This window comes from Psittacula echo, assembly GCF_963264785.1.
Source record: "Psittacula echo genome assembly, chromosome: 4".
NCBI lineage: Eukaryota > Metazoa > Chordata > Aves > Psittaciformes > Psittacidae > Psittacula > Psittacula echo.
Genome location: NC_137738.1, coordinates 70,530,349 through 70,674,527, shown reverse-complemented (window position 1 = coordinate 70,674,527; position 144,179 = coordinate 70,530,349). Strand labels below are relative to the sequence as shown.

General features: G+C 40.9%; 6 protein-coding genes across 8 annotated transcripts; 5 read left to right on the top strand and 1 right to left on the bottom strand.

Moving 5' to 3' along the window:
* Window positions 1-14,853: 14,853 nt before the first annotated feature.
* Window positions 14,854-54,503, top strand: ZNF292 (zinc finger protein 292). 3 transcript variants are annotated; one of them, XM_080615434.1, is made up of 9 exons: window positions 14,854-15,112; window positions 31,282-31,436; window positions 31,971-32,049; window positions 33,359-33,494; window positions 39,556-39,758; window positions 42,597-42,733; window positions 44,090-44,231; window positions 45,824-47,687; window positions 48,627-54,503. In XM_080615434.1, the coding sequence occupies exons 1-9, from the start codon at window positions 14,951-14,953 to the stop codon at window positions 53,033-53,035; spliced, it is 7,287 nt and encodes a 2,428-aa protein (XP_080471560.1). In that variant the 5' UTR covers window positions 14,854-14,950; the 3' UTR covers window positions 53,036-54,503. The 3 variants fall into 3 exon arrangements, with proteins under 3 accessions (XP_080471560.1, XP_080471558.1, XP_080471559.1); XM_080615432.1 differs by having other exon boundaries at window positions 45,824-54,503; XM_080615433.1 differs by lacking the exons at window positions 31,282-31,436; window positions 31,971-32,049; window positions 33,359-33,494 and having other exon boundaries at window positions 15,057-15,112; window positions 45,824-54,503.
* Window positions 54,504-59,602: 5,099 nt separating this feature from the next.
* On the bottom strand, window positions 59,603-60,391 carry GJB7 (gap junction protein beta 7; the record flags this gene model as incomplete). Its single annotated transcript, XM_080616073.1, has 1 exon — window positions 59,603-60,391. The coding sequence occupies one exon, from the start codon at window positions 60,389-60,391 to the stop codon at window positions 59,603-59,605; it is 789 nt and encodes a 262-aa protein (XP_080472199.1).
* A 13,102-nt stretch (window positions 60,392-73,493) lies between these two features.
* On the top strand, window positions 73,494-76,292 carry SMIM8 (small integral membrane protein 8). The gene is made up of 3 exons (XM_080615368.1): window positions 73,494-73,551; window positions 74,484-74,625; window positions 75,841-76,292. Exons 2-3 carry the CDS (start codon window positions 74,506-74,508, stop codon window positions 75,997-75,999), a joined length of 279 nt encoding a protein of 92 aa, XP_080471494.1. The 5' UTR covers window positions 73,494-73,551; window positions 74,484-74,505; the 3' UTR covers window positions 76,000-76,292.
* A 3,006-nt stretch (window positions 76,293-79,298) lies between these two features.
* On the top strand, window positions 79,299-105,290 carry LOC308220123 (uncharacterized protein C6orf163 homolog; the record flags this gene model as incomplete). Its single annotated transcript, XM_080615911.1, has 6 exons — window positions 79,299-79,446; window positions 81,468-81,562; window positions 82,112-82,219; window positions 83,991-84,172; window positions 85,562-86,017; window positions 104,987-105,290. 6 exons carry the CDS (start codon window positions 79,299-79,301, stop codon window positions 105,288-105,290), a joined length of 1,293 nt encoding a protein of 430 aa, XP_080472037.1.
* An 84-nt stretch (window positions 105,291-105,374) lies between these two features.
* On the top strand, window positions 105,375-122,210 carry CFAP206 (cilia and flagella associated protein 206; the record flags this gene model as incomplete). The annotated part of the gene is made up of 12 exons (XM_080615354.1): window positions 105,375-105,482; window positions 107,130-107,213; window positions 107,524-107,614; window positions 108,701-108,889; window positions 109,136-109,294; window positions 111,033-111,241; window positions 112,554-112,673; window positions 114,258-114,456; window positions 115,171-115,308; window positions 117,314-117,507; window positions 118,544-118,687; window positions 121,980-122,210. 12 exons carry the CDS (start codon window positions 105,375-105,377, stop codon window positions 122,208-122,210), a joined length of 1,866 nt encoding a protein of 621 aa, XP_080471480.1.
* Window positions 122,211-126,923: 4,713 nt separating this feature from the next.
* On the top strand, window positions 126,924-143,089 carry SLC35A1 (solute carrier family 35 member A1; the record flags this gene model as incomplete). The annotated part of the gene is made up of 8 exons (XM_080616630.1): window positions 126,924-126,998; window positions 130,485-130,662; window positions 135,439-135,598; window positions 135,991-136,143; window positions 136,955-137,021; window positions 139,587-139,763; window positions 140,170-140,304; window positions 142,959-143,089. Exons 1-8 carry the CDS (start codon window positions 126,983-126,985, stop codon window positions 143,087-143,089), a joined length of 1,017 nt encoding a protein of 338 aa, XP_080472756.1. The 5' UTR covers window positions 126,924-126,982.
* Between the last annotated feature and the right edge of the window lie 1,090 nt (window positions 143,090-144,179).

The following is a 144,179-nucleotide window of genomic DNA, read 5'->3' as shown; positions in this document are numbered from 1 at the left end:
CTACTTTTTAATTAATAAAAGTAACTACACCTCATATAATGACTAAACCAGCTCACAAGGTCATTCCTGTTACGCACAACCCTGCTCTGTTGAAGTAAGCAGGTTTGTTGGACTCCTGAAACATTAAGTGCTTATTATTAAACAGAGGTAAAACACTAGAGTAGATGGACTACTGATCAAACTGATTATGTCAATGAATATGTTCCTGTACCATAAGGCTAGCCCATGAGAGAGAGACAATGCAGCCTTTAAACATATTTCAGTATTTAGCTTTTTCATGATAAAAACAAATACCATCACAAGCCATATGAATGCATCATTGCATGTCAGGTTTAGATCTGATAAACAGCCATGTAAAAGTGAAATGTATACTTCCAGTGCAGCTAAAACAAAGAAGCCTGATCAATAATGCAGGATCTCTCGTTTATACAACCAGCTATTTCAGCAGCTCTCGCTATCTAATACAGAAATAATTGTTCAAACAATTAGGTGTTATCCCTCTCCAGCCCCAAATCGGAACAATTCCATATGCTCACTGTATCATCTCTTCTATTAGTAGAGATTTCTAGCATGAATTGCTTTCACATTTCATAGAACTGTATTTCTTGGGTTTTTGCAAGTGAAAGCAGAAAAAACGCTTAAGTTCATCAGATTCTGATCAAATTGCAGCAAGCAAGAAGCAGGCTATGGTGCTGATAATAAAAAAATGCACTGATATAGAAATGTAGCTGGAAAAGGGATTCTGAAGAAAATAGCTTATTTCTATCACATTACCAGAGGCTCATTGCCAGGTTGCTGCTGCCCTCTCCACTGTCACTGCACAGAGAAACCTGACTCCAGGTCATTCAGCTGAATAAAAGAAAAACCACTGTATTTCCGATCCATATTGCAGCAGCACCTAAGAAACCCACACTGAAACCAAGCAGAGATGGCCCCCCACCCCGGAGAACTCACCATCTCAGAAAGGGTTTGGAGAAGCAGGAACTCCTGTTCCACTCACGTGGCCATTTCTGTGAAGACATCAAATCTCAAGCTCCTGTTCTGGGTGTCACCAAAATTTATAGATGAGGTTCTGGGTCTGCATAGTGCAGCAGGTCAGTTCCCACATTCATGGTGGTCTCTTCTGATCACACGTCTAAGCAATCCCTTCATACAGCCACCTGAATGCAGGAAGAAATGTGCGTAGCATATGTTCCACATTTCCCAAAGACTTTCAGAGCAATGAACGAAGGGAATTATACGTGGTCCTTGGTTACCAGCATGACTCAGCGCATAGAACATGGGCAGTGTGTTATAATAAACGCCATATTGGAAAGGAAAGCAGGCCAATGTTGCCCACCTCCATACAGTTGTCTTTCAGAAATAAAAAGGGCTTACATTTACATAATGATGCATCAACGCAGATCTTACAGTGCTTTGGAAGCTGGATATTGAGAGTTGATTACCCACATTGGTCAAATTTAACCACTCTCAAAAGGCAGGATAGTAGCCATTCGTCACCAGCAACTTTACATGGCTGTCTTCAGAAGGCCTGCAATGAATCACAGTTACGTCTCAAATTTAAGCTGAATGTCTATCTACGCAGACTGTAAAGGTCTAAGCTGTAAATTTGGGGAGGGCAGGGAAGGTGGTCTGAAAACCAGTGAAAATGTAAGATTCTATTTTATATTATTTTGTGGTCCAGCCTATTTCTAAAGCTAAGCTTAAGTTGTAAAATGAAGAGCTGAGAGAAGACTAAATAAAATCTCCTCGTTCAAATGATCTAGATGGTGCATGTGTCCTCCTTCCAGCCATGAGAAATGCACTGGCAAATGCTTCAGGGGATCACTCTCTGCTTCAACACTCAGGAATTATTTTTGCATGCAAACTTCCATGTGCCTTTTAGTAATAAGCTGTCACGAACTACAGGTTACTGATATTTTCTCCTTGCACAAGTGCATGGTAGGAGACAAAAATATCACAGTAGGATTTAATTCTCCCCCTTTAGACATCAGAGATACAGATGGCCAACAACCAAGCTGGTTGCACTGGCTACCTCTACGATCGATGGCAAGACACAGCCATTTTCAGGGTGCAGTTCATCTAACCTATTCTATCACTCTCCTTAGAATGAAATGGGTGATGCCATACAATTGCTTATTTCTCTCCACTGGTTATAGACAGGTCAAGAAATGTGGCTTAGACAGTCCTATCCAGTTTTTAAGATATCCACCCCTGACCAGACGAATCCAGCCCAAAGAGTCCTTACTTTTGTGGCCAATATGCCAGGAATACATACAATCATGCTTTTTTTTACACTTACACAATTTGAAGTCCATGCTGTTTCCCAAGTTCTCTGTAACTCCCTACAGCCGATCCAGGAGGTTAGGAAGGGGAAGAAGGTGAAAATTGATCTTATCTGTCAATTGCCTTTTAGATTCTTTCCCTTTGTCTGTGCTCATTTGTCATCTTTCATCTTGTTCGGTATTTAGCTTTAAAATTCTCTGAAGCAAAGACTATCCTTTTATTCAAACTATTTTTAACCATGAGGAGGGCTCCTAGACAGTGTAACTATTAAAGACCAACACCCCGTTTGTTTGATATGAAGAAGGGAACACGTCGTATCCTTCTAAAGGATGGTGCTGCAAGTACAGCTGCTGTGATGACAGTACGCAGACTTTCAGCAACATAACTTCCCATAGCTACTCCCAGGGATATATAGGCAGGGATAACTTCACAGAGACCTAGAGCCTGCATAGAGAACCTCCCAAACTAACACAAAACACATTTAATAGCACTTGTTTTGATTTCACAGAAATACATACTGAGGTCCTTCGGCTTCTAGTCTTTGGTACAGACAGATACTCACAGACCAGTGAAAAACTGTGCTGGTAAGTGACACACAAGATCCTGCAAGCAACCCTCAGCTCCAGCCTCAGGATATTGATGTCTTTTTCAGGAGTGCACTACACACTGCTTTAATGAAGGCAGCCAGAGCTTTTTGCTACCAAGCTAATAAAAACATTTCAATGCTACCATTTGTTAACTGACTGTATTTTTTCCTGGGAATATCCTTTAGAGTTGTTTGGGTATTTTTTAAACATTTCAAATGCCATATCTAAATGTTAGATGGGAAATTCAAAAGACAGCACAACTTTGCTACTTCTATTGGCTAGTACCAAATACCACCAACTGAAGTATGACTAGGTAACAAATGTTAGTATTTGATATGCCTTATCAAGCTGAAACATGCATTTTTAATTTTAAACAGATCTTCACTGCAGCACTGAAGCAGGCAGAGCACCGATGAAACAGATTTGCTGCTCTTTAATGTGCTGCAGAACATGGCAATACAAGTGATTCATTACAGCAAATAAGGTCACGAGTCTGCCATTGATTTATTGGTTTAAAGGGTCGTGTGTGTGAAATCAGCTCACTCTGACAGGGAAAAGGAAAGCTCAGTGCCAGTGTCTTTGTGTTTTAACAGTCTTCTGGCTCTCTGCTTTAGTTTTGCCACCAATGTTGCTTTAACGTGCAATGAAACAGGCAAAGCAATGTCCCTGGGAACTTTTGCAGCCCTGATACCCATTAGTGTGCTTTAAAAAGCTATATTAAGCAAATAATGAATTAAGACTCGTAGACATATAATCGGTAGTCCTCAGAGCATAACTTCTCTGTGCAAATGGGCAGGACAGGCAAGATAGTGAGCAATGTATTCAGTTTCCTGGGGTATACAAAAACAGTCCTCTGTGACTACCTTCAATTTAAGTTACTTACTAATCCTGCTGGCTGTGAACCACTGCTGGGTCACAGAATATCTGGGTGATGGTCTAGCAAATGTTTACAAGAAGAAGTTTAAATCCTCTCACTCAACTAAATCCTTCATGCAGAGTTGCAGTCAGTACCATCTACAAATGAGTAATGAGCAAGCACTAACCATGGGGAAAGTGATTCATCAGTCTAGCAAATTAAAGTCCAACAGAATAAAATTGAATGCAGATGAAACAGAGTGGAAGAGAAATTAAAACAAACAAACAAACAGGCATGGATATGAACTGATACTTTCATTATTTACCATATCTGGTATGTATCTTTGAGGGTATGGCTACACGTATTCTGCAAAATTTCCTTGAATAAGACTGAGATTTGTCTGATCGGATGCACACAGCTGCAATGCCTTAGAGACACCCAAGTAGGATGTCTAGATCCCCTCAGAATCAAAAGAAAAAAAAGGGCATTTTTAGACCTATTTTTGACAAGCAGCTCAGGACAAGATAAACTGACCACTCTCCTTGGTTATAATGGCAACCTAGACAACTATCTCAGATGCAGGCATCTACAGCTGCACTTCAGATCCTTACATTTGGCCATACAAAGCTCACAGCAAAACCCAAAAGACCAAAAAGCCTCTCTGTTTAGCAGCCTGGCTAAATTTACTCTATCTATTGCCTATTTCAACCACTACAGCTTTTCTTAGAACATAGCTACAGATACTGAGGTTCTGAAAACAGGTTAAAAAAGGGCAAGGGAGGGTATCAACACAGGATCTAGAAGCCATTCTGCAGGCACTGAATGGCACCAGGACATCCACCAGTGTGGTATGGCTCTGTATGAACACACTGACTACAAAAGTAGAGACACAGCAGTGTGCTGACACACCTGAATTACTAAGTTCAGCTGAGAAGCAAGGCTTGTCACTGAAGTCACAGACCTACAGTGTAACTGCATTGTGCCTGTACACAGAACCAGCGCAGCTTTGGTGCCTCTGCATGTTTCCTTGCTCATCCTGGAGCTCACCCAATCAACCTGCCCAAGGCCAAAGACAAGACTCGGTGCTTGAGGCTAGGCTGACACACATCCTAGTTTAACACCTCAGCGGGCAAACCATTCATGCCCAGGAGCAACTATGCTCACCTCTGCTCTCCTTTCCCACCAACATACTCTTTCCTTCTACTCCTGTATGCAGAGAGAGAGATCATTTCCAACAGCAAGCAGACATTCAAATACAATTTAGGGCAGGGGATCACACTGGTCCCCAGCTGAGCAGTCTGCAGTTGTTTGCAGAGCAGCCACCGGTGTGAAGTCTCATTAACTTTGGTAATGTAGCAAGTCCCAGTGATTTCAGAAGCCTTTAATCATGTACTTACACGTTGCCTGAGCAGGGGTGTACATAAGCACACATGCTTTGCTGATTACAACAATTTTTTGACACTAAGCACACACACTGCAGAATGGTATCGGGACTGTCTAAGTACAAGCTTAGAGAGCCCAGCCCTTTATCCCATGATACTTAGAGGTGTTTAAGTTAGTGGGCTGTGGCAGAATTCACCATGAAAGTTCAGAGAACTGCCTGAAGTTTGAATCAATGATTGCTTTTAAGAAATAACAGCAAGCAAGGAAGGCTCTAACCCTAGAAAAGTATAAATGCAATCCTTATTTTTAAAAGAGAGGGTGGAGTACTCGGAGCATTTTATACCCATCAACTTAACTTCTATCCCTTGAAACGGAACAAATTATTAAACAACAAGCTTGTAAATACCTGGAAGATGATGATAATTATTAAAAAAAAGTCGAAATCGGTTTGTCATGAAAAGACTCATATCAACTGATGATAATCTCCTTCTCTGACAGGATAATTGCTCTAGCAAGTAAGTGCAAATAGCAGATATGATGCATATTGACAATGACGAGCTTTTAACACTGTCCCACACAGCGTTTTCCCAATAAGCCACGACAGTGCATTCCAGGGGTAAGCAGCAACCCAGTAGGTGCACACAGCATTTGAAAAACTGTTCTCGAAGCTCAGTGATTGGTGGTTTGCGATCAATATGGGAAGGTTTCTCTGGAGGAAAGCCATAGGACTTTGTCCTGGGGCCAGTTTTATTCCCCACATCCATCCACAGCCTGGGTGATGGCACATGGGTGTGCTGCCACAGTTCGGTGGTGACATCAGATTGGGGAAAGTGGCAAAGTGCTCTAAGGATGGAAATAGCACTAAACACGGGACTCAACAATTGAAGCAGAAGCCTAAGATCAGCCAGACAAAATACAAACCAGACAACGTTTTGGAAAGAGAAATCTAATGAGGGCAGAAAGTTAAATATAGAATAGGAAATGACTGCGTAGGCAGAAAACAATGTGGGAGATCACAAACTAAAGAGTTAACAGCGCAACAGATGACACAAAGAGTAATTATTCCACTTAGCTCTGGCAAAGTCCCAGCAAACGTAGTACTGGGTTGGGCATTGGTCACTGTACTCCAAGAAACAGCAGCAATCCATGGGGGAGCCATATGACAGCACGGAGCATTTAGGAAATACCAGTTGTGAGGAAAGGTGAAGGAATGCAGTTTGCGTGACTTAGAATAGAGCAGTAAATTAAGAAATGAAGAGATCAAGGTGGAACATTATAGCAGCACTCCAAAATGTAGGAAGCTGCTATAAAAGATTTGATGGCCATTGTTCCACCCTGACAACTAGAGGAAGGACAAAGATCAGTCAAATTTGCAGCAGAGATTCAAGTTGGGTATTATGAGTCAATTCAGTTAGGATTGCAAAGCACTGAAACAGGCTATTTCAGAGGCTGTGAAATCTTCCCTCCAGAAGCCCTGATCCCGCTTCCTTTGAAATAGCACATAGAAACTTTGTATGATTCATAATACTACTAAAGGTGTATGTGGTCATCAGCGAGTCTGAAAGGTCTGTTTGGTCTCTGTAAGCCAAAAGTCACTCAGCTCCTAATAACTCTACATCACTGCAACTCCACACCACAATGATTCAACGTTTCTGTAAGCATGGGCTTGAATGGCAACAGGATCATACCTACATTTTTCCTTATACAATTCCTAAGTAATGGAATGTGTGTTTCAGAGCTTTTAATGTAACATAATTTAATGCAGTTTTTGTATTTGAATAGTATGCATAAATCACTGCAAAAGAAGTGCTATCTCACAGTAAGAGGAGAGCTACTAAACTGTGTGTCCTAGACAAAGGAAATATTTTTCAAGTGGTTTGCCTGAGGGGGGATTTAACAGAGGAAGTTAATGCATTCCAGCAAGAATCTCCATCTCTATAATACCAGTGGATTAATTGTAAGTAAAGCTAAAGCCATGAGTGAGGAAAATTTGCAGCATAAGGAATGTTGATGAAAAGTGTGGGATGGTTGTTGAAGATAAAAACATAATTTGAAATGAATTTTAAAATAGTTGTATTTTTTCAGCATTTTGTTATTCCCATGACTCGCTGTCAGCTATAAGAATGAGTTTTTCATTTTATTCCAAGAAATCATTTTTGAATCAAGATTTCATTACATTTCCATCTTTTCATTTTCACTGCAGTGGTTTCTTTCTCTGTGCAATGATTTTATCATCTGATTGCAATCAATATTGCTGTAACAGGCAGTACATGTAGTTCATCAGCAGTCAGAGAATGGTAAGGGATTACAGAGCATTTATACTACCCATGCTTAAAATCCATCCCTTACTTCCTCCTGACCTTTGAAGGCTGTAACTATTTTTCAATCTATTGGCACTGGCATCTGTATTACACCAAAAGTTTTCAGTATTAATTTGCTGAAAAAAGAAATCCATGAAATATTCTTTTTTAAAATAAATATGTTGCTGTAAAACATACTCTTGGGAAGCATTTTTATGCTTTATCACAGCAAAGAGCTGTGTGCCACTATTAAGTAATAAACTGACCATAAAACAGCTAAATCACAGAGCATCAGTAATGCAGAATGCTGATCCAACATGAAAAAACAATCTTTATTTCATTTACCTCACACCTACCAGCAAAATCTTCCTTTACCTCTTAGCAAGATACTCACAGTAGTTATTTCAAATAAACTCCCTCCCCAAGCTGTTTACAAAACCTGCCCTATCCTGACACCAAATCCCTTTTTCTGCACTCACAAGAAATGATCCAGTTCTTAAATACATAAAACTAAAAAAAGTGTTTCTGTGGAATCCTCCTAATTTAAATGCTTATCTTGTCAAATGGGAAAAGAATGAAGAAAAGAATGCAATGAGGGGAAAACATTTCCATCTCCAGGATACCCTTCCTTTCTTTTAATTTTTAAAGTACAGCTGGAACTCTGTTAAGATCATCTCAATGAGAATAAAACTATTAAGGATTCAGGCAGTGTGCACTGGGAAGTGAACAAAGGAAAATGATAAGTAGAAAAGACAACTGGAAAGGAAAAAAGGCACCATTAATTACAGGTAATAGCACTGTAGTTTATATTGAGTTATGTAAAATGAGAACATAACCACTCCCTTGCTTTTAAGGTAGCTCTGAAACTATTTTGTATGAACAAAAATTTTTGAGAAAACAGCTCAAGCCATGACCCAGGCTGTATTTTCAAATGGGCTGACCTCCACTGTCATTAATTTGCTCCCTCTGGAATAAGAAGATTCTCCATGTGGTCTGAAAATGGATGTTGCAAAACTTTCTCCTTTCTTCCTCCCAGCTCATGCAGAAGACAACCTACAGACCATACTCTGCACAGCTATTTTGTTTCCTTGATGACAGACAGTATCACAGTATGTTAGAGATTAGAAGGGACCTCAAAAGATCATCTAGTCCAATCCCCCTGCCGGAGCAGGAACACCTAGATAAGGTTACACAGGAATGTGTCCAGGCGGGTTTTGAATGTCTCCAGAGAAGGAGACTCCACAACCTCCCTGGGCAGCCTGTTCCAGTGTTCCGTCACCCTCACTGAGAAGAAGTTTCTTCTCAAGTTTAAGTGGAACCTCTTGTGTTCCAGTTTATACCCATTACCCCTTGTCTTATCATTGTTTGCCACTGAGAAGAGCCTGGCTCCATCCTCGTGACACTCCCCCTTTATATATTTATATACACTAATAAGGTCCCCCCTCAGTCTCCTCTTCTCCAAACTATAGAGACCCAGCTCCCTCAGCCTTTCCTCATAAGGGAGATGCTCCACTCCCTTAATCATCTTAGTTGCCCTGCGCTGGACTCTCTCCAGCAGGTCCCTGTCCTTCTTGAACTGAGGGGCCCAGAACTGGACACAATATTCCAGATGCGGTCTCACCAGGGCAGAGTAGAGGGGAAGGAGGACCTCTCTCGACCTACTGACCACCCCCCTTCTAATACACCCCAGGATGCCATTGGCCTTCTTGGCTACAAGGGCACAGTGTTGGCTCATGGTCATCCTGCCGTCCACTAGGACCCCCAGGTCCCTCTCCCCTACACTACTCTCTAACAGGTCGTTCCCCAACCTATATTGGAACCTGGGGTTGTTCCTGCCCAGATGCAGGACTCTACACTTTCCCTTGTTATATTTCACCAAGTTATTCCCTGCCCAACTCTCCAGCCTGTCCAGGTCTCGCTGGATGGCAGCACAGCCTTCTGGCGTGTCAGCCACTCCTCCCAGCTTAGTGACATCAGCAAACTTGCTGACAGTACACTCAATTCCCTCATCTAAATCATTGATGAATATATTAAATAATACTGGTCCCAGTACTGACCCTTGAGGCACTCCTCTAGATACAGGCCTCCAACTAGACTCCGCCCCATAGACTACAACTCTCTGGCTTCTCTCCTTCAGCCAGTTTGCAGTCCACCTCACTACCTGATCATCCAGACCACACTTCCTCAATTTAGCTATGAGGATGCTGTGGGAGACTGTGTCAAATGCTTTGCTGAAGTCAAGGTAGACCACATCCACCGCTCTGCCATCATCCATCCACAATGTTATTTCCTCATAAAAGGCTATCAGGTTGGTCAAGCATGACTTCCCCTTGGTAAAGCCATGTTGACTGCCTCTCATAACCCACTTTGATTACTGAGTACTGTATATAGACGTACATCAGTGATTTTGAATATGGGTGAAAATGGCCTCAGCCTTGACAAAGGCCAGCAGTATCATTAAAAAAGGTGTGACTACATGAGATTAATTTTCTTCCCCCTTTTGGAGTTAATGTTTCACTTGCAATCAATTTTCAGGACCTGATTCCCTTCCATAAACGTACCATTTTCCTGGGGTTTTTTTGTAATGTTGTGGAGGAACACACAAGTGCCTTAGAAATAGCACTATTTATTGTCTAACATGATAGCTAAGTCTGTTTCAACATACTCAGTTAACACCAGGTTTTCTTCACATGGCACCATCCTTTAGCTTGAAAAGCTTTTGTCCTAACTGATGCTTACTTTTAGTGTTTCTAGGCTGAAATTATACTTCTTTTCACCTTTTGTTTCACTAAGCTACATGAACCTTTTTTATCCTCCTCTCATAAAACAGCATCTCCATTTTACTGATCATCCTTTGAGTCTTTCCCTGTACCTCCTGCAGCACGACCTCACCTTTTCTGAATAATAGTGACCAGAATCACACAAATTGTTTCAATGAGATGAGACCAATGTTTTTATCTGCAGTATCTAATGGAAATAGCTGACCTGGCGCATTGTGTGATTTTAGTAACTTTTTTTGTAGCTGGATCATATCTGTGACTTGGTCATCATCAACCAATACAATGAGCACTTTCTATCCACTGTCACTTCCAACTAATGAGGTTCTAGCAGAAAGTACTGCTATTGGTCTCCTTGCGTGTTGTGTTATTAAAATTGATTCATTCTATTATTTAGGTTCTCAAGGTCACCTAGTCTTGATCCTTCTCATATTGAAAGTGTCTCACTATTTTGTGTCATCAGCACATTTCATTATTACAGCTCATATTTTTGTACCTACATCATTAATGGAAATTTCTGGCTGAATAAAGGTCTTCTGATGTTTCAGATGGGTATGCGATCCATTTTTTCCTTTCATCTCAAATGTGGAAACATTTGTTTTCATAGCTTCTTTCTCATTAGCTGCTGCTTTAATTTCCTTTGTAAGGAAACTCAGCTGGGCTTCTGGCAATTCTCACTTTATTCTTACCCTTCTTAATATTTTTCAAGCAATCATTTTGTTCCATTCCCTTCAAGCTTTTGATTGTTCCCAATAACCCTTTTGAAGTGGCTATTTATCCAGCTGGGACTGACTGTCCCTCTTGTTTGAAATACTTTTTTTGAGAGAGACTTGACAGATGCCAAGCCTTCTCCACATGCAAGTCCTTGACCACCTAGATGCAGCTGTCGTCAGCAACTCCTTCCCCTAATTTGTCAGAATTTGACCTTCGAAATTAAGAACCATAGTTATCAACCTACTTTTGCTTCAATATTTTCCTAATACCTTACAAAAACTATTTCTCTCCACTTTGAACCTTTGATGTTGGACATCTCCAACACATCTTCATGCTTTCAAACAGAAGCTCTTTGCTGCATTTCCCCAACACTGACTCAAACAAGTTCTACTTCATCTTTCCTACCTTTTGTTTCTTTAATATCTATCACACTGCAAATTCTAATCCTCCATCAATCCCCTTTGCCTCCCAAACACCACGGGTGTTTTAATATTGGCGTGTTCCTGTCCCAGTTTCTGTTCTGTCTTATCTTCTGTTATGTTGGGGGTTGGACTAGATGACCTTTGAAGGTCCCTTCCAACCCATATTCTTTGATTCTATGCCTAAAAGATCTAGCTTTGCTGCCAGGGCTCCAATGATACACAAACATCACAGTCATTTCTTGCTACCATGACATTCTCCCTGGCAGAGTTTATAGTCCTTCTCCCAACGACCAGCTACATACAGTCTAAGCAACACTTTCATCACTATTCCAGCTCGTTCTCCTTGCTGTCTGTCATTCGAACCTCTGGTACTCCTTTTGCTATTCACTAGGCTTTTTCTCTTCCAGCACCTTCAAACCAGCAGTGGGACATCACATAAATTGTTTCTTTTTTTTTTTTTTTTAAGTGATTTCAAGCAACTGTTGGGTAAATAACCCACATACAGGGGATCTTAGATCATGAAGACTCATTTTTCTCTTACATATTTATAGCCAGACCCAGCATCCCAAAACATACAACCAGAGTATCTGAAGAGCCATAAGATATGCCTCCTCCTAATAACAGGTTTATTTGAAACATGAGAATTGAAATGTGGAACTAGGAAAATACCACACTGTGGAAATACTGAGTCAGTCAAGGAAGTGACAAGAGTAAGAGTGGGGAAGAGTATATCTAAATCCCAAAGGAATTTCTGATGATGAGGAATCTTTACTGCCACAAGCCTTTATCTTAAATCTTTATTTCTAGCACACCCTAGTAACAAGCCTGTCAATTCCTTTTAACAAGAAATTCCACCTTTGTAGTAGTGTAAAACTCATGTCCTTCCCCTTCCAGTCTTCCATCATTTTTTTGTTATTTAGCACTGTCTCCATCCTCCTTTTATTCCTTATACTGTTTTGGTTGGTTTGTTGTAATCTTTTCCTCCCCCTGCTCCCCCACCTCACCAGATTCATTGCCCTTCTCCATATGCATATCTTCCTTATCTTCTTCTTTCTTCTCTGTATTTTCCAGCACAGCAAATGCCTTCCTTGACTTTATTTCCCCTGCAGTAGTAAGCCTCCCCTCTCTTACATTCATTTTTTCACTCATAGCTTGCCTCACAAGCCCATGGAAAAAAGAGGTATCTGAACAGACTGTCTTCTCTGAGCAATTTCTTTCTCTCCTGTCACCACCAGGCACCAGTTTTTCTCTTCCATGAGCTCTACCTACCACAATGTATAATACTCTTATTCACTGCTGTTTGTGGTTATTCCTTCTACTTACTAATTCCTTCCTTGGTCTCTCAGGTGTAAGCTTAGCAATTATCTGCCTGTGAACCATGATTCTCCCTTGACCAAAGCCCCTGGAGGTCTAAGCACAAGTCCTCTTCAGTATAGGACAGCTGAAAGGCAGGGTCCTTTCTGCTTGACCCTGATGAAAACAAAACAAATGACCCTTACCCTACCATCTCCAAGTGCTAACCTTTTGCATGAGCAAGAAATTCATGTTCCATGTCTCTCCTTGTTTCCTGGCCTGGGCTCAATTCAGAAACCCTCTGGGCAAGGAGGAAACTAGACAGCAAGCTAAAACAAGGACAGACTATGAATATGAATTTGGCTTTTGTGGTTTACCCTGAAGTGAAAAAAATTACACATAGCGCAACACAGGACTGAAAGAGTTATCCATAGGAGAAACTGTTTGAGCTCTCGTAGATAAATTAAGTGATTGAGAAAAAATAAACGGGTCTTCACGCAGCTGTTTCTAGTATTTACATCACTCATTAGCACTCGTGCTACAAGCAGTTTAGTGGTGAGAAGTACATACAGACTAGACATTTTTCTGGTACTACATTAAGCCTTAAATGGGAAAGCTGAAAGTTTTCTCTTCTGCTGCTTAGGACAGAATGGGTTATCATATACAACAAATATCAGAAACTTAGGTTTCAGGCTTACAACAGCAAACAGAATATTTACTTGGTTACTTGTATGGGAAAGTAGAAACATACCACTTTGTGTTTACTGCTATGACCCAAAATGTGACCATTTTTGGACCAGACCCCCAGGTCCATCTCCAAAATGTTACGTATTTAATACTATCACTGTGAATGTCTACAGTTACAGAATAACATTTCTGCAATATCAGAGAAACCTCTTTTTTTTTCAGCTCAGATTCAGCATTCATTCTATCACACGCCCCAGCTTTCAACTGTACACAAGAAGTAGGCAGTCCCATTTTTCCTCTGTGACAAAGAGTACATAATTATCAAATCAGTCCAATAGGTATACAAGTTAGCTGGTGTAGGATGTTGTATTAGACCTGGTCCAAGCAAGACTGGCTGCCATACTTAGGAGTCTGCAGCTACAGTCTCTTACAGCCAAAAAACCATACAGCTGGTTGAAGTTAGTACAATACAGTAGTATTCCTCATTTTTTGGATAATGTGAAATGCCCACTCAACACAGTGCACATTCTATCACTGCTGGCTAAGAGAAACAATTCAGTCCTGACAGACAACGCTCTTATTGCAGTAACACATTTCTTCCTCTGTTCCACAGTGAACACTGGCAACACGAAGAGTGTGAAGTCATCAACCTGTGTCAACCTATACAGCACAGAAGACTACAAAACATGTGTCCATGCCAACTTAGTGTCCATCAGGTCCATGTTTTTCTCCTCATCAGAGTCAATGCCTCTGTGCTAACCACTGTGACAGGTGAGTTTCCTCTGCTTCTCTGGCAGATGCAGGGGAAGTTAATGCCCATCATCGGAGCTCTCCACTGTTCTGAGGACATCAGTAGTGCATGAAAGGGTGCTTGGCACAGCACGAGGATGGTGTGGGCAACAAAGCTCTCCAGAGCCTCCAGATCTCAACTGCTTCACTTGAAGAGAAAAACCATACTTCTCGCTTCCAGTTATAATAAAAGCAGGTCGATGCAGGTATGAAGACAACAACTCAGTGGCATCCTCAAGGCTAAAAAACTCTGTTACCTCCTGCAGAGGAAGAAAGTGAACACCACTCAACACAACTCCAGCAGTGTTGACCATGGCTGACTCAGCGCCATGTAGCCTCCTCAGGCAGGAGCATGGAGAAAGCAGCACGGCCAGGCTGCTGGATCTCCCAAGGCAGCCTTGTACCATATTGTGGCAGCCGGCTTGAGGGCAGCAGCGCTGGTACTACCAGTGCCCACACAGCTGGAGGGGTAGCAGCGATGGCCGCCCTAGCGGGCCCCTTCCTGCCGGACACCTCCAACAGGCCCATATCGACATCGCCACTATTTCCTGCTGTTTGCCGCCAAAACCCGTCGGCGGGAGGGTGGGGAGGGCCGTCACGTGGAGGCTGGCGCGTGGCGCTCGCGGTCACGTGACGCGCGGAGGCGCGCCCCCTTTAGCGTTTTCGCCCCGCCCCCCTGCCCTGTTCTACGCCGCGGGGGACGCGCGAGCGCCCCCCCCTCCGCGTCGTCTCTAGGCACGTGACCCCTCCCTGGAACGTGGCATTGTGTAATCACGTGACCTGGAAACGGAGTGGTGGGGGCCGAGAGGCCGAGGCAGCAGGGGGGGCTGCGTACGCGACAGAGCGGGGTGCGAAGATGGCGGACGAGGAAGCCGAGCAGGAGAGCGGCAGTCTAGGTGGCGACCTCCTGGAGATGCAGCGCCTGCGGGAGCGGTTGGTGGAGCTAGAGACGGGGCTGCGGGAGAGCCCCGAGCCCGCGGTGCAGGCGGCTACCGAGTACTGCAAGCAGCTCTGTCAGGTCAGGCCGCCTCTTCCCTTCCCTTCCTTCCCTTCCTTCCCTTCCGTGGGCCCGCCCGCGGTCTCCCCTCCCCCGCGGGGTGTGTGTATGTGCTGTGTGTGTGCACGGGTGACAGGGAGTGCGGAGGGCCGGGCGGGAGCAGCGCCGCCCTCGCTGGGGTGCCCCGGGGGAAGCCGCAGCCAACGGCCCGGTGCGGCGGTTGGCCCGGGCTGGTTGAGGGGAGGGGGGGCGCTGCGCTGGGAGTTAGTGCCCCGGGCCGGGCTGGGCTCCGCGGGGTGGTTGACGCCGCCGCCGTTCATTGTGGGCTGAGATGAAACGGCCCGCCCCCCTGCGTCGGGGCCGCTCCGGCCCGGCCTGTAATCCCCTTCCCCCGCCTCTCCCCCCGCGTCCATCCCCGGCGGCCGCCCCGGTTCTCGCGGTCTCTAGGCCCCTTTGTTGTGCTGTGCGGCTCGGCTTATCGAAGGGCCCTTTGTTCCTGGCGGTGGCGGACCGAGGGCCCCCCCTCCCCGTCTCCTTCCCTTCGGCACCCCTCCTCCCCTGGAGGCGAAGGGAGAGGGAGGGAGGTGGCAGTCCGGGAGATGGAGGCTCCGCTTCTCTGCCGAGGTGTCGTGGAGGAGCTGAAAGTGCGTCCCGGGTCCCGTTCGCACGGGGCTCCCGCTCTGTGCCCCCCGGCCTTTCCCATCTCCCTTCCCTATCGCGTACCCTGGAGGGATAGCAGAGTTGTTGCCTTCCTGGGAAAGAGGGGGTGGTGAAGTGGTGGTTGGCTACATTAAGTCTCTGGTGGTGGTGGGCAGGTCTGTAGGTCTGCGATGCTGCTCGTCGTTTTCTCGCCCTGTCAAGGGAGTGCAGTCACACCTCAGGAGAGGACTCCTGGGCTGGCACCGTTGGAAGCACCATTATGTGTAATTACTCTGGCTGCGACTGCCTCGGGGAAAGGCCTGCTTCCCGAGCGCTGGTCGTGTGCCTGAAGCAGGGATGCTGGCAGGTGTGTCTGCTGAACTGGTGACCCTGCTGAGTATCCCTTTGTAGACAAACTTTGTGGTGCTAGCTCTACAGTTGAAACAAACCGATCCACTTTAGTCGTGTATGTGTCTATACGTTGCCCCGATTTCCCTTAGATGGTCTTTCTCAGCTATGTATAAAACAAGTCCTTAATTATGTTAGGCCACAGAAGATCACAGAAATGGCTACTTCTGCAGTCTGTCTGATAAAAGCAATGATTTTGTTTACACATCTCTGTCTTCCATTTGTGGAATGTAGGCAAATTGTTAAAAGGTGGAAGGAATAAGAGTGAATTCACATGGTTGGTTTGAATTGTGCTTGATTTGTGATTTTGTATCTCTTTCCTCAAAGAGTTGATTCGTGGTGGTAGCCATTGTACTGTGCTAATTTACATGTCTGTCACTTCTGGATTTAACTGGGGTCTACTTTTTGCTAACTAGGGAGATTGACTGCTAAATATTTTAAACATTTCCTTTCTCATTTTATTTCATATATACAGGAGCTGGATTTCTCTTTGGTCAAAATTTATCATGCTTTATTTGGGTAGAATGTCTGTGTAGATGCACAGAAACAAGGTTGGGTTATGTTGGTTCAAATCACGGTGTTCTCAGTCTATTTGATCTTTGTGCCTGCTGTCTTAAATTCATACACTGGGAGGTGGAAATCTGACTTTCCTGGCTCCGGCTTGACTCTAGCTTGTGAATGAGCTGTTCATTGAACTGAAGTAGTTGGGAAGGTGGGAATGAATACACTATCATGTACAGAGTAGATTACTGGTCTAAAGCAGATTTATCACTGAAATTACGGGTGCATTTGCTTACTGTGCACTTCAGTAGTTGACTGATTTAAAGTTTAACAGAAATTAATTTTTTTATTTTAATGGCTGTTGCAAAAGTCAGTTGCAAGGCTCAAGTTCACTAATTTTCTTAAACATAAACCTTTTAAAAACAAGTTTCATTGAAGGAAACAGTTGTGTAGAAACTGACTTAGATAAAAAAATCTGTGCTGTTTTGAAATGTCATTGTCTCTTCTAGACCAAGATTTGTAAGAAGGCTGTATCTGTTTTTGCAGGCTGAAGACTGATATTGAAAGGTTCTGATTTCAAATGGTGAAGCGTCTGTTCAGACCTTGGTTTATGTATTAAATAGAGGTGATGTTGGGTGGATGGGGTTTTATACTAGTTCAACAGAGGTTTTTTTAAAAAATCTGTTCATCTGTGCTGGTGGTGCCAAAGTACTTATTCCACCTCTTTTGCAGTTTTAATCCTTTATTGGGCATAAAGCAATAAAGTATTCACGGTTCAGATAGTATGTTTAGCTTGCATTGCATGACAGAGGTTATAGAAAATCCATGTGATTGTGAAAGCCATCTCAGAAATCTTTTATATAGCAGGTTAAAGGCACCTGCCATGATTTCTAGAATAAAGTCTTTGCATATATATATGCACGAAAGAATAATTTGGTTAGTCATATATACAAAACTTAAGAGTCTTATTTATATCCTAAGCCTGGAAGCGCATTGCTGAAAAAATATTTTAGTGTTTATCTCAGTATGATTTCACTTGCCTTTTTTTTTTTCTTTTTTTTTTTTTTTTTTATGTTTAGTTTCTAGGTATAACTACAGAGAACTTCGAAAGTCTTGTGTCTTTATTTTGCCAGGTAGTGACACTGGAGCCCAGCAACCACACAGCTTGTTGCCATAAATCAACTTTTTAATTTAATTTTTTTTAATGAAGCGCATAGCATAAAGTTCAAGAAATAAACTTATTTTCATACTGAAGGAAGCTAAAGAGTATGCAGCAGAGCACTGAAAGATCCTTTAGGTTCAAAGGCGAATAAGGGATTTAAGTACTCTATGCTCATTAAATTAAGTGGGAATTGTACAGCCAAATCCCTTATCTGGTTTTGAAAAATCTCAGTTTGAACTATTTCGGTGTTTATAAGGAAAACATTGACTCTTTTTCTTGATATCACACATGGTCTCTTACTCCACAGAACATTTATCAAACTCTTAATTGAGTGTGTAGGCATCCACCCTTAATTTTGTTTGGCTCAACAGCTCCGAGTGTGTAATATAGTCACAAAGTGCTGGAATGTGAATGTTGATAAGGTTGCTATTTTTTTGAGCTTTCAGTTCAATAAATTATGGTGTAACCAGGTCTCCATCTCTTCTTTTGAGTGCACGCAAATTCTGGAACTTCTACTTTTTAAGTAAAAAGTGTTCTTTTTTGAGTCCAGTGAGTGATTTCTACGCTGAGCCAACCCTTAAAAGCTTCTGTTTTTATATTTCTGTGTTTGCACATTTGTCTCTACCACATTTTGTTTCTTCCTGGTTTCACAGTTGCTAGTTTTTTTTCTACATACATTACCACAAGTGTAAGATTTTCATCATAACTTCTAATAGTTTTCCGTTTTGCATTCCCACGTGTGACCTCCAGATGATCTGCAATTCAGGGAGAGATGTACAGCTGCCAGAAATCACAAGGAATCTGCTAAAATGCAGTATACCACAGAGATTCCCAAATGCATGGAGAAAAACAACTGTCATCACTCTGTCATCTCATGCAAACTTTGAGCTGCCTCAGGCAGTTTTATGTTCCTTCATCATTGTAAGACCTTCTATGTCAAACAGTCATTATCTTATTGACTGGGAGTGGGGGAGAGAAGAAGACACCCCATGATTTTTTTTAACTTAAACTATGGAGAGTCAGGGAAATTATCTTGCTTTCAAGTAAAATAGTATGCGTGCATGTCTGGGTATAATGTGTATATGTTTAGCAAAATGCCCTCACTGTTAGGGTAAGTCAAACTAAATGAGCAAAATTGGTTTAGTCCTTGTCCTCAGTAATGGCATTGAGCTTCAGTGTCATGCCACATCAGAGCTGGTCTTCATTAGAACTTCTGAGGTCTGTACTGTTAAGTTTTTAATTCTCCTGTATCAAAGTGAGTCAGCCAGACCATGATTCCTAAACTAATAATTAATCGGATTAATTATTGATAAGCTATAGCTACAGATGCTTAACCTGTTGTCAGAAATTTCCAGTAAAAAACATTAAAAAACCTCCCTGGATAATACCTTTCAGTTCAGTTATCTTTGCCTTCAGATCTTCCTCCGCGCCCACTGCAGTCTAACTTGATCTCTAATCTCTTGCTGCGATTTAGGGCTATGGAGATTTGTCCTATCCCATGTAAATGTGGAAAGTAGCACACCCATTTTCTGTTGGAAGCACCTTAGATTTTCAAGGCTATTTTCAATCTTTCTCTAGTTTTTACTTTTGTGAACAGAGTTTTTACAGTCCTTGATTTTAATTTTTTTTCCCCTTTTTGCTTTGTTAATATATCCTTATTATGGTTTAGAAGTACGTACCTGCAGGAATTCAGAAAGAAGGTGACAACTTACGCAAGATTTAGGATTTAAGTACTTTTCCTGTAAAGCATGCTGTTTTTCCTTCCTAGTACAAAGAGTCCAGAGAAGAGTGATAGTTCTCCAAAGTGTAAGAAATTAAGGTAGTTAAGAAGATGATACAATGTAGATGGAGTAATTAAAATTAATAAAACTTTAGAATTTTGACAAAACTTTTTTGTATAAGGTGCTGCATATAATACTAAAATCAAACATTCCACTTAGTTACTGTGGGAAAGACAAAAGCTTGCGCTTTGGCAGATAGACATTTAGTTTCATAGTTACCCTGATGCACAATTTTTGCTGGGTTACAGATGATGCTTTTACGGAAATTAGGAAAACCTCTCCTATCAACAAACTACCATTTCTCTGAGAAATACTTTTAGCCAAAAGGCAATACTTCCAGGGTATGAAGTGTGGTTACAGTTAGTTTTCCTCCATAATAACCTTGGTGATTATTGCCCATTCAAAGACTGAGAGCCTTTCTGCTTTCCATATCCTTCAGCCAATAAAAAAAAAAAACTACTTTACTGTAGGTTTCAATTCACCCATAGTAGCTGGCTGTAAACAATAGCTGCACAGCTCTATGCATAAGTAGCTCAGTATCTAAATGTTTTAGATACTTTCTGTGCTGGCACATATATTCCTGCCTTTACTTTTTCTGACAAATCCAAACTTCATTCCACACTTTTGAATAATGTGTATCAATGATGTCTAGGCTGCTTTCAAAAGTATGGTTATTGAAGATTCACTGTTTAAAAAACATGAAATGCTGACTATGGAAAACACCTTCCTTATTGTGCAGGACTGTACAAGGAATATATACATATGTTAATGCTCAGTGAGGCATCTTATTTTATTAAAATATCCACATTGTGTGTCTCAGTTCCTTGATAAGGAAATTATATATCTGAATATTCCGTCCAGTTTTTTCCTCTATCTCTCAATATTTCTTTTTGGTGGTTGTTGAAGAATGAGTATCTCATAAACCAGAGATCTTGAGGGAAGGCAGGAAAAGTTAAAAGAATCTAAAAAGCTCTTCTGGGGCGTCTTTGCTTCCATTGTGACTAAGCATCAGGGAAATTCATCTGGCCTTTACCGTTTACTCTGCCATTTAAATGTCATAATATTTTTTTACTCTAGGCTTTATGCAGACGTACTATATGTTGTAGGTGGTTTCTACATAAGACTTCCCTAAATTAGGGACCAAGCTGGAACTGATAGGAGGCATAACATATTCTTTCTTCAGCCAAAGAAATTAACTAAATTCATGTATATACAGAGACTGTCTTCAAGAAATAGTGTTCCAGGTATTGATTTATATCTATCAAAAGCTTTCTGTTAGCATAGTTTTTTTTAAAGGCCTCCGTATAAATCCTTGAGCAGTTACAGTAGTGCGTATAATTCTTTGGCTTCTGTGAGAGAAACTAGCATTACATTCTTATGCCATCAGCTTCCCTAAAATGATGATGTACAATAACTTGCAAATTTAAATTTAAATAGCAGGTAAACTATGACTTTAAACTCTCTTTTGAAATACTGTCCCTTATTTTATTAGGTATGTGCTTTTGCATATGTTATTAGCTTAATGCTTTGTGTTTTAAGAAGCATGCAGATGTTTTTTTGAGGTGTGGAATTTTTTTGTTTTCTATTCATCTTTCCAAATGTGCATTGAAGGCAGCACCATGGTAATATTTCCGGGATTTTTCAGCTCTAAGGATGAACTGCAGTGCTTTCATTTGAGAAGAGTTAATCTAATAACACCTAGTACTTGGCAGAACAAAGACATTCAGAAAGAAGGTGTATGTAACATCAAAAAGGCAATGGAGATTTATAAAATTATTCTCTGAAAATAAGCCTGATCCAATAGGAAATGGGATTAAATTTGCAAAAATGTGCCTGTAGGTTTTGGTTAAGAATAGTTTGAACAAATTTCTTCTCCATCTTCTCTTCTGTAACTATTGTACAGTGTATAATATTTCAAGCTTCATGATTCCCAGTATGACGCTAAAGTAAGTGAATCTTTAATCAGAGAATCAGCAAAATCCCGTGCTAACTAATGTAGTTCTCGTTTGATTATTTTGTTAATTATTCTGAGCTAGTCAGAGAGTTCTTTGTCTGTAAAGGGACTCATGTAACATGGGCAACTTCTGCCAAAGCTCCATCCAGCCTTAGATACTGACTCATAGTGTTCATTTTCTCCTAGCTGATGGACGGATGCATTTGTTGCATTGAGAAACTTGACTCCCTGGAGTAAAATTCTTTAGGATTTCTTTAGGATAAAGACCAGTCTTTATTTTGTAGCTACTATAGTTTGGGTTGAATATAGAGTTTTTATTTGAGCTGATAGCAAATATGGTGTTGATTTCTCAATCTCCTGTATATCGTAAAGAACAAAATTTGGTAAGACTTCTTTTGTATTCTGTTATTCAAAATGGAGAGAATTGATTCTAGTGAATAGATAAATCCTGTTTGATATTTATATATTTAGTACACTGAATACTGTTTTGATGAATCAGTAAAGTACATTCAGTGATCAGGCATTAAATCAAATTACAAGTAAGGAGTTCCTCAGTCTTGTGATTTCTGCTTGTCTCAGGAGCTCATGGTAACACACTGTTTTGTAACAGAATGAGCACAAGAAGGTGAGGACAAGAAGAGATTAAATGTTCAGAATCACAAAAGACAATCTGAACTTCATTTTTACTTTAATCACTGGAGGATGGCTCTTATGAGGAGAATACCTGAGATAGAAAGTAGCTTCTGATTACGAATCCATAATACTGAAGATGATAAAACTTAAATATCGCAATTCTACAGACCTGGAACTTACATGTTTTAACTGAAACTGGCTTGGCAATTGAACTTTGCTTTTGGATACCCAGTCAGACTTCATGAACCACATCACTGTGATGGCTGGAACTCTTTAAGTTCTGCTCAGGGTTGCTAACATATTCAGGAGAAAGCATAATCTTGGCTCCTCTCCTTCCTTGCACATGGACACGGTGGCCATACCATGACACTGGTGTAAGGATACGGTTTGCTATTAGACTCTGCGTGAATCAGGTGGGCATTGCCTTGTTCTTTCACAGGAAATACAGATCAGATAGAAGCATCCTTTGGGATGCCAATTTGACTGTCCTGAATAGACAGGCTTAAAATGGCAATTAAGTAACCTTTCTGCTGAGGGAGAAGATTATCAATTATGTTCTCATCAGAATTAAAAAGATTTGAGGAAGCAGTGGGAGAAGTTGCATTCAGCTGATAGACAGATAATACAAAAACATAGCATAGATCAACTACAGAAATATCTGTAATGTCTTATTTGACTGAGAGAGCAGGTTCAAGTCACCTATATTGATGGAAATGCACGTATTTTCAGATTAGACAGTTATTTCTGACTATCTTCCTATTTTTAATCTGCCCATATGCCAGTCTAATAATTAAAAGAATAGGTAAATTAGATTTCCTGGCAGTGGATAAAAGTTCGCTGTAATGAACATCCCACCGCATTCCTGAAATGCCAGTTTAATAGCCAGCTGCTGAATACTGCTTTTAACTAAACAGACTAAAACATGAAGGTCAGGATGACAACATTAAATTTGAGACCTGAATGAAAAACTGAATGAGAGAAATGTAGCCTAGGGCTATGAGAAGTTCACTTCTAAAGTAAGGGTGAAAGAGAGAAATCAGATACTATTGGCAAGATCAGAAAAAGCATATTGAATGCAAAACATTGAAATATTGAAGACAAGCTTAAAGAAGGATAATTTCTATTATTATATATGGCAAAGCCTGAGGCTTAATGAAGTTATTCCTGATATTATAAATAATTGGTTTAAAACAGTTCGTGGGTGTGAGCAGAGACTATTTTCTACGGGTTTTTTAGTTCTTTTTCTAAAACTAGCTGGGTTTTGAATTTTAAGCAAAATAGTGACTGAAGAATAACAGGAGGAAATAGCACCAAGGTAATTTCTCTTTTGTTTTGTCTCTTTCAATTTAATTATTAGCAATCTGAGCTCATGCAGTGTGTTCAGCATGCCCAGGTGAAAAACATACAAACTGCTTGTGCCTTCGGACTTATATATGGGGAGAAATTCTAACAGAAGGTTCTGTGTTTGGTAATTAACTTTCCAGACTCACTCATGTCTCTTCCATGCTGTATTTTTTGTGGTATTTTCTTGGTGATGGTAGATGATGTAGTTACTACTATGAGGGTTGTAGCAGTCCCCCACAAGCTCTGCTATATCTACTGAGGTGCCTTTTTTTTTTTCCTTTGTAAACCTTCCTCCAGTGTAGGCTCTGCTTTAGAAATGTAAATGTATTTTTCAATTGCACACTTAAATCTGACTTGGGTTTGTATCTGTAAATTGTGGGCAGTGGTACTTCCCTGCTATTCAGCGTTACATGCATTAGAAAACAAATGTGGAATTTTGTTGTTGTTGTTACTTTATCTGCCTAGTGAGGTATTATTAATGAGTAACTTCATTATAGAAATAGAAGTAGAAATAGTTGGGTGAGAGGCATGATTAACTTTTTACGCTGTGTGCTGAAGGCTCAGGCTGCTCATGTCCTTACAAATGGAATTATAAGAATAGTTAAAAAAACCTCAAAAAGTTAATCTTAAGGAATCAGTTTCTTTATATTGTTGATCATTGTTACGTTGGTTCTTCTTGCACTTAGTCTTAACTTCCTTTACCAGAGATGTGCACTCATGAGAGTGTGAGTTAAAGTCAAGCAGTTGTAAAGAACCATCAAGGTCATTAATGCAACTTTCATTTTCTGTAATTTTCATGGAATGATATTCAAGAAACTTATTTTGTGTAACAAGCTACTATATATAGTGTGTATATATATATATATATGAACTACTTTATAGAGATATGAATGTGTAGGGATTGAACAAACTGAGAAAATTAATCACTCATTGCAGGGTAGTTGACCACCTTTACTGATTTTCAAATGTATTCTAATTCTTTCTATGAAATCAGAGTTGTTAGAAGTTAGTTCTTAAGTAGTTATCTTTCCCGTATATTTCTCTGAACTTACTGTTGTCTTTGAAAATCTCCAGGAGGATTGCTTTCCCTCAATATATGCATGAGTTACTACAAGATAAGTGTGTAAGACTTGATTTCTTTCTGTTTCTGTACATCATGTTTTCCCATTCTGATGAGGCTTGAGCATAAAAGTTAGATTTGTGTCTTTATTTTTGCAGTTTTGCCACAAGAAAATTGTGTAGTTATAGTTCAGTTTATTCTTTGTGTTCTGGTTTGATAGAAAACATTTCAGATTTACTTGGTAGTTCTGAAAACTCAAGATTGAATAAAAAGTGAGGCTTGTAGATGGGCAGAATTTTGCAGCGCTTTTACAGGCCACGTTTAAAACTATTTGTGAAACTAGAACTTGACGGTATTTGGAATACTTTTCCGTTTGTTTGTTTGTTTAGATAACACCTAAACACATTAGTTGCTAACAGCAGTGGTTATCTATACCAGAGACTGCATACTGATGTATCTGGGTACTGAAGGTACCTGGAATAAAAGTAATAAAAATCAGTACCAGCATGTAGGTGGTACTTCACTCTGAGTACAGAACAGAGCAGGTTTGGGTTTGGTTTTTTTTTTTCTCATGGAAGGAGAAATACTGCGTAATAGAGGCAAGAGAGTGAACATATATGCTCATACACTATAACACAACTAATTTTATTGCTCTGAATATCTCTCTTCAAGTGAACAAGAAAATGAATGGTTAAAAGAACATTTTTCTGATAATACAACATAACATGAACCAAAATAGCAGGTGCCTGTACAGTAACATTCTGGGTCAGACAAGAAGTTCCCTTTGGAAGTGATCTTCTGATCATCCCTACTTACCACACTTTGTTGTACATTGTGACGCTCCATTGCAGCGTGGAAATCGAATGTGTTTTGGGTGAAACTAAACCATAGGCTGTGCTTCAAAAGGGATTGCAGGCAGTCTGCTTCAGCCACTAATAGCTATCCAGTTAATGGAACAAGCTGAAAGACTGAAGCAAGATGTCCTGTGATGGATACACTGGGGATTTGGGTTCCCAGCACCAGCTTTCTGATGTATGGATTCGCTCCTTGTGCAGTGCATTGCACTGAAATCTGTCTTGACTTCATGAGTTTTTCTTGGACTCACTAATCCAGTACTTACTAATCTTGACTTTACTTTCAACTGTATAGAGAAGCTGAAGGATGGTGGGTGTAAAGTGTAAAAGCAGCTGCAGTTTTCTGTTTGAAGGAAAAGGCAAAGCCGTGAAAAAGATTGGAACGGCAGCCTATCAGTGGAGAAGAGGAGTAGTAATGGGAAAAAAAATTGGATAGCTTTGCACCATGCATGTAGAAATCGAGAATGAAAACTATTGCTTAAATACAAGCTTGTAGTAAGTGATGGAATTAAGAGTCTGACTTCAGTCCTCTCTTCTGGGCACAAGTCAATATCTCTAAGAATTAAAGCAACATCAACTGACTTCAGCCAAAGGCATCTTGGCTTTCTAAAGCTATACTTTGCTTAACAGCTTCATTGTGAAACAATTCATAAGGCACATTGAAAGTAAAAATAGCACATCAGCAACCTAATCTTGAAAGGTTTTGAAAACTAAAATGGAGTACAAATTGGGATTGATGTTCTTTGATCATAACCATTATTTAAATAGTACTTGTACATTAGCAAAAATTATCATATTTGATTATGTCATCCGTTGTAAATGCAGTCGCATGTTCTGTACCTGCTGAAGTTCTGCTGCTTGATTCTGGATTGTGTTGTATTATAGTAACAAATATGTAAGAGTAATACTCTTGCAGCACTTGCCTGGCTACAAAATCAAGTCAACAGTGCTAAGCCTTGGTGAAGAAATACTGAATCAGTTAACTAAGACCATTTTTAATCTGCCTAATTAAACTGCTTTGGCAATGAATTAAAAATACAAGGCTGTGTTCACTTGGTATAAAATGAGCTCTCAGTGCACAGTTCTAAATAAACAGAAATTGATTTTGTTGACTTACATCAATACACCTGGTTCTGTAATTTTGGCACACCTGTGAGGGCAGCAGTATTTCAGATGGTGCTGTTCTGTCTGATGCTTGCAGTGGACAGGTTTGCAATATCCGTGCTTTCCTGTGTTCTAGTGTAAGAATCAGCTTGCCTGTAGAGCATCCCAACTAACAAAAAAAAAACCCCAAACCAACAAAATGGAAACAGGTAATTTATGTTTGAGGTTCTTTGTTTGAGGCAAAGGTGAAAGGGAAATAAAGATGGATTAGGATTATGGTGGTAGGCAGAAATGCCTTGATCAGAGGGTTGTCATATCACAGAGAAAGCAACAGATACTTATCTTTTTCTCTTCGTCCTTTCCCCCTCCTTTCCTCTGTGATCTTTAAATTGGGCAGGAGATATAGTGGGGTTCATACTGTATATAAGCATGTAGTTTACTCTTTAAAATGCTTTAAAAATCATCTGTCATAGTATTAGTTTCAGATGTCTTAGATAATGAAGTCTTGGGCAATCTGAGGTAGACTTGGCTTAAATTAGACATTGTTTAGTAAGGGTTTTTTTTTTTTAACATACAGAACTAGTTCAAGAACTGTTCAAGTTTTTACTTGAATATTCTATTTGATCGGCATCTTAGTTGGGTAGTCTGTCCTCATACAGTGTGGACATAAATGCTGGTTGCATCCCAGCTTCTCCTTAGCTGCCTTTAGCCCTCTTGATTAAAATGTCTTTCATGGGAACCTTAACCTACCAACTTTTTTGGGTTTTGGGTTTTTCTTTAAGTTGCAGCAGTTACCAAAAGACTCCTCTTTTTTTTTTTTTTTTTTGTGATGAAAGGCTTGTTCTCCATCTTCTGGTTAAGTGCTGAACAACAAGGAGATTGCACACACACAAAAGTGATCTTCACCTCTGTATCATTGAGGCTGACAGTAATGATACTTCAGCAATTTCAACACCTGCAAAGGTTGTTTTGGTGTCGCTTCAGGATGTAACTTTGTGATGAAGTCCCACAGCAAAAGCATCATCTCATGCTGATGCACTGGAGTCAAAAGGTTTTGTTACGAGAGATATCTAATATATTTTTAGTATCCCAACTACTTAATTAAAAAGAGAACATGTTTCAAAGGTATTCTCAACCATTCAGTCCATTTTCCTCATTGTACAGAAGAGAAGCATCACAGGAAATGTTGCTGCATTCACTTAATCACGTTCTGATGGCCTGTAAATGCTTCTTGAACCAACTCCTTTTTAGACACTGGGGCTTTGAGGACATGACTGCTCAGTGCATCTTCTTTTGTTCATTGGTAGTGCCTACTATCATCCTAGTCATCTAATCAAAATTAGAAATTTACAATGGGTTTTTGGGGCAGGGATGACTTCAGCATTGCAAACCAGTACTAATGCTGCTCTTTGGAAGGAGAGATCTGTTTGTTTACTTATTTACAGGTTTGCTTTTGTTTTGCCAGTTCAGTTCCGTGATTGATTTTTGTTTTGATTGTGAAATGGTACGGGCATAGTGCCTGGCTGTACACAAGAGCCAAGGCCACAAGTCCAACTTAGTTTGTAAATGATCATAAATTGCACCTTGAAAGCAGACTGTTACCAGCTTTCCAGGAATTTGAGCAATGCAATTTTCATTACATGCTCAGTTCTTTAATAGCTGCAGCAGCCAGTGAGATTGTGCTTCAGGCTCACAGAGTTTTACTCTGAAAAACACAGCCCTCAAAAATGGACTTAATTTGAATGAGATGAATGTCCGGGTCCAGCCCAAGAATCAGCATATTAGCTGTGTTTCCCAGAAAAAAAAAAAAAAAGAAGTTAATTCCCCTATTGTAAAGTCAAAAGACATCATCAGTGTCACAGTTGTATACCTAAACTTGATCAAGAGTACAGATCAAGTCAGCATGTTTCTTGTATTTCATTTCCTAGAGCTTTTTCATGAACTAAGATGTCGTTTCATCCTGTTATCTTTATTAGGAAAGCAGTGTCTTATACAATGGACATCCAGCATTGTTTGACTCCTTTTTCTAAAGGCTGTTGCTCCCAAGCCCGGCTATTTGTGTGGACCTGTCATCACTTGGCTACCTCTGCTGCTGCTGTGGAAGTTGATTTCATGGAGGGAGTTCTTGCAGCTGCCCTTTGTGTGCCTCCTAAAGGCTCATCTCCAAATGATTATATCAAGCTTGTTGCTTGAACTCTTCTCCTGTATGGATGTGTTTGAGGAAAGTTACTGAAATAGAAGTTTTGCTAGAGTAGTTTGGGAGGTACAGCTTACCTGTGTGACTGCTGTCTGTCATTTTCCCTGTCTCTTAGTTCCTTGAGCAGGGAATGGAAATGGCAGTCCTAGTCATGTTCTAACGTATTTAAGTAAGCTTGCTCTTATCCAGATACCTACGGGTGTAAGAACCTGATCTTGAGAGCTGAAGAAACATGTAGATGCGGACTGTACATCTGAAACTTCAGTTAATACTAAATAATACCTTGTTTTAGTATGAAAAGTATTTTAACGCAGCTTGGATATTGTAGGGCTAGTTTTAGCAAAGAGGGTTGCTCAGTATAACTTTTGAAAGTAGGAAAGCATCCTTCAGTGGTTGCATTTCTACAGCAACATTTATGTAAGGGTTTTGATAAAGATTGAAAAAAATAAAATATTGTCTGGATATTACCCATGGCTAAATATTTTATACAGTTTAAATCACAGATATAATACTTACTGATTTTTAGTGCACAAATTGAGATTATTCCCTTTTTTGGTGTAGTCTTGACTGTGTAAGCAGCTGCTGAAATACATATGCCTGTGTCAGCCTCACAGAGGAACAAAACTTTGCTGCTGTGCTCTGAGTACAGGACTTGGCTTGATTAACAAGCATGCCCTGACTAGGGAGATAAATAACTTAATGAGGCCCAAGGCTGGGGGTAAAATTCTCTCTCTTTATGGTTGTAAGTAGAGCACAACAATGATTCATTAAGAAAAGCAGAATGAATTTGATTTTCTTTGTACAGTGGTAGTGCTGTATAGTCTAGGGACATCTAGACAAGGAAATCTGACAAACTGATGAATACTTTTGAAGGGTGTGGTGGGTGTAAGTGCTTAATATAGTTCATGTAATGGCTTGGAAGTGGCTGATCTATATATATGAGATAAAAATAGTACTATTTAATGCTGAAATTAGTGTCATCATGTTATAGTGCAAACTGCTTGCTTTATACAGTGTGTTTGCATCTGTACACACTGCTTTTAAAGTTCAGTATCGGTAGTAACAGTTCACCAAGTATTTTTTGTTAGGTGGTAAATTCTGAGAATTTTCCAGTGTGCTGATTATATCTACTTTGGTTTTGATTAACTACTACTAAACCTTGTATTTGCAAAATCAAATGTTATTTGCTTCAATTTATCCTTATTAATCTAGATATGATTGATGTAGTGTTGGTTCGGCTTTCATAGGTTCTGACAGTGCTGTTGTAGATTTTCCCCAATCCAGTTGTCTGGTATTAATGACTAAATGGTATTTGTATAAAGTTCCTAGTTATGTGGGAGAATTCCAGCTGGGTTCCTTCATAATGGGCCTATGGTTTTCAGTATCCTTCCCTGTGCAGATTGGATACTGCCTAGCTAGAGGGTTTTTTAGCATGGCAACTACCTCTTTCCTGCCCCTGAAACTTGAGATCTTCTGATCTAGTTGTTACAGGTCTCCATGGTCACTTGTCATGGCTTGCTTTATGAATCAATGTGTCTCTACTGAGGCTTTTTCTTCTTTAGATTCTAGGTGTTGCTGTCTTCAAACAGCTGGTGAGAATCCTCTTTATAATTCTTCAGTCACGCTTCTCAGATGACCAATTGCTTAGTTACATCTACACACTTCCTTCTCCTTCCTCATCCCTTTATTCCCTTTTCCGCTCAACTTAACTCTAGGAGACTTTCAGCGTATGTTGGCCTGGCTTGGTAGCTAGCTTTGAATGTCCTTCACTTGCCAAAGCTTGCAGTAGTCTTGTTGCTTGTTGCAGTCTTCTTAAGAGGACATTAGCAAAGGTGGACATCCAAGGGGGACATGGTTGGAATGTTGACATGAGAGCATTACCAGCTACTCCACCTTCATGTGTGTTTGAGTCCGAGTTTCTTGGCCCTGACTGAAATTAATAGAAGATTTTCATACTTTGGGTGATGGTAGTTATTCCATCAGCTTTTTGACTAATGAGGTTTTGGTGTATAAATGGTGTCTTTAAAATATTCTTTTCAGGACCATGTATAAGCAATATCCTGAAGATACTTGTATTGGCAAGGCAGCAAGAGGAAAGAAATGTAAAACTAGTCCTCAGAGTAGAGAAATTAAAGGCTAATACTTTCAAATTTACTTGCTTTAGAAGCTGAACTGTAGAGCTGAATGTCTAAAAAGTGAGGTTTCGCTCCATTACAAACTTCTGAAAAAAGTTGGTATGCATGTTCTGAGATACGCTCTTCAGGCTTCTGTGTTTGGAAAATATGAATGTGAAATGAATTGTATGGATATACATGTGTACTGACAGTCATAACATTTTTATATGATCAGAGACTTATTGTGTGTGGGGTCTAAGTTCCAGTAGTTAATGAAACTATAAATTTTAAGGAAAACAGTCATGCTTTGAGAACAAATAATTCATATTAAGGAGATAGGTGGTCTACTGGTGAGGAGTATAAAACCAAAAACTTACGTTTGTTCCTGAATTTTGTTTTTTTGTTTGGTTTGGTTTGTTTTTTCCCTTTTCCTAAACAGACTTTGCTGGAATATGCACAAAAGTGGAAAACATCAGAAGACCCTCTCCCCCTGCTGGAGGTGTATACAGTGGCTATCCGAAGTTATGTTAAAGCACGACCTTATCTTACCTCTGAGTGTGAAAATGTAGCCTTTGTGCTTGAACGTTTAGCACTGTGAGTATGGTTTTTGGTTACTAAAAACAACCTGTATGGTGCTAAATTTCACTGCTTAAATGCTTTCCCAATGCAGTTCATAACCTATAGAAATTCTAGATAGATTGGGAAGTATTTTCTTTCCTCATGGTAGATGTTGTATGTGAAAGAGAATACCTTTGGTTGTTGGAAATGGGGCAGTCTTGAGGACTCCTCATCTAGGACAAGCCAATATCTCTGGCTTGAAACACTTTGATGCTATTAATCTGCATGCAGTCTAAAGTGCATTGATTTATCCAGGATGTTACAGGCTAGGACTGCAATTATAAACGTTTCTGGGTTTGATTTGGGTCTTTTTTTAATGTTTCTCTGAAAGAGTTTGATTTTTGCAGTTTCTGCAAGAATCTCCATGACCTTGTTTTCTTTGTGTATGCAAATAAAGCAAACTGGTTGTGATTTGGGCATTTCAAACAAATAACTATTTGGATACTAGAATAAAGAATTGCTTTTTAAAAGCAAAATTTGTCTCAAATAATATTCCCATTTGAATTCCAGAAGCTGTATTGAACTTCTACTGTGTCTGCCTATTGATTTACCTGACAATAAATGGGAAGATTTTCAGGCTTTTGTGCAGGTGAGTTTGATTCATGAAGTGAAGACTTAATACCTTTTAAGAGTGGTTTGGAAACCTAGGGATATTAAGTATGTAGCATATATGAAGACTTGCTGGCTGATAAAGATCAAGACCTTTAGCTGGAAATCCTCTGAATGACAGCAATTACTGCGGAGTATGTATCATTTGTCTGTCATAGTTCATGTAGCAGCTGCAGAGAAAATACTTTCAGATACTTAAAAGGAACCTCAAGTTTTAAAATATATTTGCCTATTAACACTGTTAGAAATGAAATAATATGCACGTCATTCTGTACTATTTATGGTTGTACAATTGAGATGTATTATGAATGAAAGATCTGTCATTACTGCAGGATTGTTAGATCTCTCACTAACAAGAGCACTAGCTGGTTAAGGATTAGAGCTCTTCTTTAAAGGAGGGTGTTGAAACAAGTTCTGCTCCTCAGTATTTATCAGAAATACGTAGTAGGAGGTCCTACCTACAGTTAAAAATGGAAAAAAAATTGAAGTGGGGGTTAGGGAGGAGGAAGGAATAACAGTGGAAAAGACCTTGAGATTCTCAGCCTAAATAACATAGGGGGACGAAAGACTGATTTTTAGAGTGAATTTTGACTAGCATTTGCCTCATGTGAATCAATTCTGAAGAGATGTACATGGTGCTGGGAGGTTCCACAGCCTTCAGAGCAGGGAGAAAAGTAAAAGTGAAGGTGAGAAAGAGGTGAGCCCTTTCTGGGTTTTTTTTTTAAGGACCAGTGTTAGTTGTGCATTGGTACTTAAGCCACAGATTTTTGCAGGTATTTAGTGTGCTCCCAAGCATACATCTGCTTCCAGAATTTACTCTAGTATCTAAAGGCAGTAGAAACAGCTTAAATCTTTCACCTTTACAAAAACATTTTTTTCAGTGCTCCAGTGAATAAAAATTGAGCTACTCAAGAGTCTGAAAATAATTAGAGTTTAGGCAGCTGATGCCAGACCAGTCTGTGAACCAAGGAATTTACTCATCCCTTTTTTAAAAGGGAGGCCTATTCAAAATTTAGTTTCAGAAATTTAAGAAATAGCCCTGTTAATAAATCTCAAGGCAAGTTTGGGACACTCAATCATTTTGGGTTTTCAGCCTAAATCTTAGGAGACAGGCAGAACAAAACCTATGTAGGCTGGATATTAAGTTTTTTTTGTTATATGTTTAATTCTTTATCCAATAAGGGTGGTTTGGTTTTTTTTTATTTGGCATAAGGTACAAAGAAGTATAAAAGACACATTCTCTGTATCTTTTTTTAACAATACTTCATTTTGTAAAATACATTCTTCAGCTTGCTCACAAAAGCTTGATGGAAAATGGCAGCCGGGAACTGCACATTTTAACTACTCTTACCCAAGAGAAGGGAGCATGGAAGAACCCAGTGTTGTGTGGTATTCTTTCCCAGGAACAGTTGGATCCAGATAAAGGTAAAATTTAAAATTATGATTGGAATAAAATATGCCTCAATATTTCACTAACACATTGGAATATTATGATGATACATGGAAGTTTTGTAGAATATAGTTTCTATGATAATTTATAAGCTATATCAGAAAAATATACTTCTAGCATTGTCTGAATGCTGTATATTCCTAGAAACATGCTGAAAACAATGTATTCTAGGAATATACAAAGAGTTTAATGTTGGTGTTTTGCATAAAATGAAATCATACCTGGAGGTCTCTTGCCATTTTCTTCATAAGCTGTGTGAAGGAAGATCATGTACAGGCTGTATTGTATGATGGGGTAAGTTCAGTACTGGCATATAAAAATTATTTGACATAAAATAAGAAAATAGGAAATAGAAATGAGAATGGCATTTACTCAGTGATGAAACACAAAGAGGGATATTATTCATTTGAAATTAAAGATTCATTTAGACCAGAGTTCTGAGAATGGCTACCAGCATTTGCATAGGGAAGAGTATATGATCCAAAGAAGCTTTCAATAATATTTTCCTGATGTGTTATTTCCACTGTTAATGATTTCCAATTCGGAAGTGATATCATTGTGTTAATAAGTCTTAGCTGTTCTTTCGATTCTTTGCCTGATAGCTTTTAGAATCTGAATGAACCATCACACCTAAGCATCTGTGGCTGTACACAGTTCTTATAGCACATAAAGTAGTTCCTCTGCTGTCTGCCTACTTTTAGCCTGATGCTTGCTTAGGGGTTTTGAGGGACTTTTTTTAATGCCTTTAGAAAATGAATTGGATCTCCTTTATTTATATTATTACAGCTTCCTCAGGTAAGTCCAGTAAATATATAATGTGATTTATTATTTATTTTCAAAAGTCTTGCCTACTGTTCCACAAGATTTGCATTTTGCTGCTTTTTAAAATAATTTATTATGCTTCTGCGACAGATTTTGGATTGGTAGGCGGTTCTTGGAGTGCCTCAGAGTACTCTTTTACTAGCTTCATATCAACCACCTTCTAGCTCTCTTAACAGTAAGGTACTTCTGAGAGAGAGGTTTAATTAATGCTTTACTTGCCACATATTTGAGGGTTTTTAAGAATTCCCTCATGGATCTGGTTTTGATGACTATTTGTTTTATCAGTGTTTCCCCCTCCCCCAAAAAAAAATTTTTTTACGGACATTTTGGGATTCTTTTTGCTCCTGAATGTTGTTTATTCAAGATGCTTTTGCACTGGACTTGACTGGCTGACTCCTGTTACAGTTATTATTTGTATCTGTGGCAAAATTATCATACTACTTATCCAGATTTTTTGCTATTCAGTTGACAAGCTGTTATTTAGCTGTTGTCATCCTCTGTAAAACTGCATCGTTTTATGTCATCATCTTGGTAATTTGAAGAATATTTTAGTAATTTGAAAACTACTTTAGTAATACCAAAACTCCATTGCCCAGAGAGCTGACTTTCTTGTCTGTAATCCAGCACTCCCTCTGGCTACCACTCACCCTCTTTCAGTGGACAATTGTCTCTCAGCAGTCTTCAGCCTTAACTTCAGTCATTGGAATATTTGTAAATCTCACTTACTAAATTTTGGGTTTATTCTTAAAGTGGCCTTTACTATTTGCTATTTCAGAAGGTTTGGGGTTTTTTTTTCCTGATATAATTCTCTTAACCTTTTGTTGACTGTATTTTTTTCAGTTGGTTTTTTCAGGTTTGTTGTATTTCAATTTTGTTAGTCTCAATTATGACCTATTCAAAGTAATTACAATCTATACAGAATCTTCAGAAACACTGAATTTTACATCAGTGATTATCTGTTCTTGAAGGCCTCTATTGCTGACTCCTGAAGGTCAGTTTGCCTCTTTGCATCTCTTGTAGGAAGCACAACTAGGTGTCTCTTTCATCTCAGAAACAGATCCTTTTGAATTCCTCTGTTTTCAAATTGTACAAACTCAGGACATTGTGAGAGACAAGTTCATTTTCTCGGACCACACAGCTATCAGAACAGCTATTTTGTTCTGATTACAGTCAAGTTCATAGAATCAAATTAAATGCAGGCTTGTCTGAACTGGACTATTCTCTCTTGCTTGTCTAGTTTGGGGAATGGACTGTTGCATGGGTGCCACCTCTATATGAGCAGGAAGGACTTACTTCCTAAGATGTTAGGGAGACTGTTCTCTGAGTGCCATGTCACTAAATAATTGCTTTTCTCTGGCTGCCTTGGGCACAGTTCAATTTTCCTAGAGGAGAAGGATCTGAGGATAACCCCACAAAAAGCCAGGGTGCTGCTCCTTTTTTTATCTGATTCTGATTATCCTTAGAGATTTAAACCTGGATGTGCCAAGAATTAACTTCCTGAATTTTTTGCAAGTTTAAATGTGGTAGGTAGACTTCTGAAGTATGTCCCACTGAAAAGAAGTTCAAGGATACAGCCATCACTATTCAGAGATCATCAGCATACACTGCACTGTAAAATGTATTTATAAAATATTTTTTTAAAAAGCAAACCAAAATCTTCTGTGTAAGACTCTTCCCCACCATGGATTTGCTCCTGCAACCCTGGCACCATTTTTTGTCTTAAAATGAAGTACACAGTTCAGTTACGAAATAAATATAATTAAAGCTTGTGTTTTGAATGAGCTTTCAAATGTTAACTGTAATGACTATAATCGCTTGGATTAGAATAAAAGCTTAAGAGCTAATATGTAGCCTTAACCTTGAGGTCTTCCTGTATCTGGTTGAGAAGATAACAAAAAACGTTCTGATGATTATGCAAGGTAGGCTGGCTGAAGCAGAAAACAGTAAAGTAAGGGGATTATTGAGAACTAGCAGATAGAACACAGTCTCCAAAATATTAAATGCAGTAATTATAATAATAAATCAGAGTGAAATGTCTTGGGTTACCAATATAGCTTAAAGTCTAAGATCTTCCTGTATCTTGTTACAGAAATAAGGTAAAATGTTCCATTGCTATTCCAGGCAGACTAGCCGGGAGTAAATGCTGTGGGAGAAAGGATTACTGGTACCTGGTAGGAGGAAGAGCAAGGCTAAAACTATTGAATTTAATTAATCACTGGCTCATTTGTGGTTTGACAAGAGTATGAGTTTTTTTCATAAAGCATTGGTAATGACATTAAAGGAACATTTTATTCTGCTGCTTTAAAGGCAATGTCCTCTAATTAACACACAGAAATGGTTAGTATCTACTAATTGTCTGTCACAGCACTCTAGTTTCTTCCTGCATAAATAAAAATCTGGTCATATCTTCATTGACATGGAGAGAGGAAGAAAGAACTTGTAAGAATATTCAGTCATATACGCATCAGTAACCCGTACCTGAGCATTTGTAATAGTGCAGAAGGATCCTGAGCAAATAACAAAGTCGTTGGTTGAAATGATAATTCAACCATAAATCTGAAAATGCATGAAAGATAACGCTGGGGTCTAACAGGCCTGATTTATCCAAAAGGCAGGATTTTCTGCCCTGAAATTCTGTGTGCTAAAACGATAAAAAAAAGAATGGTTGACCTAATTTTGATTGCAAGATGGGCTTTTAGTAATATCCTGTGTAAGTAGCTAGAAGGAGAAATCATGAGATAAAATGAAAGACAGTCATGAATCAAAAACTAATGAGAATGGAAGGAAGCAAAGATAAAATGGGATGGTCTTTTTTCTTTCAGTAAACCTCACATTCAGTATACCAGTACTCCAATACTAGAGAGGCTGTTAATTTTGCAGATGTTGAAATGACTTAATTATTTCATCTTTGACTTTGAAAGTCAAGAAAATATAAATTAGATGAATGGGCAACATGATTCAAGTGAAATTCAAAAGTGAATTCAAGTGAAATTCCTGCTCCGGCAGGGGGATTGGACTAGATGATCTTCTGAGGTCCCTTCCAATCTCTAACATACTGTGATACTGTGGAGTAAATTAAGAGGAGTATAATGAATGTTTTTACCAAGATGTATCAGGAACTGAGCACTGCAAGTGCCCTGAAGGTGTTTCAGGAAGGGGTGAGGAAATACTCAAAGGCTGGGAAAAAAATCTCATTTAGAAAGGTTCAAGATTTTACCCTAACACTGAAAGAATGTCATGAATCTGCTGTTTTTTATAAAAAGTGTGTCAGGGTCCCATTGGAGAAAAAACCCACTGCCGGACCCTGTTTCAGTTCGTGATCCCAAGAGTGAAATGAAGACACAAATGAAATACCATAATCGGACAGTTTGTTTATTACAAATTACAAAAAGACAGTTATTGTAAAAAAAAGGGAAATTATTGTAATAAAGGGGATAGCGATAGGACAGATTGGAAAAAAGATAGAGAATTAAGTAAGAATTCAGGGTGCAGAGAGAGAGAGAGAGAGAGTCACCATTGTGGATCCAGCAGTGTTCTGGGGATCTGTTGTCGGTGGTGGTGGGAGTTCTTAGGGTTCGTAGTCAGTATCGGAGCAGAGTGTCCCCCAAGAGTCCGTTGGTGGTGGGTGTCCTCATGGAGGCATCCCTCTGGAGTCTCCTTGAAGGTACCCCATGGAGTGTGTCTCATGGAGTTGCTCTCATGGAGGGTGTCCCTCAGGGTCCGTAGTAGTCATCAGTGGAGAGTGTCCTCACGGAGGTGTCCTTCTGGAGTAATCTTCATGGCCATGGCTCCCTGGCGATGTCTCTCTTGGTGCTGTATCTCTTGGTGATTACCTTTTCCCCTTTTGTAAAGAGTTGGGGGGGAGTACCTCTGCTCTTCATGTCACATATTACACATTCCTGGTGGACCAGTTTCCCTGGTCTTGCAGCCAGATCTTTGACACATGTGTCTGCAGCAATTCTTGGGATAATAGCTCACACCAGTCCTCAAAGTAATGAATGGAAGAGTCTTACCTCAGCTCTTTCCCACTCATCTCTCAGGCAATGGATGGAAGAGTCTTATCTCAACTCCTCCCACTCATCTCTGAGACAAAAGATGGATGGATTTCCATCTCAGCTTCTCAGACCAGTCTTTGAGACAATGGGCAGTGGAGCCTGATCTCAGATCAGTCTCTCACAGAGTGGAAACAAAATGCAGTAGAAAATCCTGTTGTTTTTAAAAAATGAGAATGTGTCGTGATACTAAGATGTGAATAATTGAAAACTAAAAAGGTTTTTCATGCAGTATGTAACTAGCTTGTGGAAACAGGTGTCACAGGGATGATGTTGACAGGATTAAACAAAATCTATCTTCTCTGTGTCTGTCTAGTTTTATTAACTGACTAAATATTTTTGGGGTAGTACTAAACCTCGTGCTTCAAAGTTGAAGCAATTTTGATTTTGAAGATCTGGATGAAACCTGAGATATATGTGTAAGAGTAGGTGCATTAACCTGTGCTTCCCTTTTTTATAGGATTCTTGTGCCTTACACTGAAGCACCTACAGTTGGGTTAGTGTAGACAGTGGAGTTGTAACTCAAGTAGCAGCATATCTGCAAAATACAGTTGAATAAAATACAACCAGTCCTGTGTCTTTGAGTCTTAAACTATACACAGTCAAATGTATACAAGATAAGCCTCTTCTTGCAGGAAACTTACTTGGCTGAAAAACTTGTAAAGGAGTTTGACTGCATTCTGTGTGTGTGTGTAATACAAAATATTTAACACCCATGGAAGGGACTTCAGATAATTCTACACTTGCCGCATTTATCCTTTCATGGCAAGGTCTTTAAAAGGCAACTGTTAGCAAAGGAATAGCGCAAATGCATGAAGAAGGATGTAAGAGTAGTGGTTTTGTGTTATGTGTCTTTCTGTAGAACTATAATCAAAAGGTATCTGAATATTTTAATATCTGTATGCTTTCTAAATCTGTTTTTTGTGCAGCTATTTTGCCAAGAAATTAGAGAGAATTAAAACCTCCAAGTAGATAAAAGGTCTATAGCAGGGAATCCATATGATAAACAAGTTCAGTTCTAAAAGATGCTTTGTCTCATCTTTGCTTCATATCTTTTTGTACCTTTTCTGACTTGTATAAATGAATGAGTAAATGTCATATGTTAACTCTGTAACCTGCTGTAAAATGTGTATGTAATATTTTGGATTTTTTTTCTTTCTAGTGAATGACTTTTTAATGTTTGAAGGCCCTATACTGCTGGATATGCGTATTAAGCACCTGATGAAAACAAAGCAAATAACACAAGCTACTGCCCTGGCAAAACTCTGCTCTGACCATCCAGAAATCAGTGCAAAAGGCAATTTCAAGCAAACCTACCTGGTCTGTCTTTGCTCAGGATCACCAAATGAAAAGCTAATGGAAGAAGTAAGTAAAAAATGAAGAGCTTTCTTTAGACTTACTTCTTTAATGATGATAAAGTCACTAATCATAGGTTGTTTTCCTGTAGAAGAGTTGCTTTTTGTTTTTAAATATGATCTGAAGTATTTTGGTTGGGTTTTGGATGGTTTGGTTTTTGGTTTTTTATTCGTGAGTAATTTTCAACTGACTAGTAATGACTCAAAACACTTGAGGAAGTATAATATTTGGACATTTTCTGGCTCTGCCAAAACTTTGATTTTCTTGAAGTATTTTAAAGTTCTGCCTCAGATCTTATTAGTGAAGGAAGATAATGGCTTTCCCACTCTATTTTAACTATAGCTTTTTATGTAGTATGTAATACATAGGATGGGGCCCTTCAGATGCTACTTTCAGTTCAGAGAATAAATGTAACCTTTTTTGACACCAACGTCTGGGTGAAATTGAAGGTGAAATCGGGTATTTGATCTCGTTTGGAACATAAGATCCTTCTTATTTAAATGCAAAAGTCAAAGAAGAGATGGCAGCTTTGCTTTTCTGCATTCTTTCAGGTGACATCTTCATTTCTCACCCCACCCCAAAGTTCTGTCTGAGCTTTTTTTTTGTCCTTTTTAAAAGAAAACTAACCGTAGTTGTCAGGTTTCATGTCTGCCTGCATCTCTCTGCTGTCTTTTTCTCTGTCTTTTTATGTCATTAATAAGTATGTTGAAATTGATCTTAAAGGGATGAAAACTATGCAGTGTCTAGAGATGGAAAAATTTCCTACCTAGATACAGACTAAATTCTAAAATGACAGCTTCTCATTGGGTGTGTTCTTCCAATATTCAGGATCAGATCGGTCTTACCCTTCCAACTTTGGCTGCTGCAGGCACTGCCAGAACAGGTTTAGGGGAGGAGCTGGGACAGGGCTGTGTAATCTATTGTGTGTTTGCTTAATGGAACTTGGAATTTGTAACCCTGCAAACACGTTTCCTTCATTACTCGGCCCCAACATGCTCCCAAAGCAGAATGGGCTCAGTCAGTGAATGAACCATGAATCCCCATGGACAAAAGGAGTGGAGTAGTTTGGTTTGTAAGAATGCGTTCAGAACACATAAGTTCAAACTGGGTTATTGCAGAGAACCTAATTCAGAGATTTCCAACCCTTGGATTGCTTGGGTTACTTAGCTTTGCAGCTTCAGCTGCAGCATGGGTTGCAGTATTACTAGCCATTCTGGAAAGTTGGTGTGTACCAAGACAAGGCAGGTCTGCTATTAATATGTTAAGGTGAATGTCAGAACTGCGAAGGATAGTTGTTTCACAGTGGGAGAACAGTAAGAAAATGGGAGACAAAAAAGGTAAACTGTAAATAATATAGCTCACTCTTTAGTGGCGTGGAAATTTTGATATTTCTTCAGAATAAGCAGAAAAGTAGCACTTGAGCTAATTTTTGTCTTGGATTAGTCTATTTGCTTCAATAATGTGAAGAATTCAAATCTGCAGTATGTAAAAGCTAGACTGACAGTCTTAATGGCTGGACCTGTGCAGACCTTTGCTGGAAGCTGGGTCCCTTAGGAACAGTGAAATGCTAGAAAGGCATTTCAGGGAAAAAATCCTTTTATTGGAAGTTCAGTTTCTCATACTCTTCCCTAAGCTTTTAAATGATGAGCCTTGTCTGAGATGGGGCACTGAGCAAAGTAGGCCTTCAGTCTAAATTGGTATCACAATTAATCCATCCTCTCTGAGGTCTTGAGAAATGCAGTCTTCTTTAGACAGTGACTTTGAGGTTATTAAACCTCAAATGATGTTCAATGAAGGGTTATTAGTACACTTACAGTGTCCATTTAGAGGGAAAAACAAGTTACTGTACCCTTCAAAATAGTAGTTTGATTGTTGGTCCAATGGCTGGATAACATGGTGCCCAGCCAAACTGTGCTGCCACCTTATCCAAAGTACTGAAACGAGCTGGGTGTTTGGGTGGGCGCTGCTGTTTCTTGCTTTGGGTGGTCTTGTGGTTTCTCAAGAGAGACTTCGAACAGTGCTTTTTCAGTGGTCAAGTTATTTTTCAACTGTCAAAGAATAAATACCAGCATGTCCTGCCAGATGTGCTAATTGATGTCAGCAAACCAGTCTGCTGAAAATCAAATTAGACAGTAGATGTAACAACAAGTGTCATGATTCAGTACTGATACAACTGTCTAGTACTATCGGGTGACTGGTTTTTGTTTTCTTACAAAACAAAGTGCTTCCATCATTGCTTGAACAAACAAGTTATGTTGCAGAGACTGTAATGTTTTTCTAGAAGATAATTCTTCCAGATAATTTCTAGAAGATAATACTGTACAGCTTCCCTTTTTATCTTTGATCTTTTAAAAACACAGGAACAGTCATGCTGAACCTCAGCTTCATTAATCATTAAATCATTAATCATTAAATTAAACCTGCTCTTGTATTAAAGCATCAGCAACATCAGTGACTAGTGAACTGGGTTAGAATTTCAGGAATAATGTTCTTCTGTGAAGCTGCAATTTCAAGTTATAAGTCTGCTTAGTACAATTATTATAGGTATGTAATATCTATGAATAATTAATGTACCTTAAAAATTTTAGGTGGCTGGGACAGTAAATACAAATAATCCTTACATCTGAGAAACAAGTTTATATTCACTTTAATAAAACAGTTTCTTCTGGTGGTGTAATCAGTTTTGACACTCTAGAAACACACTGATTTGCTTTGAAACTTACCTCTGATAGAGTTAAATATTAATTAAATTCTAACTTACTGTCTTTGCAAAGGATCAGATGAGTGTATGTCTGAAAATGAAACCACTTGCTTAGTCTTGGTCCTGTTTTCTTTCCTCCCTTCTAGATCTCAGAAGTGGATTGCAAAGATGCTCTAGAAATGATCTGTAACCTAGAATCCGATGGAGATGAAAAAAGTGCTCTGATTTTATGTGCAGCATTTTTATCTCGCCAGCTGCAGCAAGGAGAGATGTACTGTGCCTGGTGAGTTTGCAAATGGTTCTCTGTCTAGTGGAATAAAATTTGTTTGAGGAAGGTAAAGCTGATATATAAGCCCTAAGCTAACTTGCTTTAGCTGATAAAATCTGTGAGCTAAATAGGAAAGCGGTAAGGCAAAAAGTCTAAGTAAGTATAAGGAAAAAGTATTTGACGAGATTAGCTTCCATTATGGGAATTTGAAGGTTGAGTGTATGATGAGGCATTTACAGATGCCACTAGCTGGTTAATAATTTTTCTTGACACATAATCGTAGGCTGTAGAAATAAGGAATCCATTATCTGCCGGCAGCAAGTCAGGATTATGTCAACATTTAATCACAGAATCACAAGTGGTTGAGGTTGGAAGGGACCACCAGGTGTCTTTAGTCCAATCTCCCTGTTCAAGCAGGGACACCTAGAGCTCACGATTGTGTCCAGACAGCTCTTGAAGAAAACAGCCTCTCTGGGCAACCTATTCCAATGTTTAATGTATTAAGTATTCTTCCCATCTGTCCTTATATCTTTCTCTAACAAACTTCTAGAAAAGAAGGAGCTCTTTATTACTATAACCAAAATAATAAGCTAGATGAAGATAAATTGTGGTTAGGGCTTTCTTCCCTTAATGTGGGAACAAGTAAGTGGTCTTTGTTGGCAAGTATTTGAGCCACTAAGGTCTGAATTTCCAGCTGCTAACAGCTTGGTTGTACTTACAAACCGGTAGAATTCCTGAAGAATTTGCTTTGTTTGTGCACCTCCCTTTTATGTGCAGCAGCAGGAGAACATCTGCTGATGCAGAACTTAGTTTTAACAGATGCTGCTAAAGTTTTGGGCGTACTAAATACTCCTGGCTATTTGCACCTAAGGAGGAATGAACTAGTGAATAAACAGTAATACTGTTAGGCTTTGGGGACTAATTTCTTGGTAAATCATAGTTAGATTCAGTTCTTAGAGCAGCTCAAGAAAAATGTGTCTACCACAAAGAAGAGCCATTCTCCTAAAGCTGTTAGTAATTAACTAAGAATTCAGAAGTGAAAAATTCCAGTCTGTGGAGTGAAGAGTAAACTACTTTGCAAGACATTTTTCAAGACCACATAATAAGTTGTAAATTATATAGTGTAAATTGTGGTAATACTGATTTTATTCTGATCTGTCCTTCTGGAATTGAGTCACTGTAACAATTTTGAAAATTAGATACTATTAGTGTGCTGTATTAATAAAAACTTTTCTCTGTAAGATAAGATGTGAATAAATTCAGATTTTTTTTTTTTTTTTTCCCAAAGACAAAATAGAAACTGTCCTCAACCTTGCATTTTTAGATTAGTGGTTGCATTGCTGGCTCTGAAATACTGTTCTCTTGTTCTAGGGAACTGACTCTTTTCTGGAGTAAACTGCAGCAAAGGGTAGAGCCTTCTATTCAAGTCTATCTAGAGAGATGTCGTCAACTTTCTGTGTTAACTAAGACTGTTTATCACATTTTCTTCCTGATTAAAGTAATTAATTCTGAGGTAAGGATACTCCTGAAAGAATATTTTTGGCACTGTTAATGGAACTGTAATCAGGAAAATTTATGAAAGCTGCTTAGACATCCTGTCTCTTGTGTAGCATCAGCTTTGAGGCAATCCTAATTGGTTTCAGGAATGGCCATAGTAACTTCCTTCTGCAGGTAAACTACAAGTTGATTCATTTTGAATCATAAAAATGTCTTCATTCCTTTGGAAAAAAAAAGGGGGGGGGGGATAAACAAGAGCTGATCCTAACATTCCACTTCACTATTTTCCATATCTCAAATATTACAGAAAATGGAGAGGAAAACATTATGAGAGGAAGTGAAGGCTGTATATTAATATATAAGAAAATTACAGAAAGTTTTTAAAAAATATCAAAAACCTCCTTTTGAATTGCCACTTTAAGAATGCAGTTTGGTTTGATAAGTGAAATACTTTTCTGGACATAGATCCAACACTGTATTAAAAACTCTGTTAATCTACTTCAGCTAACGTTGTGGTCTAATTTTCCTAGATTCCTCTCATTAGTAGTTGCACTATTTAATGTTTATAGCTACATTGAGTTCTTCTGAAAGCTTTTAGTTGGGAGGTTTCTGTAATTTGGTATATTCTAAGAATAAACATTCCTTTTTTCCTTTTGCAGTGTTCTGGTCTGGCTAATCATGGGCTTCTAATCTTAACAAGTATTTTTTCCAAAGATCTGAGCTAAATTGTAGTGAGGGGGAGAAAAATAACTGTCATGGAATCTTGCGATATTAAGAGCTCTATCTGCTCTGTGCCATACTGATGTTTCTCTAGCGAGCTGTGGATCATTTCATTGATAGCTGAAATTGGAGACCATGTGGGTAGTGGACATGTGCATTTATAAATTCAGCAGACTTTATTCTGATGTATACCACAGCCTCTATATACATCCTTGGCAGCATAAAGGGACTGTAAAGTGGACGTAAATGTAATTTATGTTGCCTGAGGGTATGAGAAAAGACCACATGACCTTTGGAACACTTAAATGATGGAACATTAAACTGTGCTTATTACTTCAGTTGGAATGAAGCCATGTGCTCATTCAGTTGAGGTCAGTTGACTTTGAAGTGGCATGATCTTTAAAAACAAAAATAAACTTTTATACCTTAAATGATTTCTTTATGAAGATCACATGCTTCTCATAGTTCAGCTGTAGCACTTTTACTATTACACAGTGTTAACTTAATGCTCCATAGAAGCTCATTTCAAATAACTGCAACACAACTGGCAGGCTTTGTTTCATGGAAAAGGCTCAATATTGCTCTAATAAAAGCTGAACACTTCTAACACTTCTAACTTCTAAAGTTCTTAAGCTAGGCAGAACATAGTTATTTTGTGGTTTAGTTGTATGCAAACTTTCACATTGTTTTAGTAGCATTAAGACAAATTATGTAACTTAAAGAATAGTATCTAAAGACAAATCATGATGTTTCTTAAAGTAAAAAGTAAAATTATATACTCCAGGGGCATGTTTTCTGACACTCAGTATTGAATAATAGTATCTCTTATTTACAAATATAGAAAGGGTTATACTAAGCTGACTTACTAAAATAAGTCTTGCTTTGCAGATTGATAGTGCTGGGCTTGCAACCTGCATTGAACTGTGTGTGAAAGCATTGCGCTTGGAATCCAGTGAAAATGCAGATGTCAAGATATCTATTTGCAAGACTATCTCCTGCCTGCTTCCAGATGATTTGGAGGTCAAACGTGCTTGTCAGCTGAGTGAATTTCTTCTTGAACCCACTGTGGATGCATATTACGCTGTTGAAATGCTATACAATCAGCCTGACCAAAAGTATGATGAAGAGAATCTTCCAATACCAAATTCTTTGCGCTGTGAACTCTTACTTGTACTGAAAACTCAGTGGCCTTTTGATCCAGAATTCTGGGACTGGAAAACTCTGAAGCGTCAGTGTCTGGCACTTATGGGAGAGGAGGCGTCCATCGTGTCATCAATAGATGAACTAAACGACAGTGAGGTTTATGAGAAGCTTGAGGATTGCCAAGAAGAGACTAAACAAGCTTCTATGAATGGACTTGCTGGTACTTTTGATGAAGCTACTAGTCTTCTTAATGATATTGGAGATGAAAAGCAGAAGAAGAGAGAAATTAAAAAACTCAGAGAGAGGGGGTTCATATCAGCTAGATTTAGGAACTGGCAAGCTTATATGCAGTATTGCGTGTTATGCGACAAAGAATTTCTAGGACATAGAATAGTCAGGCATGCACAAAAACATTATAAAGACGGAATTTACAGTTGCCCTATTTGTGCCGAAAATTTCAATTCTAAAGAAAACTTCGTTCCCCATGTAAATCTGCATGTTAAAAATTCCAGCAAGGAGAGATTGGCTGCTATGAAACCACTGAAAAGACTGGGAAGACCTCCTAAAATAGCAACTGCCAACGAGAATCAGAAAACCGATCCTGTATCTAAACAGGAGCAGCGACCCATTAAGAAGAACAGTCTTTATTCAACAGACTTCATTGTGTTTAATGATAACGATGGCTCAGATGATGAAAACAATGACAAAGATAAACCTTACATACCAGAGATAGTGCCAGTTCAGAAGCCTCTCCCTGTTAATGAATTCACCTGCCCTGTATCATTTTGTAAGAAAGGTTTTAAATATTTTAAAAACCTCATAGCACATGCAAAGGGACACAAAGACAACGAAGAAGCGAAACGTTTTCTTGAAATGCAAAGCAAAAAAGTGATTTGCCAGTACTGTAGACGACATTTTGTGAGTGTTACTCACCTGAATGATCACTTACAAATGCACTGTGGCAGCAAGCCTTATATCTGCATTCAGATGAAATGTAAGGCTGGTTTTAATAGTTATGCTGAGCTGCTGACGCATAGGAAAGAACATCAAGTCTTCAGAGCAAAGTGTATGTTTCCTAAATGTGGCAGAGTGTTCTCTGAAGCCTATTTACTCTATGATCATGAAGCACAACACTATAATACCTTTACGTGCAAAGTCACAAGCTGTGGAAAAGTATACCGTTCTCAGAACGAACTGGAAAAGCACGTTGAGGATCACAGCAAGCAGCCTGAAGTGGTGCAGCAGCCTGAAGCAGTGCAGCAGCCTGAAAGCCAGACTAACCAGTCTGATCTCAGACAACATGCTAATGCTAATGAAAATACTGACGGAGTTGCTGTTAAAGAGGAATTGACATCTCCTCCGGCTGACAACCCAAGTAGTTTTACTGAAGGAGAAAACATTGTGTGGAATGAAGTCAAAGCAGAACCGGTAGGGAATGAAAGTATAAATGCATCAGCAATTGTGCTGCAGCAAAGGAATTCCTTGCCTAACGATGCTGGTTTCGAGAAGTCTCTTACAGGTTCAGTGAAGGAAGAAGCGGTGATTCCAGCAAGCAGCATTAAGGTGCCTGCTGTTAACCAGAAGATCCGAGATAACTTTGTAAAAAGAGGTAAATTGGCTGCTGCTGCCAGCAGAGTAGAGACCACTAAACCTGAAACCCAGCAGTTGTGCACGTTGGTTGACCCTTGTCTTCCAGTTTGCCAAGAGAGAAAGGAAGGAGATTGTCTCAGTCAGACTCACAATATTCAAAATATTTCTGTGACCTCAGACACGCTAAAACCAGAAGCCCTTGAATCAAAGAGCTTAGAAAGACAAGTGAGCATTGTAAATCCATTCAGTGTGCAGAATCAGGCGGGATATCGACACACTGTACCCATTTCCAAACTTGAAATTGAAGGCAGCATGAAGGCTTCAGTTAATCTATATAACCTGCCTTTAAAAACCTTAGAAAGTATTACATTTATTCCTTCACAGCCTAACATAAATAGCTCTTTGGTTCCAGCTGCATCACCAGCAGCCCCAGTTCGGAAACACAGTTGTCCGGTCGAGGGATGTACTCGAACATACAATTCATCACAGAGTGTTGGCAAACATATGAAAGCAGCACACCCTGAAGAATACGTTGCTTTTAAAATGCAGCGTAAAAATAAGAAACCACGAAAATCTGTCGGTATGCAAAATGTGCCGAATGATGGGAAGATTGTGTATCTTGTGCCCACAAAAGTGGCCAATCATAGTGGTGCTGCTGTAATTACACAAAACAAACCTAACTTGAATCCCACTGGTTCCAGTCAAGTACAACATGTCTCAAGTGCACTTTTCCCAACCCACCTAGAAAATTTGGCAAATCCTATGTTGCCTTCAGTGGGAAGTGTCATAAATCCAAGTTTGTCTACTCCTATTAAAAGTGAGCCTGAGAGTGTTTTATGTTCACAAATGGAAAATCTGTCTGGTGCAACCTTACCTTCCCAGTTGGATGATCTAGCAAAAAAAGTTATGCCTCTGAATATTGACGGTGGTTCCGATCCTTTTCTTCCTTTACCTGCAGAAAATGGTCCAATGTCTCTGTTTCCATCAACAGCAGAGAATCCTCCGAATTCAGTCTTCTCGCAAGTAGAAAATAACACAAATAACTTTTCATCACAACTAGAAGGAAACGGTAGTTCTGCTTTCACAAAAGAGGAGACTGTTGTTCAGCTATTTCCCTCACGACTGGGTAATGAAAATAACTTCATTGAAACTAGTTCTCAAGATCCAGCTTCAGAAAAGGTGAAAAAAGATCATGTCCGGGACCTAAATGGGAAAGAAAGGAAGCCAAAACATAACAAGCGGGCCAAGTGGCCAGCAATAATTAGGGATGGCAAATTTATCTGTAGTAGGTGTTTCAGAGTTTTCACTAATCCTAGATCACTTGGTGGTCACTTATCTAAGAGGTCTTATTGTAAGCCTCTTGAAGGATCAGAAATTTCTGCAGAAGCTCTGCAGGCCAATGGACAGTCTCTGCTTGCCAGCATGATTCTTTCCTCAAATTCATTAAACTTGCAGCAACCCCAGGAATCTGCCTTCAATCCAGAGACATGTTTTAAAGATCCATCATTCCTCCAGTTACTTGCTGCTGAAAATCATTCCACGGCCTTATTGAAGACTGTGTTTCCACGGGCCGGTGTAACTAACTTTAATACCAGTGGGAATGAGGAAGGAAATCAGATTATAAAACAAGCCTTGGAAACTGCAGGCATCCCAAGTACCTTTGATAACACAGAAGTGCTTCCGCATGTAGTTCCAACAAGTTGCATCACTGCTACGACTCAGATAAATGCAGCTGTTCTCCCCAACTCAACCACGTCTCCTCTGGTGCAGCCAGCCTGTAACCCCAGTACCCTGCTAACAGACCAAAACAGGACCCTCGACACCAAAATCCCTCGACTAAAAGTGTGTAGGCGTTTGCCTGTTTTTGCGAAAGGGGACTTAAGGCTAAGCAAGTTTGAAGAAGACTTCTATCCTGACTTATTTTCAGATCCTGTTCCAGCAACGCAAAACATTGCAGGGGACAGTTCACAAGTTTCAGCTATTAGTAGTCCCAAGGATCCAGGATCAAGTAACTTGAGTAAGAAGGGAACCAGTGCTTCAAAGAAGAAAAAAGTAACTATGCCCTTGCTTGCACCCAACACATCACCAAAAGTAGCAGTAAATAATTCAGTGGTAGGACTTCTAACCAAAAGCACTGAAGGAAACGTGCAAATGCAGGGAGAAGGTTTTCAGTCCAACTTGCTAGCCAGTTGTGGCTCTCAAGTGGTGGAAAACCTCACACAGAAACTCAACAATGTTGACAATCAGTTATTAATGACCAGTATCAAAGAGAACTTCAAAACAGATCTCGAGGCTCATACAACACTCCCACCTTTAACAGTAAAAAATGAAAATGGGGATTCCCAAATGGTGGCTGTAAATTCTTGTGTGCAAGCAAATTCAGAGACAAAGATTTCAAAAGACAGTGTTCTGCAGAACTTTGGAAAAACTCTGGAAATGATTAAAACTGGTTTGAATACAGACATACCTGAGGTGAAAACTGAAAATCAGGATATTGTTGGTGCTTCAGGACAGAACTCACAAATAAATAACGCACAGGCTTCTGTAGGAGATTCTGCACATAGTGTAAAACTGCCGCAGTTTGCCGTGCATGTGGGGAATGTCAGTACTGCAAAGAGTAGCTCTGCTCAGTCTGAGATGTCTCAAAAGGATGATACTCAAATGTTGGAAATTACAGAGCGCTTGCAAAAACTGAAACTAGATGAGGATCCACCCATTCCAGTCTCCCAGACTGTTTCCCAGTGTCCTCCAACAGATACGCTAGCACCAGGAGTTCCTGTTGCATCAACTGAAAATAAAACCCTCATCCAGCTCTCTGCAGAGGCAAGTAACATTCAGTTCAGTGATAAAGTTAATAAGCCTTTTGTATGTCAGGATCCAGGCTGCAGTTACAGTGCTATGACAAAAGATGCATTATTTAAACACTATGGCAAGATTCATCAGTACACTGCAGAAATGATACTAGAAATTAAGAAGCATCAACTGAAGTATGCCCCATTCAAATGTGTTGTAGCTACCTGTCCAAAAACCTTCACAAGAAACTCTAATCTCCGAGCACACTGTCAGCTTGTACATCATTTTACAACAGAGGAGATGGTGAAATTAAAAATTAAAAGGCCTTATGGCAGAAGATCTCAAAATGAGACCGTAAACACAGCCCCAAGGCCTGTTGAAATAAAAACTTTGCATCCACTAACAATAGGAACCAAAACTGCAGCTCCATTGGTCAAAGAAGCTCAGACAAAGGAAGTCATAGAGCCTGTAATAGTCTTGGAAAAACTTTTACCAGAAAACATTCCTGAAAGACTGGAAAAACCGCCCCAAGTGATTTCTGTTCTACCAGAGCAACATAATGCAGTCTCTTTCGGTAGTACACAGGCAGAAGCCAAATTACACAAGGTTAGGAGGTACAGGAAGGAAAAAGAGGACAGAAAACGTAAGAAGCCTGTACCAAAGTCTCTGGAGTTTCCCACTAGATACAGCCCTTACAGGCCCTACCGATGTGTCCATCAGGGCTGCTTCGCGGCTTTTACAATACAGCAAAACCTAATCCTTCATTACCAAGCTGTGCACAAATCGGACCTCCCAGCCTTCTCTGCTGAAGTGGAGGAGGAGAATGAGCCAGGCAGAGAGGAACGTGATGAGGTGGAAACCAAACCTGTTGTCAGAGAGTTCAGGTGTGAGGTGAGCGACTGCTCTCACATCTTCCAGGAAGTTACTGGCTTGATACAACATTACATGAAGCTTCATAACATGACCCCAGAACAAATTGGAAACATGAAACCAGCTCCAGAAGTGGGAAAGTTTTCCTGCGATCAGTCTCAGTGTAAGTCCTCATTTACAGCTTATCTTAACTATGTTGTACATCTTGAGGCAGATCATGGCATTAAGATAAAGCCAAACAAAGTAGAAGATGACGGCGTATTCAGATGTGACTGTGAAGGCTGCGACCGTGTTTATGCTACTAGGTCTAACCTCTTGAGGCATATTTTTAACAAACATAATGACAGGCATAAAGATCATCTAATAAGACCGAGGAGACTGACACCAGATCAGGAAAACAATTCAAGCAAAGCAAATCAGGAGAAACCACTGAAGTCCAAACAGAGAGTACTAAAAAACAGATCGGGAAAAGAATGTAACAGGCTGTCAGGGAAAACAAAACTAAAGAAAAACCTGAACCTGGACAACAAAAACTCAAAAGGAATTCAAGTTGAAGAAGATCAGGGTTATTCCCTGAAACGTGGCAAGCATGTGTATTCCATAAAGGCTAGAAATGATGCCTTGTTGGAGTGTACAAGCAGGTTCATAACTCAGTATCCATGTATGATAAAAGGATGTTCGTCTGTAGTTACAAGCGAAAGTAACATAATAAGGCACTATAAATGTCACAAGCTGTCCAAAGCATTTACTTCCCAACATAGGAATCTTCTTATTGTATCTAAAAAGCTCTCTGTCTTGCCTGTTAAGGAAGACACCTGTGAGCAAGAGGAGGCTGATAAAAAAAGTGATGTGAAAGAGCCTGAACCAAGTTTGATTGTGAGCAATAATGATTCAAGCACAACTACATTACCACAAAAGGAAACTGAAAAAGGTGAAAAGGACGAAGTGGATGAACTGACAGAACTATTCATTACTAAACTGATTAACGAGGACTGTTCAAGTGCTGAAAATCAAGCAAAAATCTCTTCCAGTGTAAATAGTGACTTGCCAGAGACCAACTCCTGCCCCTCAGAAAAGCAAAAAATAAACTTAAAAAGAGCAAACAAAGAAAAAAATGTATCTCAGAGTAAGAGGAGGAAAGTTGAAAAACCTGAGGAAGTGCCACCCGCTGATGTGAGCAGCACGCACAGGGAGGAGGAGACTGCTGTAGCCATTCAAACAGCTGAAGAGCAACCTGCAGCTTTTGACTGGAGCTCCTTTAAGCCAATGGGATTTGAAGCGTCATTTCTCAAATTCCTCGAAGAGTCTGCTGTGAAGCAAAAGAAAACCACAGAAAGAGACTGCCACAGCGCCGGAACCAAAAAGGGATCCCATTCAAATGCCCGAAAACACAACGAGAAGACCTCTGTAGCAAGTAATAATGTCACTTGGTCATGTTCTGAAAACGAAACCCTCATACCGTTTGCCAACCCATCACAGCTTCCCTGCGGTGACAACGTAAAGATTGTTTTAGACAAGACTTTTGTGAGGATTGTTTTAGAGAACACTTTTAAAGACTGCACTGAGCGTGTGTTGCGGCAGCTTCAGGAAATGAAACCTGTCGTCACGTTGAGAAAGACCGAAGGACACTGGGAGGATAATCCGGAGGTTTTAGCTGCAGAAGTTACTGTGAAGGGTCCCAAGGAAGGGGAGTCAAAATACTGAAAAACTAATGTGTTTAACTGTGACATGTAATAACATTTATTTTGAATAGGAAGCCATCAAGCATGTTAGTAACTGTGGAGCTTTGATTTTGAAGTGATTAAATCTAGCAAAAAACATGATATGAGTCATGTAACTGTCTTATTTTTTTTTATCCCTATGGGACTTGAAGAACAGAGTAATTGCTTCAGTTCTGTAAATATTCCATCAAAACCTCAGCTTTATATCAGATTGTCCTTTCCATGAACTAAATCTTTGTGAATTGTCTGTGATTGTTCTCTTTCACCAGGTTATTGTTCATGTATAACAGTACTCTTTATTATTTGTAGATACATTTCTTTTTAGTATATATTTATTATTGTAAATCATTTGCTGCCACCAGCAGTCTATAAGTCTAAACTATTAAATTACACATTTATATTTGGAATTTTAATTTGTAACTAAGTAAGTAAGCTTTTGAAACTGTTCTTTAGTCATTTTAAATTAAGAACTTTTAAACTAAAATTAGCTAAGTCTGCCATATCCAGTTTTATTTTGCATAAAGCATTTATTTACAGGAGAGGAGCTGGATAAGACCACATTTCGTAAGTTAAACATACTGACACCCTCTCATTTTCGTAAATTTTAACATCCAGAATCTATGGGTGATATTCATATGTAGTTAACACATAAATATAATAGTTTTCTTATAGCTACATTTTTCATTGCTTTTAATTGGATACAAAGCATTTATGATTCCGTAATAAAAATTGAAATGTGAATAAAAATAGTTTGCTACATTGGAGATCTAAAACAATATTTGGTATTAAAGAATCCATTGTGAATGTTATAGAAAATTAGTAGTGTGGAGCAGTATCTATATTTGAGGTGGTGATTTGTGAAGTAGCCCAGTATTGCCTTAAATAAAAACACATTTCATTTCTTATTTTATACATGTGATCTTATAAAGCTTATTTTTGTTTCTGTAACTTAGATGGGTGTATAGTTTAATTTTTGTTAAAAAAACAAAACAAAAAGCTTCAGAAACCGTTTTTGTAAATAATTGGTTTATAAAACAGATGGTTTATTTTGATAATACCAGTTTGGTATCTATCTATAAAATACGGGAGTCCTTATGCCATACCATTAAAATCTGAATAAATAAGGCACTTTCTGAAAGGGAAGTGAGTGTGATCTTACAGACAAACTTGGTGGGTGTGCTCTATAGATGGCATGGGCTCCCTCCATGCTCTTCTGCCTCTTGCTGACTGTACCTGGCAGCACTCTCGCCACCTCTCTCCCTTTTCCACACTGGAACAAGCCTTGGAAGCGGTGCCATGTGTAGTGCCCAGGATCGGAGCAATTTCTCCATATATATTTCTGCTGCTAACCGAAATGACAGGTATCTGGTCTGTTGAGTAACCAAAAGCATGAATGCGTTGGTGGGACCTGTCAGTACCCAGGAATCTTCAGTGTTGGTTTTCACGCGTGTTTGTACTTAACTTGGATGGGACATGCCAGCTGGATTGTGTGGTACCAAAAATTTTGCTTGGATTCTTCTCATACTGGATGTGACCTACCTTCAGTAATATAAAATAGTCTATCTTGGGAGAGATTGGCTTGATTTTTTTTTTTCCCCCCTATAAACTTGTCTTGTCATGTAAAGCTTTGCATTAAATGCTACACTTGATTGCTCTCAAGCTATTCACCTGGAATCTGTGGCAGTTTACTTGAATATCAATGCAGAGAGGGCACATTCCTACAACCAAATGAAGTGACTTGTCATGAGGATGAGGATTATGTGTGAAAAAGCAGAAAGGCAACAGCATTTCAACTTGGCATAGCCCTTGGTTTGCTATCTGGTGCTAAACTGCATACCTTCACAGAAAGCCTGTGCTTCCATTTGAACAGAGCCTATTTGCTTCTCTTACTTCCAGTCCCTCCCGAGGGACTACACTGGTAATTCTGCCAAATGAGTAAATCAAAGGTGCGGTCTGAGGGGTAAAACCATACCAAATCCTTGTGGTTTAACTCTACGAGAGATTGTTTTAAGTGCATGATGTCATGTTTTACCTATGAGAAGCCCACGTAGTCTCCCTGGGTGGAGTTGCTGTCTGATACAGGCTGCAGGGCAGATCTCTTCTGCAGGAAGGTGAATCTTCTGTGATTGTATTCTGTGAAGAAGAGAGCAGAGGAGCTCCTCTGGAGAGGATCCACACAGCTTGGCCAAAATCTCTTGGTTTCAGATGTACCCAGCCACTGCAGTCGCTGTTAACAGACCTCACTTTTTTTTAGGAGAACTTTGTGTTGTGTAAATAAAATAGTTTCAACATTGACATTCTCAATGATAGATACTGTATCAGTTGCAGTTTTTAGGCTGAGAACATACTATTTAGCTACATGGTGCTATACTAGAATGCTATTTAAAAAAAGGGCGGAGGGAGAATTCCAATGTTATAAATATCCAGGAAATCATTTCTAACTTGGGTCTGAATTTCTGAGAATAAAATTTTTACTATTGTCTCATTCTTACCCGAATTAATCCAATTAAAGAAGGTGCTGTGCCAGTAGAGTCAGTGCCCTGCAGAGCACACTCCCTTTTAAGTAGGTACTGACGACCTGTCCAAAAAGTAAGCCAGTATGGTAGGGTTTTAGAAAAGCATGTTAAAGTGGGGGACGAAAGGCAGGGTCTGATTTAAGATCTCATGGGCTGCAGAGAGCGCTGTAGTTCAGTAAAGCCACCTAGAGAGGTTCCTGAGGAAATAAATTTGGTATTTGCATTTAGATATTTTACCAGGAGTGATGTATAAAACATCCCAGTACAGCTGCGGCAGCGTGCCTGAAGTGACAGCTCCTCCAGAGCCGGGAACCGTACCCCTGCTCTGCCACCCAGCTTTTCTCTGTCTTCTCCTCTCCTTCCTCCTCTCTGTCTCCATCTTCCAGACACATCACCCATGAACTGTGGTGCCATTGAGCAAAGGCGCTTTCTTTTAAACCCCTTGTCACCATCGGGAATATGCTTACTAAACCAGTAGTTGTTGCTGATGGTGAAGTGACCAATTCAGGGAGTCTGGATGCAAAGCACAGAGCACATAGGGGTGTGACTGAAAGACACCTCTAAACTAGCAGTCAGCCTCTTCTGGTTAACTCTGTTTATAAAGAAATCTGATATTGTCTGAGCCCTGAGTAAGAGAAGTGGGTTTGTCCTCACATGTTTTGGGGTGTTCATTCTTAGCAGGATGGGGGGACTGTTGGTCCTAGAGCATTCTGCTGGGATGTCCTGCCTGCGGCTATTGGACAGTGAGGGAGCAATGCTTGTAACGCTGCAAACAGTCATCAGTCCAGGTGAGGAAAAGTAGTTGGATATATTCTTACAATTAGTTCCTGTGACAAAGAATTGGTCGGGGCTCTCACCTGTATGGGTAGAGACAAACTATATCCCTAGGTTTAGCCCCCTCCGAGGCTAGAGAAGCTCCTGGTTTAGTCTTCCTCACCCCTGGCTGGAGCCTTGGTGTGGAGAAGATGATCTGTTGAAGGGGTGGGAAATGGGGCTAGAGGTGGTGGAGATGGAAATGGAGGGAAGAAACAACCAGCAAATAGGGAAGTATATTTTTCTGTCACAGGGCAAGGAGATTACTTAAACAGGGGGAGTTCAGGTTAGATAAAAGGAAGAGGTTCTTCACTGTGAGGGTGGTGAGGCACTGGAACAGGTTGCCCAAAGAAGTGGTAAATGCTCCATCCCTGGCAGTGCTCAAGGCCAGGTTGGACAGAGCCTTGGGCGACATGATCTAGTGTGAGGTGTTCCTGCCATGGCAGGGGGTTCGAACTAAATAGATGACAGTCCTTTCCAACCCAAACCATTCTATGGTTCTATGATTCTGTATCTGTGTAAGACTTGGATCTTTTAATGTTTGCAGAAATGTTTTGAAATATGAATGGGCGTAAATCTTTTTGTATGAATGTGCATGGAGCAATTGCATGGGCTTAGATCAGTTTCCTACCAGTTGCTATGTGCTTGAGGAGACTGTGCTTTCACACTTTAAATGGCACTTGAACTGATTTTTAATTTTTATTGATTTGGAATATGAATACACAAAAAAGCCCTTAAAACTTTAGGTTAGGGACCGAGGCTACAAACTCATTTGAACCAAAAACATAACAGCAAACAACTTCAGGGATGGATGGGTGAGTGAAAGTGGTGCACAAAGGAGTATAAAGGCAGGGAAGAGTTTGTTGAAGAGAAAGCCATTAGAAGATCAAATGTTGGACAAGAGCAAGGGCTCAGAAAGTAGGTGTGTTTCTGTCCTCTCAGGTTAAATAACATCTGGCAGAGCTGCCTTGTGTGATGCTTATGTCTTCAGTAGCTCTATCAAACACCATAATTCTGCAGGACATGCCGCTTGGTTTCTATGGGTAAGTCGGCATCACACAGTTAGTCCATAATAATTTTTCAGACTATTTCTCATGTAAGATGCTGGCTTTGTCAAAACTTGAAGTATCATCCAAGACTTGAAATGTTGATTTTTGGAATTTATTTATCATTTCATGGCTGTCGAAGATAGAAATAAAACCTTGAATATACATTCCAAAGAATTAAAGTTCTTGTTTTGCAGGAACATCTGGGGACCGAGTGAGAAGCTCCACCAGCCACAGAGCTTTAGGGGATGCTGTAAAACCCTTCAAGCCCTGACTTAGTATAATTCAGTATTAGACAGCAGCTAATGCACAAATTCAATCAGAAACCTGTGTTGGCTAAACTGTGTTTGCTCCTGTTTTCTCTCAAATAAACCTTGTTTTCTTAAAAAATGACTAAATACTTTTTCATTCATGTGCTGTCTTAAAATCTGTCCTCAATAATGAAAAAAGCAGTCACTATGGAAGCATTTTTTACTTTGATAGCATTGCCCTTGTCTTACAAAATGAGGCATTAGGGTACAAAATGGCCAAGATAATTTGGGGTTTATTCTCCACTTGTGGCTGTCCCAGTTATACAGGGTTGAGGGGCAGTGGCTTTGCTTCATGTGCTTCTTGGGGGGGGGGGGGGGGTCCAGTCACTGCACAAAGAGTTTCTAGCTGCATTTCTGCCATGGGCCATATTCTGTCTACTAGAAATTTAACAACACGTTCTGAGTGCTGTAAAGCACAGTCTCCATACGCACGCTGACTGCGCATCACTCAAGATGTAAAACTAACTGGCCACAAGCTGGCAAGCTGGTACCTGAGGCTGCTCCTGTCAAGCTCAGGAGCAGCAAAAGTGTTTTTGCCTTTTGTAAAAGCAGGTTTATTTGGGGGGGGGGGAATAGCGCATAGTTTATTCATTAGTTCTTAAAGTTAATTCTGTAACTGCTACCCCAGGACTCATAAAACTAATGCTTTGTAAGCAAAGATAGGGGGTTTGGAGTGAAAAAAATAACTAGTTGACATGCTTCTGCTACTGTTTCCTTCTCTTTATCCTGGCATGAACAATAACATCAGCTCAGCATTAAGGCAGCTCCGCTTACTGCAGATAGTGGTTTTCTCTAAAAGGTGTGTTTTGATCAGACTCAGTACTGAGGTATGTCCAGAGGTCTTTTCACTCCAGCAACAGAAATGTATTTCAGCTACCCTGAAATATGTCTTTTTAGGTGCCAGTTTCTATCATCTCAGAAGTCTGGGTTCAACAGAAGACTAAATCCTGGAAGACACTGCTACTGAATGCCAGGACTACTGGCTTGCCATGTTGTGCGGGCTACTGCACCACTCGGATCCTGGGGAATTGGGAATGATCTTTTTCCATTAAATACCACAGCCATGGAGCAGAAGAAAAGTCAAATTACTGAGAAGCTGCTTGGTGTAGGTGACCAGGAGTTAACTCTGGTACATGCTGCCTGCAAAAGTTTGACCAAGTACCTTTTCTTATAGAACGCGCTCTGATGATAAATGCCCTAAAAACTGTAAAGGGCTCAAACACCTCCAGAAGGAAGTGCTCCACAAATAGCTTAATAACCAGGCCTGTCTTTGCCACCATGGGCTAAACTAGATGTGTCTGCCACTTCTTATTTTCTTTATTTTGAGATGTTTTACAGTAGTCCAGTGGAACGGGCTTGTGCCCACCCAGCTCACTTCCAGACACCAGCAGCCATCATATGCCAGTGCCTTATACTCACTATTTCAACCGTTGTCAAGAGTCACCCACTCAACCAATGCTGTACATCCTCTTACTGTTCAGCATCTTCATCAATCCCAAGTTCTTCCAACTCTCCATATAAAAAGCCTCTTTTTGCCTGTACCAAAGCAATCCTGTGTAATATTCAAAACACAGCTCGTTGAGCAATTGTTTAGGTGTGATTTATCATAAGCATCTGCATTTATATTGAAGCTTCATGGAGTTTTCAGATTCCTATACCTCTTGTTTCACCATGAAAAGATTTAGATGATTCTATGTATGACATGCACAATGCAACTGAATTTATCTTCTCAAGTCAGGGGAAATTAACAGACAAAAAGTATTTCCTACATAACTGTCTATCTTTTCAGTTCTGTAAAGCATGGACTGGAAAAGCAATTGGCCAAATACAGTTTGTGCAGCAGGAAGTGGTCTCCAGCCTTCTTTCAAGTTGACAAGGAATTTTTTTCACGTTCATCTTGCATATTCAGAGGCAGGGACGGGGAGCTGTCGTGGAACCGTCCTGCAGCTGCTGCTCTGTTGTGAATGATGGTTTCTGATTTGTGGCAATCACTTTCTGAGTCTTGATGTTTCTTTATGTATCTCTTCAGATAGCATTTTATAGAGTATTTGAAAATGAGGTAACTTAATTCACTTAGATTTAATACAATGCACAGGCAGGAAGTTGCCACCAGAAAATAGAGGAAAATCATCTTCTCTGTAGGTTTGGAAATGTAGCAGTCTACAGTATTGGGACATGGTCTTATGTCACATCTCACAAGACGTGGTACTTCAAATCCATTGTACAATTTATAAAACAGAACAAGAAAAACTATTTCAAATCCTGTTTTTAAGATAAGGCTGACAAGGTAAGTGCACAGCAATCCACCATCTCTCTCTCCTGCACTTTTATAAAGTTTCTGGTTGTGGCGTTTCTCTCTGTTCTCTCGGTAAGCGACATGAAAAACAACCAAGAGCGAAGGGGTGGACACCATGATTAATTGCAAAGCCCAAAGTCTGATGTGGGAGACAGGGAAAAAATGGTCAAAGCAAACATTCTCACAACCAGGCTGCTTGATATTGCATTCAAATTCATCATGTTTCCAGATGTTTTCTGCAGCTGCAACGTAAACCAGTAAGCGGAATATGAACACAACTGCTACCCAGATTCTTCCAATTCCTGTTGAATATTTATTCACTCCAATCAACAGATCACGTAGGAATCCCCAGCTCATTTTTCTCCTCAAGGAAAGAAGGAAATGCTGTACTGAAGAAACACAAGATCAGAGAGACGCTTCCTCTTGGGCAAAGAAAAATGAGACGTTCATTCAAGGTGAAACATAAGCAGAAGCTGAAGCAATTTAGAATTATTAAGCTTTTAAAAAGGAAACCAACAACAACAAACTGCTCTTAATTCTGATAATTTGAACCTTCTGAGGCTATTACACAAACCTCATTTGCTGTTAAAATAATTTTGTCTATCAGGCTGAAGCCTAATCATTCTATTAAACTGTCCTCTGCAAGTAAATGTGCCTGTTCTTCCCGATGGTCTCCTGAGCATCAGGTAGAGATTTCTCCAGCAAGTTCAGGCTAGCATTCTACCACTGAGGTACACTGAGCTTAGCCCTGTAGTTACGCAAAATACTATGCACAGCCAAATCAGATTTCACTTTCAAATTTCGGTATAGGAGCCACGTGTCCCACAAAAGGTTGACTACCAAAATGCAAATGGTTTTCTTTTTGTCTGTGGTCTAACTTCCCAGTAAACTTGTGCAGTATTTTAAATCCTGTTCTGCTTCACTGGATTTTATTTGTTGTATTTCTTATCATGTAAGAAATGCACTAAGATTTCCTTAAAAAAAAATGATTTTTTTTAATAGTTTCTTTACCATACAAGTCTTCCTCTGTACTAACTCTGCAACACTTCTTTTGGAAAAGCAGTCTAAGGAGCCACTGGTAGCCAGACTCTCCTCAAAGTCAAAAAAAGCCCTGACATAATCACCAAGAGCATACAGTCACCTTCCCACTAGGCCCCGCACTGAAGGTCTGTGTGGATCTTTGAGGATATGAAGCTCCTTTGTTTTCTAAGAACAAAAAGTAAATGTCTTCCCAGGACACAGAATGGCTGGGAAACATGAGGAGGGAAATGTGAGATCCAGATTTGTGGATCTCAGATTCCAGATTTGTGTCTTCTGTCTTTTAACTTCCTCATCCCATCTACTGCTGCTGCAAGTTCTGCCTAGTAGGAGAGAAAATGTACCCCTTTGAGGCTGCAGTGGCACACGCAAATCCCACTGCTGCTGTTGTAGCTGCAGTTGGCACTGAAGGATGAGCAAGTTCAACTGGTAAGTCTGAGCACAAGTAGTAAACAGGCCACAGCACCACAAGGGTCAACAGAGACGGAAAGCTCCGTGCTTCTTTTGCTGTCCCTTGATTTTGCAGCCCATCATGACTTCTGCCTATGGCCAGACTTCTGCCAGAAAGCAAGGTTATTTGCCTGGTTGAGTATTCCTGCTTTGCTACCATTAGAGCTGTTGACTTACTTGAAGAGCTGAGGGACAGCTGCAGAAATGAGTATTTCGCTGATCTATATGGATGTTGAAGGATGTTGAAAAAAGATGTTTTCACAAAGAATGGTTACCAAGCTACTCCTTTATGCTGCAGGTAAAAAAGAATAATGGGAATATCAGTTGGGTTATATTCTATCAGACATATGTTTATATGCTTTTAAATATGTTTTGCAGGGTGGTGACCTTGTCATTAAAGAAAATATTTCTGTCCTCCATGCCTGCAATCAGAGCTCAAGCAGAAGTTTAAATCAAGCTCTTCAAGACTTCAGCACTAGGGCTTTAATGCTTTCTAGATAAGTCAATACATCAGTCTCAAAGGAGCTGAATAGCACAGCATTTTACTTAGCATATTACTGCTATGTAATAAAGTACAGGCAACGAAACAAAACATTCTCATCAGCATGAATATTAACACATGTGAATGCATCTTGTGGATGAGCTGACCTCTGGAGGAGATTTGAAGGAAAACCTCAAAAGGCCTTTCCTAGGATTCACAAGTACAGTAGAAGGGAAGACTGAATATTGTTATTCCATAGAAAAAAGCATGGCTGTGAGAGGGCTTTTGCTAATGGCTGTAAGATCTGCACCATCCCTTTCTAATGTAAAAAGCCTAATGTCATCTATCAGTTCATGACTAGAGTTTCATCAGTTCCGAGCTTCCAGCTGAACAGGAACATATCTGTCTTTCAGAACAGATATGCAAAATGTGCCATATAAAGGGTATTAGAGTAAATCTCATGCAGATTAAAGAAGACTGAACTTTGAAAACGCAATTAATTCACTGAAGAATTGCAAAGAACATATGATACAAGAAAAAAAAATGGATTTCAAAGATATGGAGCTACTCAACAAGTTGAGAAAATTGCCCTCATGGCACAGCACAAGTACAGACTAATGAAAAGTTAAATTAGCTGAGGCTAGAGAAGACATTATGTGGGCTGTATGAAGTTCAGAGCAAGGTGAGGATTCAGAGGACAAAAAAGAGAAATCTTCAAGTAAGCACACAACTGCGCAGTAAGAAACAGACAACAGTGGTATGAGGTTTTGTAACATTTCTAGAAGCAGCAGTACACATGGAAGCAGATGCCAAAAGCAGTGTCAGGGCATGGCACTTCAGCAAAATTATATTCTGACTAACGTAATGACAAGAGAGGAGAAAATATGATCCACATCCTTGAAGCCAAAGGGAGATCTCAAGCTTCACATTCAGAGATGGGTTTTGTGCAGAATGAATCAAAGAGAGTCAGGAAGGCAAGCTGACTAAAGCAATTGAGTAGATTGTGGAAAATTTAGATTACATCAAGTTGCATCAATGCAATGTAATGGCCAATGTTGAGCCTAACAGTGAAATGATTCAAAGGTTTAAAAATGCAACAAACAAGTGAAAGGGGTATCTATTTGGCACAGTGGACATAAACACCACAAAAAAATTTAGCCTGTACTGGAAATCACAAAAGAGGCATCAGAAAGTCTTAAACAGTAAAAGAAAGATTATTTGCTCCAAGTGCTCAAGAAAGAATAGAGTAAGAAGTGAAGAGCATGGATTTGATGTTAGATTTACTTCAACCCCCTGCTCTCACACACATACACTTCAACTCAGACAAAAACTGAAGATCAGAGATACATTCATCTGTTGTACTAATTTCTAGCTGAAGTACTAGGGATTAAGTGTGAAAACAAGGGCCTGTGCTGCTTTACTACCAGCAGGAAAAAGAGTAAGTAATCTCTCTTCCTCCTCACATACATTATTTATTCCCTAGATGTGACTTAAACACCCCACTACCAACCACGCATACACACACACTCTGTCTTGCTCACTAGAGACAAAAATGACCAGAAAAGCCTACACACTCCTATTTCCGTCAGACATTTCAGTGACCCAGTTTCATCCCTTGGCTACACACGTGCTCTACTGAGCAAAGAGAGCAACCCGAATGCACCATTAATTTGAGTGTGCTGAGTGTAATTTGCTGAGTGAACTGTTTGAATAATGATATTGTTGAATATATTCTTCAAATAATCATTTCTGTCATTCAGTGAGGTCTGTGGGAGGTTGGCTAATGTACATTGAGTAACGTATCCATTGAACAGCATAATGCTCAGAGAATTAATTCACCTAAATTTCCATCAGCTCTGCCAATGTCATTACTGTAAAAGCAGAAAAGGTATCTTTATGCAGAGGAGAACGCGGAAAAAAAAGTAAGAAAATGCAAGAACAAACCGACCAAGTAGAGAGGAAGTGGGGAAAGAATCCAAAGTGTTAGGGGCACAAAGGGGGCAGGCAGCTCAGAGCTCGGAGAGCAGCAAGTTACAGGGAGAAGGTGTGGTATTATGGGAAAAGGAGATGGCACAGTGAGCACTAACAGAAAGAAGACAAGCCTGGAAATGGTGGATCTATGCACTCTGTACAAACAAGCCGAATTACCCTCATAGGCTGAGAGATGGAAAAACTTTATTTTTCTGTATTTTGCTGCACCTACAACTTACCTTTTGTTGTTGTTTGATTTTTTTAATGGGAAGAAAGAGAACTGTGAGTAGTGGCAAAAATGCTAAAGCAGAGAGCAGAAGTAGCAAAATCACAGGGAAGGATATAGGATCATAAAAACAGCAGAGTTGGTAACAATCTTGAGAGTTCATCCTCTCCATTTTTGTTACAGTTTAATCAAAACACCATTGCAGCACTTTTTTTACACACCAAGAATCATCTCAATGTTATGAGGAAAATAAAAAAAAAAAAAAATCATTGGCACAATAAGTGACCAAACAAATAATGAAGCTTAACTTTAGATGTTCATTTAGTAATTTCACTTTCCCCTTATTTTCTTTGTTTGCCAATATAAGGATGTGTGCATCCATTTTATGATTGCTGAGTCTTTGTGCTTCTTTCATGGACTGCCCACTGCTTCCTTACTGACTGCCAGAGGTGTAAAGTCCACAGGCTGAGAAATACTGATTTGCTTCATTCTCTGACCCTAAGGAGGCTTCATTGTGCATATACTGTTCCTGACAGTTCAGTCTGCTCTTACACTGATGGAAGCTCCACTAGCTCCCACCATCCCAGCCCAGCCTGGTGCATCTATTCCAGTGTTCTGCTACAGAAGAAGAGAGAGCTAGAAATCTCCTGGGAACACCAAGGTTCAGTACAGCTCCATTCAAAGTCACTCTACCAAACTGCATGTGCAGCAGCTATTCAAACTGTTGCATATATGTGATAGGAACTGAAAAACTTGCTGCAAGTCACTAATCTTGCAATGCCTTTGTTTCTTGTTCAACAATGTAAGGTGATTTCCAAGTCCTTATGAGAGAGCCAACAAGAGAAAACAGAGAAGTCATAAACATTAACCTTGCTTTGTTCAGACAACTCATCACAAAATGAGTAAAGCTGTATCATTAACACACTATTGATACCCATTGCTTTCTGAGGCTCTCCAGAAACAAGTCTGGTAAGGCTTGACAACCCATGAGCAAACATAGCCCTCCTGGTCTGTGTGCTGGCCAAGCTGTTTCCTTCTGCCATGACCACTGCTAGTGATGGTGCAGCACACTCTGTGGTTCTCACGCTGATGTAAGCCAGCGGTTTTCCACTTATTTCATTCTTGAGACACCTCCAGTGTAAGCAGAGGCCCTGTGTACAAGATCATAGAATCATAGAATAGTTAGGGTTGGAAAGGACCTTAAGATCATCTAGTTCCAACCCCCCTGCCATGGGCAAGGACACCTCATACTAAAAGATGTAAACATACCAGTAATAGCTTGCTCTTCTCTCATAACTCAATGAGAAGTGACCTATAGACACTTCATAGAATCATAGAATCATAGAATAGTTAGGGCTGGAAAGGACCTTTAGATCACCTAGTTCCAACCCCCCTGCCATGGGCAGGGACACCCCACACTAAACCATGTCACCCAAGGCTCTGTTCAACCTGGCCTTGAACACCGCCAGGGATGGAGCATTCACAACTTCCCTGGGCAACCCACTCCAGTGACTCACCACCCTTACAGTAAAGAACTTCTTTCTTATATCCAATCTAAACTTGCCCTGTTTAAGTTTTAACCGTTTGTTAATGTGTAATAAGAAATTGAGTTCTCTCCTCAAAACATCAACAATCTAGACAGAGAGAACATGTGCTGTGGAGGAGGAGATGTCCACTGGAGAGGTGATATGCTTTATCCAGCATCACTCAGCACATCAGAAGCAGAGCCAAGAAAAGACCCATGGTATCTCACAGCCCTGTCCCTTGCTTTCCTCTTCCTTAGCTTACTGATTATAACTTCTCACTGGTTCATGCCTATTATTATCTTCCAACTCCTTGGAGCAAGAAATAAGCTGTTTGGTACACTGGAAGATAAATGGGTATGGTAATATTAAAAGTAGAATTTCACAGACAATTCAATAGTGCTTAAAATATACATGTGGTGTGTAAAAACATCAGCTTAGGTATTTATTTGCCAACTGACTACAGGAAGGCAAAGAAAAAAACCTAGATGGCAGAGGGTTTAGCTGGTCACTTAGCTAACACTAGACCAGAGCTTGCTTCTTTGGGTTTTACACCTGACTTTCCCATAGACTTCTGCAGCGGCTTGTGACAAATCTCCTTCCTTTCTGGGCTTTCGGATCTAAGGTGCCAAGCATTCATTTATCTGAAAATATCACTTAAAAACTACATCTTCAGTAGGCTTCATATCCTTAAGCACGCTTGGCATTCTTTTTTATAGCCAGTGGTGGCAAAATCCCATCTTGTTTTGTATTTAGGGAAACCACAAGCACCACTTAATAACCCAGCTGCTGCTGAATGTGATGCTTTGCTAGCTGCTAATTGCTGTGGTCTCTCCTCCACAGCAATGAGTGGGTTTTGAGAGAGGGCAGACACAGTTTGCTTTGTTGCTTTGGTAAAATGTGTAATTAAGAAAAAAATAAATAAACTCAGAAGTAGCCAAAATTACTTCCCTTTTTTTTTTTTTTTAAGTCATGTCTGTATTTTGACTATATAACTGCTACTGAATTTCTCATCACCTCCGTGCCAAAGCAATCACCCATCTCTCCCATGCTCTCCTGCTGTAAGCACAAACTCCCTCTGCAGCAAATTACTTTCAACATTAAGAAGCATTACTGCTCCATTCAGGCTACTGTTGTAACACTTTAGTCAGCTCATAAAAAAAATGAATTGACGAAGTCAGAAGATTCCCACTTGAACAAGTGACTGTCACTGGCCACATTTACAGTTTGTGACTCCTTATTAGTTATAAAGCATTGCAATAGTGCAATGAAAAGAGGATTATATCTGTGGTTTATGCTGGCTGATGGGACATTTCATGAGGCTATTCTAAAGCCTGTTTGACATTAGAAAAACAACTTCTCATTTGGTAAAACTGTATTTTATAACAAGAAGCTCTAACTTACCTGTGCTTCACTGAATGATTACACCCAGACCAAAGCCTTCTAATGGCATTAACAATCAATGACTCATTTCCAAGAAAGGGAGCTACTGCTTTAAGCCTTGAAAATGGAAACTGCTAGTCTCCTAGGTAATACAAACTAAATGAGTGAAACCTGATCATCTCTCCTGGCACACTGTTCAAACTAGAACCATAACGTGTCTTGTGTCACCAGAAAAATATGAGGAAACTACAGCATTTGTTTAAAGTCACAGACTTTGCATCTTTTGAGCACTCATCAGCATTAGGTCTAATGCTGCACACTTTGCACTTTCATGTTAGTGACAACACAACCTGAAGACACATGTGTTGTGGCATCCAAAGCAGTGGGCAGTGATCATAGAATCACAGAATCCTAGAATGGTTTGAGTTGGAAGGGACCTTAAAGATCATCTAGCTCCAGCACTCCTGACATGGGCAGGGACACCTTCCACTAGACCAGGTTGCTCAAAGCCCCTGTCAGCTTGGCCTTGAACACTGCCAGGGATGGGGCAGCCACAACTTCTCCGGACAACCTGTTCCATTGCCTCATCACCCTCACAGTACAGAACTTAATAATCAGTGACCCTGTATGAGACACGTGTAGCCTGTGCACTTGCAAGTCAAGAAGTCATTTGACCATATCAATCTTGCATGAAGACATGCAGAAGATGCCCTGCAAAGAGCCTGCCTTTCATATACCATTCTTACAGGAATGACCTGGAGGATCCGGCTAGCTCCCCATTTCAGATGCTGCTTCATTACTAATTTTCATCTCATCCAACTTATGCTCTCCCTTCGATACTAACTTTACCGCAATATCAAAATAGCAGGAAGGGTCTTTATGAAATTCTTCTTGACCCTTAGCACCCCTTCATAGTGTGGCTTCTACGTGTTTTTTCAGAAGAACATTTTCCATGTGAAAAACTAGAGAACACTGTATGGAATTACTATAACCTTCTGAAATCATATAATTAAGAGCATTAACTCCCACCAGGTTTGCTCTTTGACATTTTACATCAGATCTGTATCTCAGGTTCTCTTCAGCAGGTAAATTGTCCACTAAAGACAATATTCTTTTAGGCACACAGTACTCCTAACAATACATTACACAAATGTTCAGACAGGTCTTTCTATTAAATCACAGTGACTTTACCAAATAAGTAAAGCCTGGATTTTGTTATTAAATTGTATTTTCACTACTGTACATGCTAATCAATTCCCACATTGCACTAAGCAGGTGAGCCACTCCCCACCAGAAAGCACAGAACTAAATTTTTAATAACTGAGCAATGGAATAAGTTTCTGTTCTGCCTTATGCATCTTACCAACCGTCAACATTTTGCAGTTATTTTTACCTGAGATGTGGCTATACCACTGAGTGATGTTACAAAAAAGCAGAAAGACTGAACTCCTTGCCACAAAAGAATTTTTCATGGTACAATTTATTCACAGTATGCTTTATTTACCTTAAACTTACCGTGTTTTTTAGCTGGGAATTATATGCAAATCTTCAGTAGTTTTATGGAGAGGAGGGTATCACACAGCCTAACTCATCTGCCTGAAACAGGACCTTGGTACTGTCCCCAAAGAAGTTGATGCCTCCAGAGGGTGAGTGAAGGTGTCAGAGTTGGAGCTGGACTGCAGGGACTGCAGAGCCTCCCAGCTGCCTGCTGGAGGGAGCTACCAGGCAGGCACCTTCCTCCCAGCAGTGCTGCTGAATGCCTGACAACAGCCACAGTCAGCTGAATGGCGTTCAGTTCACATCAGGAATTCAAAGGCCAAAATCACTGTAGAAATATTGTGATGACCTGTAGTACTGGGAAAGCTAAAATTTAACTTCAGATCTAAACTTTATTATGGCATTAAAGGCACCTGAGCAACTGTAACTGTCCTTCAGAAACAGAAAACAAAAAGACCCAACAGCTCATTTTTTAATAATTGGAACTGCATGGTTACAATCCAATCACTTAAATATCAAAGCTGTTTAAGCATCTTTATGACACCCACAGTTATATTCCTCCTGTATCTAGTATATAAACGTTAGACACTGCCACTCTCCAGTGTATTTCATTACGTGGTGGTATTTATACATTGAAAGATGACTGTGAGGTGTAGAGAATCTGAAGACCTCAAGATTACTCCATCAGAGTCCCTTACTACAGAGTTAAATCTTCTGTGAAATTCCTACCCTCCAGAGTCCTCCTAGCAGCTGTATTCCCTGCCTGAGGTATGAAGGCTGCTAGTTCAGAGGGGGAGCTACCTGAAGGATTTTAACTTACCACAGCTTAAGCTGATTGAAAAATCCAGTATTGTAGGCAGAGGTTAGTTGTGGTCTGTGCCTCCACTTCCAACTGTACTGCCCCACTTACACCAGACTGCCTCACCCAGCCAACTGAAAACATAAACTTTGTTCTTTTCAATTTTCTAGCAATGTTAGTTTTCAGCTGGACCAGGGAGCAAAACTGGTATATGCCAAGGCTGAGCAATTCTGAGTCCTCATGCAAGGTCCACAAGTGTAAACAGGTCTCCCCTTACCCCCTCATTTTTGGACGTGCAGTCTTAGATTAGTTCAAGTTGGTCTTTAAACCCAACTCCAAGGTGTCTTAGAGGCTGTGTATTGTTGTAGTGAGCAAATTCAGTGTTGCATGTGTTTCTCTGCTCTTCATTTTTAATAGAAACTAGCTTTTTCTTTCCAGGAGGGATGCTTTGGAGTTTGATATCATTCTGTTCCCAGTCGGAAACAATTTGCCAACTCATTAATGAAAGTAGAACCAAGCAAAGTGCCTTCTTCCTCCCATAATGAATTCAGTTAAAAAAGATTTGTAAGCTTTATCAGTATTTGAAGAATAACAATTGCTCTAATCTTTGCTGGAAGGCATGGCTGGGTGATTTTTTTGTCCCTCACAGGCACAGCTGGCTAACAAGTGCTATAGAAGACATACACACAATGTTACGAAACACAGAAGATTCACTATAAGAGATTTTGATTTTTAAAATAATTGCCTTAAAACTGTCTGTGGCAGGGTCCCAGCCACTACTTGCTGCTGTCTGAAAGCTCTGCTTCCTTTCAATGGGAACGATACAAATGAGCAACAGCAGCTGCAAAGCATTGTAAGGGCTCTTGAGACTGACTTGAGCTGAGCAACAACCACACCAAAAGCTCTCAGTGCCACCTCTGTCTAGCTGGAGATGTTTGTTTCTTCTTCTGCATTTATGTCCTATATGGCAGTACTGTTTCACATGCCTCAGTGCTCTCCCCATTAGCTATGAGTAAGGTGCAGGAAGTACTTCCCAATTTTTGCTTTCCGTTCTCACCCAGACTTGTTCAGGACAAAAAATTCCCAACTGTCAAATCTAATTAAAATGTTGTGACAGTCACAGTGTACAAGGGCATGTAGTGACAGGACAAAGGGCTTTAAACTGACAGATTTAAACTAGATACTGTGAAGAAGTTCTTTACTGTGAGGCTGGTGAGACGTTGGCATGGGTTGCCCAGAGAAGTTGTGGCTGCCCCATCCCTGGCAGTGTTCAAGGCCAGGTTGGACGGGACTTTGAGCAACCTGGTTTAGTGTGAGGTGTCCCTGCCCATGGCAGCAAGGTTGGAACTAGATGAGCTTTAATGTCTCTTCCAACCCAAACCATTCTGTGATTCATGTGTGAAAACCCTAACAACCACATGATGGAAACTGCCCCTCTCACTACATGTCAAAGCAGTGCTTAAGTCCCAGTGTTGATGCAAAGCCTATTTTTTCTGTTCACAACAGCTCTATAACTGTCTCTCTAACATAGGGATATGCTTATCAGTAGCTTGAGGCATTCTATATGTATTTTGAAAACAATGTGAAGCTCTGCTCTTGTGCAGTATTTGAGATAAGGAGGAGCTGTGAGGCAAATTGGCTAGCTGCACAGGCACGCTGCTGCTCCTCGGCTGCATCAGGCTATCACATGCTAAAGACACCTGTGGAACACAGCATCAGGCTTGCTCGGTCCCCAGTGGAGGCTCTTCTGCAGCTCAAACAATAAGGGGATGTGAGCCTCAAGAGAAGCAGAAACTACTAAGAAGTTCTGAATGGCCATGAATGCATACAGCACAATACCAAATGCAGAATCCCAAAGGAATTTCTTTAAAAGGAAAACAAATCTCAGTAACAACCTCAGGTTTGGAAGAGGAGGGGATTTTTTTGCATAGTTACTTTTCAGGAGAGGTACTCAGATATTAAGAGGACAGGTGACTCAGAAATACCACAGATGTTTACAATTCTACCCTTTTATAGAGCCTCTTCTGTAAAAAGACGCCTGACTACTTTATAAGCCTTGACAGATTAAGGATTTCAACACCCTGTTGGGTCAGATGACAGCAACATAATATTTACATTAAAGATAAAATAAGACACTTTCCCACAGTCATAAAGCTCAACTAGAAACACCAAGCAGTCCAAGCTTTTCTTCCCCGAAGTTACATGGTTAGCCGGAATCTGCTCAACGTATACCAAGTACCAGCATTCACATTCAAATCCAGCCCTGCTTCTACATCCCTCTCTGCTTCTTTTTCTATGCATAAAGCTTTACCCCACAACTCTTCATACGGAGAACATTTTTTCTCCAGACAGTGGTGCTCTTTGTAGTATGTGTGACTTCTTCATCCATCAATGATGCCTGGGGCTTACCTCTCATAAGAAAGATGGAAAATGCCAGAGAACTAGAAACAACCTGACAATCCTTGCCACCACTATCAGGCAAATGTGTTCTGGCATAAAACTCATCCTACCATGACCTGGAAAATAGCGCCATGACCATGGCTGACTTTGGGTCAGAAGTTTTAGCTGCATGGATGGGGTCAGTTAATGACAGTAACTGCTGGGAAGGAGGTGCATGTGCTGGTAAGTGAGCGCATTTCTCAGTGTAGTCATGAAAATGGTTTGTATTCCCTTATACAATGTGTCGATTACTTGAGAACTGTACGCAGAACATATACAGTACGGTAAAAACTCACAGTTCCCTCAAGAAAACTAAGCTACCTTACCAGAAACCAAAGCTCATGCAAAAGCCTTGTCTTGCCTTCTTTCGATTACACAAACATGAAAACAAACCAGAGCAGCAACCTTCACTCAAGAAGTGACTTTCTACTCGAAGGTTTCCAAACAAAATCAGCTGTGTGGCATATGCTGCCAAAACAATAGCTACCAGATTAACAGATGGTATGTTGTGAATTAAACGTTGACACAAACCCCAGACATATCACTCAGTCCTCTCCTGACGCTAAAACTTACTTCCCTATTTTTCTCCCCTTGTGATATTTATACACTGAAAATACCTCTACATTTACGTTTGTCCCTCGCTGCCTCCACAGCTGCAATAATCAGATGCTCCACCAAAGTCCCTTCACACACCATCCAGCTATGGAGAAGTGTGCGCTGAGTGGTTGGTGAGTCCAGAACTACGTATGTGCGAATCCACCAGCCTGCTGCAGCTGAATTGCTGTGATACCATCCAACACATCTCAGTTCTGCCCGCCTGTTACCTAGAGGACCACTGCTCTGGGTCTCTCCCTACCATCCAGGTATTGGATTTTCCAAAAATTTAAATTCATACTCTTCTTTCTAAGGCATCTGGAATTGCCTGATGGCATCGAAGTCAGCAGAGACCGACAGGGAGTCAGGAGCAGGCAGATGTGATTGCATGGGCTTTGTTTCCTCTGGACTCCAGGTAATCGATTTTACTGATTAGAATCAATACAAAACAAAACACAGAGGCAAAGTGCCATTTACATAACCATGAGTTTCCAGATGCCTGAGCCTGGAGAATAGAAGGCTGAGACACCTTCTCACTCTCTACGACTACCTGAAAGGAAGCTGTAAGCGAGGTGAGGGTCAGTCTCTTCTCCCAAGTAACAAGCGATAAGACCGTCACGTAACAGACTCAAGCTGCACCAGGGGAGGCTTAGACTGGATATCAGGAAAAATGTCTTCACAGAGAGAGTGGTCAGGCATTGGATCAGGCTGCCCAGGGCACTGCTGGAATCACCGTCCTCGGAAGTGTTCACAAACCGTGTAGCTGAGGCCCTCAAAGACATGGTTTAGTGTTGGTCTCGGCAGTCCTGAGGTAATGGTTGAACTTGATGATCCTAAAGATCTTTTCCAACCTAGGTGATTCTGTGACTCTACAATTCTTCCGACCGAACCCCGACCCCAGGTTTACCGTGGAACGCTTCTCGGCGCGGTACACCCTCACCCACTGCCAAAGACGACCCACTGGTCCCGCCTGCGCCCCGGTCAGGCGCCTGAGGGGACGGGCGGGGCGGGGCGGGGCGGGGCGGGGCGGGAGGCAGAGGGGAGGCAGAGGGGAGGCGCAGGCGCAGGGCGCCATGCTGTTCTCCCGCCCTCCGGGAGGTCCCGGCGGTAGCAGGGGTGAGTTGTGGTGTGTGAGGAGCGTGAGGGGACGTGTGGCGACGTGTGGCACAGTGCCCGCTGGCCGCGGGGAGACCTTTGTCATCCTCCGCCTCCCGAGGGGCGGTGCGGAGCATGGCGGTGGTCTGGACTTCTGTTTGTGTCCTCGGCGGCCTAGCTGGGGTTTTCCCCTGAGAAATTCGCCCCTTCGTCCGCGGCGTAAAGCCCCCTGACCGCCCTGGAGGAGGTTTCTATTCTTACCCTCGCTGTTTGTGCTTTTCGGAGCCCGGCTGGGGTTCGCGTGTGTGCTGGCGGTGTGCCTGACAGTGTCCTGTGCCCGTGTGGTCGCGTTTAGCCGGCCTCCGCGCTGCCCTGACCTCCCTGCAGTGCCCGGGACCTTGCTGAGTTGAGCTGGTGAATCCTGCCCGTGGGTCCCCGGCTGTGCTCTGCTTGTGTGAGCTACGGGGCAGGGGGCCCGTAGCACCGCTTCTTTTCTAAGCGGGGTTAGCCAGGAGTGTGTTTTGTTCACCTTCGCTCAGGTGGCATCTTGCAGAGGACCTTGTGTGAAAGTGAGACCTGAGTCCTAAAGCTGCTGGGGGGGGGTGGATGGAGTGACTGCACTACAGGGGGGTGTTTGCTGTCCTGTCACATGTAACTTTTAAAGAAGAAAGGAAGTGTTTGCTGACTTTGTCTTTTTTAGCCAGTGATACGTGATCTATGGGTAACTAAAGCATTAGACAAAGGCAAGCAAAAACTCCAGTTATCAGGATATCAGGATTGAAAGTCAGTGTGCTTAAGCTGGAAATGTTAGTAACACCAAAGGCAGTCGTTAATACATATATACAAAGTAAAATTCATGCTGTTAGAACACATCCTGAGTGTGAACTTATACTTGGTGAATGTAGTTCGGTGGTTTTTATAATAATGACATCTACTTTTTACTCTGTTTTTAGGAAGTATTCAACATTAACTAAAATGTCTTCCACCAACTCTCCAAATGCAAGCGAAACACCCAAAGAGAGAAAACCAGGATTGAGAAGTGTTCAAACAACTATGCTCTTCCGAGCTGTGAACCCAGAGCTTTTCATTAAACCTGTAAGAGGCTCATTCTGAGGGAAACTAAACAGGCTTGGAGAGACACGGTTGCTGTAAAGTTGTCATTGCTATTCTGTGTGCATTATATAACCGTCTGTTGTTATGCAAAGCACTCAGTAATGTAGCTAAAAATATTTTTACTTTATTTCACTCTGATTGTTAGGAGCTCAGAACACTACATGGCTTATTCCAGCTTTTATTTCACTGCTGTATTGTCTAATCCTTTTATACCTAGCCAAGTTACTAACAGAAGGACTGTCTACAGACATATTACCCATGTAATTTGACAGGTTAAGTAATAGGAGTCCTCTTTAATGTTTAAAAGGGAACAAAACAAAGTGCAGGCTTTCTGGTGGGGAGGGGTGGATTTTTGGTACCTTTTCAATATTTTTTGGTTTTGTTGCTTTTATAATTAAGTTGAGGATACTCAGGGGTTTTTTCCGCTTGCGGAACCCAGCAAGACTGGATGAAATTTTACGCATGTAATAGAAGCAGAATCTGTGATAATACATTGTAGTTTCTCGCTACTCGCGTGGTGAGGGACGGAAGCACTAGTTCCCTCCGAACTAGGGCTGAGACATAGAGCATTCACGGAATGCGGGTCATCAACGATTTATTGCGCAGTTAGAATTCCTTATATTTGCCACTCAAGCACCTCCCCAGGGTCAGCTGGTTCCTGTCCCTCCTGACAACCTCCCGTCCATGCACCAATCCCTACAATACATTATGTGTTTTTACACAGAATCACAGACTCATTTGGGTTCAAAGGGATTTTAAAGATCATCTGGTTCCAACCCTCCTGCCATGAGCAGGGACACCTTCCACTAAACCAAGTTGCTTGTCTCAGTAGCATGTTCAGATGAATTCTGTTAGAAGTTTGTATTTAGTTACCTTTAGTGATAGGTTTTGGCCTGTTCGTTCATGCTGAAGCAGCATTTGTGACCAGCAAAAGACAGAGCACTGGACAATGCCATTTTCTGTCTCCAGAGAGGCTTATTTTTCGAAAGGAATTCCTTTTGCTGTCAGAAAATTGAGTCTTCCTTCTTGCTGCTTATCAAAGTCATTTGGATCAGTCTGCTAGAAAGCAATGATAATTTTTGCAGATATCACAAACCTTTACTCTTCACTTTCTTAGCCAGGACAGAAGAATGTTTGTGTTGGACAAAGAAATGTTTTGACTAAAGACAGATAATAATTATTTTTTTTTCTTGTCAGAACAAGCCTGTGATGGCATTTGGGCTCATAGCAATTACCGTCTGTGTGGCCTACCTTGGTTATTTGCATGCAACAATAGAGAATAAAAAGGACCTATATGAAGCAATCGACAGTGAGGGGTCCAGGTATATGAGGAGGAAGACTTCCAAGTGGGACTGAGAACATAAGGAAGGAAATCAGCAAATCAATAACAGAACTTTGCCAGGCAACTACTATTTTTTTTCTCTGTCCCTTGAAATAATGGATAAATGTCTCTCTTGCTGTTCAATCCAATTTAAGTTCCTTTGTAAAATGCCATGCCTGTACAAATGAATTGCAGTTAAGATACATGTGAAAATAAAAGTGACTTTAAGAATTGCTGTCTGCAAACTCCACGGCATGTCGGAAGACATGAAATTACCTCGGACATGCAGTCAAGACTAGTAAATGCCTTAGTAAATGCACATGATAGTTCAGCTCATTTCTCTCTTTGCTTTGATTGAGTAAAAACAGGGGTTTTTCTTGATTTTTAAACAGAAGTGTAATACATTGTGGAAAGAAAAAGTTGATCTCTTGGTCTGTTGAAAGTTGACAGGTAACGGTGTAAGTAAAATAGTTTTAAGGCAAGAAAGATTTGATAAAGCAGTCACTGGAGGGTTGTATTTAATAAAGGAATTTGTAAAATACTGACCAAAATATTCCTTGGATGATAATATACTCTTCCTTACAAACGGAAAAAAACCAAGTAGGTAAGTAGAGAAGAAAAAGTGAAAGGACTGCTTCTGCCAAGAGAAAGGCAGGAAGAACTCAGGTGTGACCTTTCCTGTTTGGGAGTGTAGAGCAGATCAGTGAACCTACCAATGTGAGCTTGCCAGTCACTATGTATAACTCCAGGTTAGCCAGAGGTTGTGCAGTGTTCTTGACTAGTCATCAGGACTAGTTTATTCAAGCTGCATTCAAAAATTAAGTTTCTCTATTTTGCAAAGTACATTTTATAACACTAATTTATTACAGGCTACAAAACTCAAAATAGGGAATGGAAAGTCTAAAATCAACAATGAAAAGACTGTTCTTACAATGACAAGACTGCATCCACCTGAACAATTCCAGTCTTGCCAAACAGCCTTGCGTGTGGATGTGAGGCAGCCCACTGGCAGTGGGCTGGTTGGTGTCACTGTGAGCCTGGCTGCTGTGGCGTTGCCTTACCACAAGAGAGGGTTCCCATGAGGACACTGTACAAGTGGGTGCTGTCCTGTTCTTGCATTAAGGCCTTCTACGAGCTGCTTCAGCTGCTTCTGTGTTCCTGACATGTCCTAGATGGTATCTCATTAACCAAACTCCAGAGCATGTGGTGGCAAAGCACATGCCATGGAAAAGTGCCCTTTTCCCACCATGGACCCTCATTAACGTTCTTGGTTGTATTTTTCCATTCAGCTACCTCATATTTACAGCCCCATCAAGGATTCCCAAGAAGCTGGGACCGATTTCTTAATCCTCTTTTGGCCAAAGTGGCTTCTGTCAGGCCAAATAAGAAAGAACATGCAGTGACATCTGTTTGCCACTCTGGATTATGTTACCAAATGGTTTTGTTACTGAATATAAGAAAGGTGACACTGCCTTGAGAGCTCTATTCTTGTTATCTCCCTATAAATCCTTCACATTGAACCTGTGATTTTCCTTGTGTCTGTGTTTTATAGTTACCTCTATCCTAAATTCACCTGGGCCTTGGTTTGGTTACTTCCTGCCTGAGGAGGGAACTGACTTCTACCTTTGAAAAGCTATAGAAACAAAGCTTTTTAAAACATATTACCCTCTGTGAGCCTAGCTGCCTCACAGCAACAAGGTCCTGGGCAAGTCTGAAAGCTTGCAGGTGAGGAAACCACTTGCCTTTCAATTGGTGAAGGAATTTCCAAGTGAATCATAGAATTGATCAAATATTCCGAACTATCACATGCTGTGCATATCCTGTGGAATATGTTTCGTTTGATAGAATGTGATGGATAGCTAGAATCTTATCTGTTTTTTTCAAAAGGGTCATGCAGGATTTTAGCTCTTTTCATTTCATTAAAATGCACAAGTCTGATATGTCTGCATGAATTAAAATAACTCCAAACTCAGTGCTGCAGTAAGCATGTTAACCTGGTTTTCTGCAGGCTTTTAAAGTACACATTTTGATCCTTATACCTGCAAATGATTTGAAGTGAGAAAACCTAGTCTCTTATTTCCACATATTTGGGAGGAATGGCTCTCAAAATTTTGAATTGTGAAGTGAATATGCATCTGGAAGGATCTGACGAAAAGGAAGTCGGGGTGGTTGTGAAAGATAAAGGCCGGTATTGACCTTGGCAGGGTCGAGGCAATGTATGTGCCAATGGCACTTCATAGAAAAGCTGTCTAAGATGGGGCCTTGTATCTACTGGCTGGAGTCAAGTCCTGTTAACCAGGTTAATTTAGAACTGCCCAGGCTGAAGGAATAGTATTTAAATTTGTTTCTATTATTTCTATTTTTTGTGGCAGGTACTGCATAGGTAACTCTTAATGCTACAAAAATTACGTATAAAAAGGAGATAAAGCAGTGCAAACACAGAGAAGAACATAATTAATGTATGTTATAGTATCAATACTAGCATTTGCTGTTGTAAGTAACTGATTTATATCATAAAAACTATGTGTATTGGATTAAAGGGGAAAAAACCCACCCGAAGAGAGCTCCATTGGTAGCAAAATTTGTTGGCTCAGCTCTGAAAGCACAGCTCCTTATACACCTGGAGGAGACACAAACAGCACCAATACAATTTCTTTTGTTTGGCTTTTCTCAATTTCATCTTCAATATAGTAAGAATTATCGACAGTGGATGATAGGTGGCTTGACAGGAACTGAGAGTCAAAATGATTTCCCAGGCAAAGGCTCTGCCAGGATTTTGCTAATTCCTTACTGTATGTGCTGGCTTTCTCATCTTTACCAAGAACAGCGACAGAGTTCTATGATTCAAATACCTGAAGCACCAGCTATTACACTGCTCCTAAAATCTTAGCTTACATGGTTTGAATAGGAATTGTTGGCGTTCAGCAACAACAAAACGAATATAAAAAAGACACTGAAAAGGCAAAGCCTCCTGTGACACTGCTCAACTATTACCAGGAAAGTTAGTTCTTTGTGAGCAAAGCCAGCCGTGCCTGGTAACGGTTCCTGTGCAGGGAGCTGCATTCAGGCTGGAAGGGGTTACTTCACGAAACCCTCCCTCATCATCTGCCTGCAGCATGTTACCGAGCTGTCAGCATGTGTGAATCCTAACCGGAAGGCAAATGTTTCAGCCAACTCGGTAAAAAGTAATGGTCGGTGATTTTTCTCTCTTCACTAGCTTACGTGTTTTCTGTAGCAACAGTTAAAAGTGTTTTGCCTGCAAGCAACAGATGTATCAGGAACAGAGTTCTGACATTATAGCAACTGTATTACAGAAAAATACCAGAATGCCACAATGATTAGAAGTCCTGATCTGCACTCCTTCGTGTGTTGTGCTGCATGTTCAAAAATAGTACCGCCACCGCCTTCCAATGCTACTTTTGACCGTATTCGAGAGTATAAACCTTTCATAACGCGGTATTACACTCATCATGATATACTGGGTGAGTTTGTTTCTGAAATCTGTTCCTTGCAATCTGAGATTTAGGAAAACTGCAAGAGCTGTTGTATCCATCTGTTCTTGACAGTCATGAAGGTGTTCACATCTCCGTAAGAATGAGCTGTGCTTACCTTCTGAATATTAATAAGTCTAGTATATTCAGGATCAGTTGTCCTGTGGTGCATGATGGTGTTCAGACTTGGGCATAGTGGAGTCCAAAAGAGAGTTAGCTGTAAGACCATTAGCAAATGTTTTCTAAGCTTCAAGTAGTTTGGAAAGAACTACGTTTGACTTAACATATGCAAGGATCATTCCCTTATCCTTGAACACAGAACAGCACAGGACACAGCTGAGGTATTTTATCTTGAATCCTACCTTCTTATACCTAATTCAGCTGCTGCCCTTAAATTGAGGCTCTGTAGATTCCCTTGAGGTTTAATGTTTTTGTTGCATGTCACAATCATAACCTCAGTAATAAAGGAAATCGTGGTAGCATTCATTCTTTTGAGGATCTAGCAAGAATCTGAAGTATCTTTATATGCTACGCCTAATTGTCAGAGAGGTTTCTGATCAGTAAAGTTATGTAGAAATCATCTTGTGTGTTTTAATTAATGTGTGTTGTGAAGAGCAGCGTCCTTGGTTTCTATTTCAAACGATATAAAGAGGTTATCAGTGTAATGAGAGCCTGAGCAGCGGGATGAGTGCCCCGCATATGCTCAGAACATGAAGCTTCAGCCCTGCGTTACACACACAGTGTGAAACACATCGAGAAGGCCAGAGAGTCTCTTTAAATGATTTTCTTTTCACTGCGTAATATAATGGACTGGGGGAAAGCTGTGCATTCAGAGCACAACATGCTTGTTGCTAGGCTTTCTGCACTGTCAGACTTCTGTTTGGTTGATTTGAATCAGTAGACCCCTTTGTCCCATCTTGCTGCTGTCTTCCATGTACTTCATGTGAGCTCTATGGGAGGACTCTGCCCACCCATGTGGAGTGGGGAGGAAGACTGGAGTGAAAGAGGGAGGGAAATTTAATCCTCCACTGGCTGTATGAAAGCTGGATCTCCTGCGGCTCTATTCCTTTTTAATTTTCCTTTATAATGACCCAGAAAAATGTGACTCTTTGGCCCTGTCAAGCACAGAGAATGGGATCCAAAGCAATGCCCAGGCTTGGCACTGAGTAGGAAAGATGGAGGCTCTGAAATCCCACTGTTGGGGGGGATGGGGCATTTGAATTGCAGAGAGGCGTCTTTATCCACTTCCATTTCACTTAGACTCCATCCATGTTGTTAAGGGGAGCATCCCTGGTGTTGGCCCTGTGAAGCAATGTGGCTCACCACCATGCTGCTTTGCCCCACCTTTGTAGGAGGGATCAGCTGTGTCTGCAGTGCTGGGGCTGCTTGGACCCTGGCCAGACACAGCAACCCTAGAGACAGAAGCATTCCTTTATATGTGCCTGGTCTGTTCCAAAACCCTGAAATATTCTGCTGTATCTTCCTGAGAATATTTGTGGTGTGCCCCAAGAATGGCATGAAGGAATCTGAGGGCATCTTGGGCAAGAGACCTCTCTAAAAGCCTTGGAGGACTCTGAGGACACAGGGAGCCTGACAAGGCGCCGACTCACCTATGGCATCTAAAGGAAGCAAAGCTATCCCCCAAGCTGCCGCAACATTTTGTCACAGACAGAAATGGGTGAATCGCTCCCAAGAAAGCTGAGGACTGACCAGCTTGTGCTGTGCAGATGGCCATCAGGACAAGGAGTCAGGAGAGATACCTGCAATGCTCTCCTGTTCTGTAGCCTTGTCTAGGAGGCGAGAGTTGGGTTCAGCACTTTCCTATTATATTTACAGACCTGCACAAGCAATAATAGTTGTGGTTTCACCCTCATGTGAAATGAGGGTGCATGGTTTTTAGCCTTTTGACTTTTAATTCAGGTGTGGAGCCACGCAAAGGGGTGGGGAGAGAGGCATGGAGCTCTGCACCGTGGTTGTCTGCTGTGCTTGATCAGCTTGCGTTGACTGTGCAGAGATTGGAGCACATGTTGAACAAGAAAAATATGAAAAGAAGGAGGCAGAGGTACGAGAGTGCATTGAAAAAATGAAAGCTGAAATTTGGTCCCGGGTAAATTAAATTATTCTCCCATCATTTAAATAATTATTATCCTTTGGAATAATTGCTACAGTATAAAGACAGTTAATAAAGAACTTTGGGGTCACTGCTTTAGAGCTGTCATTAGTTTCAGCTCCTCCTTTGTTCACAGATTTCTGTGTGCACATACTTCTCCCATTTCTGATCACAGCAAAGCATACTTTGAATTAGTAACAGATTTTACATCTGGTCTGAAAATGGCCTCTAAAGCACACAGAAGTTATGGGTTGTTAAAACTGTTCCCCACAGTGCTATGTAAGATTGACATGTATGTTAGATATACGTATCGTGCTTACAGCTGTGGCAGCTCAGTGCTATTGTGAGCACACATTTGAACAGGAATCACTGCAATAAAATTGCCAAATGGGCTACAATGGATTTTGCTACCTGGTTTTAAATTTAACTTGCTCTGATTTCTTAAATAGCAAATAGAGAACTACTGTTTATGTAACCTCTGCTTCTTCTTAATAGGATGTTAATACAATGTCAGCAGTTATACTTAAATAATAACTTGTTTTAAAGGCTGAAACACTCAAGGAAGATGCAGTGGAAAAAGCCCTCAACGAGGCAGCCGCTAAACACAGCGCATTTGTACACGACCTTCAAAAAAACTTTGAAAAGAAATTAAGGGTATGAACCAGTTTGTTTTTATTACCATGGAAATAGCCAGCAGGACAGAAGCATGTGTTTGACAACCAAGAATGTCATTCTGTGTAAAAAAATATACATATCTTTTTAAATGCTTGCTATAACCAGAACCTCCATTCGTCTGAGATTTGAATTCCAGTGTCAGGAGAAGTACTTGGACTGACAGATGAATGCCTTTGTGCTACATGAGATGTGAGCTTGAGTTAACTGGATTTTAAATTCACTTTTCAGCATGTTTCACTTTTTTTTTTTTTTTTAATTGAATGAAGATTGTGAACTTTGTTGAATATTCCTTGTCAGGCCTTGGTTCAGCCAGCTGCTGAACTGATCTGGTGCTTTTCTTAGAGGCAGTTAAATATGGGCTTAACTTTAAATCTGTCCTCAAGTTTCATGTCCATCAAAGCTACAAAGGTGTTTAATTGATTTGCTGAGCCTTCTGAGTGCAGTGGAGGGGAAGGAAAACTGCCAGCCTATGCATATTTTTAAATGAAGCACGTGAACTGTAGCCTAGAATTTTTATATATGTTTAGCACATGTTTTATATGGCTTTTTGGATATGTGAGAAAAGGCTCAGAGATATACAGAGAAAGGAAGGCAACTGCCTTCTGGATCTGAGCCTTCCTGCTTTCTGCACCGCTTCACAGGGCTTTTTGCTGCTAGAGCATCCAAGCGCTCCTCAGTCAGGCATTACGCAGTCCGTCTAACGCTTGTCATCCTTAGTCTTGCAGCCTCCCACCGGCAGATGAAAGGCACACAGAGAATTGCTGGAGTGTTTTGCTTTGGAATTTTATTTTATACAAGTTTCTAAATAGCTATCTGTTTATACTGCAGGCAGTCAAAGCAATGTGCTTGGCATCTTAAGAGGAAAAGCAGGGAGGTTTACAGTGGTCTTAAGTTTCTGGTAGAGTTCATTCCATTTTATGGAGTTGTTTTCCAAGGGAGCTCTGTCTTTTGCTGTCAAAGCATCTGGCAACAATAGTTGCCAGCAGCTTAGTTCCTTGTGATTAACCATTCAGTTACTTGCTATTATAGATCTTTTTAGACTATTTGTGTTAGACTATTATTATAGTCTATTACAGATCTCCATAGACCTGAGTGCTCAGAATTTGAACATGTAACATTTGTCTTGGCAACATGGGCTCCAGTGACTGACGACAAGGGAGCAGATACAGAATCCTACAGCTGAAACAAAAGAGGAGGCAGATATAACTGAAGTAATTGCGAGATATTTGAGATTTGGTGGGGTTTGTTTCTTGCAGTTCATTTCAAGAGGTATGTTAACAGTGAGCTAAATGCTCACTAGCAGTTGGCTTGAAGAGACAGTGGTAGAAAATTTACTCAACTCCTGTCTAAGCAAACAGATAGTGGCAGCTAACAAAGCATATCACTGAGTGACTGAAGTGGGATTTTTACCTGTAGGGAAGGTCAAAGACAATTGCTTTTAGCTGATAGCCTCAGGAATGGCTTTTTTACAGCAGTACTGATATGGCCACCACCATTCATGGTCAAATGATTTTAGTTAGGCTTCCTGTAGGCATGTGAGCCTGCGAAGAAAATACACCAGGGAACTTTTTGTGCCTTATGTAGAAAACATGGGTGATGTAGATGCGGAATGATGTTACAATAAGTCACTGTAATTGCCCCATAATATGTTCCTGAAGTCTGTCCTGCTGGGCGTTGCTGGGGATTGTTTAAAGACAGCTGAGCAAAAAGCTGTTGTCACTACTTACATCTACTTTTAACTTTGCTTAAGGAAGAGGTGAGGAAGGCAAAGGCAGAGATGCAGCAGTACATGGAAGATCAGCGGAAGAGAGATGCAGAAGCTGCAGAGCAACGCATGGCTCACAGACTTCAGAGGATCCTCATGGAGTGTACCCAGGACAAGATGCGAGCTGTGGCCAAAGCCAGAAAACAGGAGAGAGAGGCAGCCTTTCAGTAAGCAGCCACTCTGCACAGGTGCTCTTAGTGTTTCCTCTGGCTTAGCTGGCAAAAATGCTGTTCTAAATAATTGGAATTGCATCAGCATTGCTCAGATGGAGGTCTTCTAGGAAAAGATCAATAGACCCTTCATTAAAAAAAACATATTTGGAAATGACAAGTGACCAGCAGGAGTTGCAGGCTCACTCTCTCTCAATGATGCACCAAGTAAAAGCCAAACATATTTTGTTCCTAAAAGCAAGTATCACAAAGCCAGCCAAGGATCCAAAAGTTTTGGGGTTTGTAGCTGATTTAGAGTCATCAGAAGTAAAGATCTAAGGGCCTATTGTGCCATTGATGACATCTATGCAAAACTGAGATCTGCAGGGCACAGGAGATTCTACCTGTATAGATTAAACATTGTGAATTAAATAGCTTTGATGTCAAAATAGCACACCCCTCTTCCTTGAGAGGAGAATACATTTCATTTTTTTGACAACATAGACAACAAAATATCACTATCACAATGGAAAGATCAGTTCAGGTGTGTTCCTTTGTAAGATGTTTTTCATTTTCTGAACAGTCACACTTAAGTTTTGATCCATTATTTAATACCTTTGTTTTCACTATTAAAACATGCCCTTTCTGCCAAAGATAAATGACATTCCACATAAACTTAACTGATCTCTTCAACTTCTCATGTTAGCAGAGTTCTGCAAAAATATCTCAAGCAAAGTGGAGGGAGCACGAACACAGGGCAGAAATTGTTTTTTCTACGTCAAAGTATTTGGCTCAGTAACCTTTATGGATGCCTGATGCACAATTTTTTGTGTATCCCTGAGCCAGCTCTGGTGAATAGCACCCATAACGTTTTGACTACATAACATAAATTATTTATTACTGACATGCTGGCACAAATATGTTCTCAGTAACATTTAAACAAAATTATGGATGAGTCTAGTCTAGAAATCAGTTGTTAGATTTGACTTCAAGGCAGCATTTGAACCCAGGGGTAGAATTGTCAAAGTCTATTTGAAAATCAGTGTGTACTTAATTCTCTTAAAGAAAGAATTCAGGTGTCTCTCTCACTCAGAGAGAGACCTGAATGAAGAGTGAAATACTGATCCTTTATATTTTTCATTTGGAGGCAAGCATTATGAAATTATTGCTAAATGTGACACACACAGAAATAGAATATTCTGCAGCTGCCTTTCTCTGCGTCTTCAGTAGCCTTCTTTTACCCTACTTTATTTCAGATGCCCTATATCAAGTTCTGATTTCACGTATATTTATAGTTGAATAAGAAAGTTTTTACAACAATCTAAATAGACTTAAATCGTTTTTTTCAATAATCTTCAGTGACATGTGTTCCCAACAAATCTTTTCTTCATTTTCTTTTTTAAATAGAAAGTGCTTAGAACAACTCAAAGAAGAAATTAGGTTAGCTGAGGAACAATATCGTAAGAGTATAGAGCAATTAAAAAAACAAAAAGATCGTGAGATTCATATGGTCCAGAGTATCATACAAAAAGAGAGTGAGACTGAGACTGGAAAACTGCCTGAAAAAGCAGAGACTTTACAGGTTGGTGAGCTGGAAAAAGTTATGGTTATGCTGAAAGCAGCAGAAGAACAGGGAAAGACTCTCACACAAGAACTGGAGAAGGTGTCAGAATGGAAGGACATCCCGGAAAATGAAATACAAGCAACAAGACAAACCTTTCAAAAGTATATTGATGCCACATTTCCTAGCCTGTCCCCGGGACAAGCAGATTTTATTTTGCCATTCAGAGAAGCATTTCAGCAGAAGGGCACGCCAGAAGCATCAGAGGACAGTGACAGTATAGGAGAACTAATATCAGAAGTGTGAGATTCACAGCCATGGGTAAACAGAACTACAAACAGGCAATGCTGAAAAATAAAGTCATTTCTGCTCACTGAATTACATTATTGTGGTTAGAATGATACAGAGAAAAATTACTACCACTGTATTAAATAATTAGTGAGCCATGCTGAGAAATTATCCATTAATTCTTGTTTTGCAAATCCTAGGGCAGAGGTTGGAACATGTAACGCTTGAGGAGCTTCCCACTGAGTCCTTCTTGAGAAGGAAAAAGGCAGAAAAATCTAAGCAGAAAATCTCAGTTAAGCTCGAGTGCTTGGACTTTGAGGACTGTTGGCTCTGCCCCTGAATAGTCGGGTGTGGAATAAGACACACAGACTTTGAACAACCGCAGCTCAGGTTCTGAGATTTACAGAGTGGTTATTCAATGCAATGGTGTGTGTGTCTATGTAAAGTCCCTGCAAGTGAGTGGCTACAGGATCTGAAAACTCACCTGGCTTGAGAGACAGCTTTTGAGCAAAAAGTGTGTGCCAGCAGGCATGCAAAATAATTTTCCCTTAGGAGGACTCAGGTTTATCTATTCACACATGCTTGAAGCCTGCATGGCTTTAGGCCAGCCTCAGTACACTGATTTGTTCCGAGATTCTGCCTGCCTAAACAGCTGATTTGCCTTCACTGTGTAATAAGACTTCCCACAGCATTTGCTTAATATTCACTAAAGCTTTATGTCTGCCTTGTTACCTGTTCATCTAAAAACACTGCACAGCATCTTGAGTGTAGCTGAAGAATGTAAAGGAGCTGGTATTTACTATAGGTGATAAAAAGTATAATATGGTGAAGGAAACTGTCTATAGGTATCTCATTTAAAGGATATTTTAAGAGAGCAATCTGTGCAGCCATCTTTTCCTCATGCTCAAAAACAACCCCAGAAAACCAAAAAGCAGAATAATCTCCTAGATCTCCATCACTCTACCAAACTGAGAAGTGAAGACAAGTGAAGTCACTGGTTTCTTGTGAAACAGTTTAATTCACATAAAATATTTTGAGCAGATATTTGGCAGGCTCTGGCACTATTTCTGACCTAAATACCTGTAAAACCTTACTCCACTGAATTGTGGAAGCCCTTGCTGTGGAGAGCTGATGCTCCCTGTGCATTTTCCCTCTTGGGTTTGCAGTGAAAAGAACCCAAACTTCATGTTCACGGTTGTCTAATCAAATGGATAAACTGCTCAGAACCCAAGACAAAACTTCTGTTTGCATCTTAAAAGCCCATCAACCGTCTGAAATATTCTTTAACATCCATAAACCATTTTCTAAAGAAAGCATTTACATATGCATTAAGCATAAAAGTCTTTTGAAACTGCGGGAGTAAAATACTGGAACTAAAGTACTAACAGCAGCATCATGCAATACCTAAAGCTGGTGAACACTCTGTTGGGTTAGCTGGTTAAAGGCTCACCTCAGGACACACCAAGGAGCCCAGAGGCACAGATGCATCTGGGGGAATCCTAGCAAACCAGTCAGAGGAATAAGTCTCCAATCCAGCCCCTCCCAGGTCATCCCAGGAGGGTATTAGCCCCATGGAGTGGGAGTGAGACCCAGCACCGCAAGTCAATTGGAGAAGCTTTCTGGAGAACCTTGCAGACTAAGGATGGATACAGCCTGGAGGTATAGGATTCCTCATGGGATGCAGCGAAGAGTATCTTGAGGTTGTACAAAGGTTTAGTATGGAATGTTTAGGGAAACAGCCAAATGTGGAAAGGGGGATCAAGGTGTTTAGGGGAAGAATAAGTAGTAAAAGAGAGGGATAGAGGGATAAAGGGATAAAGGGGCTGGTTACATGTAAACAGGGGATGGTCATAGATGACAATACCCTGTGCCTGATCAGCACAGTCTGTCCTGTCCTCTCATTGAACTCCTTTTCTAACTTTTCCTGGGTCTGGGGCTTTCTCTGTGTGTATGTGTGTGTGTGTATGCATGGGGGTCTACCTGCCAGCAACTGGAGTTGGAACACAGATGACAAGGGCTGAGGGCTTAGGGTGCCAGCAATTGAGAGACTGGAGTGCATGTTACCTGGGTATGTATGTCAGTGTGTAATCACTGTAAATATCAAGACAGGCTAGCTAACAGCTAGGCTAAAGTGTGGGAGCCAAGGGACAAGTGGCCATAAATCTAAGATACTGAAGAGAACAGAACAGCTAAGATTTCGCTACTTCAGGGACTAAGTGGTAGAAGCCAGTGACTGGAGAGGCTGTGAGGTCTAAGGGTTGGCTGCTAGTGAGGTCATGAGTCTGGACCAGCCACCAGGCATTCTGTTTGCATGTGTTGTTTCTGCGAATAAGGCAAGATGAGGGGCAATTCTGCATCTTTCATGTCAGAAAACCTAAGTGTTGTTGAAGTGCTTCAACTCCCCTTGAACAAACAGCTCTGATTCTCTTTGCAGTGATAGATACGTAGGGTTTTTTTTTTGTTCTCCTCTACTAGGAAGAATATAATAATCATATACTTCTGCAAGCTTTACTCTAGCATTTGTTTCAGAAGAAAAAAGAAGTCACCCTCTCTCACAGAGTTAGCCTGCTTTGTATCTGGGACACAATGGCAGTGACTGATGCAGACCATGGCTGTCTACAGGGGTAAGTGTTTCTGTAGTGGACCTTAGTCATAGAATCATAGAATAGTTAGGGTTGGAAAGGACCTTAAGATCATCTAGTTCCAACTCCCCTGCCATGGGCAGGGACACCTCACACTAAACCATGCCACCCAAGGCCTCATCCAACCTGGCCTTGAACACCACCAAGGATGGAACATTCACAGCTTCCCTGGGCAACCCATTCCAGTGCCTCACCACCCTAACAGTAAAGAATTTCTTCCTTAGATCCAATCTAAACTTCCCCTGTTTAAGTTTTAATCCGTTACCCCTTGTCCTGTCACTACAGTCCCTGATGAATAGTCCATCCCCAGCATCCTTGTAGTCACATCCAGATGTCCAGGTAAGATGAAGCACATCCCAGGCTCCTCAAGACCTACAGCCTTGGAGGCATGGTTGGAGACAGGCGGCAGGGCCTCAAGATCTGGTCAGCTGTGCCTATACATATACATACTACAGGCATGCTTTGGTTTGAGCTTACTCACCAGTGCATGCACAGCACATACTGCATGTAACAGTCTGTCAGACACTGGCATTGCTTCTTATTGCCTTTTGGAAAAGGAAAACTATTTTGGTTGACTGCTTTCAAATGCCAAGGTGAAGTTGTGTTGGCTGTGCTTAGAAACAGCATGTCTTCTTCAGTCTGTGCACTTGCTTGTGTAATAATGAAAGGAGCCACAGCCTGGCCTAAGAGAAAGGCTCTTCAATGTAATTGGTAGACAAGATGACAAGCACTAAAATTGCTATGGGACCTGGAGAGCCATTAGCCATGGACACGGTTTGGTATTTCAAGGAAATATTTTAGAACATGAAGTATCTAACTAAGCCTGATTTAAGAGACTGTCTTTTCCCTTCCAGTTGTACTCAATGCACACTATTAATTATGGTTGACTGCCCAATTTTCATATTTTATAACTTTCTGCATGTCAGATAACTAACTAATGAAATCTGAGTACATGAACTACTGGTAGCTAATAAAAATCAGGAGTTCAGACATACAAGCAAGCCTTTCATTGCATGAAGCAGAGACAGCATATGCTTGTTGGCTTGCTTTTGTTCCTGTTTGAGAAGGATTGCAGCATAAAAAGTAACACTACTCACTTTACTTGCACTCGGAATCAGAGAGAGCATGAAGATATGCTTTTTGACTGTTTGTCTGAATGATACAAATAAAGAAGCTTTAAGATAACATCTGGATGCTAGGGTGCTAGTGGTGGTACATATTGACGGCAGAGTGCATGAGATAAAACCTAGAATGGGGAGCTGTAATGCTGCAATGAATAATACAGAAATCAGGGTTTCTCTATTAGTCATTCAGGGGATGCCTTATATTGGCAGAAAGCACCAGAGTCTCAGGAACAGTGAAACTTTCTGTCTAAGGCAATGCTATAAAAGACTGAAAAGTGGATTGTCTAATTACTGTAGCTGAGCAGCTGAACTGGGAGGGAGCTGTTGAGTGTGGCTGATAAGCAGCTAATTAATAAACTAGAACCATCTTGCTCGTTAGTCCCTCAAAGGTCTGCAGAAGAGATCTGTGATGTCCTAAAAGGAGGATGTGCAGATTGTGAAAACTCTGAATCCCTGGCATAGAGAAATGAAGTGTGAAAGGAGCTAATGATGCCTGTAGCATTTGAAGCGTGAGCACTTGCTTGTCCGTGTGTGTGAGGCAATTAAGGAATCGCAGCGCCTCACCGGCAACAGAGCACAAAATGAATCCACTCTGTGCATGGATGTACCGTGACACAAGGAGGCACAAAAGCACAAAATGCAATCAGTTCTAAGTAACGTTAAATTGGATGGCTTTGTAATGGAAAATAACTGCGGTGCTTGAAGGTAGTTGACATAGTTTTAGGTCCTTAGGACCTTAGTACAAAAAGTGTAAGAGAAACAGAATAGAAAAACAGGACCTGGGGATGGGGAGTATCTGGGACTAGCAGATATCCAGGATGGGTGCAGTTAAACTGATAGGTAGAAGGACAGGATGATTGCTATGTTTGTGGTGTTAATGAACCCATTAAGCTGGTGTAAACATCTACTGGGGGCTATCTGGGACTAGCAGATGTCCAGGACAGAAGCAGTTAAACTAACTGGTAAGTAGAAGGACAGGATGATCGCTATGTCTGTAATGTTAACTAAGTTGGTGGTTCAAAGACTGCCAGAAGTTATGAAGATTGTTGGAAGAAGTAAACGACCCTCAGAGACCACCACCACATTTTTGAATGCATGCGGGAAACTTTCTGGAAAATGATGTAATTCATGTGTAGCCTCATGAATATGAGACTATATAAGGATGGCCTGTGTAGCAATACGGTGATACACGTTAGGAGGAGCTATCTCCTGTGTCTCCCGGCGCCGCAATAAAGAATACCTGCACGTCAACTAGAAAACTTTGTTGGCGAGTTTGTTCCTGGAGTTTTCTCCGAACCAACCGACACAGATATAAACTGAGTAATTGTGATTTAAGTTACTGATGTGATTTCCTCTGCTGGGCTTAATTAAGTACAGTTCAGTGTTATGTTTGCTGCTAGTTAAGATAGATTGCGTAAGCAAATATGAGTGACTAATTGCAAAATACATCAAGTGACTGGTGGGAGATGCAGATGCTGAACAACTGGCATTAATATTGGCTAGTAGGCACAATACATGGGTATTTCGGGGATATCTAGGCAGGGTGTTGCCTGGGGACTTCTCAGCAGTGACCAGAAGAAAAGACAAATCCTAGAAGGAAGACTGGACCAACAACAGTGATAGAAATGTCCTGAGAAGTGAGGAAACCTGTGCTGCCTCTATTGCTTTTTAGTGGGACTAGCAGTTAATACGTCACCTTAGCTTTTGTTGGGCCAGTGAGCAAACTTAGAGTTAGGTAAACAGCTTGACTAACATCAGCTAGTAAACTTAACTCCAAGGAGAAGGATAAATGAAACTGTTGTACCCCAGTTGTGACATAACCTGCCCAAATCTTGGCTCTTTTTCTAGCTGATCATTAACAATTTGTCTTGTTTGTATTAAAACAGTCTCTACCACTTTTTTTTGGCTTCTTCTAGGAGTATGGCTGTCTCGTTCTTACTACTGAGACACTCGGCCATTCTAGTGAGCACCTGAAGCCCTTCTGTGACATTCTTTTTAAAATACTAAATCTGTCTGTCTGCAAGAAATACCTATTTCTGGGTCCACTGAGTAAATGGTTCCGTCTCATCCATAAAACCTGTTCTCTGCTTCCCTGCTTCTATCTGAACAACCTCACTATGTACGTTTGATGACTTTTCAGGTGCTGCATCTCATTTCTCAGTTATGAAGGACATTTCTAATAGCAATAATAATCTCTGCTTGAATGTATCCTTTCCTATAATTTGAGGAAACTGGTTTTCTGTTTACTGTTGTATTATAAATACCTCTTTTGTATATAGGAATGAAATTTGGAAATTTTGAAATAAGGGCCATTGTAATAAGAGGAAATGAATTCTTAGAAAAGTTGCCTGGACCAGAACATTTAATTTCATTAAACTTTTAGAGATTACTTTATCATTTATATTTTTATTAATTTACATTATCATGAGAAAATGACTGAGGAGCTGACTCAAAATACTGTTCAGTAGGATACACATTCTCTTACATTCCCAACCTGATTTGATAAATGACCTACATAAGCTGTTGCTGACAGATAGAGCTTTAAATAAATAGCCTTGGAAAGTGTCTCCTGAAGGTCCCAAACCTCTTCCTCTAAGGTCTAAAATTTTACTTCTGACCACCAAATACTTGCTTTTTCTGGCTTGTGACTTTCACTGGCTGCAAGGATGGAGAAATCAAGATGCCAACACCTGTAAACTAAAGTGAACTAGCTAGAAGGTCTTCCTAACTCTGTTTTCTAGATTCAAAGCTTAATTCAGGGGTGTTCAACAGGTTTTCATAAAACATGAATTCAAACAGAAGTGTTTGAAATGAAAACATGAATTCAAACATATGGTGCAAGTAATGGGTGAGTAAATGTATTACAGCTGTACTCATGCCTCTTTAACCTGACTTCTGACCCAAGAAATATTGTGAGGACATGACAGGTATTTTCCTATGTCGTCTATGTCACCTCAGTGAATCCTGGTCAGGCTACCTGGATACAAGCATATGAATGTGTGGTTGTGAGAATGTGAGTGACACTAATTTTGTTTAAAATCAAATTTGCTCATGAAATGTAATATGCAAGAGCCCTTTTTGTTTGAGGAAGAGGAAGACATAACACTGAAAAGGTACTGCAGAGAGAAACCATAATGCTTCTTCAAGGCTTTTCATTAATTTGTTGCTAAGTAGAACCAACACAGGTTTTGAGTAACTACACTCTCAAAGTGAATGTTCTCTCAATTCTTGTTTAGCTTGATAAAAAAGGAGCACTTTTTCTTTGGGGCACTGGTTTGCAAGATAATGAGTTAGAAATCAAATATTTATACATCCCCACTGTTGCTTCAGCAGAAAAAGTATGAAAAATCCATCATAGGAACTTGTGAGGGCTCTTGTCAAGTTGTAGTAGGAGCTGCTATAGCTGAACATGCATCCAAGTCATCTGAAGATGGCAATCCTAGAAAAAGGAAAGTGTAGCTTATGGCACTTATTGAAGAGAACCTTTATAAAGAGTTGCTGGCAAACACTACAGGAAAGTGTCAGAAAATATTTAAGGCCTGCAAACTTGCTAACCCAGAAGAGCCGGGGTGCACGTCTTGGGTATGTCAAAACACTAAGCTAAGCTTGAAGCATTTCCAGCATTGGCAAAGCTAGTATCTCAATGCCAGCTGGGTCAGCACTGAAGCTCAAGTGTCAGTGTTCCTCAAGGTACTGCCAGGCTAGAAGGCAACATTAAAGATAGGATCCGTCAGGATAACTCTTAGTACATACTCTCCCCATTCATACGAAAGGAGGGTTTCCTCATTAAGACTGGAAAGTTACTCTGGACTTGGAGCTGCATGTTGAAAACAGAATGTGCCCCTTCACTTTCTGATTCAGGTAGTAAAATTTTGCCTTGCTAAACAGACATTAGCATTACCTTCAAGTAAGGCACGTTTTCACAGAATAAAGTGTCCATAGTAAAATTGTATTGAAGTATTCTCCTCCTCACCCTCTTCTTTTATTCTGGCCCAACCATTTGCTGTGGTGCTGGGAACTCGATCAGAGATCTGATTCCTCTTTAAAAGGGGAGAGATTGAGAGTCTAGGCAACATATAATGATCTATGTCTTTTATTATGAAACAAGACCTTTGCTCTTGATTCAGTAGAGAACAAGGTAAATGCTTGCTGGCATGTTTAATGCATTATCATCAGTCATGTGGGGAATGCAGCGGAGGAGCTGGCTGCTGCTGTAATGTCTGTGTTAAGCTTTTGCTAAACCCTGTCACCTCTGAGATTGATGGTGGTTTGGTTTGTGTTGGTCTGTTTACTTGTTGGGGTTTTTTACAAAACCTGTTTCTTCACTAGAAACTACAAGTCACATTAGTGATCACTTGTGAGTAATAACTTGAATGAGCCTGGGTTTAAAGTTAACTACCTAAGGTGTGTTTCTTTACAGGGTAACTCTTGAATTATGCAACAGAAAATAAAACAAACTGTAAATATGTCTGACTTCTGACTTTCATCTATAAATGTATTTAACCCAAACATTGCATCCTTGTGCTAATGAAAAAGAACCAGAAAGCACTGTGACAAGGAAGAGGAGGCAGTTCAAGCAAATAAAAAATTGCTGCATCTTTTATTGCTTAACATGTATGCTCTGTATCATAAAATAGCTGTTAAGCCATTATTCTTGACACCAGCTTATATTAGTCACCCATTCTATTTAGGAACTGATTAAATAGCAATTTGTCTAAGGATAATTGAGAATGGAAACTAGGTAACATTCAACAATATATATACACATTCAATAATAGCCATCTCTTGGTTATTAAAGAGTTAGTGCTCTGTATAAGACTTGCTGACCTCTCCTGGATAAAGACTTCTAAATAGTTTGGGATACTTTATTTGTTAAAGAGAGAAATCTGATCTCCAGACAAACTGGCCTGATCCTTTCTTCTGTTACAAACCACGTTAGATGAAACAGATTACTGTAGTCAACAGCAGAAACTTCACATGCCAGCTCACAAACCATGTGAAAGGAACTGTTTCAAAGCATGACTCGGATAAGGCTCTAATACTCAATTTGGTTCAGTAAGCTGAGCTTTGTAAGTGAAAGATAGTAATTGCTAACTTTCCTGCCAAGGAAAAGTTCTTATGCTTTTAGTTCTGCTGCCAAAAGGGGCTGTATTGGAAGGGTACCAGGGAGTTCCTGACTGACTTTGCTGGAAATCTTGCAGTGTTACAGAAACTACCAGCCACCCAATCTGCTACATGTGGGACATGAACTGCAATTCACTGACATTGTTACTGGACAATTAGAAATGCACCTGTGTGGCTGAGACCTTGATCTGTGTCTACACTGCGCAAGCTGGCACACGCTCTTTCAGGCCGGCCAGTTCTGAACTGAGCTCCATAGAGACCGTCCTCTGAAAGGCTTTCACCAATGACAATGAGGAGTTGGATTTCTTTCATAGTATGCTGCAGGACCACTATGACCTTGCCAGAGGATTCCTGGGAAGCTGCCAAAAAGACAGCAAAACTTTCTTTTGTTACATTCAGAAGGAAAATAACCTGGGATTCTCTACACACACCACACCAGCAGAGCTCTTTCAGTACATGCCCCCAGTCTTTTTAGCTTTAAATCCAAGGTTAAGATGTTGGAATACACATTGTTCAAAGATCCTCCTGAACAAAAAGCTTCTGATACAGTAAAAGCCTGAAAGCCTTAGTTTCATCTGTTCCTGTGCTTGGTTCTATCTAAGCAGCAATATGTCGAGTGACTTGGAGTGGGTCTTGAAAGTCTGACAGTGAAAGAGGACATTCATGGTGTTGAAAGACTGCTTGAAAGAACTGAGCTCATTTGGAACTGAATAAGGATTCAACTCTGTAAGTCGCTAGAGTCCCTACTGCTTGCTTCTTTTTTTTTCCTTTACTAAAATAATTTTTTCCTTTAAGAATACTACAACTGTGTATCTTTCTTTTCCTCTAGTTAAAAAAAGAAAAAAAGGCTTTTGGATACGGTATTCCTGAAAATAAAATCAGTATGCATCTCTTTTTAATTGCCTTGCAGCCTTACTTAGGACAAAAAGATCTGTACTTCTGCAATGTACTGGTACGTTCTTAACCAAATGCTGGCACAGGAGGCAAACTGGAAAACCTGCGAGGTACGTAACTGTCCAAAGACCAGGGGATCAGCAAGTACACTACAGGTTGAATGGCATCTGGTGCCAGGTGGTGGCTTTTCCTTGGTTCTCAGTATGTTCCTGTCAGGCTTCCTCGGTCTTGGACATAAAATGTTTTGGTAACTCAACTTAGGGCATTAAGCAGTGTCTGAGTTCAAACATAGTGTGCAGGTTTGTTCACGGTGAGCAAGGCTCCCAGCACTGCTGCAGATCTCTTTCCACAGCTCCTGGCACTCATGCTCTTACAGCACCTTCTAGTGAATTACCTTTTAAAAGTTGGAATCGTCCTGCCAGTAAAAAGCTATCTTAATGAATCTGATGTGCATGGACCAGAGAAGTGGTGAGTCTGCTGAGACTGCCAAAAGGACAGTTGACAACAGTTTAAAAACCACTTTCTTGAATGTATGCAGGAGGCAGGAACTTCTTGAAGAATATTTTGCAGCAGCTTCTTTCTCCCTCGCCCTGGCAGTGACCATCATGTCCCTGTATGTGTACATACTGTATGCAGAGGGGAGGCACCACATTTTTTGTAAAGTATTTAAATTATTTTGACTATTTTACTCAAGTCAGAGTCAAGGAAGCCATAACCAGAACAGAAATGTGTGACGAGCTAGCATCTTTGAGGAATTACAATGAACATATGCAGTCATCTTTTAGCTTTATCCCACCTTAATACACACCCCCCACATTGTATGCATAGCCCAGTTTTCTTACCTGTTTTATTTCCTTCTTCTCTTCTTGGCTGCAAATGGCAGAATGTTCACTCTGCTACTGTCAGTACAGACAAGAGGGAAACATCTTTCCTTTAGCTGCAGGCCTCTAGTTATCCCCAAGTCTTCCACAGGACATGGAAACAGTTTTTTCCTTCACACACTGGTCAGAAGTCCCTTTTGCAGCCCATTGCAAGACTACTCTGAATGACTGGGGTAGGGAATTTTTTACACCCAAAGCAGGCTGATGGCTGCCTCACCCCCCAGACAACCATAGATGTGAGTACTAGGAATATCTGTCTTTATTATAAGTAGGGGATGCAATGCAAGAACAAAGCAAGAGACTTTGTCATGCCTGCTGTGAGTATAAGAACATCCCAGTCTGATATGGTGTAAATGTTTGATCTGCTGCTCATATTTTAAGGTGTGGCTTGAGCAGGTTCTACTTGATTGGGACATAAAGATGTTTACTACCAGATATACCCATTGATATGTAGTTATTAACTCAAGCTTTTGGTGAAGTTTCACATTGTGGAAATTTTTAAGGCGCTTCTAGAAGAAGTATTATATAGGAAGAACACAGATCTTAGCAGTCTGTAAACTTATATACTTTCCTTTGATATTCTATACTTAATTACCCATTTAGATGTCCATTACATAGAATGCTGTGAAACCTCCAGTATAAGTAAGAGGTCAAAGAAATGACCAGTGGTCTTTCAACAAAACATCCTTCCAAAGTTTCACAGGTACTTTTGAGAGCAGTTTGTGCATTTAGAGTCATCCAAAAAGCTTAGAAATAAGCTTTAATGCCAGTGAGGGCTTCCTTCAAAAACCTTTACTCTAGGAGGAAGAGGATATTCTTCAATGTGAAGTAAGAGCAGATACCTTTTTGCAGAGTGGTAGAGCTGGCTGGAGGGGGTTGAAGGTCTTCTGAAGTAAAGAAGTCTCCTTGTCATACACAGGAGTCCTTTCCTTATTTCTGCTGTATGGACTAAATTACCATCTTTAAGTCCTTTTCAGACACATTTTATTTCTATAGTTAAATGGTTACTTCTAATGACATGTTTTCTGTACTTGTCATTTCACAAATTGCTTTCCCATCTCCTCAGGGTATTATCTGTCTAAATATTGTTTTCATTTCTATTACCAAGATTAGCTGTCATACCAGACTGAAAAAGCAATCACAGCTGGTCAGTGCTGCATATCTGTAGAAAAATCTCAGAATTAATTTCTAAACTTAAAGGTCAGAAGAGGTGTTAATTCAGCAATCCTTCTGATTTTCTGAGTTACCAGGCATCCCATGATGTTAAAATACCCCTTTTTTCTAGTCCTTAGTGCTGCTTTTGAAGATCAATACAAACAGGCACAGCTCTCTAAAGAGTTATTCTGCCAAATACTCAGCACAAGTTGACAGAATCTCAAGCCTTAACAGCTGCTGTAGGGGTGAGAAGCTGCACTGGGAGTAGAATTGGGTTTGGGCAACAGAATTCAGAATTCTGGAGAAGGATTTGAAATTTGTACATAACTACAATAGTATCCATGTGGTTTCTAGTTCCTGTCTTGACATGGTGAAAACACTGCAGGAGTACACTCTTGGAGGAGTGTGGGTAATAATCCTCTTGCCCTCCCTGTCTGATGCACTGATCATTCCCTTCATTTCTGACAGATGAATGAAGAGCATCTTTGTACATTAGTGAGAAGTCTATAGCTGGATAAAAGTGAGCTGAGTGAGAAGTTAATTTACAAACTGTGAAATAATCACATTCCCAATATTAGTGCATTTTTTGTTCTCTACTAAGGGAGTCAGAGCCACAGCAGCATATTTTCTACGACATTTTCTCCTCTGTTTACTGGGTAATTGTCTTTCTGTAACTTTGGAATAAGTTCCTATAGCCTGAACTGAGAAGGAAGTCCTCAGTCCTGGATCACCCCACACTGCTGGATGCCATCAGTGTGGGGTGATGCCCAGAGTTCTTTCTTACACTTGTTCAGGTTGTGGGAAAGTTACTGCATCACTTTTGGTTTTGTTTCTTTTTTTGCTTTTGCATAGTTGGGGCTGTTGCAATGACTCAGCATAGCACAAGAAGGTGGCCTCCTGTAGAAAGAATATTAATGTTTCTGCATCACTATAATCTGTACAGACATAAGCACTATTTAATATCTAGCTAACACATGAAATAGCAGCGTGTGCTTTTGGTTAAACTGCTGCTATTCTGAAACTTAACTCAGTAGGAATATATGGCAACTACTTGATCTATCTCAAGTAGTCTATGATAAGTCCTGGGCCTAATTTTCAACGGATTTTTTTAGAGGGATGGTTAATGGAAAACAGGCTTTATCTGTGTTATTTTTATTAATGTGTTTGACCTTAAATGTTAATGTAATGTTAACATTGTCTAGGAGCCTTAGATAGTGATTCATCTGAAGACAGCTGAATAATACACCTTTTGCAGGAGTTTCCAGTTGAGGAACTGGATGGTATGTTTGGAATCTCTTCCCTCCCTGTCCGTAGTGAATGCCAGAGCTCTGAAGCTTTAAAGGACAAACAGTTTTGCTCCGCACCCTTTTCTGTAACCTGGCAAATACAGCACATTCATTGTGCTTACTAAGGCATCCGTGCTAACAATAATGCATTTATTAACTGGGTTTCTATGCCTAGGTTTGGTTTGGTTGTTTGGGTTTTGGTTTGGGTTTGGGTTTTGGTTTGATTTTTTTTTTCAGAAATGCCCAAATGAAGAGTAAACCTTTAGTGCCATGTTATCTGCAACTGCATTTTTCAATTTCTAAGTTAAAAGCCAAATTGGACTTCTTTGTCCAGCAAAATCTTGCTGCCTTGGGGACATGTTGATCCTGGGGACAACAGTCACCTTCCCTGATCACAGTTCCCTATACAGTGAGTAAATTTAAACTTCCTGCTAGGTACTCTCATATTTTAGTAAAAATTTGATACAGTGAGAATTATGGGGAGGCACAGTGCTGGCATACCCAGATATACCTTCTTTACTGCAGCAAAATGATGGAGCTGGGAGAAGAAGACAGAAAATCAGTCTAACATTCCTTTACCATATTCTAAAAGGGAGGCTTAAACCCTTAACGATGCCTAACAAATTGCTATGGATGTCACATGGGATTCTCTTACATGTGAACCATTAGTCTGCTCTGTGCCTCAGTGAGCCTGAAATGGATATATGCCACTTATATAGCTTTCCAGGAGATTCCCAGAGACTTAAAATAGCCCTGCACGCTCTTGTGTGAATATGTCACAAGCTGAGCTGGTCAGCATCATCAGATGACACTATGTGGTGCTCCAAGCAAGGCAGCACAAGCACACAGGCCTACAAATGCTGATGGACGAGGAAGAAAGAATAATAATTCTTGCACTAAAACATTCTCAGCTTCAAAACTCAGTTTTTTGTGAACTAACAAACTGAAGAAGGTGGCATGACACATCCATTCTCACAAGGTAGAGGGCTCAAGGTGTGCTCTAAATTCACCTGCTGCATCACATAGCTGGTTATAGGTTATTTTCCCTTCAGCTCTGTGGCATGAAAGCACACAGCTGCAACTTTGTCCCCACAGTGGCAGATTGGGGAATATGCTTATGCTTGAGCAACCTATTGGGTAAATCTGCCTTATGGATATAGCTGCAGAAAGAGGTTACTTCCTAAATGTGGCAGTTAATAGGTGATATGCTTTCCCTTGAAAAAAGCACTAGGCTGTCAACCTTTATAGCAATTTAAAAACTACTATGTTTTTAATGACTCGTCAGACTATTATGTCAAATCCTTATATCACACACACAAAAAAATCTTTTTATTGTGTATCAGTACCAGTCAATGTCTCAGACACACCGCTGGGGGGAAGAGTTTATCTGTCTTTCAGTCTCTGAGCAGCTGTACATTGCAATTTTTGGAGGAAGGAATTCTAGTTACAAGAACACTGGATAAACCAGTCCTCTATTTCCAGGAACTATGTTTAAAAGTGAAAATTAATACTAATTCTAGGAAAGAAATCCAGCTGCTTTGATCATGAAACACTGTTCTGCAGCCTAAGTCTTCAGTAGCATACCAACAAGTTAAATTGATTGTGTGGTCTAATATAGACCACAAACCTTCCCTGAAACTAAGTTTTCTTTAGAAAACATATAATTGGCTGTTCTTCTCTTTCTTTCTTCCTTTTCCCTCTTCTTCCTTTTCAGGAAAAATCTTACCTATGGCTTCCTGCTCTCTCTGAAAGTATTTGTGTAAACCTGTGAATGAGTTAGCCATAGCCTCTGACTGTTACGGGTGGGAACTCACTTTCTGCAGCTGTAAAATTGCAAATCCCAGCACCAACTCTACTACAGATAGTGTTCGGTTAAACTAAAACCATCCACTTTTAGCTGATAATCTTTCAGGACAAAGCATTATCATCACTGCTTTGAGCACCAAGTTTTCTCACTGCCTTTTGAAATTTGCTTTTGTAGAGAGAAACCTGGTAATGGCACCTTCTCCTTTTCCTCTGAATCCCCAGAACTATGTTATTCTGCTCCCCTCCCTCCTCTCCACCTTCGATTGCATCATGTGTGATTTATTTAGAAGTGCAGAGGGGATCTGTGCAACCCTAAACTCAGCAACAGGCTTCTGCTTCAGAAAGGGAGGCTGAAAGCTTTTCATCCTGCAATATGTGGAAAAAGTGGTCCTGTAGGTTTTTGTTCCATTGATAAATATCTTACTACAATTACCGAGCTTAAGGCTATTGATTTTTCTTTTTTTTTTTAAATGGGAATGCAGAAGACAAATTAAGAAGCCCCATTAGCTGTGTTACTAGAATGAAACCTAACACTTCACAATGTCCATTGCAGGATTACTTTGAAGCCCACCCCACAGACCTTCCCAAAGGGTTTCCCACAGGTAATGCTGGGACTGATTGTACTGTAGCCTTGTGCACACACTGAGAACACGGATGTAATCCTGCAGGTGCTCACCAGGTAGCATAGTATCATCTTAATTTTGTTGATAAGAGTGACTTTTCTGAGGTCACACAGGAAAAAAATTACCATCTCGATCTTATCTCAGTAGAGAGACCTTAAACCACAGAGAAAAAATTAAATCAGGTGAAAACTGGTGTAGCTTGTCAGATCTTATCCCTGCATTCCCTGTGCCTTTTGAGCTTACCTGATTGCCTTTTAGGGATATGGTTTTTAAATATAATTAACTCGCTATTACTCTTTCTTCTCTCTGACATGTAAAAGCTTGAACTAATTGAGTATTGACTAACTGAACTAGTTACAGCAAAGCATTGCTATTATCCATCAGCATGCTCACTGGTGTGTGGAAGAGCTGCAGATGAACTTGGAGCTCACTGGGCCACTGCTTGTGGGCTGTAACCCCATTAACACCTGCGGGAACTGCCACCTCCAGCAGCAAGCATGATATCTGAAAGCAAGCTTGGCTCTCTTGCTTGCTTTGCAGAGTAAAGTAGCCTTGTCTGTGCCACCTCTGCATCCAGCAATCACTGTATACCACTCACACACATATACACATATACACACATATACATACATATATCTACATATTGTTTGCATTTATTTATCTGCATCAGTTCTGGCTGGGACGGAGTTTGCTTTCTTCACAGCAGCCCCTGTGGTGCTGTGCTTTGGATATGTAGCTAAACTGATGCTGATAACATATGGGTGTTTTGCCTGTCTGCTTGCACAGCCTCAAGGTTTTCTTTTTCCTATTCTGCCCTACTGGCAACTAGGCTGGGCACAAGCAAGAATCTGGGAGGGGACACACCTGGGACAGCTGGCCCAAACTGGCCGTGCCATATAATATGCTTAGCTACAAAACCTAAGGTAGAGAAAAAGGAGGCAGGGATTTGTCTGTGGGGGTTTTTGTCTTCCAAGGTGGCCTTTGCTCTGAGGGTGGGCATCCATCTGCTTGTGGGAGCTGGTGAGTGACTGCCTTTTCATTGGTTGGGGGGGGGTGGGGTCCCTCTTTCCTTTACTTTTTAAACGGTTTATATTTTGACTCATGAGTTTTTTGCTTTTGCTCTTCCCATCTTCTCACCAGCCCTACTGCAGGGTTTGGGAGTGAGCAAACAGCAGTTTGGGTGCTTTGCTGGTGTTTGGAGTTAACACTGCCTTTTTGGCACTCAACATGGGACTTCAGGACAGGATGAGATAACAACAGACTTGGCAGAGATTGTGAATGGCTGTTTTCAGCCTTTGCTGTTTGCTGTGTTATTGTGTTTTGCCCTGGGGGACCTATGGTAAAAGTAGTCTTGAGCCTGGAGTTTGGCCCCTACAGTGCTGCTCCATCTCTTGAAGGCAATAGGTGATTGCACCTCCCACCTCATCCCTAGGGGATAGGTCTTCCCGGCAGTGCTGCAATGGACCCCGGCCTTCTCAAGCCTCTCTGTGCAATGGGATCACTCATGCTGCTGTGTGCTGTCAGCCTGGTTTGGAAGCTGGATGCTTCTGGTGTGGGTAATGACAGTGTCTCCATGTCTCCTGCTGCACACTGCTCCCTACCACCTCTTTGGACCCCCAGCCCAGCGACCCTGGTTTCGGCCTCAGTGGTGCCTCTATGGACACCCTGGTGGGGGGTGAAAATGAGAGATGTGTCCCAGAGCAGGCGATTCCTGGGTGGGAAGGGGTGTGGGAGGGCTTGGGCAGGTGCCTGCAGTGGTTCTCACCCGCAGCGGTGTGGCAGTTCACACCTGAGGAGTTGTGGAGGCCTGCTGAGGTGGCTGAGAACCTGAAGGCCAGTTGTCTCATCTACACAGAGACAGCAGCTCCTGGCACCGTGCTGGGGCCTGGCCTACACCTACTGGGCCTTCCTCTAGCAGCCACACATGGGCAAGCCAGTCTCTGCACCCAGGCACATGAAAATGGACATGGTGGCTGAAGCAGAGACCTGGCTGCCGGCTACCTCCAAAGAGAAGCAGCAGAAGCAGAGGTCCATCCCCTTGGTGAGGGAGGAGGAGGGAGCAGAGCAGCCCTGGGAGCAGCAGCAGGAAGCAGAAAAAGCCTGTTGCCTCTTTCCTGGTGTGAGATGCAGAGAGATTTCATCACCAGCCAGGCAAGAGGCTGTTCCAGTGCTACGACATGGGGGCCAGCAGCCTGGCTCTGGAGGGCTGGGAAGTGCCCCCCTAATGAGGGACCATCCTGTCAATGGGGAGAAGGGGGGCTGCTGCCTGCAGTCTCTGGAGCTGCTCCCCTAGGCAATGAAGGAGAAGTATCCCTTCGAAGTGGACCTACCCAGGGAGGCGGGCCACCACAGAGGAAGGTGGTCTACAGTGACCTGGACAACAACCATGTCTCCAAAGACCTGGACATTGTCCAGTGTTTGCAGGCCTTGTGGTGGCAGCTGGTGTGAGGCACAATACTGGCCTACACTTGCGCCCTGGTGCTGAGGGATTGGCAGGATGCCCTGCCACCACCTTGGGCCCAAAGAACTGTAAATAAAACAGGGAATATGCAAAGAAATAAATCACAGCGCTGTGCCTGCTCCTCTTCCTGCCTCCTCCTACTCTCATAAGCTCCTTTGGAAGATATTCAAAGATACCAAAGATATGTGTGTTTTGCATCTGCATATATATACACATGCATATATATATACATAAGTACACGTGTATATGCAGCCACAACTTCTCCAGCTGTTCCAGTGCCTCACCACCCTCACAGTAAAGACTTTCCTCCTAATATCTAATCTAAATCTAATCTTTTCCAGTTTAAAGCCATTCCCTCCTGTCCTATCCCAACATGCCCTTGTGAAAAGCCCCCTCAACATTTTTTGTAGGCCCTGGAAGGCTGCTATAAGGTCTTCCTGGAGCCTTCTCTTCTCCAGACCAAGCCCAGCTCTCTCAGCCTGTCTTCATGGGAGAGGTGCTCCAGCCCTCTGAGCATCTTTGTGGCTTCCTCTGGACTTGCTCTAAAGGTCCACATCTCTCTTGTGTTGGGGATCCAGAGCTGGACACAGGACTTCAGGTGAGGTCTCATGAGAGTGGAGCCGAGGGGCAGGATCACCTCCCTTGGCCTGCTGCTCGTGCTTCTTTTGACGCTGGTCACGGTTACAGTTGGTTTTCATGGCTGTAAGTGCACGCTGCTGGCTCATGTTGAGCTTCTCGTCAACCAACACCCCTAAGTCCTTCTCAGAGCTGCTCTGAATCACTTTTACACCCAGCCTGTATTTGTGCTTGGGGTTGTCCGGACGCATATGCAGGACCTTGCACATGGCTGTGTTGAACTTCATGTAGATGTTTATGCACACATCTACATATACTCCTATGCCTCTTTATACACATTTGGTACATATGCAGGCACATATGTACCTATATTTTGCATGTACACCCATATAAATATTCTTTGACACACAGGCAGACATCCACAGCCGCGCCCGCAGCGCTCCCCTCGGGCGGCGGCGACAGAGGCCGGGCTGCGTCCCCATGGCAACACCGGTGGCTGATGCCTGCCTGCGGCCCTTTTTCACCGCTCTCCGCCGGCCGGGACAGGACAGGGCACGGGGTGTGTGTGGAGACGGTTCAGGTGAGTTCGGGACGTTCTGTGGGCGCCCGATGCGGTGGGAGAGCTGCGGAGCCGGGACGGGGGTGCCGCGGCAAGCGGCCGAGGCGCAGGTGCCTGGGGGCTGCGAGCGGCGGTACCGCGGCACGAGGGTCCTGAGCCCCACGTGGCGAAACGTTGAAAAGCGCTCCCGAGCTCTTCTTAAACGACTGCGGACTCCGTTAATGCGTGTGCTTGTCCAGCATGTCCTCCGACCAGACCGGGAATGTCGTCAGGAAAATCATTCGCGAGATCGGACAGGATTGCGCCACCCAAGGACAAACTGTTTCTGAAATCTTAGTGGCTTTCATGGTAAGGGCAAACTAAATGTTCAGGGCTGCTTTTTATTGTTATTTCATATGGGTGCTTTTATAATCACTTTCAAATTCTGCTATGGAGCATAAAATATTGAGGTAAATATGTCATGATGGCCTACAGATGAGAAGTTTCAGACCTGTGTGCCTGTAGCTTGGCAGTTCAAACTGGTTTTTGAGGCTTTTATGAGGTAAGGGATTAATTTCACATGAGGTCAGTAGTTCCCCTGAAGTCACCAACACTGCTTGGACTGAATGATGTAGGAGAGGATGGAAATTATTCCTTTGGTCTTAAAAGTGAACAAACAGAAAATGAAAAGTCCATGGCTGGGATGGCACTAGCTGAGGCTGTCAGGGGTGACTTGGACTTTAGGATATCTTGGTTTCTGATTGCCCACACTAAGAAGTTTCAAAGGGATGTTCAGTGATATTCAATAGAGGGTCCTAAAGTCATGGAAAAGTAAGTAATTCCTCTGGAATGCTATCTATGTGAATATAAGGCCCTGAAAAGGATGCAGGCCCTGAGTCCTGGAAACTCTTTGAACTCCAACTCAGAGTTCTCCCTCAGTTTTCTTCTGCAGGGAGAGAAACCATTTGGTTTTGTTTCTAAAGCGAAAAAGAGAAGTGTTCCCAAGGTTGAGTAACATTTCTTCCCACTCTCATAAATGAACAAAAAGGCATGACTCATAGGCAAATGTTTATTGCAGCAGCTATATTTATTCTTTGACGTTCACCTCTTCCCTCTACTGTGATGGATTCTTTTATTTGTGTCTCTGTTTTGGCAGGGCCACATAGTATAAATCGGCCAAATCTTTGAAGGAGTGGGCTTGGATCCCACTTAGACTAAAAATGAAATGGAATCAATCTCAGTGCTGTCCTTGGTAGACAACTTAAGTATCCTAAAAAATATTACACGCTCTGGCCTCTCCTCTAAGGACACACAGCACTGCTGCAGGATATAGTCCGAATGCATCTGCAAAGCTCAGTCTGAAGAAAGATGGAGCTAGGTTCTTTTTTTATGGAGGGTATATGAATAGAATCAGATCTCAATAAACTTGTATATGAATGTAAATGGTTCACAGCAGTACTGTTAGTCTGCCTTTTTCTAAATGTGACATCATGGCATTAAAAAAATACATTGGGTTCAGAAGCAGTGTTGATCAATTAAACATGATCAGTAAAACTTAAGTGAATTATAGTGAGTGAAGATCCTGTACTGGGCAAGATAGGCAGCATGCATACCGGCTGCAAACATGCAGATATTTCCCTGTATGCAGAACAGAATGGATTTTTTTTATCCAAATCGTAAACATTCATACTGATGCATATAACAACCACAATGGATTTTTATAAGATTTTACTTAGAAAAAAATATATTTTCAGGAAAGGAGATGCATTGAAATATTTCTCTGCAAAGTTGCATCACAAATAGATTTTTTTCCCCTTATATCTGAGAACTGAGGTTGAAACTGGCAGCATGTGAAATGATGTAACTTTGTTTCACTACGAAAGATTGAAATGAAAAAAACCCCAAAAGAATAGTAAAGAAATATTGACTGCATTAGAGATTTTTTAGAAAACAAAAGGTTAGTTGCAGAGTGTATGTTGAGATGTAAATTAATAGCTTTCTTTCGGCAATCTCTAGGTGAAAGCTGTTGCTTTAGATCCAAGAAATGACTTTAAAGTGGATCAAATCCTTACAAAAGAAGATGTTCAAGGTATTATCCAGGTAATTCTGACATCATGTTGAGAGTCAGCACTTAGCTAAGACTGTAGCATTATTTGCTACCTGTTCCTGTAGCTAAAATGCTGTTTTATTCTGGTATGAACACTTTCAAAATCTTAATGCTACTTTTTCTCTCATGGTTCTGTAGCTAAAGACTGGACTATGTGTTTCCTCATGTAAATAAATGCCTTACAAAGAGAGAATGGCAGCGAGGGGGCTCTACTGCAGTTGTGAAAGCTGCAGCATAATCACTGTCAGTTCAGACTTTTCCCCAAAGATGAGTAAGATCTCACTTCTCTGTCTCTCTTCTTAGCTCTGTGTTACCAGACTGCTTGACACAACAAACCCATCCCTGAGCACAATTAAGATGCAAGTTTACTTTGATATGAACTATGCAAACCGAGGTAATTTCAAATATGTTTCCATAGAAGAAGTTGATGCTGAGTTAAGGATTCAATATCTCTCTCTGTAGGGCTAACAATGATTCCTCTTAAATGACTATTGGTAGTAAAGCAAAATAAAAATCCCTGGAGAGCTGTGCTTCGTAGAAGTATGGTGTTTCAGTATGGATATAGTAAAGGAAAAAATGTACATTAGATTTGAAAGTACAATTATCCTGTCTGAGAGGTTTGCTAAACGTAATATGTTAGATCGCTTGAGAACAATTATGCTTTCAGGTGCAGTGGATAGCTGCCTTCAGCAAGAAAAACTTGTGCACTTGTGTATTTGAAAGAGAACTAGTACCTAGAACTGCACTGTGTCTGAAAGATAACTTGATGTTTTATCAATAGCCCTAATTGAGAGATAGGAGCAATCCTGAACAATCAGTTACAGTTTTAACTGAGTATATTTTGGTCTTATCAGTGGTAACTTCATATGGTCTAAGAATGGGAATGTGGAAGAAAAATTACATGGAGAAAATGTCTCTCCTGTAACTGTAACTTCAGATCTGAATGGGACACTGAGGGCTGGCTGAGAAACAGAGGGCAGAACAAAAGTAGACAAAAAAATAAACATTTCTGTGTGGGTTTTCTTGTTAGCATGGATTAAACCCAAAAACTACCAACACTACGAGGCTGCTCCATAGTCCTTTGAATATAAAAAGCTCAGTAAGCTCAGTAAGTCTAGGAAGATTCTGAGATCCTGAGTAGTCTTCAGATTTGAGCATGTAACTTTAGGCATGTATCCTGTGTGTGTGCTAGGTCCTACTGCAGTCAGAGGAGTTCAGAGAGCCAGGGACTTGTTGATTAATTTGGCCTGAATAGTTCTCTGGACTCTACTGACTGATGTTAATAATGATAATTAAGTTAATGTTTAACTCCACTGTTGTTAATTATAATAGTATGGTACCTTAAATATCTCTTACACATTTCTGTGTTTCCAAAACCTTAAGTTAGTGCTCTGACTTGGATGGAAATGAACTGTACCCTCTGTATAGGCCAAATTCCAAAGAATTTAGATGGCACTTTCTAACTGTTCTTCTTTCCTAGCTGAATTCCTCCGTGAGCAGCACCGTGTTCTGGAGGCAAGGCTGGCTCCTGTGGTCAGGGATATCACAGATAGTTGTCCTCATCTGCAAGAAGAAATGGAAAATGTGTATCAAAAGATCGTTAGCTATGTGCTGCTTGCCTCTGGCCTAGGATCCCCAACAGATATTGGGGCTGTCAGGGAGGTAACAGGTCAGTAAACTCTCAGGTGTGAAATTGGGCTTTTCTTACTGAAAAATAAAATTTCATCTTATCTTTGGTGGTCTTTAGATACAGCTGTGGTAAACTGGAGTGAATGCTTACTACCTACTGTCACTGCTCAGCCTTGAAGTCTGAATTTGCCATAGATTTCCTACTTTTTGCAGTTGTTCAGGAAGGGGTATTTTTGCTTGTTTAATGATTTTTCTTTTCTGTTCCCTCATACGTAATACTTAATAGCTGCTCTGCAGAGTGTATTCCCCCAGAGAGAGATAATGGCTTTCACCTCACTTGGTAAGAAGAACAAAGAGCAACAGCTGAAAACTTTTGCCATGCTAGTCACAGGAATTCGGCTGTACAACAAGGCATGTGGGAAAGGAGGAAGCAGCATTGATGACTGTAAGTAGACAACTGCATTTGGGCTGTGTATTCCCAAATAATTCTCCCTGGCCTTCTTCACTGGAGCAGCTCCAATAATATCCTATCTCTAGGTAAACAGGTTTGACTCAGAGCCTGTAAATCCGAAGGAAAAATAAATATTCGGTATTGATTATAGGATTCCATGTAGGCTACTACTTTTTAGTAAGAGGGAGCCCTGTGTGGTTGAAGTGGAAGTATTATATGTGTTAACTTCATGCACTAATTTACTTCATGATAACTTGTTCCATGATCCCTTGCCATTAGGTTAATTAAATATGTAATGTTTGCCTTTAAAAGTAGTTAAAATCTTAAAAGGACACTGTCAATCCAGTTACGATTTTCTGTTGAGTATGTGTGATGAGAAGTGATAAAAGTTGCTGAGGCATTATCTGTATTCTGGTAATTTAGAGTAACCTATTCAGGTTCTTAACATATTCTCAAAAATCTTGCATTTTGAATATTTCTGCTTCTTTACTAAGCAAAAAAGAGCTGTCAATGGCAACCCTGAAATTTTTCAAGAGCTGTATTCAGTGTAGGGCAATACTTTGTATTCCTCTTACTTTTTCTTTTCCCCCAAAGCCCCATTATTTCTGGTAAATTTACAATAACCAAATAAATGACTGGTCAGTGGAAATGTTTCTGTAAATATGCACGTAGTGTTGTAGCTCATTGTGGAGACTTATTTGTATGAAGGGTCTGCGGCCCAATTTTAGGGTAAAACCTTTTATTTTAGAAGGCCAGAGTTTCTGGAATAAAGGTTACAGCACATACTTTTCCTGATAAGAAAATGGTGCTTTATTGGAAAGCAAAGTACTGGCTTAGCTGGACAGGATTTTAAATAAAGCACAGTAAAAGAGGTAAGCAACTTTCTAGATTTGGTGATATTTTTTGTTTCTCATATGCTAAGCAAGGCATTGTTGGTTTTCTATTTTTAAAACATATACTTTCCCACAAATGTCAGCTTTCTGTGTTGTGGCTGAGTCTATCCTAGGTTCACTGGGCCTGAGTTAGAGAACATTAGCGTGAGAGAACATTCAACTACTGTGGTTCTACAAAAGGCACAATTTACCACATGTTGTGGTCTTTGTCACTATAATATCTGTGGGATTTAGAATACATAGTATGATTGTTAATCCTGTTACCTTTGTTGGCTTACTATAATATGGGCTTTTTTGCACTGAGCTGTTTACATATGATTTAATGGAAAAAATACATCATGAATGCTCTTAGGTGAGGAGATAAAATGGATGTGTTTATGCTTAGGGCGAGTAGTTAGACCACTAAAGCCTTAATGTAAGTGTTAGCAGCGGTCTCAACTGCTCTTGGTTTTCTGCCCTGCTTCCAAAAAGTAAATCAGCCAAGTGCTCAGCTTTCTCCAGCTGTGGTTAGACCACTCGTAATACCTGTACCAATTTACTTCCCATTCTAGCTTTGTTAAATCTAACCTCTCTGTGCTCACAAGGGTTTGGGTAAACATACCTCAAGCCAATTTCCTGCACTGCTGCTTGCTGATGTTGCTAGCATGAAAAGTATTTTACAAATGAGGAAACCAAGAATCGAAAATTGTGCTAAAAAGGAATTCATGAATATAAGGACAAAATTCAGAGATCAAAATTTTATTGAAAGACTGCTTTGCTCAAATGCTGCATTTCAGCCATTTGCTAATGATTTAAATAATTCTTTTTATACACATCTTGTATTTATTCTGCACAAATAGTGCCAGCCATTCTGAATGAAGCCATTCCGTCAGCTACACGGACTATCGATGAAGGTCTTAATAATTGCCACCTACGGGCCCACCGGTACACAACTCTGTTGGAATCCATGCAGGAAGACCAACACAGGCATACACAGCTAAGTTCTTTTAAATTAAAAGAAGCACTGTTCAATGTGAGACAATATGAGGCCTTCCTTTGCATCCTTCTGGTGAGATACCATCATGTTGTATCCTGTGGGTTTTTATTGAAGATGGAATGTATTCAAGTTACCTACTGGTACAGGACAGAAATACAAGAAAAATTATTCAGAAATAAATGAAAAAAAAAGAAGTATAGAATCATTTAGGTTAGAAAGAACCTTGAAGATCATTGGATCCAACCATTAACATAGTACTGCCACGTTCACCACTAAACTATGTCCATAAGTACCACATCTATATGTCTTTTAAATACCTCCAGGGGTGGTGACTCTACCAGTCCCCTGGGCAGCCTGTCCCAGTGCTTGGGAACCCTTTTGGTGAAGACATTTTTCTTAATATCCAATCTAAACCCTCCCTTGTGCAACTTGAGGCCATTTCCTCTTGTCCTATTGCTTGTTACCTGGGAGAAAAGACTAACACTCACCTTGCTACAACCTCCTTTCAGGTAGTTGTAGAGAGTGATAAGGTCTCCCCTCATCCTCCTTTTCTCCAGGGTAAACAACCCCAGTTCCCTCATTTATCTGCCTCTTTATCCTGGTAGGGTGGTTTATAACAGATCCCCACCATGATATCTGCCATATGAGAACCTACACCTGTCATACAGAACTTTGTACCTAACTTACTGGGTTTGGTAAGCTACTCTTAGCTAAAAGACAAAATGGATTGTTTGTTTCAGTGAATCTGTGCTTCCATTTAATTTCAGGAATTTTCCTCTTTCAGTTTGATTTCATTAACAAAGAACTTTAAAAGCAGGACTTTTTCCTTGTTTGCCTGCTGATACCCACTCTATCCCAAAAGGCATAAGAGAAAAAACCTCTGTGTTCTATCCATAAATCATCTCAGTTTTAGTCTGAAGACATCCCCAACATATACGGAGTCATCAGAAATCTTTGAAGAATACAATTTAAATTCTTGAAATTTGGTTGGGTTTTTGTTTGGCTGGATTTTGGTTTTGGTTTTTTTAAAGACCTTTACATTCGTCTTTTGAGAAATTGCAGTCTTTCCTGTATAGCATAAGGCTTAGAAAGATATTTCCTTTCTAATTTTTCTTTCCACTTCTCTTTAGTGTAAAAATGTTGAGGTTTTTTGTAAAAAATTACTGATATATGTTGAGAGAAGTGCCTGGTTTTACACTTACAGAAAAATGTATTTTGTGGATAGTTAGGGTACATTTCATTCCTTAAAACAGTTGTCTGAAATCAGTTGAATTAAGAGATCCAAGTAAATAAAGTGAATTAAGAGATCCAAGTAAATGCTTTTTATTAAATACTTGATTTTTTGACTGTCATACTTCTTACCTGAAGTAAGTTCTGTTTCCAGTCTGATGCAATTACAAGCGCTCAAGAAGTTGAAAAGATGCAAGCACAGTTTGCAACAGCAATGGAGCGGTTGAAAAACACAGTGGAGAATAAAGTTTCTGTAGATGCCAACGAAGTTTTTGTAAGTATTTTGAATGGAAACTCTGTTTCTTCTTAATTATAAAAAAATACTCTAAGTATTACAAGATACTTTGCTGGTGTATTTTTGTATAGTTTGTGTTAAGAAAAAGGCTACGTTTTTGTCTCTATTATAACAGCGTCTGTGATTTTTGAAGGGGCCAACTAAACAGAAAGGCTTGATCTCAAGGTGAAAGAAAAGCAAGGTACAAAAAGGGAGAGAAGGAATTAAGTAGATTTTACTGTGCCTTGAGTAATTTGTCAGTATTTGTAGATTTATAGTAGTATTTTCCTGTTTTTGTAAATATTCTTTCCTGTTCCTTCCAGAAACTGTAAAGATGACAGATAACAGCACATCAGTGTGATTCTTTTGAAGTCCCTTCAGATAGCAATTCCTGTAATTACAGTATGAGTCTTTGATAATCATTTTTCTAAAGAAATCAGGGTTTTTATGTGATGGGGGTTTCAGCCTCTTTGCCCCTCCCAGTAGCTTCTGAAACTGTTGGCCAATTTCAGTTGAATTTGTCAGAGCCTGGCAATCTCAAATTATATAATTTTCTGTAAGTTTTGTGTAACACAACCAAGAGACCAAATTAGAGTCCTCCTAAGATCAAGTCTGAAGGACTTATCTGTAAGATAAGGCTTATATTTGGAGGAAGCATTTGTTTTAGGAAACAGTAGATTTTATTAATGTTCTTTGTTAATTCTAGAAAGAATGATTGGGATCTTCCTGCCCTTACTCTAGTTTCTTCCATTTTTGTAACCATAAAATTTCCACAGCATTAGAGATGCTGATGAATTCTAGAGCTGACTTTGTTGGTTGCTCTTATAATAATATTGTTAACATGCATAAAATACAATGTTGTTTGTGTGCATTTCAGGTTTGTTCAATCTCCTCTGTGTGTTTGGATGTAAAAGGGCACATTTTATGTCACTGACACTGAAATCGTCATTTATAGTCAGAGTTTGTAGGCTTCTGCTGTACATGTGTACAGCTGTATGTCAGCGTTGCTGCTGGGAATGGCAGATTCCAGTTCTGTTGGGAATGCTGTACCACTGGTGGTACAGCAGAGTACTTACAAGTAAGGGCTTGTACCCCATTAATCTGTCACACCTGGTGGCCTGGGGGCTGTGGTACCAAGTCACTCTGGAAGCAGGGCAGGCAAAACTACAAAACCTGATTTTTTGCACATATAAGGTGTGGGTTTACTTCAGTTGGTAATTAACCAGGTGCATTTCTTCTGAACAATTATTCCTGAACACCTTATTTTCAGTTGTAAAACTGTATTGTCAGTGAAGCACTAAATTCCAGGCATTTCAGAGTAATGTATTTTGGAAAGGCTTTGGTGTAAAATGTAGAAAGGTACCATTCGTGCCTATAGGCCTGTGTGCTGGCTGTACAAGCTTTGGGCATATGTGAAGGCAACTCCTCTTACTATGCCAGGAGTTTCCCTGGAATTTCTCAGTGCTGAAGGCCTTAGAGATCAGCCCCACTTTGTTCATAGCAGGGATTGTTGTGCACAGCACTTGGGTTACACTGCAGAAATAAAACAAATCTGAATTTCAGCTCATTTTCTTTATTTTCTAGCCTCTCTTTATTGCACTTTCTAACCTCTGGACCAGCTTTCAGGATGAGATGCTACTGCTAAAATTCCTCACAAGTATGACTAACAATCTGCAACAGTTCTTAGAAATCCAGTCACAGCTTTTTCCTGAGGAACTGCTAACATCTCTTCTGGAAGGACTGACTGTGAAAAGCGATGAAGAAAGGTTAAGAGAAACCATGGGTACTGAAAGTTATTGGGTTTTTTTGGTTTTCTTTGATTTCCCAAGATTTGGTGGTTTGAATTTTTTTTACAGAAAGTGCTCCATATGTATTTTTTAATAATCAGAATTTGCACAGTAAATTAAAATACAGCATGTAGTGTGTGGATTTAGTTTTCAGGTAGTGTAGTTTGGGCTTTTACTTTTGTATATAAAAATATAAATATAGAATAGATGAAATTATAAATAATTATAGATAGATAAAATCTATAAAATAGATCTACTAGATACAAACATGCCTTATAAAAATGGCAGAATGATCAGGGAAGAATACTTTTTTTTTAAATTTCTTATGTTTGTTTATGTCTTTTTATACCTTTCAGAACTTATGAAATGGAGGGGGAATAAAACTAAGCTAACAGGACTTTGGTTACCAGACATATTTGTTTGTAAGATGGTATCCCTAGCAACCAAGCTATACTTGAGGGGATTTGTAATGCCTGAGTGGGTGAAAACAAAACAGAAGAATAAGATATTACCTTCCTGTTGTCCCCTGCTTCCAAAGAAAACTAACACTGCTAAAGAAGCCTCCTGCAGGACTGATTTTTCAGTAGGATCTCTCTTAAGGCAGGGCTAAAGTTTGGCTTTTGAGATCTTGGTCATCCTGTAACATTATTGTATTTTCAGCATCTGATGTTTTGTCACTGAAATCCTTCCTTCATCCAACCTTTTCTTAGGAACCAGAGTGAATGTTTCTGATTTTGAGAACCAGGAATGGCTTTTTCCAGAGACTATTGATCATTTTGATCAGTTGCTAATCCAATACCATGGTTTCTGTGCACATGCAATTGGTGTAAAAGGCCTCACCCTCCCAGGTATTCTTTGTAGTTAAGTCTTTTCCGTACTCTATACACAAGTAATAGGGAAGATATAAACACATGTTCTGAATGCATCCTCTAGCTAGAGTACTGTATTATCATGTTTGTAATTTTCACCCCAAATAACTTATTTCGCCTGTTCAAGTATTTTTCTTTTAAAAATACACAAATAAACTGCCCTGAATAGAAGCTAAGAGGCTTTCAAGAGAAAGCAGTCACAAGCAAGCAGAGGCAGAAACAAGATTGAATGGATAAATGTTTTCCAACTGCTGTATCTGCATCTATATAACCTACACGGCAGCTGAATGCAGGCTTGTTTACTGCTGTTAATGTGTTTTAATACAGGCATAGGAAAATGGTCATTCCTTCTATTTTGTGTATCTCTGTGTTGCAAACACACCCATTCATGCCTACATCATATGTATTTTTAAATAGCTGTTCTAATGTACCAAAAATCTTCTCTGAAAAGAATGCAGAAGTGCACTTGATAAAGTCAAGGAATCATAGGGATTTTTTTGGTCGGTTCTAGGGTCATTTGTCTTGAAAGCAAGCCTGATTTCAGCTACCCCATCAATTCATGTTTTCTGTCTCCCTATCCTTTATAGAACCTATCCATATAGGATTATTATTTTTTAATCTAAGGAATTTGGAAGGAAAATATCACCATTAATTGGCAGTATTAAAAAAAATACTTATTTTATCAGCAGTGTAAATTGCTTATTTAGTATTGCATATGAGAACAATGGCCCTGGGCTGGACCAAAGGTCTCTCTAGCCCTGTATCTAATTTCTGCATATGGACAATCATGAACACTTGAAGATTATGAGAAATCAAGTAGGAATGATCCTTCCTTAATTATATCGTTCCCTGTTCTAGCAGTTAGTGGTTATGGGATTTCCTCAGATAAATGCTGAGACTGTAACCTTCTGTTGAATAATCCTTGAGAGACATTTTTCATTTATCTAATTGCTTTTTGAATGCATTTAGAGTTTGCCATGGAATATTATTACTGTCAAGAGTCCTGCAATTATAATTATATATACTATGATAAGGTACCTCTTTTTAAGATGGTTTTAAGCTCTGGCTTAGTAAATTAATGAAAGACCTGATAGACTTTCTATTAGGAAAATTAGCGAATAGTAATTTTATATTACACACAATTCATAGTTTTATAACCTCCTATCATATTACTTATTTTTGCTTGCTTCTTTTTAATGCTGAAGAGGCCTCCTTCTTTAATCTCTCCTTCTGTGAAAATTATCCCAAGCCTCTGATCATTCCCAACTCCATTTTACTTCTTCATATTCTGTTATGTTGGAACAAAATGTAGTATTACAAATGTGGCATTCTTTTTCCTTGTATGATTGCCACTGAGTAGTGCCATTTAGTATTTCAGGGCACTGTCTATGGTGATTCTAGATCTTTCCTGGGCAATGACAGCTGAAGCAGAGCCTGCCACTGTTGTTGAGCTCAATTTGTGTTTTTCTATGTAAGTTATTCAGCCTTTATTGGCATTTCATTTTCTCTGTTAATTTATTGTCCAGCTTTTCAGCTGCTTCATTTGCTTCTTCAGTTAATTTCAGTGTTATGCCCTTTGGTATAAATGGACTGCTGATCTGCAAGCAAATATTTCTGGAGATTATAGGGGAAACATTTGTGGGTATGGGCTGTTTTCTTACACCTTTGCTGTAGGTGTTTTATCTGTTGTTTTCTTGACAGGTATGCAGTAAGGTGAGCTGGATGTGAACTGGGCAAAAGCAGGTGTACTGACCTAACAAAATAGACTTGTCTGTCTTTGAAAAAGCTTACTTTCAGGGGGCTATTCTGATTTCAGAAAAAAGGAAGTGAAACTAACTTGAGGAAAACACAGAATCTTGATTATGAATGTATTTTGTATTGGATATCATACTGTTCACCATTTTATTTTGTGGAGTTTAGTTTGTTTGGGTTTTTGGCTTTTTTGGTTTGGTTTGGTTTGGTTTTGGTTTTGTTTTTTTTTTAGGAAATCCTGCTATTGGAATTTTGAAGCACAAGGAGAAATGTTACGTTTTCGCTTCCAAAGAAGCTGCATACATCTTTGCTCAAGATCCAGATAAATTCATTCAGCTGAATGTAGAAAAAGCAAAAGAATATGCAGAGCTAATTCAACTGCTTGAGCTTCATCATCAGTTTGAATACCTTGTTCCGTATGCACAGGTACACATTGCCCATGACTCTTGCTGAACAGCTCACTGATTGGTCTGTCCTTTCCAGAACATAAAGAGAACAGACGATACCAATCTTTAGAAGTATAGTCATCTGCCTGTCATACAGAAGGTCTGAAGGTTCATCTTTTCCAGGTCTTCAGAGTGTTGATGAGAAACATTTTCCCTTTATGTTGTTCTTACCTTATTTCTCCATGGGAGAGTACATAGAGCCAAAGGATTGTGACGACAATAAAAGCTGTTTGTCCTTAGCCTAGAAAGATCCTGTGTCTGATGTTTCTTTTCCTCATTTTTGCAAAACTTAAAGGCACGGTAAATAAGTGCAATAGAAGATAAGCCAGATACTGTATTAACTGGAGTTTTAGCTAAGCAGTTCATCTGTATGTGCTGGATGAGGGTGGAATGATATCTGGGGACAGGAGTTACAGATTGTATTACAAAATGAAAGGGGACTCATTAATCATGAACGTGACAATGCTACTATGTGAAATCCGAAGATTTTATTTGGATTCATAGACATTCTCTGTGATCCATTGTGAATTGTAGGTCTCTAGCAATGGAAAGAATGTAGTCTTGAACTGGCCCTTGGTGAGAAAGATACAGTTTATGTCCTGGCTCTGGCAGAGATGTAAGCACTTCTCCCAGTTATGATTTGTGACTTTTAGTCCATTCATAAAGACAAACTGAGGTGCCTGCTTCATAAAATACTGGTGGCAGTGGTGATGGGACCCCTTTTTACCAGAATCCAATGATAAAGCACTCACTCGGAATGTGGGAATCTGCAGCTGTGGCCTCTGCCTAAAGGGCTTTCTGACAGAAATTAAATCCATCTAATACTTACTGGTTTCTTCTTTTTGGTGGGGGCAGGAAGAAAAAAATACTGTTGAATGTAAAGATCATTACCCACTTGTGGTTTGCAGGTTTCTGTTTGCTTTTAAAAAGTACCATATCCATTTGCTATTTTTCTGAGATATCTGTGTTCTTCCTGGTAATGCCTTGCTTGGTTTTGTTTGTTTGTTTTCATCCAGGCCAGAACTCCAGACAAATGTTTGATGAAGCCAACTGTAAAATGTGACAGTAGTTCTCAAACTGATACGCATATCTTGCCTCCAACCATTGTGACATCCTATGAGTGGAATGAATGGGAAATGAGAAGAAAAGCTATAAAATTGGTTTGTATTGTTACTGCCAGATTTTCATTGTTGGATAACAAAGTTCAGAATAAATTACTGTAAACTTTTGTTCCTTGCAACATAAATCTAACCTTATTCAAAGACACACACTTGGTTACAACTGGTTCAATACTTTTTTCCAGGTATTTTCTCTCCTTATTTCTAGACCTTCGTATTCTCTCAGTTCTTCCATATTCTTCCCCAGTTTTTATGACCAGTGCTTCTGCTACTAACCCTATTCATTCCAAGTTTTTCAGTTGCCTCCTTTAGGGAATGTGTTTATTAGCTTGAATTCTAAAGTTGTTTCTCTACACTGAAATAAACAGGTTGAAGATATTACTATATACTTAATGTGTAAAAAAAAACCAAACCAACCAACAAATCAATGACAAACAACAGGTTCTGGAAAGGTAAAACTTTATTGCATGTTGAGTAATTTATATTAATATTCATTACCATCAAGTAAGAGGAGGAAACTGTCGTAACTGGCAGACAGAATGGTTAGGAATAACTTTGGATGTGTTTGACCCTGCAGAGGCTTTCTTTGAGCTAACTTATCCATCCTGGGAAGGTATCAAAGCATGAGGCCTCTTTCATATAGGACTGGAGTGGTAAGAAATGCAAGTAGGTGTTGCGGAAAGGACTCAGTCAGAGATCAATGTGATCAGACAAAGCCCTTTATTCTAGAAAACTAACTCTTTATATACTATTTCTTAAAGTTGTTTTCACTAACTTGGCACATTGTGATTGGATACATATCTGTGAGGCCCTTAACAACTAACATATAATTGGTTAAGCACAGGTGTGAGAACCTGACCTTCAGAGTTTTCCAACAGTCCTCAATTTAGCAACTCAGTAAATTCCAGCTCCTTCTTATCTTGCTGGGATTCTCACTCCCAGTGCCTCGCTCCCATCCTCCTTCACCTTTTGTTGTCCCTTGGTTCATGTCGAACTCCATGTAGGCACTTGCTGATCTGGGTATGTGGCTGTTCTTTGCCAGAAAATCATCCACAAGTAGGTTTTCTGTTGTATATATAAGCCAGAGGAAATATTTGTTATACTATCATGATGATTTACTTATGGATTGGAAAGCACAGTCTATCAACAGAAGGTTGGCTGAATACACGAAAGCTTTTCAATATGCATATCTTTAAAAGCTTCTTTCTAGGGTTTGCCAGCACATGCAGAGGCCCATGTGTAGCACCTGGTTTTCAGAATTCAATCAAAATGAACTTGTGAGTACAGGGAATATTGCAGTTAAGAATATTCACTGGACACAGAATACTGCAGGGTTAACTACATTTTGTCTGTCAATTCATGCACTACAGAGGCCTGCAGCCTGCTGTGCTGCTTATTTCTGTTGTTCTTTTTGCCATGAAATCTTCAACATTGTAAAATGAAGCCAAAATTCTGTACTGAGAAGTCTTGCCAGTTTTAACTGGCTTATAAAGGATTCTAAGTAATAGTTGTTCCTGAGGTATGTAAAGAAGCCAATTAGGTTTACAAGGGCCCTGGCTAAAAGCCTCTTTTGCTTCTCTAGTGGGCAAAAGTACATAAATAAATGTAAGATGCGGTCAGTGACTTATTTTAGGATAAGCAAAAGTGGATGTTTCCCAATAGCTGAGCATGAAGACCATTCACAGGCAAATGTGTAGCTCATTAGTTTGAGACATTTCGAGAAAGTACTTTAAAGTACTAAGGGTGTTGTAGCCTCAACTGCCCATATGGGAGATGAGTGATGCTGAGATGAAACAAAAACTCCCAGATGCATGCAAGTGTTCTGTCTATAGTGACTACGCTGAATCTGTAATATGGAGCTGATACAACATTTAGAATCAAAGTGCTAAAATAACAGGAAAACTTACCAATGTGACTGTGAGTTTGATACTTTAGGGGAGCATTGGACATATTTTGGGGTTTGTTAGAAAATGAGCTCATATGTCTTAGTTTTCTTCCTGCTGTTCATAGTTAGCCAGAAAACTCACAGTGATAGTGATGAAGTGTTAAAATATAACACCATTATAATACCTATTTGATGTCACAAGTAAAATTTTCAGCTTACATTAGTTTCTCTGTGCAAGCACAGTTCCTTGCAGTGGCATGCATTTGGTTTTCAAGAGGGATAAGCATAAAAGAGAGACAGTATCTCAAGCCTGCTTTTGTGTTTTTTTAATTGTCATAAAAATTCTCGGAAAAAAGGACTAAAATACTGTCTTTCTTCCTACACTATCTTCAGAAAGTTCTTTATTGTTCTTTTCTGTATTTTCCTTGGTGGCACCATGCATAAGATTCAGTTGTAGATTGAAATGTGTCTAAATACAGGTGCTTTAACTTCTGCTCTAGCTGAGAGGGACCTATTTAGTGGAGTCTGGAGAACATTTTGACTCATCCCAATACAAACACTGCATTAGGCCAACTTAATCACTCTCCAGCTTCCACTGACTCCAGTCTCTGCTGACTGGACTGGACTCCAGGGACTTTCTCACTTACATGCAAGGGCCTGGATCCCACCACGAGACTGTATTTTTGTATTTTGATTACAACATTATGTCATATGATTTACAGTGTGTGCATCTGCTGACATAGAAGGCTCATTGGACTAAGGAGCATTTTGTTGTTTCAAGTGCTGACTTTGTAATATGAGAAGTGTTTTTTGTTGTTGCATATATAGCAGTTTCTGTGATTAAACAGAACTTTAATCATAAATTATCTTAACTTTTGCCCCTTGCCAAGGGATTAAAGAGCAATGTCTTGAAAGAAGGCATTTTTCCCTTTTATCTGATACTTGGTGACACCAACCCCCAAACCTCATCGCATTTGGTAGAAACCAAAAGACTTGATCCCATATTTGGCTTATCCACAATATTGTGCACCCTGATTGCAGATGCCCAGAAGGACTTATCCAGACCTGACGTCATGGTGAAGGTGCTTTCAGACCTATTGAAATTAATTTGAAGTATTGAAGAGCTTACCATGAAACCAGTATTTTATTCTAACAAAACAAAGGCTTCAGCATTTAACAAAATACGAAGCAAAATGACTAAAGGAAAATAGGAAAGCAGTTAAGAGGCCGGCTTAAAATTGTGTGGGTACATACATACATGTGTGCTGCTCACACATCCTGTTAGTTCAGGAGTTATCAAATCACAGTTGCAACTGTTGTATTGACAGTGGGCCATGTTCCAGGTTTGGGAAGCTTAGAGATGTAAAATACACAAACACATCTAAAATACATTAGTGCTAAAATGCCCAAAGCAGATTTTGCTTAATCTGCTACTTTTTGTGTCTTTAGGCCAATTTGCGCCGCAAATTAACTCATGCCATGCAGACTGATCTCAGCAATATGAGAAGACAGAACTGCACCCAAGTGTACTTGCCAAAAGATGTTAGCACCCAGACTAAGCGTGACAACTCAAGCAATGTACCCAGACCACAGATTTTCCTGGAAGGTCTCCGAGGACAATCATCTGCTACTACTCATACGGTCAAAGTAAACTTAACAAGAGCAGTAGATGAAACCTAAGTGAAAATGAGAAATCTGAAGATGCATATTGAATGTATAAATAGAATTCCCTGCATATATCTGAAATATGATTAAAAAGATTTTACAGTGTCTGTTGATTCCAGGAGCAGTTGATTTATTTCATTTATCTTATTTGCTGAGGCTGCTGACTGGCATCAAGCGATAGACATTATAAGCTTGAAGCACCCACATTTTAAACAGCAATTTAGAATCAAGATGTTCCAAAAGATTTTAGCATAAATTATCATTTAAATGTGTAGTGTGTGTTCTTAGATTTTCTTGAGGTTTTAATACAAAGATTGCTTGCTGAAACACTGTTGCTGAGAGCCATGTATTTGGTACATGGAAACGATAATGTAAGACAAGTAGCTTTTATGAAATAGGGAGACAATGCTGCAGCTCCTGTGGAGGTATAATTCCAGTTGGTGTGAAATGAGAGCAGCACCATGGAGAAGGTCTTGGGGGTGTTGGTTCATGAAAAGCTTAATGTGACGGTTCATGAAAAGCTTAATGTGACCCAGCAGTGTGCACTTGCAGCCCACAGAGCCAACTGTGTCCTGAGCTGCATCAACAGGAGTGTGACCAGCAGGTCAAGGGAGGTAGTCCTGCCCTGCTGCTCTCGTGCAACCCCACCTGCAGTACTGCATCCAGCTCTGGATCCTCCAACATAGGAGGGATGTGGACCTGCTAGAGCAAGTCCAGAGGAGGCCACAAAGATGCTCAGGGGGCTGGAGCAACTCTCCTTTGGAGACAGACTGAGAGACTTGGGCTTGTTCAGCTTGGAGAAGAGAATGCTCCAGGGAGACCTTATAGCAGCTTCCAGTGCTTAAAGGGGCCTACAAGAAATCTGGAGAGGGACTGTTCACAAGGACATGTAGTGACAGGACAAGGGGGAATGGCTTTAAACTGACAGAGGGTAGATTTAGATTAGATATTAGGAAGAAATTCTTCACTATGAGGGCAGTGAGGCATTGGCACAGGTTGCCCAGAGAAGCTGTGGCTGCCCCATCCCTCGCAGTGTTCAAGGCCAGGTTGGATGGGGCTTTGAGCAGCCTGGTCTAATGGAAGGTGTCCCTGCCCATGGCAGGGGGTTGGAACTGTATGAGCTTTAATATCCCTTCCAACATAAACCATCCTGTGATTCTATGAAATAAAACTGACATGATGAGGGTCACCTGAATGTCACAGCTCCACCCTTACAGCAGAACTGTCAAGAAAGTAAAACCAGCAAAAGTAAATCACTCTCAGTCCTTGGGCCTCTCCATTCATTAACCCAAGTGTTTCTGCAAGGTAATAGGCATCATAAGTGTAGGCCAAGGCAGGGAGGTGGGGAGGAGAAAATTTACCTCCCATGGCTCTGGCAGCCTTTTAGGTCTCTAGCAATTTCTGTAGTCATCAACTAAACAGTGTGCTGGTGAGCACGTTAAACCACAGGACCTTATCTCCAGGGCACCTTTTCAAAAGCTCTGTTTCACTTGTGTTTGAAAAACTAAAGCACAACAGGAAAAGGTTTTCAGCTTTATTTCATTGTGGCAGGGAAACATGTGCCAAGTCTTATCAATGCAACTGCAGCTAGTATTTCTGCTTGTGAATCATGTGAGCTTCAGCATCTTCTCAAATGCAAGTAGGGGATACTTTAAAACAGAGATACTTTTCACAACAACAAAGAGCTCCAGAAGCTGTTATCTGCAAAATGTCCAGGTGTGCATCTGTGATGGCACACAATGCACTAAGGTTTCCAAATGTCTTTTTCAGTCAGGTGCAGCGTGGTGTAGTGTGGTTTCCATTGTTGCACAAGCCTGTACAACGAAGCTTGAAGATTCAAGCTGCTGGGTGATTCTCCCGTGGCATTGTGCATGACAACATTCTCCTTTTATTTATCTGTCTCCAAGGAGAAAAGCACAGAAAGAACTTAGCTAAATGGTTTTCCACTATGTGGTTTTCTCTTATGTGAAAATAAACTGAGCATTAGCAGACAGATGTGCTGCTCTTACATGTTTTTAAATTATGAACTGGCACCAATTTTCAGTTTTATTATTAAAAATATTAATGCTATTAGCAGCTGCAGCTTCTTTTTCATCAAGAAAAAATACCCTATTGCTGCTTTATTAAATACCTTTTGTTGTGGTGTCTGTATTTTTTATCATTATCTATTTTGAACCTTTCACGTTAAAGTTCTTATTTTGAACCAACAAACTGGTATCTCAAGAATCCATGAATACATTTATTGTAAAGAAAACTGAGGAGTAAAAATCCCTTTTATTCTGCTTATTCTTTTCCACTGGAGAAGGTACTGCAGTATTTTAAAATACTGGGGAATACAACTGTAATCTACATCTTGGTTTTGGCATGGCAGAAACATGTTGGTTAGCTATGAACTTACTCCCGGCTATGAGAAATGTGTGTGTGAACTCACGGGTGTTTACTGCCAATAAAATAGTTCAGAGAAAAGGGAGAGGTTACTTTTCAAAATGTTTTAGTCATGTGAAAGTGGAGACAAAGTTCAGCTGATGCCCACTGGAACTTGAGTTTGGCTTTTATTTAATCTGGTTCTGCTGGTGCGCAGGTGAGTGTGATACACGGAGAGACTCCACAACTCATTAAAGTTGTAAAGTAGGTATGCTTTTATTCAGCGCTGAGGTGCATCGGGATCACTCCTCCAAAGTATGCACCCCTCAGTGTCGTTTTCCCGCTACATTTATTCTCCAAAGTTACACGCCTATGCATATTCATGATCTATCCCCGCTTCGTATTATAATGAGCTAAAAGGTCCTTTGCACATGCGCAGTGCCTCCCCGTGGTCATGGGCGAGGGTCTCAGGACGAAGTAAATGAGTCTTCCTCTTGTGAGTAGGGGTCTTCAAGATGAAGTAAACGAGTCTTCCTCTTCTTAAAATTTTCACCTTTGGCACAGTTGGACGCCCCAGTGGTTACACAATTAGCTGAAACCAGCCATATCTGTAAATCTTCTGTTAACTAGCAAAGGTTTAGAACAGGGTGACCTTCCTGCAAAATTTATTGCAGGATGGGCAGGCAAGGAGTATCTCAAGCTAGCAGGCTCTGTCTTTGAACTAACTGATAAGTAGAAGGATGGTGTGAAATGTTATACTTTAGAAGGCTAGTGTGAAACAATTAACTCCTGTTTAGTGGAGTCCCTAAATTCCACAGACTTATACCATAGTTTTCTTTCTACAACTTAAGTTAAGCAAAAAGTACTTTAACTCTATATTTTCCAGGCACTGGCGTTTCTTATATCAAGCCCCCTGTATCAAGTGTACTCGTGATGACAAGACCGTACACACAGTTCACAGACTCATGGCCTGGGGTTTGGAAACAAAGTGACACACTTGCAGTTACCAGGTTTTATCCTTTATAGAGTCACAGAATGGTTTAGGTTGGAAGGGACCTTAAAGCTCATTCAGTTCCAACCCCCTGCCATAGGCAGGGACACCTCACACCAGATCAGGTTGCTCAAGGCCCCATCCAACCTGGCCTTGAACACTGCCAGGGATGGGGCAGCCACAGCTTCTCTGGGCAACCTGTGCCAGCGCCTCAGCACCCTCACAGGGAAGAATTTCTTCCTAATATCTAATCTAAATCTACCTTCTCTCAGTTTAAAGCCATTCCTGCCCTGTCCTATCCTTACTTGCTCTTACAAAAATATTAGTAAAGGGTGGACTCCTCTTTGCTACTGTACAATGTTATTAACCCTACTCTTAAGTACTTAGGTTCTGATCATGGAGTACAAAATGAGTACAATGGAGTACAAAAGGACTACACAGACTACTCATTGTACACAGAAGTTAAATGCAGACACCTAAAATCCAGATGCCAATGGAAAACAGAGAAGACTACAACTCAACATACGGCTTGTTTTGGAGAACAGCGTCAAATTAGCTCCTGCTTGAGCTCCGCAGTGGTTAAGAAACAGGGGAGGTGCTATCTCCTGAACAGGCTGAACTGAACTGAACTTCACGCAGGTGGCACTGAAAGGGACAGTCCCATCTCCTCCTTTGTTTCTGGCACAAGTTCCTGCTGCTTCCCCATCAGCACTACCACCCTTCACAGCTGGGTTTGGGTTTTTCATTGTTTTCGGGTGCTGCCGTTCGGGGAGTACAAGACTGACACATCACACAGCCACCAGGAGATACGGACTGCAGCGTATCCCTCGGGTTCCTTAAGCTTTACTGTGCAGTCCGCACGCATCCATGCAGTCACTAAAACCACCCGGTGGTGTATGAAAGCCCGTGTCGCTGCACACACTGAACGCGGCGCCGTTTCCAAGCCCTTCGGGTCTCCTCACCCTCTGAAGCGAGGTTCGTGCTGCGGCAGCAAAGCTGCTGCCCTGTGCGCCCCTCACCTCACCCTTTGGGGATGCCTCCACAACTTCGCTCCTCCCGGGGCTCGGCAATCACCCCGGGGAGGCCCCGCTGCTCCGAGATTACCTTCGGGATACCTTCCGAGCAGCCTCCCGGCTTTGTTTCTCGCGAAAGGCCTAAATTCGGTAAAAGCGGAGGGTAACCCGCCCCTGCCGACGGGGCAGACAGTCACCCTCCGCCAGGGGGCGCCCCACCCACAACCCGCCACCTCTCTGGCAAGGCTTGGGGTAGGGGGAAGACTATCCACGCGGACGGGCCGCCGACTCGATGGTGAAGAGAGGGAGGCGGGGCGCTCTAGGCGGCGGCGGCGCTGTACTCTATGGTGTAATGGGAGGAGCGGCGGGGTACGGCGGACGGCTCTGGCCGGGCCAGTTTGGCGCCTTCCGCGGGCACGATGTCGCCGCCGAAAGGTGAGGGCGGAGGCGCTGGTCAGTCAGGGGGAACAGTGGCTCTCGGAGGGAGGTGCGGACATAGAGGGGGCAATCCCGCCCCCACCCAAGATGAAGCGGGACCCGCGAGCCAACGGCTCCCCCCGGCTCAGGGGGAGTGGAACCATCCTCCCCGCCGGGGGTTGCGGCGCCGGGCGCCACCACCGCGGGAACTGGGGGGAGAGGGAGAGCGCCCGTCTCCCCCTACGCCTCCCTTCCCGCCCTCTCGCTGTCCGCCGGCTGCCGGCGGGGCTGCGTGGCGGAGCCGCCGCCTCTCTCGCTGCGGCGTGTGTGAGCCGCCGTCCGGCGGGGCAGAGGGCGACCGAGACTCGCTGGGCCGCCAGTGGCGCCGCCGCGCCGGAGCCGGCAGCGGCTGAAGGTGGCCCTAAGGGCGACGGTGCCTCTGTGGGCCGGTACCTGCTCTGGGGGTGTTTGAACATGGTGAAAGCGCGTATCTTTCGGCGCTTAGCCCGGGGCGCTGGTGGTGGTGTGGAGGCAGACCCCGCCGCTCCTCAGCACCCTCCCTGCAGGTCACTAAAGCCACCGCTGGCCCCCTCAGGTCCGCTGGAGTGTGGGCAGAGTCCCGGCTCTCTCGCAGCCGTGGAGCAGGCAGGGTGTGGGCTTAAATGCTGCAGGAAGTGGCCGCATGTCCCTCTGCTAGCCCCTCCATGCAGGGCCTTGCAAAGGGCGCCGCGGATCTCGGCAGCAGACTCAGAGGAGAGGGGAACCCCAGGAGGACAGAGGCCGGGAGCAAGAGGGTTTCTCGCAGCGTATGTAGGGCCGGGTATGAGATGCCACCGCCCCGGCCGGTCTCACGCTGTGTGTGCCCCCCGTGCCGTGGGCTTCTGTTTACAATAGCGGTTGTGTGAGCTCTGTCGGAGGCCCACATGTGTGTCCTGAGGCTTTTGGCCTGTCTGGTCCCTTTTGCTGGAAATCGTTTCATAGAATCACAGAATCAACTTGGTTGGAAGAGACCTGTAAGATCATCAAGTCCAACCATTACCCCAGCACTGCCACGACCGCCACTAAACCATGTCACTAAACGCCTCATCTACACGGTTTCGAACACTCTGAGGAATGGTGATTCCACCACTGCCCTGGGCAGCCTGTGCCAATGTCTGACCACTCACTTTATGAAGATGTTTTTCCAGTCTAAACCTCCCGTAGAGCAGCTTGAGGCTGTTAACTCTTGTTCTGTCTCTTGTTACTGTGATAAGGAATCAGCCACCTCCTCTGTCCATTTCATTCGAGTGGGATTTACTGAAGCCAGTGAAAGAAACTCTGAGAAAGAAAACAACATCTTTCAACTTTAGCTCCTTTTAATTTCTAAGCTGGTTTAAGTTCAGACTTATCAGCAAGAAGATATGGGTACCCCAACTAAGCTTTCCTTCAGCCCCAAATGCTGCATTGGTACTGATGCAGACAAGGTGAGCTAGGCTGGAGAAACCAACCACAATCAGCTTTTCACATAACGCTAGAACTCTGAAAGGGTGACCAGGCACTAACACAGGCTGCCCAGGGCAGTGGTGGAATCACCATTCCTCAGTGTTCAAAACGGTGTATATGAGGCCCTTAGTGACATGGTTTACTGGTGGTCTTTGGCAATGCTGGGGTAATGGTTGGACTTGATGATCTTACAGGTCAATAGCTTCATTCTTACAATCATAGCTTCATTGTATCCTCCTGCATTTAGTTTACAAACCGCTGCCAAACTGGGACATGTGTTTATTTATTTATTTATTTTCAAAGAGTAGTTAACATAGGCAAAGATTAAATTTAGTTTTAATTTTGTAGTGCGTAGACTTAAAATCTTAACGTGTAAAAACATGTTGTTGTTATAATTTCTGTCAGCACTCAAACATCATTAGGAAATCTGTTCTTGTAAGGCTGGACTGGGTTAACTTTATTTCCTGGCTGTTGTGGCCTTGGGTTCCCACCGCCTCTCCCCACGATCCAAACGGATTACAGCTTGTAAGTCTCTCCTAAGCATTGTTAGTCCAAAAACTAATTGGCTCTACCTTTTAAAAGTGGTTACTGACGTGGGCGAGATTTTTATCGGTAAGGAAGTAGCTAATTTAAACGATGGCAGCAGCAGGAGGTATTAACTGTACCTTGCAGAAATGTTATGCAATAGGAGACATCACTGACTGGAAAGAAAAGTGAACCAAAACATCAGTTGTGCTGGATTCAGCAATTCATTCCCATCTTAAATGAACAAAGTTATTGCAAACATGCCTGGAGCTTAACTGTTAGCTCATTCCCTAATCAGCACAGGAATATAAACTTATGCCAATTAGAACACATGTTCTTTGGGATATTCAGATAATAGCCTGAAAGATGCTGCTGAGTGACCCACATCCAGCCATCAGATGTTGTATGTAATAAAGAACAATTTACCAGCTTGCAAGATGGTTTTGTAGACACTACCCATTTGCTAATGTCTCATGTCACAAAGCTCATGCCTTTGTGCAGAGCAGTCCTGTTTGGAGTTGTCTCTGTTCTCTGTTAATGGTAGGGATGCAGTCTGAGCCATTCTGTGAACTGGTCACATTCACCCAATGGAACTCTCAAGCCGCAGAGGAGGGCAGCTGTGTGGAAAACTGCCTTTCACCAGCTGGCGTGGGACAGGCTGACTCCCAGATTATTCAGGATAGCAGTTGATCTGGGGCAAAACAGTTACAAGGATTGCTACTGTTGCTCCAGTGTAGCAGTGGGGAAGATACTGGGGATAACACAGGTGATACATACTCGTTGTATGGTTTAATTTACTTCAATAAGTAAATAATAACCCCTCGTGGCAGGAGGGTTGGAACTCGATAATCTTAAGGTCTTTTCCAAACCTAACCATTCTGTGATTCTAATAGCCTCTAGTAATTCTAATAACCTCAGTGTTTTCTACTGCCAGTAATTTTTCAGGAAAGCCTTTTGTGTCAAGTTCCACCACTGTTCTGAGCAGAACTCTCTTCTGCGAACTCAGGTAGAAAATAAGGCTGAAAGAAATGCTGCTTTGCTTATTAAGGTTTACTAGATTGAACCCCTTGTCTGCCGATACTTTTCTTCTCTTTGCTTTTAATAGTCTGCCAACGCTGTTTGTGTCAGACTTCGATATGCTACGTGGAGAGAGTCAGAGCAAGCTTTTACTGTCAGCTAAAGAGCAGGAAAGGAAAGGAAGATTTTTTTGGTTACTATTACATAAATACTAGTCTATGATTAGTTTTCTAGAATGGAGGATGATTGTGAGGGCAAGAGGACATCTTATTTTCAAACAGCTAGCGTTCCTATGCAAGCTGCTTTGAGAAGGGACTTTAAAATTTGACTTAAACTGTTTATAGGAAGCATTTCACAACACTAATTATTGTATGCTGCCACAGTAGTGTTTGATACAGTCCTCCAGCTGGAGGACACCCTGTTTCAGTTCTTAAGTTAAAATGAAGAGCATGCTGAGTGGTCATCTTTGTTTTCTTTCAGAAAATGTCAGCTTACTGTTCAAGTTGTACTGCCTCACGGTGATGACCCTGGTTGCTGCAACATACACAGTCGCGCTGCGGTACACAAGGACAGTGGGGACAGAACTGTACTTTTCAACAACGGCTGTGTGCATCACCGAAGTTATCAAGTTGTTCTTGAGCGTGGGCATCTTGGCTAAGTAAGTGTGGGAATGCCAATCAGTATTTTAAAAACAAATCCTTGCTTCTAACCTCAGATTCTCAGATACTGAAGTACAAATATATTAGAGAATGTGGCTGGATAGTTACGCTGTGGAAGAGTCGTTTTAGAGCGGGTTAGAGTTTGTGAGTTGTCCTCAACTGAAACTGCTTTGTAAACAGCACAGTATTCAGGTGTGTCCTTTCTGCATATTTTCTATTTTTGTATGCTTTGGAATAGGTTCAAAATGTCAGCATGGATTATCCGTGATGTTTTGGGTCTTCATTGGTGTAGGTGAAAGCTGAACTGTGAGCCGTCGTCTGCTGAGTTATACAGAACTGTAATGTTCCTGCTCATAAATTTCTCAGTGTTGCAGACAGGCATTTTGCTGTCTCTCTTAAGCTGGGGAATCAATGCTGAAAAACAGTGGTCAGAAAATATTTAGAATTTCTGTAATCCCAGGCTGTTGCTAAGAACTAGAACTTCAGTCCATGTGTGAGCATCTGAAGTAGGGAGGCCATCAGCTTGCTCTTTTTCCTCTCTGCTTTCCTGTGCTACATTCTTCCTTGGAAGAATCTTTATATTCTGTACTTTTCCAAAGCCCGGTTCTTGCTGTTGTAGTAGAATTTGTTCTTTTAGGGTTCCTGCTTATCTCTTTGTGGCTTTTGGTACATCAGAAGGCTGGTTGTTTTGTGCTAGAGAATCATAGAGTCACATGGTGTACTTCAGATTTTTATCAGAACATGTCTACTTAACATCAAAACAGCATTTTAACTTGCCTTAGAAATGAGACAATATTTGGATTTGATAAGGTAGCTGTGGCAAGCTGCCTTTTGTTTAACCTTTCATTAAATGTAATGTGTTAGAAAAGGCAAGTGTGACCAGTGGCAGATTTCTGTTTTCCTTTTTATGCACCCTGGGCTTCTCCCTCTGCCAGCACAAAATGTTGGCAAGAGGGTCTCTGCCAATGAGTGATTGCACTGTGGTTCTCACGGTGTTGTCGCCAGTGTGGATCCTGATCCAGCCAGCTTTCAGGAGATTGTAGCAGCCCACGTTTCTCAATAGTGTGGTTACTTTTAATTCGGAAGTCTATTATGTTTTTAGAACAGCCCTGCACACCCAAAGATCCATTTGGCCCATTGTCCTCCCTTTGACAGTAACCACCAGAGGATGCTTAGAACAGAAGTATAGGCAATAGGGCAAGTGCTTTCCTTAGCTGTTGGCAGAAGCTTGTGGATTTCCCAGCCTGGATGCTATGTGCACACTGTGGCTGTAGCACCTAACAATCCTGTCTTCTGTGAGATTGTCCTGTTTCTTTTTGATCTGTTAGTCCCTACTGTATCTGTGAAGTGACTTCTGCAATGTAACTACATGGTATGTGAAAAAGTACTTATTAATGAACACCTTATCCGGCAGTGTCACTGGATTCTGTATTCTTGGGTGGACAGACATCAAGAATAATTCTTCTCCCTTCATTTTTATTTTCTTATCTCTACAGATACATTGTGTTTTCAGAACTCTTTCATTTTCTAAGCTGAGAGTTCTACTCTAACTTTTCCCTGATCATCCTAGTACCCATCTACACAGCATTTCCAGTATTGTCACCTTCTTTTCGTAACAGGATCCAGAGCTGCATGAAACATTCAGGATGTGAACATGCCATGGCATTAGCCAGAGGGGTGAAGGTGCTTTCTGTCTTGGTCTCAGTCCCTTTCCTAAGGATTCATAACATTCTGCTTATTTCTGTGAACACAGCTGAGCCTTGATCTGGTGCTCTCGTAAGGCTACTCACATCTTTTTTCCAAATGCCTGTAACTGGTTTAGAGATGGTTGCTGTATTATGGGATTGTTATTTCCTATGATTCTTTCTCATTTATTGACAATTGAGCTTTATTTACCAATTAAAATGGGATGGATCTGATTCACTGAGTTGTTTGAAGGTTATAACATCTATTCTGATCTAGTCAGCCAGTCGGGTGTTTTTCTTCATAGTGGGGAGAGAGATGGGCACAAGCAGACACTATTCATCAGGGCATGCTCACCTCTTAATGGCAGGATGTCTCGGTTGCTGGTGAATCCGGGTGCCTTCCTTTGCCACCCAGGTAACTGAGCTGTTTCTCAGATGGCAAAAGATCTGGTGAATTCTGCTAGGTGTAGTGAAAGAACTATTGAAAATTTCTTTTTGCATATCACATATAATTGAGTATAATCAGCAAAATTTGCCAATTTCCTAGTAATCTCCTATTTTAGCTCACTTAGAAATATGCTGAACAGCGTAAATTCCAGCATAGTTTCTTTTGGTGACTCCTTTACAACTTCCTCCAGTTTCAAAGTCCTAACCCATTTGTCTCACCCCAGACAAGGTGCCTTTGTAGCTTAATAACCAGTTATAAGATAGCATATGATCTGTTTTTTATGTATAGAGGGATACATGTGGGTGGGTACCTTTTCCTTTTTGAACCAACCAGCACTGATAACTGCAACATACAGGATACTGGGGTATGACTCTCATCTTGTTCCGCCTGCAGAATTTGTTTTCTTACATTCTTACTCCGCCATGTTTACTTTTAAGGTTTGTTCTGGAAGGCACATTGAATGGATGAATGCCAAAAGATTGTCTTTTAAAAGAGGTGTTTATGATAGTTTAAACTGTGTTAATTGTTTACTCAACTGTACTCTCAACTTCTCATATTTATTTGAAGTCCAATTCACCATCTGGTAATTACATTGTCTACATTCTTAAATGGTACATAATTAGCAATGGATGAAGAAAAGTAAGAGATTTGCAAACTCTAGTTTTAACTTCAGCTTTTCTAATGAATGAATGTTTCTGTTGCAGAACTGATTGTTATTAGTATCTCTTGCCCATTCAGACCTATGAAGAAAACAGAGTATGTTTTCTAAGTTGAATCTAGATCACCATGATAAACACTCAATTCAAGCCAGATTTTTTATTTTCTTATTTGATTTTTGCAATGTAATCTTTGGGCACCTTATTTTGCATTTTCAGCTGTTCACAGAGGCTTGTTTTAAATTCTTTTTTGTGTAGATTTATATCTGTCTCCACGTGATCTTTGTACTGAGTTCAACTTACAGTTATAGACTCTTGATAAGGGCATGCTTCAGAAAGCAAACCCACTGCAAAGATTAACTAGTTCGTCTTATTGCTCTCAAAACCTAAAATGAAAACAGTGCTTACTGGACACCTGTTATTCTTCATTGCTGAAATTCCACGCTGGAAGTCAAAGTAGACAGACTCTACTGTTACTGCTGTGACTTGACTTTAAATCAGCTAATTTACTGAGCATGGTCTGAACAGAAGCAGGTATAGTTTAAATATTATTTTGCTGTTTAACAGTCTCCCTTAGTATCAGCAAATAGAAGAAGCCATTGCTGTGTGGTATTTTTTGACTTCTTAGTCTCACAGAGTAGACCTGTATCTCTGATAATTACATGTTATTTGCAGTTAGACATTTCAGATAGAAGCACTTCAGTCCAGCTGCACTTTGGTATCATCAGGAACTCTTGCTTTTCTTGCACATCTCTAGGAGAGAAACTTGGATGAAAGGGTTATGAGAGGGTAGAGTACATAAATCTTTGGAGAGGAAAAGTTTAAGAACCCGGAGCACAGAGTTAGGGGAACAGTAAATGTGCAGGAACAAGGTGGTTAGTGAAGGAGCCCGGGGCATAGAGAGATGGATAATTTTGGTAATTGCTTACAAGAGTTTGGGGCAGGTAGATGACGTACATCTGTGAAGAAGAAAGAAGCTGGGATACGGTTGAAATGTGGGGAATTGGGCTTCTGGAATGCTGAGGAGGATGAGCCATTTGTTCATATGCATGTGTAATGAAAGCAAAAGGAGTGCTGAATTCAAAGGCAGTGCAGGTTGCACGTTGAGAGGCCTGTGGGAAAGGACAGGATGTTGGTATTAGTCAGTGACCAAGCAAGAGAGGAATGCAGAGGGGGAACATGGGACTTGGGGAGAGCTGGGAAGGGAACTGGAGGACTTTAGTGGCAGTGACAAGTAAGCAAGAATGTCAGATTGATGTACCAGTGATAAGGGAGAACTAAGTGCAAAGTTCAGCTTTAATAAGCTGAGGAGCAAGCTGCAAAAGGGGACAGAAGCAAATAGCAGCATGTTCTTCCCCACTGCCTGCTCTTTCACATGCTGTAATTGCATGTGGGAGATGTGTGAAGGTGCAAGGTGACAAGGAGCTGCCACACACTCTGCCAGACCTCTTCAGATATGGGCTGGTGCTGGTCCAGCATCTCCTGCAGCACAAGAAGTGTGAAGACGAAAACAAGGCTGGCTGAGGAATGAGAGGTGTTTCCAGCTCAGTAGTGTGCAAGGGTATAATCTTTTTTGTCTGTACTGTGAAGCCCGGTTTAAAGGGGATCTGGAAAAGCACAGGCATTTGACATCACATACAAATATTAATATCCCCCCAAAAAGGGGTGGAGGGGAAACAACAGCCTTCTGTCCCACTGCCTGTATGCTTAGTGACGTATTCCACTGTTTACAGTGTTCATGGTTGTTGTTTACTTTATTACACATTAATGCATCTAACCTCCTCATTCCAGAATGCCTTCCTCACCTTCAGGGGTTTCTACTTGTTGATAACCTCACTGTTTTTCTCGGTTAATATATCTTTAATAAGCAGAGGGTACAACTGATTGTTGAGAACAAATTTTCAGCCTTCCCATAGGACTCATTGATTTGATTTCTGTTTCCAAATACCAGTTTAAGAGAACCCTCTGTTATACTTTATTTTGCAGAGAAACTGGAAGTCTGGCAAGGTTAATAACATCTTTAAAAGAAAATGTATTTGGAAGTCCTACAGAACTGCTAAAATTAAGTGTTCCATCTTTGGTGTATGGTCTCCAAAACAATATGGCGTTTGTGGCTCTTAGCAACTTGGATGCAGCAGTCTACCAGGTAATGCATGTTTTTGTCAGTAACTGATCTGTAAATATGTTTCTCTTTCCTGTTTCATGAGGTATGCATGCTAGGTATTTGTCTGCCTAGCACATGGTACTCTCTTTAGCCTCAATGTTAAAAGCCAAATGATGCTTTGTTATACTCAGAGCATACACTCTGTTTTAGAGCTGTCTGTTTTAGAGCTCTGGTTTGCTCAGCAAAGACTCACTGCTGGAGTCACATCAAATTCATTTTATTGTAATCAGCAATGATACCAAACCCAAGGGATCAGTAGGAAGTCACTATGAAATTGTATTTGTCATTCTGTAGTTGAATTCTCTATTTTGTTTTCTTGGTTTGGAGGAGTTTATAAAACCACATCCTCTAAACTATATTCCCACCTTCCTTAGGTGACATACCAGTTGAAGATCCCTTGTACAGCTTTATGTACAGTCTTAATGCTAAACCGTACCCTTAGTAAGTTGCAGTGGTTCTCTGTCTTCATGCTGTGCGGTGGTGTTACCCTTGTTCAGTGGAAGCCTGCTCAGGCTACGAAAGTACAGGTAAGAGTTTACATTTTGCCACTTCATGATGAAGAATATACTGCATTATACTTTGTATTTCACTTCACAGCAGCTGGTATTACAGTGAGGTTTATTATATCCCACAGAGCAGTGTCTGTTTCTTATTTCCAGCCACTTCATCTACAACATAACCACCAGTCTGCTCGTTCTCTTTCACATTTATTGTATGCCAGTTGAGGCAGGCTTATGGTATTGCTCCAGTCTTGCTGGTTGGAAAGGCAACTGATTGCTACAATTAGTATAAATTACTACAGTCATCATAAGCAGCCTAATGCACCATCATAGGGGTATCTGAGTAATGTTTCCAGCAGTTGGCCTTGGTATCAATTGTAGTTGTTGGAGCAGAGAACTTGAATCAAAGCACTTGGCAAAATCAGGAGGGAAACTCCAATGCCTTGTGGGTGTGGGTATGTCATTTAAACACACCCTTCAGAGGCACTGACCTAATCCTGTTCGAGGAAGAAACAAGTGTTTTCAGCAGCTGAGACATAAGCAACAGGTCAGCGGCATTAGTGGGAAGGGCAGGTCCAGCAGCTGGGAAGAGCACCCACCTCCAAGGAGACAGTGCTCTGAGCATGGCAGGGGTTGCTAAGGGTACACATGGGCAATGAAACACCACACAGCTACCCCAGCCTAATCCAAAGGACAGCTCTAGCTAAGCAAGTACATTTTACACTGTAATGAAATGCTAATCATTTTGCTGTACTTAACAAAGGAGCTCTGGAATTGATTACTGTAAATTACTGAAGTGTTGTGTCCTTTTTAAAATAACGGTTGATGTTGCATGCAGGTGGAGCAGAATCCATGGCTAGGGTTTGGAGCCATTGCTGTTGCTGTATTGTGTTCAGGATTTGCAGGTATAGTATTATTTCTGTATGCAGGTCACATTAAAAGGACTGCACTCATGATGTTTAAACCTTAACTTTCTGCATTAATTAGCAGTCTTTGTTGATTAAAAGAAAAAATTACTTTACACTCTCTACTCATAACTACCTTCTACTTGCAGTAATTACGGCAGATTCATGACATGATCACTCACATCAAGCAAATGACTAGGAGCATGTACTATTGGTTTTATGTGATGCAACTTAGAAGGCTGGTTTGCATGTGAAAGCATCTTTCAAATGGTTAGAATAATACTGTAGGGAACATCCGTAGTGACTTGGTGCAATTAATTAATGTACATCAATTTTATAAATTGGGCTTTACACTGAATAACTGCCTTATGGTGATCACACAAAATAGTTGCATTCTTTTATAAGGGAAATGGTGGGGCTTCTCGCTCTATTCTCGCACTTAGCTCAGCCCCAAAATACATTTTGCCATGGTCCTGTAGGTAGTAAATCTAACTGAGATGCAGAGGGAGCATGAGAAGGGCAGAGAGGAAGATCAGTAGCAAGAAGCCTAGATAGACCGCATGAAGGAGATCTGGTTTGGTTGTGTTCTACACCCGTGTTTCCCCTCAGAGCAGTTCTTTTCTGGCTTCTCTTAGAGGATTTAGACACATACGGCTTTATTCTCCCACAGAAGGATCGCAGCCTGGGTGTTTCCTCCCCAACAGCTGTAGCTTTGAGGCAGCTGGGAGGACAGAGCGTTTCTTCTGTGGAGCTCCTTGTGCCCTTGAGGCTTTACATGTTGAAAACATAAATACTATTCAAACTCCTTTCCTCTACTTCCTTCCCACACCCACATGAAGAAGCTACTTTGGCATGGAACTTTCAGTTTCTGGACTGACCATGTTAAGTGTGTTATATTATTCCAGCAAAGTCAACAAAGTTACGTGGTTTTTGTCCCTCAGAGACAGAAAAGTTTTTTCTTCAAACCACCGATCCTGTGATAATTTCCAAGCATCCGCAGACCAACAATGCTTATAAAAGCATTCGACAAATATATAATGGCAGATCCCTTGTAACTTGAAACAGTAGTGAAGAGTAGTTTCTCCTAAACAGCACCCATTCCTTCCTTCATCTTGCCTAGTGGGGTGATTTTCACGCATTCTCAGACATCTGAAAGCATAGTTCCATTGCTTTGCTTACCCTTGCCTTAGTTTATAAAATTTACAAGTATGGTTGATACTCAAGCCAAATCTCTGGTACCTGATTACATCAGTGTATGCTTTGTGGGCCTTCTCAGCAGGCAGAAATCTCGAGATAGATTCTTCTGGGTTCTTTAAAGCACTGCAGTCGTTAACAATGCTGGGGTTTTGTTTATGTTAGACTTCAGAAATCTGTATTCATATGGGATAATATCATGTTTCCTTGGTGGGTTTTTTATTATTTGTACCCCTGAAATATAAATCTGTTCTCTAATTTATTCCCCATACTGTATTAAATTATAAATTGCATTTTTCATGAATAAAAATGTAGCAAGAGACCTTCCTTGAAGCTACCTCAGGGATTTTGGAGGGTGTGCTTAGGGCTTCTAACTCTCTGCCATCTTTGTCAGTTCTATATACTTTTCTGATATGATTATGAAGGCTCTTGGGCAACATTAATCAGCAATAATTAGTCAGGAAGGCTCACACCAGAAAGTCGTGGAAGTGGCCGAGACGATCTGAGTCCTGTGAACTGCTGTCTGTGTTTTGAAATCCTGAGGAAATTCCAGAGATAAGCAGAGTCCTGGTGCGGGAGCAGTGGTTAAAAAGGCAGGTAGTGATGGCCTTGTCAAATGTCAGCCTTTTAGCCTGACATACACCTCCCAAGTAGAGTAATGAAAAGGTATTTGAGGAATTTCATTGAGGCAGAGCATAAGAGTAATGCTGAGCAGTGTGGCACTGTGAACAAGAGCTTTAGATTAAAACGAATTCCATTTCCTCAAAACCAACCTGTAGTTTCAGTTAGCAGGAAGTGTCAGTTTTGATTTGCTCTTGTAATCCCCTGAAGCTGTGGTTTCAGAATGTGGGTGCTCTGCCAAGTACTTTTCAAGCTCAAGGCTTCTGAGGAATTCTCGGTCTCAGTACTGAGCTAATACAGTCCCACCCCTGTTTTCAGTTTTTTACTGCTAAGTATCCCAGTGGAGGGGGAAAAAATTGTTCTCCGTCATACTGAAATCCATAAATACTGCCCGGGCAATAAAATATCAGGTACTAGGGTGAAAGGTTTGGGTTTTTTTCTTGGTGTAGAACTGTACAGAAGAAACTGCTGGACAGAAACCTGGCAAATCAAACAGAAATAAGGAGTAGTTTCAATTGTCGATGAGTTGTTACAACAACTGTAAAGAGAAATACCATCTATTTTTGACATTCCATACCCATTAAAATCCTGTTGTGGAAGACATACGTTGGCAGGATGTGGTGGTGGGTCCTTGACATTTGGAACAGTGTGTAGGACAAGATGCTTGCGGTAGAACCAATGGTTCATGGTTCATAGTGTTTGAGGGATGACACTTCATCTCACTGAAACCCTTTTTATTTTTCTTTTTAGGAGTCTATTTTGAGAAAGTCTTGAAGAGTTCAGATACTTCCTTGTGGGTGAGGAATATTCAGATGTACTTATCTGGGATTGTGGTGACTTTATTTGGTGTGTACATGTCAGATGGAGCCCAAGTCCTTGAGAAAGGGTTTTTCTATGGCTATACATACTACGTCTGGTTTGTCATCTGTAAGTATCTTGTGGTTTTAGGATCTTGTTACATTGGTTTGCTTTTTTAAACTATGATATAACTGATTGCACAAAGCTACAAATCCAATCTGATGCACTGTTTTTTTAATGTGCTTTGAAGGATTTTATTTAAAAGTATCATTTTCTTGGAAATTATTCACTTGTCCAATTTAAAATTGTGCAGAAGCAGCAGTCTAAATAACAGTAGTGAGTTGATCATCTTTAAATTAGTTGTATCTGAGCTACTAGATGCTATGCAGACATCCCATTTTGTTGAATGTTGCATTAAATCATCAGTTAGGTTGACATAGCCTAAACAAGGAGTATACCACTGGAGTAAAATGCATCATTTGGAGAGTAACCTACTGCACCTTTACTAATAGAAACCTGTTTATCTGCTTTCCAGTTCTTGCCAGTGTAGGTGGCCTCTACACCTCTGTTGTTGTTAAGTACACAGATAACATTATGAAAGGCTTTTCTGCAGCAGCAGCCATTGTTCTTTCAACTGTGGCATCAGTCGCCCTCTTCGGCCTTCAGATAAGTAAGTGCCTTTTTGCCTTTGATTTGACTGTAGGTGTGTGTTTCCTTCCTGGCCAGCAGGCTGCTTGCTAGCCAGCTGTATGCATTGATACCAAAGCAGTCTTTTGCATCTCCTTTGCATATTTCTGGTTTTAACTTTTCTCCAGGACTCCTGTGCACTGGTGTATTGCATAAGGTGCCTGATGATCCTGTGCATTCAGAGGCATTCATGGTTTGCTCTTTTAGAGGCATCCTACAACCTCAAAAGGAAATGTTCTTTGTGTTTTAAACAGCTTATGAGTTCATACAGGTTTATCATAGAATGGTTTGGTTTGGAAGGGACCTTAAAGATCATTCAGTTCCAACCTCCCTGGCATGGGCAGGGACACCTTCCAGAAGACCAGGTTGCCCAAAGCCCCATCCAACTTGGCCTTGAACACTGCCAGGGATGGGGCAGCCACAGCTTAGCTGGGCAACCTGTGCCAGTGCCTCACCACCCTCATAGTGAAGAATTTATTCCTTGTATCTAATCTCAATCTACCCTCTTTCAGTTTAAAGCCATTCCCCCTTGTCCTGTCACTACATAGAATCATAGAATAGTTAGGGCTGGACCTTAAGATCATCTAGTTCCAACCCCCATGCCATGGGCAGGGACACCCCACACTAAACCATGCCACCCAAGGCTCTGTCCAACCTGGCCTTGAACACCTCCAGGGATGGAGCATTCACAACTTCCCTGGGCAACCCATTCCAGTGCCTCACCACCCTCACAGTAAAGAATTTCTTCCTTAGATCCAGTCTAAACTTCCCCTGTTTAAGTTTTAACCCATTACCCCTTGTCCTGTCACTACAGTCCGTAGTGAAGAGTCCCTCTCCAGCATCCTTGTAGGCCCCCTTCAGATACTGGAAGGCTGCTATGAGGTCTCCACGCAGCCTTCTCTTCTCCAGGCTGAACAGCCCCAACTTTCTCAGCCTGTCTCCATACGGGAGGTGCTCCAGTCCCCTGATCATCCTCGTGGCCCTCCTCTGGACTTGTTCCAACAGTTCCATGTCCTTTTTATGTTGAGGACACCAGAACTGCACACAATACTCTAAGTGAGGTCTCATGAGAGCAGAGTAGAGGGGCAGGATCACCTCCTTCGACCTGCTGGTCACGCTCCTTTTGATACATGTCCTTGTGAAAAGTTCCTGTCCAGACTTCTTGTAGGCCCCTTTAAGCACTGGAAGCTGCTATAAGGTCTCCCTGGAGCCTTCTCTTCTCCAGGCTGAACAAGCCCCAGTCTCTCAGTCTGTCTCTATAGGAGATGTGCTTCAGCCCTCTGATCACCTTCGTGGTCCTCTGGACTCACACCAACAGGTCCACATCCTTATGTTGTACATTGAGCCACTCACCACAGCATTTTGAGTGTGACCATCCAGCCAATTCCTTACCCACGGAGTGGTACACCCATCAAATCTATGCTTTTCCAGTTTAGAGACCAGGGTGTCATGCAGGACAGTGTCAAATGCTTTGCACAAATCCAGGTAGATGATGTCAGCTGCTTTTCCATTATCCACCAATGCCTAGCCCCACTGTAGAAGGCCACCAGATTTGTCAGGCAGGATTTGCCCTTAGCGAAGTCATGTTGGCTTTATTCATGAATCACTTTCTGATGCAGTTTAGTATGTGATACAGCTGTTTACCCAAGACTGCTGTTGATAAGTTATCATAAGTTACTGGTTTTAGTACAGCCAGTGCCAAATTAGTTCCTTGGCTGTTTCTGCAAGGGCTTTACACATCCCTGTTAAGTTATACCTGCTACTGCATTAACTTCTGCCTTCCCCATTTGCTGTGGACACCACCACATGAGAGCAAGTCAAACAGGAGCTGGGGGCGTGACTGGTACGTGGTGAATATTTTTGAGAATAAAGAGCAAATTGCTTTGGGCTGCTCTGCAACCACAAATGATTTTCTCTCTGTTCAAGTCTGTGTCTGATACTATACCTAGTAGCTCCTGCTCAGGCCTTTGCTCTTTAGGTTTGGGTGTGTTTTGCTTTCCTGCAATAATCCAAAGATGGTGTATAGTGTAACGATGGTGGCTTTCTGATGTGGCGTTACATGAAGCTGAAGGGAAGCTTGTCGAAGGAGAAAATCATCAGTGAGTGCTTGGCTGAAAAACAGCACCTTAAAGCAAGTGATGGAAAAACACAACTAGTTTTAAAAACTCACTTGGGCAGAATTGTTTCTTGATGGTTGACACATCTCAAGCCTGAACTGGTGATCTTTCTGAAAAAGTGTCATTAATAGTGTTTCTCAACCATGTCTAGATGTGGAAAGACAAACAGTGTGTTATCACATGCTTTATCACATGCACTGTGTCTGTATGATTTATTGTAATGTAAGCCTTCTGGATGGCATCTGGAAGGGCAGGAAATGTTTCACACTTGCTTTTCTGACCACCACCACGTTCTTGCTGCTGTGAGACTAATTGAAAGGGTGTGGGGATTGAAGAAATGCTCAAGAGTCCTCAGTGACAGAGGATGATCTAGGTTCTGTGAATTATTAACAACTTATTGTCCTGTTTAGTTGAGTAACTTTAATACTGTCATTCAGATATCATAATTTATACAGCTTAATCTTCTGAAGGTTTTTTCTTATACAGAGGTGTTTATTTAAACTGTTTTGTCTCCTTCCAGCTGTTACCTTCTCCCTGGGTGCTCTCCTGGTGTGTGTTTCTATTTACCTCTATGGATTACCTCGACAAGACACCACAAAAATCCAGTCATCAGAGACAAAGAGCTCAAAAGAGAGGCTTGCTACTGTGTGACGTTGTCCATAGAAATGGACAGGCAGGCAAGAGGGAAAAAATGGACTTTAGAAAAACCTGCATTTTTTTTAAATTAGCCTTAAGCTACTCATGGAATGGTTGAAGTGGGATAGACTGAAAGCAGAAGTTAATTCTGTTTTACATGGGGAGTTTCCAGCGGCTGACACTGAGGCTACATCACAGCTGAGGAGCCGGATGGGTATTTTCCTGAAGGCATTCTTCACTCACGGTGAACACTGGAAAGCCCGTTTACAAGGAAAGCAGAATGAAGGAACTGAATACTCAATTGTATATAATGTATATAATAGAAGGAAATTGGTTCTTTGTGTATTTGATAAACTGTCTTGCCCTTTGAGGGCAGAAATGCCCAAAAGCTTCATAAAAATCTATTAAAAAGAGCAATCACTGCCAGCATTTTCTCTTAAACTAGTTGGCAGTTGCAGTTTGATTAACAACAGGAAAAGTTTCTCTTCTGGGTGATACATATGAGATGACCCAACTACACCAGGAATAACCATGCTTCAGGCATCACTTACTTACCTTGAAGTGATTAGAAGTAGCACTTGCTGTTTGGTTTAAAAAGCCAGAATGAAAGACTGGTGCTTAAGTTCTAGATTTTCTTAGACTTTTCAAATGTTTCTTATACCTGCTGTAGCTGGCAGACGGATTTTCTCTTCTGTGTGTTTTGTCAAGCCCCAGTTGTACAGGGGAAGGTTCATGTGTGTTCTTGTATCTCTGGCTTAAGTACAAATGAGTCTACTCATTGTCAGATGAGATTTTTATCTATACACTTTCTCTGTAAACCTCTTTGTGCATAGCAAGTGATGCTTGAAAGGACTTCCTGTAATGAATGTTAGGCTTTGATTTAATCTAGGAGTGCCAACTGTGTAATTTCAACCTCCTCCCTCATTTTCTGAGGCCTCATTTAGTTCAACCCTTACAGAAACTGCAACTCTGCATTGAGGGAAAAATTAACTGGTGTAATTTAGGCAACTTACCCACCTTCAAAGTGGAATCAAAAACATGACCTAGTTCATATCCTGGTTAGACTCCTTCAGACATTAATTAACCAGCTGGATTTTACTTGAAA

Excerpts from the sequence above, each read along its gene's own strand:
- SMIM8 (XM_080615368.1), top strand. The coding sequence starts at position 74,506 with ATGTCTTCCACCAACTCTCCAAATGCAAGCGAAACACCCAAAGAGAGA. Across the intron at positions 74,626-75,840 it reads CAGAGCTTTTCATTAAACCT|AACAAGCCTGTGATGGCATT; the intron begins GTAAGAGGCTCA and ends TTTTCTTGTCAG.
- ZNF292 (XM_080615432.1), top strand. The coding sequence starts at position 14,951 with ATGGCGGACGAGGAAGCCGAGCAGGAGAGCGGCAGTCTAGGTGGCGAC. Across the intron at positions 39,759-42,596 it reads ATGAAAAGCTAATGGAAGAA|ATCTCAGAAGTGGATTGCAA; the intron begins GTAAGTAAAAAA and ends CCTCCCTTCTAG. Across the intron at positions 44,232-45,823 it reads TTAAAGTAATTAATTCTGAG|ATTGATAGTGCTGGGCTTGC; the intron begins GTAAGGATACTC and ends CTTGCTTTGCAG.